The 125,504-nt window shown below is 32.6% G+C and overlaps 5 protein-coding genes across 6 annotated transcripts; 1 reads left to right on the top strand and 4 right to left on the bottom strand.

Annotated features, from left to right (window-relative positions):
- Window positions 1–18,640: 18,640 nt before the first annotated feature.
- On the bottom strand, window positions 18,641–25,931 carry LOC148601599 (uncharacterized). Its single transcript, XM_088555755.1, has 2 exons — window positions 25,358–25,931; window positions 18,641–19,608 (listed from the first exon to the last, which is right to left on the bottom strand). The coding sequence occupies exons 1-2, from the start codon at window positions 25,812–25,814 to the stop codon at window positions 19,163–19,165; spliced, it is 903 nt and encodes a 300-aa protein (XP_088411881.1). The 5' UTR covers window positions 25,815–25,931; the 3' UTR covers window positions 18,641–19,162.
- Window positions 25,932–32,347: 6,416 nt separating this feature from the next.
- Window positions 32,348–39,972, bottom strand: LOC148601598 (60S ribosome subunit biogenesis protein NIP7 homolog). Its single transcript, XM_088555952.1, has 5 exons — window positions 39,834–39,972; window positions 36,082–36,168; window positions 35,390–35,528; window positions 33,492–33,632; window positions 32,348–32,475 (listed from the first exon to the last, which is right to left on the bottom strand). Exons 1-5 carry the CDS (start codon window positions 39,887–39,889, stop codon window positions 32,356–32,358), a joined length of 543 nt encoding a protein of 180 aa, XP_088412078.1. The 5' UTR covers window positions 39,890–39,972; the 3' UTR covers window positions 32,348–32,355.
- Window positions 39,973–42,234: 2,262 nt separating this feature from the next.
- On the top strand, window positions 42,235–48,509 carry LOC148601597 (uncharacterized). 2 transcript variants are annotated; one of them, XM_088555854.1, is made up of 3 exons: window positions 42,235–42,283; window positions 45,745–45,852; window positions 47,495–48,509. In XM_088555854.1, the coding sequence occupies exons 2-3, from the start codon at window positions 45,765–45,767 to the stop codon at window positions 48,118–48,120; spliced, it is 714 nt and encodes a 237-aa protein (XP_088411980.1). In that variant the 5' UTR covers window positions 42,235–42,283; window positions 45,745–45,764; the 3' UTR covers window positions 48,121–48,509. The 2 variants fall into 2 exon arrangements, with proteins under 2 accessions (XP_088411980.1, XP_088411979.1); XM_088555853.1 differs by having other exon boundaries at window positions 42,249–42,305.
- A 2,917-nt stretch (window positions 48,510–51,426) lies between these two features.
- On the bottom strand, window positions 51,427–75,297 carry LOC148601596 (G protein-coupled receptor dmsr-1-like). The gene is made up of 2 exons (XM_088555204.1): window positions 75,085–75,297; window positions 51,427–52,950 (listed from the first exon to the last, which is right to left on the bottom strand). The coding sequence occupies exon 2, from the start codon at window positions 52,766–52,768 to the stop codon at window positions 51,518–51,520; it is 1,251 nt and encodes a 416-aa protein (XP_088411330.1). The 5' UTR covers window positions 52,769–52,950; window positions 75,085–75,297; the 3' UTR covers window positions 51,427–51,517.
- A 40,183-nt stretch (window positions 75,298–115,480) lies between these two features.
- Window positions 115,481–120,790, bottom strand: LOC148601595 (G protein-coupled receptor dmsr-1-like). Its single transcript, XM_088555604.1, has 2 exons — window positions 120,651–120,790; window positions 115,481–117,222 (listed from the first exon to the last, which is right to left on the bottom strand). Exon 2 carries the CDS (start codon window positions 117,055–117,057, stop codon window positions 115,813–115,815), a length of 1,245 nt encoding a protein of 414 aa, XP_088411730.1. The 5' UTR covers window positions 117,058–117,222; window positions 120,651–120,790; the 3' UTR covers window positions 115,481–115,812.
- Between the last annotated feature and the right edge of the window lie 4,714 nt (window positions 120,791–125,504).

Genomic DNA, 125,504 nt, shown 5'->3' with positions numbered 1-125,504 from the left:
ATTAACCTTTCAAGGTGCGCTGTTTTGGTACATTCAACTTCGAACACTGTCTATATAACTTTCCGAATATTTATTGGATTGGCAGCTTCTGAGAAGTACTCTGCGAGTTTTCCGCCATTACACTGAGTTTCTCCGCATTTACATATTCTGATATTTCCTGACAACCAATAGTAAACAAGAGTAGGATTAAAAAATTCCTGAAAGCCAATAAAAAATACAAAAATGACAGGAAAAATCCTTAAGTCTTAGGAATTCTGACAAAAATCCTGACTTCACTTATAATATAGTTAGAAACAATAAATTTGCCTTACAAGTAAATTTAGTTAAAATAATGGGTTATAAAAACTTACTATTACTTTAATTCTATGAAAAATAGCTTAATAAATTAATAGTTTGACTTTTCGCTAAGTTTGGACTAAAACGTCAAAATGCAGACGACGCGCGTACTAATTGCAAAAACATAGTTCCTTTAAGTTTGGTTATAGTTAACTTAAAATTATTTTAATATCAATTCAAAGCACCTTTTTTACTGTAAAAATGAAAACTTCAACATGTCTTATTATTTTCTTATCATATATTTGATCATATGACACGAACAGCATGGTTGTCTGCGAAATGAAAGTAGGAAAGTTGCAATCAAAAGGTACACATTTCGCAACAGTAAGAGTGTATGACACACAAAGTGCGTGATCTAGGTAAAATATCAAGTTATTGAAATGACATGATTTCCATTTTACGAACTATGAAATGTTATTTTAGTAAAAAAATGCCAAATATCGTACATCATCCCTAACAAATCAATAGATAATTTTGAACCTAATATTCAATTTCTTTTTCCACAGGCTTTTGTATAATATATGTTTATAAAATTAGTCGTCGTTGTTTCTTCTGTTCTCAGTTCACCGGTTTATTACAATATACTTCAATAACAAGCCTATACTCAACGCCCAGCGAACATACACTTGCATTAAAGACGACTTTCCCGAGCAGCAATCAGCCAGTGTACAAATCAAAAGAACTGCAGTGACTAGTGCATTCAATAGCTTAAAGATAAGAACTTTAGGAGTTAATCCAATAAGTTTAAAATATTTCTAAAAAAATACTAATAGTGAGGCACAAGATTGCCCATTCGTTTTTCAGTTACTGTAGAATAAATAAGTTTTGATTGGCTGATACATTGAATCTATCACTCAATGAACATAACTTTACCTGGGAACACATCTCTTTACGGGACTCAAACAATTTGAAACTTCAACGTCTAACCAGGGATATTAAGAGAGACCAAACAGAAGTTTCAAAAGAGTGCCAGATGAGGACCTTCAGCACTGAGAGATAGTCTTTAAAGTCAGGCAACCAAAACAAACAAACCAAAACAAAGATAACTCTGTATTACTTCTCATTATATCATAGTTAGATTCACAATATCTTTACAACAATAAAAAAATATATAAACTTTTTTTTAAATGGGAAATTCATAACCTGAATGAAAACATCCAGACCATAATTTGAACCCGAAACCTCATAAAAAAATTTATGAAACAAATTGAGAAAAGAAAATGTTCCAATATTTTCTGATGGCCTTTTGACATTAGATAAAACCTAAAACTACATATAGATGCATTTTTTATAAAGAATTGAGTTTTCGAAGTTTCCGAAACAGAATTTGACCTACAACACTTTTATTAAATCATTTAAATGAAATTCCAATTAGAATGTTTCCAGAGGCAGCTTCAAAAGTGACAGATAAAAGAGAGAAGGAGATATCTACTACACAAGACAAGGAATACCACAAGGACTCCTTTAAAAGTTTACGTAAACCGCTTCCTTAATTATTGAGGCACGGATATGACCGAGATTACAAAGTGGGTCAATTAACTAAAGGGGAAACTGAAATAAAAGACACAAATTTCTATATCAAGAACTACTCGACGTAAATGCATTATTTCACCACCAGATCTGAACAAAATTAGCATTAATCTGTATTTTGAAAATACTGTTCTTATTCGCTACAGATTATGGTACAGCCTAGCTCTTCACATTTCTGCAAGAAAATAAGAATTTCACCAGCAACTGAGAATGGTTAGACAAAGCGAAGAATTAACAAGGTGGGCTCAGCAATTCCGAAGCTTTGGTTGACAAAAAATGTATACGAAGCAAAATCAGCAAAATATCCGGTTCGAGACCATTAACTGCTCTAGAGAAATCAGACCCTGGTTCTGAATCACTTTTCAATTACTGTGACGAGAATGCTATGCAGTTTTCAGATAGCAATTCAGGGCGTGAGAGCGACGCCGGCTACGACCTGCGCAACATAATTTACATGAGTGGTCGTAAGAACGAAAATTCGGAGAGGGGCTACAATCGCACATACGAAGTATTTGTAAACTGTGAAAGGACAAAGCTGAATATATTGATAGATATTAAGTGCCATCCTGTGCAAGAACAAGGCAATGGGTTGCAAATCATAATTCTCAATTTTTTTTATCTCAAATATATTAAATACATGTGGAAAACAACTAAAACGCGTTTAAATATATCCTGATGTATCTGTGATGTAGATATTTTTTGACTGCTTAAACCTGTGAAAGGTCGAAGCTGATTGTATTAATAATTATTACGTGCCATTCTGTTTAAGAACCAGGCAAAGGGTGGGAAATCATAATTCTCAATTTGATATTTTTTGTCTCAAATGTATTAAATACATCTAAAAAAAAAACAAAAAAAAAAAACACGCATTTTAAATTTATTCCGATGAATCTGTGGTGCAGATATTTTTAACTGCTTTTTATAAGGAAACAGTGCAGTAAAATTTCCCGCCATTTTTTCCATATTGCATTCGAACTAGATTTGACCCATCAATATCTTATATAGGCAATTTTTTCAAAATGTTTTATCATGGTAATTTCTTGAGGTTAGCAGTTATAAATACTTGTCAATGCAATAAAATATATGTGTTTATGCATGTGCAATATCTTATACACATTCTGCCCGATTCTTAAAGGAAGATGTACCTTAAAAGACAGGAATCACTTTTACAGTTTTACATCAACCAGGTATCACCTTCTTTCAAGTTATACAAAAGTTCACGACAACATTTTGTTCTGTTAAAGATGTGAAACTAGTGAAGATTTCTACTCGGTAGTACAGGTTAACTTCATGCCAGATTCAAATCCAACTCTTATTGCTTCTTCTCCTGATGTGACATTTTATTAGCAACTCGGCGAGAGTGTTTCTGGACAAAGCGAAGGACGCTTAACCTACCGGTGGACCTTTTTCATGCTTCCAGTTTGTAGTTGAATTTGGATTGCTAATTCACTTTTGTGTCTTTGTACGTATCATTTTGTGTTCATGTTGTTTGACTATTTTCATTGTCTAGTCTTCATCCTTTGAATATGTTTTTTTTATTTCCATTACTATGATTACTCTTTATAAGGTCAATGTCTAGACGGGTATTGATAACGCTTAAAATTGTTTTGTTCCCAAAGAATAATTCCATGAATTGAAAATACTTTATATCATTTGGTCTTGTTATTTTTTTTCTTTAAAAGGCAACAACTGTAATAATGAATTATCTTACAACAGTTTGACTATAGGAAATATGTAGACTTATACATAAAGAGAGTTTTATCTGAATATTTTTTTCGTCACCTAAATAGTTTTCAAAATGCAAAAAAAATCTGCAAAAACGTACTACAAAGTCTTTTCAATTTCTAAATTAAGTACCATTCTTTGTAAGAATCAGGCAATTGGTGGCACATCATTTTCACCAATTTAGTCATTTTTGCCTAAAATATATTCATTAAATTTGGAAAACAACTGAAAAACTATTTAAATTTATCCCGAATCATCTGTGATATAGATATTTTTTTCAATGCTTATATAAGGAAGAAGTACGGAGAAATTTTTCCGCCATTTTTTCATAGTGCATTTTAACTAAATTTGACCTATTAATATCTAAAAAACGCCAAATTTACAAACACTTTGACAGCAATTTCTTGAGGTTATGAGGTATAAATACTTGGATAATTTAATAAAATATCTAAAATATATATTTTTTGGTGTTATATTTGGTGTTTCTTCGAGATTGATATTTGCGACCATTTCAAAATTAGACTTGACAGGCCGAAACTTATGCTAAAAAAACTTTTAATGTTTTACATTTAAAGAAAATATTCATAAGAATATAAAATTTTGTAATGTCAAGTAGCCAAGAGGTAAAGTTGGTAATATGTCCATCTTGTCTCTTACCTACAAACCCAATTAATAATTTAAAACTGTAATACATTTACGATTTTTGATTACCGCTATAACCTTCGTTCCCTTGATTACTCTATTACGAAATAAGTTACCAGCAACATTAAATTTCGGAGATATTTCTATACTTTGAAGATATAACCGAAAAGCAAACCCCCTAAATATTATCATTTTGCCTTCTCTCCGCAATACCTGCAGAAAATGTTTGTAATATATATATAAAGGTCTGAAAAATTCCCAACGATGTTAGAACTGTCAAATTTGCGATGCAAATTTTTGGTCGTTCCCTCCGCGGGACTCGAACTGCTGTGACATCTATGGCAACCCCGCCTGCACAATGTCCAGCGCTCTAGACCTCTCAACCAGCTAGGCTATATAAAAATATAGCTTTCGCTGACCGGGTTATTCCTCCTTGTAGGATTAATCTAGGGCTGTAACTTAGTACACGATGTAGTACGGGACAGTTCATTTAGATGTTATTATGTAGAATAGAGGATTAAATTAATGATGCATGTCACAACAATTCAATATTATACAACGTCTCAGAATGTGACGACTCTATTCGCTACACTGCTCTATCGGATCAAATTGATACAGGGAAGATATATAGCCTAGCAGTTCTAACATCGTTGGGAATTTTGCAGACCTTTCCTTTTACATATCTGCCCTGTATCAATTTGATCCGATGGAGCAGTGTAGCGAATAGGGTCGTCACATTCTGAGACGTTGTATATATATATTTCAGATTATTGACAATTAAAGTAATATTAATGACATATCTTTTATTTATACAGTGTTTGATTTTATCGGCAGTCATCGGATACCAACCACCAAGTTACGGTTCTTATGTATATCCAGGATATGCCTCAATAATCGGGTCTGTAATTGCTTCGATCCCATTGGTACCCATCGTCGTTTTTATGGTTATAGAAGTCTACAAATCACCTGGTAAAAATATCAAAGAGGTTAGAAAATTATAGGCTATAAAGATCATATATCGCTCATCAGAATTCAGAACGCCCATACCTAAGGAACAGACATAACAACTTTCACTGAATAATGTCAAGTAGTTTCCAATAAGGTTACATGGAGAATGAGTAATAGTATGCGTCAATTAGTATGTCTTACGTACTGCGTGGAAGCAACTGCAATAAACTTTGTCATGAAATAGCACAAATATATATTTAAAATGTGTTTGATAGTTCGAGGCCACTCATTGTACATACTTTATTTAATCGCATTTTTTCTTTCATTTAACACATGTACGGGAGTTTGCGACTTTTGTCTGTCTGTGTTTTCAATTTGTAAAGGAATATATTTCTACTCATTTTTTAATACTCGCTTGAAAATTGAAGCCGCGCTTGCCTCTTAAGTTTAGTTTGAAAGCTATTGTCTTTGTTGGATTTTTGAGTATTGAGAGTAGAAAAAAAACGCAAATCTATATACAATCCCACAAAAATTTGTAAGTGAAAGTTTTCCTGTATATTATGACGTCATTATAGAAAATAGTATTAAGAGATTATAACATATCATCTATTTTACTCAGTCGGTATTGATTTCGCTTCGACATTACCTGACACTCTTAATGTAACTATAGCAACGTAATTATTGGAGCTTACAACTTCGTATTACATTGGAACGGTAAATTTCAAGGTTCCATTGGAAGAATGTGGGTGCAGATTATTTTTTTATTATTATTTTCACCAAATAAAATCCAAATCGAATTTGGTATTTGACTATTGTCGTTGTAAATGGAGGAAATGCGTCGGCATATTTTCGTAAAGATAGTACTTGTTTTATTTTTTTAATTTTTAATTTTTGTTTGTTTTTGTTTTTGTTTTTTTTGGGGGGGATTTCTTGTTAAGAGATTGACCACAGACGCATGAGGCACTTCATTATTGATTATCGTTAATAATTACGTCTAACATCTTTTACAGAAAGTTATGCAATCTTTAAAGCCAAGTAAAAAGTGGACGCCAGTGCATAAAGATTATCAGAAAGATTATCACTTTGGATTCAAGGAATACACAATCATGCAAAAGATAAGAAGCTGTTTTATGAGTAGCAGCAAACTATGATATGCTAATAAGTTAAACGTTTTTGCATGCATCCAGTCAAAACTGCTTGACCGGACAGCGCTGTAATATAATTTGCGTATAATGGATTGTCTCGTCAATTGGTAGTTTTACACAATATCTTCATTATTCATGTACATTGTTGACTACGAAAATGATATTTCACGCTTTTGATATCTTACATGTATGCGATTTTATTACACAGTGATAATACACTTTTTTACATATACTTTGCAATGACTTTTAAAATGAAATTATTTAGCAGGAGTTAATATCGTCGGAAAAAACAAAATAAAACGAGAAGGAAAAACCTTATTGCCCATTGAGTTTTTGTTTCCAAAACGAGATGCTTCATACTTCGTAAATGACGATTCCGAAAAATCATCTTCCAACTATTTACCGAAGATGTTTTCAAATTGCTGAAATTTTTTATAGACAACATATTTGTCGAGTGTGGTGGACGCGTTATTCACCAAACGGTCAGCATTCCAAAGGGAACAAATTTGGCTCCTCTATTCGCTGACCAATTCGTTCACTCTTATAAGGCTGGCTTTACAGCTGATTTACTCCAAAGGAGGGAGCATCGTTTAGCAAGATCTTTTGATCTCAGCTTCGGCTATATTGATGACTTATTATCGTGAAAAATACTTATTTCGGGACTTGATACATCGCATCTATCCCAAAGAACTTGAGATAAATAGCACTACACATAATGTGAAGTCGGTCTCATATTTTGATCTACACTTACAGATAGATGTTAAAGGAAAACTACTTCCCAAACTATACGACAAACACGTTGACATTTCTTCCGTATTGTCAATTTTCCTTTCATCTGTGGCAACATCCTTTCTGCACCTGCATATTTTGCACCTGTTATTCCGTATCATAACGTAATGCCAGAGCTTGCTGTAACGTACCATTTTCACCGCACTAAACTTTTTACAATTAGGCTTCTGGAACAAAGTTATGTTGCTACAAGATTTGAGTCATCACTACAGACTTTTATGGTCGTCATCATGAACTAGTGGATGATTACGGTGTATCCATCTACAACACGAGAACCGATTTATTAAACGTGTCATAGTTTTTCTTTCCTCTTTCGTCTACCTCGGACCGAACTTTTTGTAAGCAGCTCGTCGGGTGTTTCGAAGAAGCAAAAAACGCTTATCCTACTGGTGCCTCTGGTCCATGCTCCCAGTTTTTGGCGGTCCGAGTTGCTCATTAACTTGTATTGCTTTGTACGTATTGTTTTTTGTTGCTTTTTGTTCTTGATTGTGTGTGTCTGTTTTCCATATGTGGTCTTATATGGGTAACATTCTTTTGAATTCCGGTAGAATCTTGGTTCCCTTGATTACTCAAGGGCCATTTAGCATCAATAGTTGACTTTCATTTCTAAAATCAAATGAAAAATAGCCAAAAAAAAAATCTGCTTCTTTTCAAGTAATAGAGATATAACAGTCATAGATATTTAAAGAGTAATCAGGGGGACCAAGATTATAGCGGTAATCAAAAGAATGTAATCCAGGGACAAAGACCAGACATGGAAGATAGACACACACAACAACGAACACAAAGTAACTAAAATCATACATACAAAGTAACAAAAGGAAACGAGCAATTCGGACTCCACTAAAACTGGGAGCATGGACCAGGTGCACCGGTAGGGTAAGAAATAAACGTTAGTTCAGTGTTTTTGTTTGTTTTTGTTTTTTGTTTTTTGTTTTTTTGTGTTTTTTTTTGTTTTGGTTTCATTTTTGTTGTCGTCAGGAGACAATTATGTAGACTTTTTGTTTAATTTGCTGTATGCCTACTCTTCCAATAAAAGAAAGATGTACTGATGTCTGTGGTATTACATTAATGTCTTTTTTTGTTTCGATTTTTCTTTGGTGTTCATATAAATTTGTGTACGAAATTTGTAAATTATGTTGAATTGAACATGGTTAAGTAGCTTTATTGTTTGTTTATATCCACATTTCAGAGGTTATTTTTACATCTCCCATTTGTTTATCTAGATCAAACTATGAATATCTTTCTCTCATACAGGACCATACCTTGATTGCACAATCATATATTAGAATGTTACATTGTTATTGGAAGTGCTCTGGCAGACAAAAATGAAATACACCACACTTTATTTCACACAAAATCGGAAGTCAAACTGTATGTGTATTTTGAGAATGATCCATACATGAACATCAAAAATAAGATTTTTTAATCTTATTCTATGTTTGTATTGTCTTGTGTATGATTTTCATCATCATATGATACTTTAATGCCTATGTTATATAGCCTATGCATCTTCTCAAAGTGGTCTTTTATGATCAATAATTAATGATTATTAAGGCACTAAATTTGACATGTTAGTTCATTGTTCAGTCACACCAGTTTAGGCTCTTCCTCAACATATTTTTGACCTTCCACGAGTTATCGTTTAGACATTTTACATATGAACTGAAGCAGAAACGTTGTGTTTTGTGTATTACTTTCGCTTGTTAAGTGTGTTGTCGTGTGAAAGTTATTTTCTATGGAATATAATCAAACAGTGCGCATGCACACAAAATTTCTATTTCAGTTCACCTATTAAATGTTCTTATGTTAACACTACGACCTAAAATGCATATCGATAATTATAAAACTTCATTTATCCCTTTTTATTATATCATTCCTTTAAAACACAACGTGCAGTTTCCCACTTTTTAATGTAAATTTGTTATATTATGGCTAATTATGGATATGAAAAAGGAATTCTCTTGGCTTCGCCACGATTAACCATAGTGCAACCTATGAATGCTTAATACCCCCATCACACTTGACCATGTTCGCATTACAACCATGTGAAAATTGATGATCGTAGTGCGATCGGGTACGTCGTAGTACTTGGGTGGTATTAAGATCGGCATGGTCGTAACTAAGCATCGTAATGGGATCGTGCAGAAGAAAACAACTGCACTGCGATTCCACTACGCTCTCTATACAACCATCCCGTTTTCACTACGTTTTCATTACGATCATCCCGTTACCGTTACGTCTTCTTCATGCTTCCGTTGTGTTCCATGAAGCTCTTTATTTACTGTATGTATTAATAGAAAATAAAATATTACATACTTGTACAAAATGTTTATCAGCTCTCAATGGATGGATTGATTGCAAATTTAATTTGCTGTATTTTAAAGATAGGTGATACATTTTTCATTGTGTGAAATGACAGACAAACCTGTTGTCACAAAATCTTGGCTCCGGATAGATGGATTTATTTCAAATTTTGTGTGTGGCTCTAAATGAAATGTAGAGTGTACAATAGCTTGTCACAAATGTTTTGTACAGGTGTTTGTGTGTAAGCTACACTTGTTAAGTATTTGCAGATGTGCATACAAGTAAACTGTATCTCTCTTATTGTATCTCTTAGGCAGCTGATGACAGGGCTTAAATTTATGACTGTTTGTGTGAGTCAAAAGATAAAGAGCAGATAAGTCATTTTTATGTTAAAAATTCTTAAATTGATGGTCAACTAAAGCCAAAAAAAAATCATTAGTTTTATATAAAGTTTACATATACATATACATTTACAAATGTACATTAGTTGTACGAGAATGGTGTAAGATGCATTTGATCTGTCTTTCTTCTTTTCATATAGGTTGTGACAATGTTTTCTTGAACTTGCTCAAGAAAAATGGCTATCCCACATATAAAATGACACTGTCTGTGGGATTATTTGAACATGTTTTTAACAATTTGGCTCCATCTGAATATTTACTTGATGATAGTTGTATGGTTTACACATGTATATGTGGCTGTAATGTAAATGTGATAGAAAAAATTGGCAATACAAGTATAAGTAAATAAAATTAGGTATATGAATTGTAGTGATCATGTTGTCTGTCTTTCTGTCCATTAGACCATCCACAACTTTTTTATTAGCCCTGCAAACTAAGTATAAGGAGGTATGTAGGATTAATCACCTTTGCCTGTCTGTCTGTCTACATTGTAAGTCAACTCCTCCTAAAGTGTTCAAGGGATTTTGATGAAACTTTATAGGATTATTGAGAAATAATGTAGATGTGCATGAAGGAATATAGTTACTTAGTCCCGCTACTGTGTAAGCTGTAGTAGAAAATTTGCATTAGCCACACTTTCATATATAAAAAAGGCATAGACAAATGATATGGCCAATTTCCAATGTATTTACTGTAAACTGGGAAATTTTCGTGCAGTCTTTTTTGTACGATTTATGCGATCAATCTACTTTCGCGCAGTATTAAATTCCTGATCCTTCCCAGAATCATAAATGAATGTTATTCTAAATAATATTCAGGACAGCTTTATTTTCCCATTACAGGCCTTACTGGGAAAATAGCAAAAATAAAACTGTCGCAGAAATTTCAAGGTTTAAAATTAATATACATGTATAGGCTATCCATAAAATTTATCAGCAACATCCAAGCTCTACTAGGATTTGGTCACATGGCTTTCTTCTACCACTAACACATCAGACGACCCCAATGATAGATAATTGAACTTAGGGGTAATATATTTAACTTCATTCTATGCAAGGAGTATTCTGTCTTTGTGAGGTTACTCACAGTATTTCCAGTTGTTACAGTTTTCTTTACAACTGTTTATTAAAGTCACTGATGTTTTGACAGAACGTACTACGCAGACTTTTTGTATCGCGCTAGAACTCTAACAAATAGGCTTTTGGAACAGGGTTATGTTGCTACAAGATTGAAGTCATCACTACAGAAGTTTTATGGTCGTCATCATGAAATCGTGGATCGTTATGGTGTATCCATCTTCACCATGAAAACTGATTTATTCAACGGGTCATAGTTTTCCTTTCCTCGTTTGCCTACCCCAAACTTGACTTTTATGACTCGGCGGATGCTCTAGAAAAACAGAGGACGCTTACCCACCCGGTGCACTTGGTCCATGCTTCCAGTTTGTAGTGGAATCCGAGTTGCTCATTTGCTTTTGTTACTTTGTATATATGATTTCATTAACTTTATGTTCTTTGTTGTGTATGTCTATTTTCCATGTCTGGTCTTTGTCCCTGGATTGCATTTCTTTTGATTACCGCTATAACCTTGGTTCCCTTGATTACTCTTTTACATCATGTACATGTTTATTCAATGTAGGTACATGTAACATATACACGCATTGTGGTATTTGTTATCAGACATAAGCAACAAAAACTTTCTGCTTGACAACTTATTTCATATATTTTCACCATATGGCAGGGTCAGAAACTCCCTCAAATTCTAGCCTGTCCCGAATACAATTTTTCAATATATTTGCTATATGGCTATATAGATTTTTGCTAAAATTAGCCAGCCCTGCCCAAAAATAGCCAGTCACGGACTGGCAGGCAGAATACTATTTCCAACTCTAGTTTTGCTCACAGTTTTGTAGGAAATATTTGCAGAAAGGAAAAATGCAGTTGTCCTGGTAAAGGACTGGATCCCCATGATTGGTCCAGAAAATTAACACAATGTTCAAATGTCATGTAAACTAGAATATAATTTTTGTCATTTAAATGTATATCTTTTGTATTAGTACATTTGTATATAGAAATTAAGGGCTCAGTAGCGGAAATAACAAAATGGGACAAATAAAAATCATAACTACAGTATATTAAGAGGTTGTCCATGTGAAAATCAGGCAGATCCTATGATAAAGGTGGCACAGGGTAAATTTTACCCCACTGAATTGTGTGTTCTGATGGAATGTGTATTTATCATATGTATGTCAAATAGTATACAATGTAAATGTTGGTTTAATTCAGCAATGGATGGCTCAGAAAATGATTTAAATGTTCTCTAACAAAGCAACCAAACTTTGATGAAATTAAAGAGTTATCTCTCTTTCGTCGATGAATTTCAGTTTTCTATGTAATTATTTCTGTTAAATCCTTGTTTTTAATCGAAATCCAGCTTTCAGCTTGGAGAAAAGGTGCATTTGTGATATCATGAATATGTAATTGGTAAACAATTTTTGAAGTGCAACCCACTGCCTGGTTTTTGGCATGAACTCCCCTAAATGCACACACACACACACACACACACACACACACACACACACACACACACACACACACACACACACACACACACACACACGTGTTTCCTTATCATTTTTTTTAGAATTCATTTCAGGCAATTCAAACACATGGCATGGATATATTGACATACTAGTTCCTGATGTGCCAGTTGCAGTAGAAACTAGAGATTCAATAAATCTAATCGATAGAACATCTACTGAAGTGGAAAGGACATAAAAATAGATTCTTTTAAAACGAAGCAGAAGATACTAGGTCAATCTATTGTGTTTCTTCTCATTTTTGCAGAAGATAGGACACTCAGAACTTGATAATTTCTTAATAACTTCAATTGGGATATCTATTCAAGATATTATGTTTGTAGTCTATGATTGTGTGAATGATGTTTAGTTACAGACACAACCATTTAACCTTACAATTTTTGATACATATCACACAGTGGTTATTGCTATATGGTCTGTTTTAAATTACAAATATTTGTGCTCAGATTTGCATGAAAATCTTGAATTAGCGCCAAAATTAAAGTTTTTTAAGATTGCAAAAGAAAAGTTTTTTGAAATTTCTTAGGTTTGGAGATGTTAGTAATGGATACGATCCAAGCACTCCAAATCCCTCATTAGTGGATTGAGCAAAATTTTCTCCCGTTGTTTTTGATGATTGGTGAAACAAGTGAGACACAAAACGATCTTACTTTTGTGAGATGTTAATGGTGGATATGATCCAAGCACTCAAAATCTTTTATATGTGGATGGAGAAAAATTTTCACCCCTCGTTTTTGATGATTGGTGAAACAAGTGTAACACAAATAAGTTCAGGCCAAACTGAAAAGTTGCTGTCATTTTACATACTCTAGCTACCTTAACCTCAAGATTTTTCTGACATAGTTTAGTTTCGCTTTTAACCCTTTGACCATAAAGATGCTCTTCCATGGAAATGCAAGTCACCTGATCCAAATCTGTTTCCCAATTGGCCAAATACTGAAAACTTAGCGGAATTTGAAAAAAAAACTGTATCAAAAATTGAAATTGTGTGCCATGTGTTATTTCCTAAATGAAATATAGAAAAGTATAAGTAAAAAGAAAAAAAAATAAAGGTAGTACTTGTTTCTATTTTTTGTTGTGTTGACATTTTAGGAAAATATTTTTGGTGACATACAAGGTGTTTTAAAGAGAAAGAGTTGGTTGCATATAAGTAATTGTGATGTCATGTATAGGTTTGTATATACAGTTGAAAATAAGAGTTTGCAAGGGGCTCACTCAGCTGTGCAAGTGAAATTTATGAACTATTGGTCAATATCAGAATTCACAGATTCAAATATTGTATGTAAAATCTGTTTCTGATGAGAATTTCATTCCATATAGCAGATTTGATTTAGAATTTTCTTTTGTTGTAACCATACACTTCTCAGGTAATTATGTATTCATTACTAAAGTAAAAAAAGATTGCTAAGTTGTCTCCCTTGTTATCATGTGTTTTTAAAAGACAAATCAGAACATTTTCATAGCCATTTGATACGGCAGCTGGAAAAGTTTTTAATTTGAAATGTTTTTGATTCAATGAAGTTGATTTTTCCAGTCTCATAAAAAATTTACACAAAACTAGAATAGTTACCTCCCTTTTGCTTTAATTTAGATGTGGATATATTTTTATAAGTTATACATGTATGTCTGTTACCAAATCTAAGCTTATATACTTACATAAAAAGTGAATAAATATTAACTTTAAAAACAATATCACCAATTATAATGACACTTCAGGAAAATGAAAACTTCCGATACAGAAAGTCTCTTTAATGTTTTTGAGTTATATATCTATAGGGGTAAGGTCTCATTATTTTTTTTGAAATTTGAATTTTTTTATTTTGGGGTAATAAAATTTATTCATTAGAAAGGGAGGTATTTTTACAATAACTCAAAATTTAAATTGTACCAATTAAGTGTCGGTCCCGGTAAGAATCTGGCAGTAGGTGAAACATGGTATGAAAAAAAAATCATTATGAAAGTGCAATTTGAATATTTGCACCATCAGAATCAAGGAAAACAGACAAGGTGTTCCATATCATGCTGGACCATTGAGTTAAGATTTCATTGAAAATGAACGTCTCAATGGCAGATACATCTGTCAAAATCCTCATTATTCTAAGATTTTATTGAAAATTTTCAGAGCAAATCCAATGATGCAGAGATCAAATATTAAAGGGCTTTTAAAATCGAGGAAGAATCCTTGAGTGATATTTTATTGTCAGATCGATGGGCTTTTACATGCATGTTTCTGATATTTTCCATTTTGCCTGATTCTTACAAACACTTACACTTGAAATAAAACTTTGGGGAAGTGTATTTGTCTTAAGTGAAAAGGTCCCTTAAATTTTTGTTTTGCCTGCGGCCTGAGTTTAAGATATTACTTTTCATGGTCCAAGTTAAGACTTCTGATTAAAACAGCTTGTGCTAAGTCAATCATTTTGTTAGCATCATTATAACACAATTTTTTATCCATTGTATGTTTGTGCCCCTGCAGTTAAGGTTTGTTGACTGCCAAATTCCATGTCAAGTTTTCTGATTAGGTCAGTTTAACATGATCCACTAATGCTAGGTCAATCAAATTTTGTATGCAGTTGCATTAGCACCACTCTACCACAATTCTGTATATGTTGGATGCATATACCCCTGTAATTATGGACTGTTTACTTCGGAATTCTACGTTACTGAATCATCACTTCGTCACTGGTCCATTTATACAAATAATAAACTATACATGAGGATTCTGTACACTTTGATGATGTCAAATAGTTGTATTGATATGATAAAATGTTCGTATTAATATATAAAATAAGTAACAATGTCATCAATCTTCAGAGTTTTAGGTTACAACGTTCTTGTGCGACAGGAGAGATATGCATGCATACGAAAGACCAGTAGTCACTAGTGCCATGACTTTTTTCACATCATACTCGGATCCATATTGACATTTCTTACTTCTAAGTGAGAAGTTAGAAATGTCAACTTTGAATTGAGGAATCTGAAAGAAGTCGTGGCACTACTGATCTTTCGTATACATGTATGTCTCGCCTGTCGCACAAGGACTTTGTTATTCTTAAAAAAATGTACTACTTTTAGGGATTTTGAATTATAATATAATTATGTAACATATAGTTAAATATGACTGATAAAAAAATCAAAATATTACATTATCCAAATGCCAATAGTTTGTCTTTAGACGAATCGTTCATTTTCGGGGCATCATCTGTGTCTCCCAAACACAAACATGTTTCTATGGTAGTTTTGGCTAAATAGTTATAAATTACGGATCGTTATAATAATGCTTTCATAGATAAATCTATGATTTCTATGAGTCCGTGAATACGTATAAATCAAGCATGTTGCATTGGACAGGGAAGATCTGTACATATGGCACAGAAAGAAAAGTTTTACCCTTTAGTTATTTATTCTGGATAGAAAGCAATACGTGTACGATTACAGTGTATGAACTTGACATGACATTGAATTCAAGTTAGTGTTTAGTCGGTGCATTGTTAATTAGGGTGCACTATATAATTGCATTTATGCGCACTGTTTCGCACAACTAATTTAGTAAAACTGAAATTAAAAGTTGAAATTTGGTGGAGATATAAATATCAGATGTTATATATATCTAACAGTAAACAGATGTAACCTCAAGGTATCCGGAACGTTTCAGTCCCCTGTCGTATTAGGTTTTCTCTTCAGCATCAGCTGGCTAATTTTCAAAATACCTTGTTTCTCAGGAACTTAGGAACTGCAAGTGCGAGAAAATAAATCGAAAAGGATCTTTTATTTTTACCAACTCCTCTATGCATGCTTTCATCTTGTGCTAGTTTCTAAGTGCCTGATGTTTTATGAAACATAGTATTTGGCTGTTAGTTTCGGAAAGGCACCCCTGATTGGTACTTAAACTCAGTAATATTTTGTTCAATATTTTACCATGGCTAATGGATTTTATGACAATAATCACCTGTTTAATCATGAAGTACTTCAAACTCCGCACACCAAGGTTAAGAACAATATGTACTTTCTATGAAAAAGATAAACACTTTAAATTTCTCTGTGGACTTCCTCAACACAGCCTTATTTCGAACAAAATGAGACCAAATTTTCAGACTTGACCTGACTATATTGTTATACCTAAACACATAAAGAACATACGTTTTAATGGTAAAAAAAAGTTTTTCACACGAATCAGACGACAGCTTAGCAATGTCAATAAGACGTCAAATCAGAAAGCTACATTCAGTCAGTTTCGTAAATCTCTTAAAATTATGGTCTATGCGTTCTGATCGGCCCATGAGTTGACCCATGAATCATTAACAATTCATTCGCTAAACATTTTATATATCTGATTTAACACACGTATTTTAAAAGCACTATTACTTCCAATATAATGTCACATTTTCAAGCCTTAAGGCAAACTATTTTTTATAAACTGTTTTATGGGATATTTTTTTTAAAACAATTGGTCGAGGGGAGCAAATAAAAATAAAATTCAAAGTCAAAATCTTGGCAAGTCGATGGAAAAAATAAAAATAAAATTAATTGTTTTTCGTTTTTATTTTTTTTGTTGTTGCTATATTCTATATTTGCGAAAAGTAAGAGCTTTTGATACCCAATTTTAATATATATTTCACTTCTTTAATTATTAAGACTGATTGATACTGTTTTCACAATGAAACAGAGAATACACACAAATTTTAACTTATGAAAAGAAGATGTATGAAATATTTTCGATGTGTAGATACATTTGTAGCCCTTTCCAAGTTTTTGGCTACATTACCGAAGCGTTTTGAATGTATATTTCAAGTCATTTGTGAACATTTCGACCCTTCTGACAATATATTTTTGCCTAGGTATATACATCAGAACCCATGCCACATTTGATCTTATTGTCACTGATCAGTTAGAGTTACTGGTTGGAGAATCACATTTGTATTCAATTGTGTCCTAGTTATGACTGGATGTCAGCATCTTATTGATGTAATGTGTTTTGATAATGGTTTTATTTGTAGGTGGACTGATCTTCTTAAAAAGCTGCAGCTGAGATGTGCAGCGTTGTCCATCAATCTTTGGCTTATGTAATTTGATAGTTAAATTTAAAAAGGTCTGTGTTGTTTACAATAATTACATGTACACTTATTAAAATGACCAGTAACCATCAACTGTCCAGCCAGATAAAATGGTAATTCATAGGCAAGATGTTTACCCAGTACAGTATATAAATGTGATTCCTTTAATTTATCCGTAGAGGATAATCGTATCTCTTGGTTGTTAGATAGGAGCATTTTCTAGATATGATGATTATTTGAATTTGCCATTGGTATTGAAATAGTTGGTTACGTCAGTATCAATTGCGGAGGTGTAATGTTGGACGACTCTTGCTTCGAAAAATGTAAACAATTTATGTGCAGAACGTTTTGTATGGTGTTACAAGATATATTGAGATTCAGATATAACTTTTAAGCTAATATTGCCCGCTGGTGTGTTGGGCAGTGTGCGAGAATGTTGTTTTGTTAATAAGCATTTAAAATTATCGTAGGCCGACCCTCGATTGCATTGCTGTTGTGGTCGGCCATTGACTTTCAGTGTTTTTCATTAACTAATGATAGATTTTGAGAGCTTTCAATTCCCGACTTGCGGACCAAAATTTTGTCAACATTTATCTCCCTTTGGACAGGTGTCTATTCGGAACACGTAAGGTTTTCAATCCATTATCGACAATACTTTAGAAAATCTCGAAAGTCAGAAGGGAATTTCTCGTTTTATTGACCCTGCCATAAATTTTCTTTACTTGTGATACAAATGAAAATCATCCTTATGTAACCTAACAACAAAATGAAATACCCTGTAAATTTTAGAAACACCGTTGTGTTTGTCTGCTGGGGATTCCATTTTCATTCGAGTTACCTATTTTTTCTGCACCCGAATCCGAACATCGATTAGAGAGACTTCGAAATTACACCTGCCTTACCGGAGGTAACTCTGCAAAAACAGGATAAAATATGGCTGCATCCCGAGCTCTGCAAGTAGGGAATAGCTTACTAAAATAAAACGATCGCTGATTGGTCACTTTTTTTAACTCGTCCAATGAAAACTTGCGATCTATTTTCTTTTATTTTTAGCATGGGATTTTCTCGCAAATATTCCAGCAGTCGGCGGAATTTACAAAAATAAAACGACATTCGCGCACTTTTATTTTTATTTTATATTTGGCTAAAATAGGGTAGGCGGTCCCGTAAAACAGATTATAAAAAATGTTGGCCTAACATGAAATTTAACATGATTGTGTCAGCTTTTTTAAAGGTTGTAATGTAATTCATTGAAATGTCAGATTTCTATTCATATCATACTTTAAAATAAAAAAAAAAAAAATACAGGAAAATTGAGATAACCACTAGTTTTGTTTTCAATCCATTTATATTTTATTCATGAGTTCTATGTATGTAAGGTGGCGATCATTTGAAATATCAGTCAAAACATACAACGCTATTTTCACGAAAAAAAAGATAAACGACGTATCATTTACTCAACTAGAATGTTTCAATTTCTATTCAAAGTTGGTTTCAATATTATATATTTTATTGTTTATCACTGAAATAATTACTTATCAATTAGTTGCATTATACCTCTATAAGTTGGACAGATCCACTCAAAAGATGTTTTTTTCTGGCAAAGTTATGCACACTTTTTTTCATTCTGTCATATTTGAATCAAATAGCCCTATTCCCATCGCGTTATCAGTCATATAATGGGAATTATAAACAGTATTTGAGTATGTCCGTTACGACAATAAAGCAAGGAACTATTGCTATTATACAGCCACCAATCCATCCTGCTACTTTCGCAGAAAATCTGTCATCCGATGCCGATGTCTTTGTTGTATTATAACGCGAAGTTCTTTTTGGATTTACTTCAATCTCCATCCTTATTTCATCGAGACGCTTTTCTAGAAGTGATTTGGTTTGGTCGATCGTTAAATTCATCTCACTCAAATGACTCCATGGATTCTGTGTTATAGAAGAGCACGCGCATGTGCAAGAGTCGATGTTGCTGTTTGATACATAATCTAATTCTTTAATGGTAATTACGTTAGGTAACGTAGTGTCTACTATGATGTCCTTGCTAAGAGCTGTAGATTGTATACCTATGATGTAAGTCTCGATGCATAGGTCGTCGTTCGTCATATCAAAGATAGTGGTATCTTTAAAACAAATAAAGCATTAAAGGGTGCCCACCCATGTAAAAGCCATGTAAGTGAGTGGCACATAACACATTTTATTTTCAAATCTGTTTCACTCATTTCATATCACAAGTGTATCCTTCTGCAAAGTTGAATCACTTCAATAATTATAAAGAAATTGATAAAATAGAAAGCAATGAAAAACATTGGAAAAGAAGATAAATTTCTTGCACAATAGACCCTTTTGTGGCAAGTTGGTGAGCATGCTCAATGTACACTTCCGCGAGGTAGAGCTTGGGTAAAACAACAGAATTTTCCTTGCGGAAGTGCATATTGAGCATGCTCTTCGCATGCTCATCGATTATCCAACAGTTAGCTCAAAAGGGTCCTTTTGGTTAAAAAAGTTTAATTCTCAAATGACATCCATATGACACACTCCTTGAAACGTTTAGATTTCCGCTCGCACCCTTAACGCTTCTGTCGCGCGTTTATACGAAGATTATGTTTAAAAGCACGATAAACGAACGCGTTTTAATATTCACCTTTCTCCAACATTTAATGTTTAGATTAAAACAACCTCAATAAAGGTTAGGGATTATGGGGTCCTCAAAAGGGTTTTAATGTATCTGTATTTTACCCTTTTTTAACTACCTTAATGTTTTTTTTCGATTTTTTGTTTGTTTGATCACAGTAATGTGGTTATTTTTTGTTATATTTCTGACTTTTATTTGTTTGTGTTGAAAGAACTCAAATATATATTATAATTATTTTATTATGAATATATCGCTGTTATTGCACACACATGTAAGATGATAACAAAAATGCAAAAAATAAAAAAAAACATGAAGCACTTTCAGACATACATCGTAAGCATAGCACAAAGTCTATTTCAAACAATTTATCACTGCCGAAGTTCCCTGTGTATACAAAAGAATGCCTGGTCTGCATTATCTTGAGCTGTCGTCTGTTGGTTGAGGAATATGTCTTTAAAGAATGCAAGTCTGTTGTCGATGTTTCGGTATTTCGTCTGCTAGATTGGCTCTGTCTTCTTCGTATATGGTTGGTATTGGTGCATCCTTAGTACATCTCTTTTTTATCGAATTGAGAACTGCCTTGGTCTTTACATTTGCTGTGCGCGGTGTATGTGAGTGTGGTTATGTTGTCCAAATAAGTATTTGCTGTCCCTGTACAAAATGGAAGAATACACTTCCAATATCTTCTGTCTCCTCTAGTTGTCTTAACAATGTATACTGATATCAATTAAACTCAAGTCTGACTCCGCCAAACTTATTTGGTACAAAGTTCAATGCAAGTATTGCATTTCCCATCGCTGTCACTTTTAATGAAGCTAAACTCGCAGACCTTGTTTCATATGGCAATAAGATCTGCTCAATCTTGCATGTGAGGTATGAACGATGCAAGCTGACTTTTCAGCTACAATTGACAACATTTCTTGAAAATTGTCCCAATTAGATAAATAATTTTTAGAAAATGAAAATGAAAATTGAAACGAGTGGATTAATATCAGGTACATGTACATATATTTGATGACTATTGTAAATAATTTTAATAAACTAAACTAATATTAAATTATTTTATTTTAAAGTTAAATTCAAATAATTACACTAAAAAGATTGAAATATATGTTGTAAAATAATTATTGCTTTTATATGGTACTTTTTTTTGCCAAAACAGAGAAAAAAATTAATGAAGAAATATTACATTATATTTATATTATTGTGTCTCTAGTCAATGAAATCATTTAAAAATATCATCTTTCATTTTCAATTCATAACATTTTTCATGGGAAAAGGTAAAATACAGGTAAATTTAAACTATCAAACCCTTTTGAGGATCCCATAATCCCTTTACTTAATTGATGTTGTTTTAATCTAATGATTAAATGTTGGAGAAACGTGAACACACCACGAACGCTTCCTCCGTGCGTTTAAATGCAAGATACACGAACGCTCTTAGCTTCCGTTTTAAACGCCCACGATATACAAACGGACGCTCATAGCGTGTGTTTAAACGCATGATAGACGAAGGATGAAAAATTTTTTAACAAATATAAATGAAGAAAAAAAATCGAAATTAGAATAATAGAAAATGCAAAAAAAAAAAAATAATTATAGCAAAAAAAAATAAATAGATAAATAAAAATAACATTTGAATAAATGAAAATAATGAATGTACAAAATATACGAACGTTTCTATTGTGCGTTTAAACGAACGCTCCTATCGTGCTTTTCTACGAAAGTTCCCAACGTGCGTTCATACGAACACTCCTATCGTGCGTTTAACTGAACGAACGCTGGTGTTTCTAGAAAAGCAGAGGACGCTTTTTTGCTAGATCCTTTAATCTCAGTTTCCGCTATATAGATGACGTACTATCTTTAAACAGTCCTGATTTCGGGGATTTGATACATCGCATCTACCCCACAAAACTTGGAATAAAGGATATTACAGACACTGTGAGGTCAGCTTCACATCTTGACCCACGCTTAGAAATCGATGGTAAATGAAACTATTGAACAAACTTTACGACAAACGTGATGACTTTTCATTCAGAATTGTCAACTTTCCTTTCATCTGTGGCAACATCCCTTCAGCACCTGCATATGGAGTATCCATATCACAACTCATAAGTTATGCCAGAGCTTACCGAAACTACGCAGACTTTTTGTATCGCGCTGAAATTCTAACAAATAGGCTTCTGGAAAAGGGTTATGTCGCTACAAGATTGAAGTCATCACTACAGAAGTTTATGGTCGTCATCATGAACTCATGGATCGCTACGGTGTATCCAAATGACAACTGATTTGTTCAACGTGTCATAGTTTTCCTTTCCTCTTTCGTCCACCATGGACTTGACTTTTTATGAGCAACTCAGCGGGTGTTTCTAGAAAAGCAGAGGACGCTTACCCTACCGGTGCACCTGGTCCATGCTCCCAGGTTTTAGTGGAGTCCGAATTGCTCATTTGCTTTTGTTACTTTGTGTGTATGATTATAGCTACTTTATGTTCTTTGTTGTGTATGTCTGTTTTCCATGTCTGGTCTTTGTCTCTGGATTACATTCTTTTGATTACCGCTGTATCCTTGGTTTCCTTGATTACTCTTTTACATGAACACTTCTATCGTGCGTTTATCGTGCATTTAAGGTAGTAGACTTGGTGTACCCCCACAATTTTCCCATTATTCAATTTTGTTTAAATTTGTACATGATATTACACTGATCTAACTGTGGCGCATCATTTGTCAATTTTTTTTTAGAAAGTTCACCGTGCAGATCTAAAACAATGATTAATAAAATATTGCTATTTTTAGAAATCTGATTCATAGGCCAAACTTAACCATATCTGGTATGTTCGGGTATTTTTTACAATATATTTGAATAAATAACTGAATATTAAGTCAAATTCACTTCAAAAGGATTTATATATCAGATTTAACATGAAATTGTATTCTATCCATTTTGTAGAAGAGATACTAGGCTTTTAATTTACCAAAATAATAAAAAGGGTAGTTGTTTTCAGCTATTTGCTAATATAAAATCCACTAAAAAAATAAATCCATTATTCAATTTTCGTACAAATCTGATAATATATGGTCTTTTTATATACAAATCAATGAACACATTTTCAGAAAAGTTCACCGTGTAGTTTTTGTTAATATTTTCATGATTGTAGGATAAGGCATTGAAATATTTTTTTTAAAGATTAATCATTATGGCTAAAATCATGTCAATATTCAATAAGGTAACCAAGTATCAAATTGTGATGACCTATATTGATGAAAGAGCATTACCGGGCACAGTTTGAGTCAACTACTGTGGCAAATTAATGTCACACAAGTATTTATACTTCGGCACAAAGGGGCAAATTTATATATGCTAAATGTAGTTCAACGGTGCATCATTTGCTGAACAAAGCAACAAAAAATGAAAACAGGAATCTTAAAGTCTTATAAGGAACTATAAAAAAAGTATATTTTTTTAACTCTAAAAAGTAAAGGAGTTATAAAACTGGCAAGGTTATTGGTTAGCCGTACTCTCTCATGACAGAGGTCAATTTGTATTTTAATTTTAATATTTTATCTATAGCAATCGTGGTTGCAGTAGAAGGTATCATTTCACACGTTTTCTATGGCAAGCCAAAGTGGACAAAAATGAGCATTTTCTAATATTAAAAAATGATTTTTTAATATTACAAATTCATTTTCTAATATTACAAATTAGATTTCTTTTTTCACAAAACACTTTTTTAATATTAAAAATTCAATTGAATTTCTAATATTTAAAAAAAATTATTTTTGAATATTAGAAATTGATTTTCTAATATTAGAAAATGGATTTGTTGTATTCAAGGACGATTTTTTAATATTAGAAAATCATTTTGTAATATTAAAAATGTGACTGATTTTCTAATATTACAAATTCATTTTCTAATATAACAAGATGTGTGACATTTTATAATATTACTAAATCAGGCATTTGTAATATTAGAAAATGAATTTGTAATATTAGAAATTGAATTTGTAATATCAGAAAATGAATTTGTGACATCCGTATCATAGGATTTGCCAGTTTTTGTTTTTTTTTTACATGAACAGCATATATCAGAGATGTTATGGTAAAGGTGTAATCAAGGGAACCAATTTTCAAGCGGAAATCTAACGAATGTAATACAGGACAAAGACCAGACGTGGAGAACAGACACGCGCAACAAAGAGCATAAAATAACCAAAATAATACGTACAAAGTAACAAAAGTAAATAAGTAAATCGTACTCCGCTAGAACTGGGAATATGGACCAGGTGCACCCGATATGATGAGCGTCATCTGCTTTTCTAGAAATGCCCACCGACTTGCTCATAAAAAGTAATTTTCGTCCTTTGTTGGTATTCTTTTATATAATATATTTAGATTAATATATGCCTCTTTATGTCGCCAATATTGCTAGCGACTTTTTGCACTCATAATTTCAGTACTTTATATTCGCATATGATTTGCATAATTATATATTAATACTTCACGTAATGCTGCAGATCTGTGCCGTGTTTACCGCCATAGCGTCATAGTTTTAGCTTTATTCGAGACAAAAAAAAATGTACCTCTTAAATATCATACACGTGTGTTTCTTGATTGTATGAGAACGGGAAGTTTACCTGAAATGATCGGTTAGCATTGAACATTACCCAGTTTCCGATTCAGGCACAAAATGTATTTTGTTATCATTCACTTTATCATTTCTTAAACAGGAATATAACAAGAATCAGTTCTTTCAAAAGTAAAAATCTTAAGTGTCAGTCTCTGTAAGAATCAGGCAGTTGGTAAAAACTGATCTGAAAAAAACACCTTTCGAAAGTAATTTAACTATTTGTACCATCAGAATCAAGGCAAAAATACAAGATGTATTTGGTAAACCGAGTTATAATTTCATTTTACATTTCTACGGCAGACAACTCTCTCAAAAACCTTATTTTTCTCACATAAGATTGAAAAATCTCCTAGAAAATCTAGTGATGCAGTAATAAAGTGGTTCAAATAGAGAAATCATACTTGAGTGAAATCATATTGTCAGATCGGTGGATTTTTGACATGCAAATTTCTGATTTTCCCCATTTTGCCTTATTCTTACAAAAACTTAAACTTGATTACATTTACCAATTCCGCAACCCTATGCAACAGTTATTGATCCTAAACTTTCTGTATCCCCTTTCCCCATTTGTATTTATTGAAAATTTTAAAAATTGAAGATGTATGAAATACCTTCATATACAATCCACTGGTCAGAGTTTCCGGAAATCGTTTGCAGTCCTAAATGGTTTATTTTATTACGCAAGTCTTTGGTCATAATAGTCTTTTCACCAACAACATGTCCTTGCCCAAAAGATAATTCTGATTTCCAGGAGATCCAGAACTGCTTAAAAGACGCACAATCTAGAACATCTGGTGTTTCTTCGTCGGACATTGTCTCATTGCCACAGGGAAATGAATTGCAGTACCGGATTCTCGAATATGTCATTTCTTTACCAATGATAATTTCACTCGATGGTCTGAGGGTATCGAATGATTCAGCTAGTATGACCCTTATCTCCTTACAAGATTTGACTTCAAAAAGGAAATGCGACGTCTGCTGTAATGGTTCCTTGTTTAGTTTGCAGTAATTCAGCCATATTGATGTATCACGATGACTTGGGTAAACGTTTGTCCGTACTGCAATCATCTTCGACCCTAAGCACCAAAATTGTCGACTTAATACCAATATTTAACTCTCAATTAAAATGTTATTTTATTCTTAGATAATTTACTTCAAACTCATCATGTGCATGTGGCATTTAAGTGAATGCCTTTTTAAAAATGACGCCTACATATTATTTCACATTTTTTGTAGCATTGAAAGAAGGGAGTTTTATAATTTTGGGGTCCCATCCCACTAATAACAAAACACCTACCTGATGTCAAAACCGAAAACAAGTAATTCATGATACAAATTTCTAATACATCCATGACAAAAATATTTCCAAATCTGTCAACTAGCTTTTACTCTGTCTAAATATCAAATACCAATTACATTAATGAGTCAGTTCAGAAGGTAAAAAAACATATTTTTTCCATTGTACAAATAACAAGATATTATATATATACTTAGCCTACATTCTAAACGATTGATATAAAGAATGTATCAATAAAAGACGAAATTTATACCTTGTAATACAATGATGACAGTTGACGATTAAAACTGATGACTAAAGCATTCCTCTAATGAATATTTTATCATTCCTCGAAACGTTACAATAGAGTATTAAAACAAAATTTCGTACAATTGAAATCGAAAGTCTAACGCTCCGGCAAATTTCAATATAGCCTTCATGTAAAAGTCAGACAGACATAGTTGTGGGTCTAGTGTAAAATACGATACAATATAATAATAACTGGCAATTAGAATGATGTTTACTATTAGAATTGTGAACTGCAATATAATCTGAAAATACGAATATATTCATTTGACAGAATCCGGTAATATTAGCAACCGCGAAAAATAATACTTTTACAGTATTCGATAAGAGGGACAAGTAGCCTTAAGTAAAAAAAAATACTTAAGAAAAAAGAATGTGTCAAATTATATTATAAAAGAAATTTTGTAGCATATGATTATCCTAAAACACAAAAGAAGAATGACTGTGTTTTCTTCCATAAATACAATCTTTTACAAATTACTTCAGCGGTGAATTAGAATTGGAACCACCATTTCTAGAATCGGTTGTAAAATGGCCTTAATGACGTTTCCTCTTTATCTGAAATCATTTTATAAATTTATGCTTTTTTCAACAAGTTCTTTTTTTTAACTTTGTACCGAGAATTGTTTTTACAATCATACTAATCCCGGTCATACAAAAATGACAAATCGCAATGTTTTAATTGAACGAATAATCGAGGGAACCAAGGTTAAAGCGGTAATCAAAAGAATGTAAGACCAGGCATGGAAAACAGACACAGAAAATGAAGTAACTAAAAACATATATACAAAGTAACAAAAGCAAATGAGCAACTCGGACTCCACTAAAAACTGGGAGCATGGACCAGGTGCACCGGTAGGGTAAGCGTCCTCTGCTTTTCTAGAAACACCCGCCGAGTTGCTCATAAAAGTCAAGTCCGGGGTTGACAAACGAGGAAATGAAAACTATGACCCGTTGAATAAATCAGTTTTCATGGCACAGATGGATACACCATAACGATTCACGAGTTCATAATGAGGACCATAAAACTTCTGTAGTGATGACTTCAATCGGTAAGAATTAATAACTAAACACTTGCAATTAAACGTTTCCGTACGTAGTATGCTACAAAAATTATCTGAGTCTTATAAGACTATAAAGGATGAAGGGTGCAGATACAAGGATGTTGACATACCAATGTATGCGTTAAACACTTTTTGTAACATGTTTCACATTGTTCAATATTAGGTGTACATTATATACTTTAACTTCATTTGCGAACAATACCCGCACATACCAATCAAATGGTTTTTTTTATATAAAATAATATCCTTAGAAGTTAGTCGAATCAAAGTGTAACTGTATGATTAAACAAATATCTAAAGTTAGGGAGGTACACCTAAGGTAAGGGACATAACTCATGAAGTAATTGATATGTTTGTAATCTCACTAATGTCTTTCAAGCTTTCATTTGAAACAGAACAAAATCAGTCCAAGTTACTTTGATGCTTTCATGAGATTGATGTATAATGGTAAATGGAAACGTTCCATTTATTTGTAAGAGTTATGTCCCTTTCCCTATGTCTACCTACTTAAGTCCTAACAGATAATGTAGACATGTTCATAAAACAACGACGTCTACAATTATCGATAGTTTTAGTTATGACATGACATAAATATTAACGAGATGTACATTATACAGCGTCACAAATTTAGATATTTCTTTTTTAATTTCGATACAATATTTAAATGAATGTTTCAGTGAATCTTACACGTTGTAAGATGCATTTTACAGCATGCAAAATGAATGCTTGAAAAGTGAAATTGTAATATATATATGATGAAATATGAATTTATGAAAAGTAAATCTTTAAAAGTTGCAAAAGATTTATTCACTTTATTCAACGGAAGTCATGCAGCCCCATCATTAAACACACGACGCTTAAAACGCTGGACGATTTTATTATTGAAGTCGACCAATCATGCTGGTACACAAGCAAATAAATCTCGCGTAAAATTCATGTTAATTGTGCTTCATATGAAATTTCACGAAAATTCGCATGAAATTAACATGATTTTCACGTGTAATTCACATAACACGAAATTCACATGAACAATTCACGTGAATGCTCAATTAACCCGAAATTTACGCTAACTTTGTCATAAAGTTAATTTGCTCAATTCAGGTGAAAATTATGTGTAATTTGGGTGAATATCATGTGGAATAACTTTGCCTGTGTAATTACTCTTAGCACATTTTAACAGTATAAACAGATTGAATTCTACCCGTTTACAATGTATTTATTTCTCCTTATCCGAATTTAGATTAAGTTTTATTTGAACTGCTACGAGTGTTTACTTTAAGTTCTCATCAACTAACTTCATATAGTTGTTTATCCTTGTATTATGACTTCTTAGTGTCGCCCGAAAAATGATCAAGGTGTGACTGGTTTTGCTATTCGTGGCTCTGAGTATTCGCTAAGTCAATATGCTGATAACTTCATTTTGATTTTGGATGATAGCCCCATATCATTGCAAAGAACATTAAGCATATTCGATTGCTTTTTTATTTGTGCTGGTCTTAGGAAAAATACTGAGGCAAAAAAGGTTTGACTCTAGAAAAGGGACTGTTCGAAATAACCTTCCAAGGAAACCTTTAGTTTGGAATATATCTGATAAATTAAAGATGCTTGGATTTTTTTTAATGACAAGACTTGTCACAATGTTAGGGACGAATTGAAAATAGTACGACCACTACCCCCCGTGCAGGTCCGGGTGTTAAAAGAATAGATCTGCAGCAGCGCTAAGCTTGTCCTAAAAGGCAACTAAATAGTGCTCAGAACCCTAGCCGGGGGCTAGGGTGCCTTGCCCACAGAGCAACTGGGATGTGTGCCCCAGGTGGGGGAATTGGGTACCCCTGGCGTGTTACATGCTTGGGTTGTCAGGCTATAATACGGAAAACCTGACCGCAAACCATAGTGGTGCACCGTGTTGGGAAAGATGCCATGTTCCTCGCACGTTAAAGAACCCTACTGTGGTATTCTCCCGGAGTAGGAACCATAGGGCTCCGCCACATGAGGCTAAATTGCCCGACCCTACCCATCTCTCCCTATTTCCAGTGGCAATCAAAATTTGTCGACCCCATTGTCCTTGTGTCCCATCCATTTTTCATTTCATCATCATTTCATGTTCATTTTATCATCAATTTCATGTTCATCGTCTGAATATAGCTGAAAAAATATACCCTTATAAACATCGAACACTACAATGATAAAATATGTTGTAAATATTCATCATAAAGATTAGTATATTTTATTTTACCAATATAGCCGGTTTAACATTGTCCAATCCTGGCCTTTAAAATCGTCTTCGTGGATTATTATACTTCTCCAATTATTTGTATTTCTAAAAACTTTCGGGTAGAAATTAAAGATTTCCAGTTACATGCTTCCATTTTTTAATGTTTCGACATGTTTTTGTCATTGTCGAAATTAGCTGTTTGTGTAATTCTAAATTGGACGTTAATCTGTACAATTTTCGTACCATGATAAGGAACCCTGCTAGTGACTTAATATATTACTAAGAGGAAACATCAATGTCTGATTCCGATTCAGACTAAAGACTTGGACTTTGAATTGACATAGTTGTGTGCAATATGACAGTGTAGAATTAATTATTAAAAGTTTAAGACTTGATTGAATATAGTCAATGACACTAGTATTTGTATACCTGTGCCAACAATCACCTTTTGTATTACAGTGCTTAAATCTGGGTTTGTATGGTTGGAGTCTGCGAAAGGGTGTTTGAGCATGTGCATTTTTCTTTTCAAACTGTGCATAATACAGTGCTAAAAAAAGAGCGAGAGCTGTTTGTTTATGTGTGTGTGTGTTTTTTTTTGTTTGTTGAAATTGTTTTATTCGGTCACTTTATGCTTTACCTAATGGTTTTGGAGGTAAATGCAAAAACACTTCTGTTCGACCCATATGCTCTATCTATTCAGTAACAGCGGCCATGTTTTTCAACGGATCAAAAATCTCCACATCAATTTTATGCAGAATATCCTAAGGAAATTCAAATTTGGTCCGAATTGGTGTAGTCTCAGAGGAGATGAGTTTTGAAAAATAGGAAACGGCGACGGACGCCAAGTGATGACAATAGCTCTCGTGGCCTTAGGACAGGTGAGGTTAAAAAAAAATCGATGTTGTACTTAAATCACCGGAAACAGATCAGTTACTGGACGCAAACGACAGGGTGATACCGTTGTACAACCGGAAATTGTTTTAAGGCATTATACATGTGCATATATCATATCACCATATTCAAATTCTAAAAAAAACTTTTATCAGATGACAAGTATTTAAGTCCGAATTTAGTGCTCTTGACAGGGGTTTGGTTCGCAGGTGAAGGCGTAATGGGCATACATTTGTACGACATGTATTAGAAGGGATAGACGGGTGTTGACAGGAGTTTGGTTCGCAGGTGAAGGCGTAATGGGCATACATTTGTACGACATGCATCAGAAGGGATACACGGATGTTGACATGGGTTTGGTTCGCAGGTGAAGGCGTCATGGGCATACATTTGTACATGTATCAGAAGGGATAGACGGATGAACACACAACAGTATACTAGATATAATACATCCATCAAATAGAATCATACAAATATTTTCTGGTAAAAATATCAACAATTTTTGACACATGAATGAGACAAACGCTTTTCATAGGATTGATTTTGCTTATCGTACATTTCATTTTCTATATGTTTCTTCATAATTTCATTTTATGTGATTGAAGTCTCATTTTCCATTAAGAAATCAACACAAGTCAAAGCATCTTCATTCATTTCATTAGTTCTTCTTTTGAATATTCCCCAAGGCCAATATTAAAATTCAAGTTTGTTTCCGTTTACCCTACCCACCCATAAAAATTTTGCCTTTTCAAATAATTTTATTGCCATTTTCTGACCAGATTTTTAAAAAAAATTTCAAAATAACATTTTTTACTTCTATGATCACGGTTTTTTACAGAACTTTGGGGAAAACAATATTTTCTATGCCTACATAATCGAGGTGCTAATATTGGTCATGGGGAAACAAACATTATTTTAAGTGTAGTCCAAACCTAAGGAGCTTTCATCGTATCATCACATAATAATAATGACAAACACAGGGGCAGATGCAGGATCGTTTCACTAGATATTGCATTCCGTATCATGCTAAGAATACTCCATCTTAACAATTTCTATCAAATTAAGTGGAAAGGTAAACTGGAAGTTGATAAGCAAGGAACCTGGAAAGGGTAGACACCATACAAGTCATCATGCAAAAGAAGTATTACAAATATTTAAAAATTCCCTCAAATTCATGCTTGGAAATCTGTTACAGAAAATTGTAGTGGATGGACAAGGTGATTGCAATATAAATAAAGGGGTATGAAAGGGGTATTATAGGTGTGTTCTAAGCCTGAAATTAAAAAAAAGAGGCTCCCAGGAGCCTGAATTGCACACTTGGTGAAAATTTTGTCTTTCAATGGCAATAAATTTAACAAGAAGTTGTCTTAACAATTCTGACTCAAGAAGACTTTAGTAGGACTTATCATAAGGACCATTACATGGCTTAACAGATTCAAATGAAAATTTGACCACAGATAGATCTCATCATGCTGAACACTATCATCCTAAGTCAGAATTTGGCTAAACCTAATGGTTTGTGAGATATATGTGAAAAACTACTGTCTGACTCCTGTCTTCTATTTTTAGTAACGGCAGCCATGTTTTATACGGATCAAAAATCTAAACATAACTTTTGTGCAAGATACCCTAAGGAACGTATGTGCAAAGTTTCATATAATTCTGCTCAGTAGTTTCAGAGAAGATTTTTGAAAAATTGTTAGCAGACGACAACCGACGACGGATGACGGCAACCAACGCAAAGTGATGGCAATACCTCACATGGCCTTCAAACCACAGCACCCTCTCCTGCCAATGAGACAGACAATTGTACACAGTGCAAACATAGCCCCATTAAAAACAACACAAATTTGAATGCTATAATAATTTTTCTTCTGATCTGATATACTCTCCAATATCAGCCTGATGAAAAGTCACTATTGACATTGGATCAGCCCTACGACACTCCTGCGTTGTTTTAGCTGCCACTCCAAAACCCTGAAAATAATCATAGAAAAACTTAATAAATACCAATGACTATAATTTTGACATTGTATGTATATCTTGGTAGTCATGAGTATATTTTCATTTTACGATGGGTGTGTAAACTACCAATTTACACTGCTGACTGAAATAATTACTGTAGTGACCATGCACAGTCAAAATGTAACTGATGAAAACAAATAATGGCTACTTAAACACTCACTTTGTTTTATTTAGTCACATTTTGACCACATCAAGACTTAAAATGTTCATTTGAAACACAATTTGTCTAACTCAACTCAAAAATAAGTTGTCTTAAAACATCAAAGTAAATTTAGTATTGAAAAGGACACAAAATGTCTAACACAACGTTCTTGTCCATTTAGATGGACACATTTTGTCTAGAACAAGGCAAAAAGTGTTGATGTAGACATTTTTTGTCTAAACCAACCCAAAAAAACGTTGACATCGACATTTTTTGACTAATTAAACCAAAGAAGTGTTGACATAGTCAATAATGTCTATATAAACATATAATTTGATTTAGATTGACAACAAATGACTGATGCCACATTTTTTACCGTTGTGGTAGACAAAATGTATTTCTTACATACAGATAATGCATTGATTGAGACATTTTGTGTTTATCAGTCAAAAAACGACTGTGGATGGTCATGTCAGTCATTATTTTGTCTAGTAGTGTTAAAAGATACAAAAATGTATTTACTTCGAGTCGAAAAAAAAATACATATATGCTAAAAATGCCAGTGGTGGTGTGTAATCCCTCTCTAAAATAATCAATTTTATTATGCAACCATTCCATGCACATTTTCAATGTTCTTAATCAGACAAATGTAAAAAAACTATTACTAAAGAAATATCAAGAGAAAATATTCGAAGTCACACAGATATATTAGGACTTCCTGATATAATACTGAAGAATATTTTCTAAGTATGCCTACCAAGGGGAGATCATTTATGTTATGAGCAATTTCTCCTTGATTTCAAGGGGTATTTATTAGTACACTTACCAAGGGGAGATCATTCATGTTATAAACAATGACTCCTTGATACTGAGGTGTATTTTCTGTTATTCTGCCAAGTCCAGCTTTAGTTATGTGGTTCCCATACACAAACTGTTGTTCAGCGTTTGGCTTCAACCAGACCTTGTACTAAAATAAAGAATATAAAGCAGTACAGCAAATGAGCAGTTTGGTCACTCTATAGTTGACATACTTCCAAACAGTTACGGTGGAGAAAGGCTCTCAGACCAACGTGGGGTCTGGAATTAGCCTACAGTATCAACAGAGCAGCTCAGTCACTAGTAAGACATACAGTGGATTCCGCTTAATTGCATAGCCTATTTGCCAGTAAAAATTATGCAAATAACCGGGCTATTCTTATAACCGAAATTACAATTTTACCGGAAGTGTGAGTTCAGGTAAGACGACGATACTGTGGATCAACCAGGGATATCACAGTTCAACATTTCTGATCTGGTATTTAATTGTTATAGACCTTCTCATTGTATTGTTCTTTTATCAATAAATAATAATATATATTGTGTTTGTCTTGTTTATTGACCTTCTTTATGATGTGTGTATTTATAAGAAAAACCACGTGTTTCTCATCTATAAATAGTCAAGTAATTTCCAGACCTTTCTATGAAAGAAAATCCCATATTTCATATTTCATATTTCAGCCTGGATTCAGTGTAATATTCATCAATGTTTGCAGTTTGTGGGCTTTTGAAATGGTCTGTGTGTTTTTATTCCTCTGTTCAATCACCATTGTACACTGATAGTTGTGTATTAAACGTGTCATTGACCTCGATATATTCCTATGAAGTGTGGATAGTATGGGGCATCTTAGGGTAGTTGAATTTCATTAGACATTGTACTGAATGAATGACTTTTAATTTTCGTATGATATTTATGCCTAGTAACCAAAGCTCACTCAAAACTGTTCAGCTCATTAAGAAAATTAAATTTACATTGATAATCATTTGTAGTTGGAAGAATTTAAATTGGGACAAAAAACACCCCAAGCCGAACCCCAAGCCGCATCTTAAGGTGATGTTTGGCATGTCGTCAGAAGTCATTGTTCACCTAGGTGCTTGTTTATTTAATGTAATTTGAAATCATTTATATTGTCTTTTATGTAAATTATGTTTTTAATCCATTATTAACACCTCCTAATCGATGATAATCTAGTTTTTACAACAATAAATATGATTGACATATTTATGACCCGAAGGCTTAAAACAGAATTAGGGAAAACCTGTCTTTACCTGGATGAGGCAAAATTCTCTATGCAATAAACCGAAATGCACCTCCAAGGCCTATGCAAATAAGCGATTTTTTCCCTAATAGAATAATAGGAAATGGTTTTGTGCAGGAGAAAATTATGCTAATAACCGAAATATGCAATAAAGCGATATGCCATTGAGTGGAGTCGACTGTACTCGGATTGAGATCTGTGTTCAGGTATAATGAACACTGGGCTTTGCTTAACTCCATATTCTAACTGATATACTACAAGAATCCCTGTAAGGAAGGGAGGGTCATTACTTATTCTTATACAACAATCATTGTAGCATGGAAATTCACAAAATAATTAAAAGTAGATCCCCAAATTGTTCCATTAAGTCACTGCATGTTAGATTTAACAACAGTCCATTCTACTTCCTGTTCTGATGACCTTTCTCATCGACCAATCAGATTTCAGCTTTGAAAGCATTAATCAAACGAAAACCCAAAGGATTCTACTAAGGTCATCTGAACGGAAAGTAGAACGGAGTGTTGTTAGATGACCACACAGACAACAGCAACATACTATCACAGGAACAGAAATGTTTTGCAGTATATAATATCTCATTTGAAATCAAAAGCTGTGATGTGAAGTTTAGATTTCTGTAAATAAAACTTACTTTAGCATATGGTGCTATAAAATCTAAAGCAGTGATGTGAAGTTTAAATTTCTGTGAGGCTGTAAATTTTCCAAAACATGTGCCAAGGCTGATTAGCTCCTTCCTTGCAACATTTCCTGCTAACTTCATCAAATCTTCTCTAAAATAAAAATAAATAATTTTGTTACACTAGCTTCCTACCTAAAAAAAAAAATTTGAACTGAAGACAGGGCCTCTTTTATTTACTGTCCTAATTATGTGATTTTCATATGTAATACCCCTACATTGTCTTAGGTGGTCAATGATACTCCCAGTTACACCCTAAGTCATCCAGTGAGGTCAATAAACCCCTTCCCTTGAAACTATGGTGTTTGGAAAAGTTGAAGAGTTTTCAGGGTTTGACACTAACTTCTCTCACTAGGTAACCCACAGAACTTTCTGAAAGATAATTTTGGTAGTCCTCAAAATTATTTTGCAGTCTTTTCTTAAACAATAACAAAATTTTTAGTATTAATTTGAGAGCCCAAAGGACTACTAATTAAAATTTCAAGATAGTTCTCTCTCAAATTAGGTAGGCACAGGACTACCGGACTACTATAAGTGTCGGTCCCTAGCTTTCAATAAACTACACATGGCATCAGTGACACTGACATGCAATGGCACTGAACTAATAGTGTTTTGGAATTATAGTGAAGTTATAAAGTTACATGTACCTGACATAGAATACTCTATCCTTATGTAATCTGAAGCAATATGTTCCATCTGGTCGGTCTATTAGTAACTTTATATTCTCTCCAATACTGTAAAACAAATAATATTACAATATTACAATATCATGTCATTCTTTAGTTACATATCGGTCAAATAATTTGCGCATTATATTGGTTTATCATACAGAAAGTTTGCTACATGTACTTAGTATAAGCTTTCCCCAACACTGAAGGCCATACAGGATCCTGTGTAATTCATACCATATAGCGGGTAATTTTCGCGGCTGGCAAATTTTGTCACATGCTTGATAAAGGGGGGTATTAATTTTCCGCAATCTTTAACTTTAATTTTCGCATGTTCATAATTAGTTGGAAATAAATTTTGTACCTCAATGTCTTCATTCCTTCACTTGATATGCATGTAACTTAGCTAGCAAAACGTGTTTATCAAAGTTTTTTATTGATGTAAAATATGTTAATGACCTGGAAGTTTTATAATTTTTTAATTCATTGTGGAATGGATATTATAGAATGTCCAGATTTTGCATGTATGCATTTTGTATTTGTACATTGTATTTGTTTTCTTCTTGATAAATTAGTCGTAAAATATTTATAAATTAATGAAGACATAATATTAAAACATGTTACATTTATTCATCACAACTACATTGTAGCACTAACACATTAAAATGCACAAATGAAATCTCCATTAGAAAGTTAACCCTCTATTCCGGCAGCACTAAATCCATTTCTGATGATGTTGGGCTTTGTGGATAAATAGTCACACAACTTGACAATCCATTTAGCTTCAAGGGGCTTCATGTTGGTGAGTGACAAATCCACTTTCACACTGCTAATGTTCTCCAAATCTTGACCAACTTTAGCCGTGACCTCATTTGCATACCATGTTTGGAATTCATTTTTAAGGAAGTCCTTAGTGCACTTGTTCACTGAAAGGTCCATAGGTTGCAACTTGTCTGTGCAATTCGGAGGTACTGTGGCATAGACCAAGTGGCTACTCTCAAGAGTTGACAAAAACTTTTCAGTGATTTGTCCTTGGAAACAGTCAAATACAACAAGCACTTTCTGGGCTAACAGTAAATCAAGGTTGTCTTTGACACTGTTTACATATGGACGGATAATGTTCTTTATGTACCGAATCAGTGTCCTCATTTGCCCAGTGATTTTCGGAATGGGTAATGTCATAGGATTCTGGGAACTTGTACTATGGGTGACAAAGGTCAGTTTTTCCACCATAGATCAGTTGTGGGGAATGAGAGTGTCCTGAAAGTGTTGCGGCAAATGTAGATGAAAAATCAAGTTCAATTAATTTTCAATTTGTGTCAATCAAAAACAATTCAAAATTTTCATATCGTTATCAGGTTAATTAAGGTTATAGATTAAATACCTGTGATCAAAATTTACTATTTGTCCTGCATGTCGGGAATCATCAAGGGGATTATAATTACGGTTCACTGAATTTACGACCTATTCATGTAAGGATCAGAGAATTTACTGACATTATGTTTCTTTTCTTTGTTTGTTTGAACAGCAATTACAGGTAGTGGAAAATGTGTCACAAACATGGTTATAATAATGTTATACAATGAACATTTCATTTGATATGAGATTTTTATAAATATCAAGTACCTGTAATTTGCCTTTTATCATCTATGCCTGTTATCTCAACTCTTTTCGGCCCCTCTACTTCCATAGTCCATTGGCTCACTGGAACATTTGTGAAGACCAGTCTGATCCCAATTGATCACCTATTCTGGAGGATTGTCTATGTTTTGGGAGATTCGGTCTATGGGAGATAACTGTGAAATATCAGGACTCAAATTTGGCGATCATTTTCACGATTCCCGAACCTTGCAAATATAGCGAAAATTAGAACATCACGAAAATTTCCCGCTATACGGTATGATCAATTCAAAATGTTCCTTTGAACAATCTTTTTTATTTTGAAGATGGATTTTTTTTTTTATCAGTAGTGGGTATTTAAAATATTCACATATATTTTATAAGATTTTTTAAATGTACATGTATACAACTTGTACAAAATGTACTTGTATTTGTGTGAAAATTGATTATGATTGTCATGTGTGTGTCACAGAGGAGGAAGTCATTAATTATGATAGTCAATACACCATACAAACAGAGCCTGATTTCCATCTGACAGGAAGTTACACAAATGTACATTACAGCCCAAAAGACGTCTTCAAGATTTCAAAATTTAGTGTAGCTGGAACAGTGGAAAAGTTCTGATTGAGAATACAGACCAAAATACAGATCGTACTTGTATGTTTATATAGTTATATGGTCCTTATTTGGAACTTTGTCTTCTAACAAGTTAAACCTGCCTCATACTGTATAATTCAATAGTATCCAGTAGAGTAAAATAATTTCTACTAGAAAATCCCAATATCTGCATAAAATTTGATACAATGATGTTCTACAGAATTCAATAGTTTCCAAGGAAGAGTCTTTCATGATTAGTATATGATAGTGCTATCTTTATGTAGGGGTTAGCAGAAGTGGTGAATCGATGGATTTCTACATCCAACTCAATTTAATAGCAATCATTTTTGGGGTTTCGCAATGGAGATATCCGTGAGTGGTGGTTAAAACAAAAAAATATTTCCAGAGCCAAATCCCAAAATGGATTAAGTTAAGTGGCTGTGAACATGCAATTAGCTGCAGAACCTTAGATCTTAAGGTCCTTTCTATTTTTTTCTTTTTTTGTGAACCATAGATGATCTGGGAAAATAAAGGACCTTAATGCTGACCATAATTTTACTTTAGCAACTATTTTTTTAACTGTATTGACCCAGGTGGCGAGTCACTAAAAAGTAGTTGAGTAAAGAGTAAAATTTATTGTAAACAGTGACTCCAGGGATGTTGTTAGAAGCTGACAGCCAGTGAAAAAAATCCCCTCCTACTTCAATTAAATTGCTGTTTACTTTAAAATCAAGCATGTATAATGAGAATAGGTATGGTGAATATTTCAAGGAGACAACAACTCCACCAGGATGAAAAAGGCAGCCCAAAACCACCAACTGGTTTTTAATGAACCGCAAGGAAACCCTCATTCAACAGGGCAGGCATGCCAGAAATTCCTGATTTGGGACAGGTGGAAAAGACTGTGCAGGGATAAAGTACTTGGGCACTGTCACTGTGATAAAAATTTTACACAATTAAACAGTCTACATATCCTGGAATTTTTTTGTGCTATCTTTATTCGAAGTGATTAAAAAGCCTTAAGCATCAAAACATGACAGACACAGACCTTGACAATTAAAAGCATCCACGAAGCATTGTAAATCTATTCTGGAACTGGGAAGTAGTCTTAATTTCCTTCCACTTTTGGAACAGAATGAGGAAATTCGAACTAGAACCTGGCAAGCATTAAATTAGGGAGAAAGCATCTCAAGCTTACTAGTACTGTGCATTTTTTGGCAATATCAAAGACACTTACAGTGCACATTGTGTCATTTTATGTGGATAGTTCACCTTTACTTTTAGCCCAAAAGTTTGGGCTACTGACTTATTGTCTGGGCTAATTAATTTCAAAGTATAGTAGCCTAGCTGGCTACTGGCCTCATAAAAATATTAACCCCAACTTAAAGAGTATGGTTCCAGCTGGCAGCTACCCATGCCATGTAAAAAAGGTCTTAATTTACAGAAGTCATAACATATATAAACAGACATCGATTGACAGAATTAAGGTAGTTGAAATGAAACAGCAAACTAACTATCTAGAAAGTTTCTCGAAGAAGGTCTTTACTTCATCGTCTGTTAGTGGACGCATATTTGGTGTTCTGAGCAGGGAATGTTCTGAGCTATGAAATGGTAAATAAACCCATGTGCTTCCTGTTTAAATAGGTAATGCTAATAACTGGATGTATTGACTTTCGTGTAAAACGGTTAGCTAATGTAACAAATGTTATAAAAAAAATATTGGAATAAATTCAAAATTTAAAAAAAAAGGTTGAGATGATAGACTGTTTGTCTGCAACATACTCTATATTTCAAGGATAGTCTGTGATTAGAAACATTTCCCGTTTTTCTTCCATTTAATTTCGAATATTAACATTAATTTTAGCAGCATCCTAATGTTCAAGTCTCACTAATAAGCGACAAGAGTAGTCAATGAACGTCCAAAAAGATGAGAGAAAGAAAATGGATGGATAGTGGATGAATGGATAAATAAATAAACAAATAGGCCACTTTACCGTGACAAAATATATCATAAAAATAAAAAATAAAACTGTAAGATGGGTAACATGCCTATAATACATATTATTTTATAGACAACTAAATATGAATGACTCGGTAAAGAATTTTCATATACATTCATTAGTCCTTTTTCATATTCCCGACTTTGACTTTCTTTTTCAAGATTGTACTTGTTTACTGTTACATTGGTGCAATGACAGACGGTGAGTAGACTTAAAATTCATATATTCAATTTTTTAGATCTGCGGTAAGTACTTGGATAATTTTAGATATATATATTTATAATTTATTTCAAACCATTCTGGTACTTACCGAAGTGTAAATGATAGTTTAATAATATGTTTCCAAGATGTAACTTTTTTTCATTTCCCCAATGAGACCGCCAACCAGGTTGTCGTGTGAAAGTGGGCAATGACCATTCCAAAAACTTGCTAAAATGGCTTGCATTTGGTAAATATGACAAAGGACTATTCAATGTATGACACTAATTATAATTATGTGATATGAGATCTAAACTACGATTGTTTTGAATGAATCAAAAGAGATTTATTCCAGATTTGTTAGATACTTTTGATTTGCAATTGGATAATTCTATATATTTAGGTGTCAACTTGTTATATAAGAAAGCTTTAAAGGCTCATTACTAGTCGAAACTCTGACCAACCCAATCCAAAAAACTAGAGACCTCGAATGTTGCTAATGGTGTAATAAAATGACTGTCATAAAACGATCAGCACAATCATAATAATATACCTGAAACCCTGAAATTAAAAGAAAAAAGTTCAGAAGCTTTAAGAATATAGATATAAGTTCAGAATCATTTGACAAAACTATCTGAAATACAACCGAGTATCCCTTATTGAAAACAAATATAGACTATGGAACCACAAGTAAACCAGGTCTATGAAAAATTTGAATCGAAAATCCGTCATTTTTGTTAATAATATCAGTAAAACTATATATGGTAAAACTGCATAAGATAAAAAAAAACAGCTTAATTTAACCTTAAAAAAATGCAAGGATTTTTATGGTAGACTGCTTTACAAAAAATCCTTGATTTTTGCTTTAGGTTACAGACCACCAATTCAACCAATGAGCATTTAGAACGTACGCAAAAATAATCCTACGCAGAAATTACCCCTGTTCCTCATAGTGCTGTGAAAAAAGCTCTCATCTCATTTAAAAAATTTAAACAGTTTCTGAAAGGAAAAACATTTCTGTACATTTTATAGGTGCATTTTGCTTCTTGTGATGTGAAGCCTAATCTCCATAATGATTTCTAAATATACCCCTATCTTGTGGAAACACTGGGATTTCCCATGCTATTTATAGACACTTCACTTCCGGTGACCAGTACTGCACTGCAAGTCTGCTAACCCCACATGCCATTCTGAGGATTGTGAGCTGACATATGTAGAATCATGCTGATATATAGTCCTCTGCAGGTTAAAGTTAAGGTAAAGTCCAGAGAAGCCATTGAATATTGTTAATTAGCATAGTAGAAGCCTATGGGAAGTGGAATTAGTGGTTTTTAGCCTTTAGTGCTTCTAGTTTGTATGCATGTGGTTCCCTAACTGCAGCGTTTATTTATGTCTTTTATATATGTCATGCATACTGAACATTGTTTCGTCAGTTCAAAACATCTCTGTTTGTTGTACTTGTCTTGCTGACTTTAAATAATGCTGTAATGCTGGTCCTTTTTTACAGTATGTCATCTGAAACAATCGGTGTTAATCTAGTCTTAGAAACAGATAGGATTGGACAAGGGAAACACTCGATACTCGATATACCCTGGTTATAAAAGCTCATGAGAACTTTTAGTAGACATCATTTATAGTTTTCTGACAACATTTGTTTAATGTATGAATAAGAAACATTAAGTTGTCGCGTTAGCCTTCTTGACGCTTCTTGTCATATCTTGTCGCTAATTAGTGCGAATCTTGAATTCCAAGATGTCTGCGCCTATGTAAGACATTCTCGCTTGAAAGGTCATAATTACTTTTCGATACTGTTACTTCGGATGCACATGGTCACTGTTTATTTTAAGCAGGGCCTAATCTACAGGAAGAAAGCATTAATTTCTCTTTGTTTTAGCTCACTTCTCCCTCCTGTACAGGGAGAAGTAGTAATTTTTCAAACAGAGTTTAGTAAAATTTATCATAGAATTAGATTGAACTCTGTTAAACAGAGAAGCTTGAAGTATAATACCAATCTACGTGTTGTGATTTATTGATGTATAAATGTTGTAAAAATCTCAAAACTTGGAGGCTCTGTTGTAGTTTTTTAAGTTTATCCCTCTAGTCTGAGTCGGTGATCTAGACAGGGAGTGTACATTAGAATAGAGGGAGAAGTCATTTGTAATAATCTATATAGAACACCGCATTTGCAGTTTGGCCGTATATTAGCCAATTTTCTCAATTTTTTTGTTGAAAGTAGCCAGGGTAACTTAGCTAAGGGTGTTGGTAAAAACACTGGATGGATTTTGATGAGTGGTGTCTCAAATATAAAAGATTGTAGAATAGCAACATATATATTTTTTTATTTATATAAAATAAGAGGAATATAAATATTTTCCAATTCAAAATTTAAAAGGTTCATAAAGTATGATTTGCTATTGAACATTTGTGAAAATTATTGCATTTATTTAAAAATGAAATTAAAATCAAATGAAAAAGAAAAATCTGCTGAATGGCAACAGCAATTTTTAATAAGTGTGCTTTGAATAACAACAAAATGATGACTAAATGAATGTGCATGTACTTCCATTGTATGTCGTGAGAAAGAATTATCAAAATTTTCATTTTCTTAAACTACATGAATAAGCCAGTAAGCTGTTGATCGTTGTGTCTTTCTGTTTGTTTAATCATATGAATTTACAAAATAGTACAAGATTGCGAAATCGTTAATTGCTGATTCCCAGTATGCTGAGTCCAATTGGCCAATACCCAGATTGCCGAGTCCAATTGGCCAATTCCCAGATTGAAGAGTCCAATTGGCCAATTCCCAGATTGCCGAATATTTCTGATTTCATAAGCAGTGTAGAATTTTCTTCTGCTTTCTGACAAAGGTTGGCTTTCACCTTAGCTGATATGGTACATGTTGTGTAGCTTCCTTGTCTGGTTCACAGTCATGGTCAGTGGTTTAGTATAAGTCCATCTGCATCTGTTGTATGGGCTCGTCCCGAACAGTACATTTCCAGTATTGCATACCAGCAGCATTTCTTTTATCTTTCGAATAATAGTAACCATTGTGTACTGGATTAACCTTCCTGCTTTTCTTCACTATAGATCATATTTGTTTTTGATCGTTCAGATTTTTTTTACTTGTATTTATCATCATTTTACCTCTTTGTCATAGTTAATAAATAGTGAATTAATTTATATTTGCTTAAATTAATCAATTAAATATCATTTAATCTTTTTTTTTGAAGCATATACTTGTACATGTACATGTATTGTTAGCATGCTTCTTGTTTAAAAAAATCTTCATTGATACAAAATTTCTCAATAGGTTTTAATCGCTGGTTGAGCAATTATTGAATCTTTTTACTATCGGTGAAGCCCAAGGTGAGATACCCTTGACTAACGCCATGAACGAATATGAAATGTATTGCCGACAGTCTGTTGTGGCATGTTGCCATTACAATTGAAAATATTTCTTAATCAGAAATATGTTTTTAGCAGCAAAAGTATTTATCATTTTATTTAATCACTTCATTATAAAAATAAAATGCAATAAAATGTATAAATTCTACATTGCGGGATTTATGTAATAGGTATTCAGGTATATCTTCCCTTTTTACAAAGTTGGGCAGGGACGAATATTTGTTTTATTATATTGGCCCCAGAATAGTAGTGTTTGCCTTTAGCCACTAGCCCGATGCCCAGGGCTAGTAAAATTTGATTTGGGCTAGTGAAATGATGTGTACTTTTCTTGCTTTGGGCTAGTTGAATCCTATACAGTCCTCCACTATGTTAGTTGTTGAGAATTTTGAAGGAATGGACTGGAATAGGGTAATACTAGTAGCTATTGTTTTAAATAAACGAAATCAAAAGGAGTTGGCAATTTGGGAATGGGTTTGGCACTTGGATTCGGTTTTGAGAACCAAAATAGGAAAACTCAGCAATTTGGGCATCAGTAGTTTGGACCCGGCAAACTGGGAGTCGGCAATTCAGGACTTGGCAATTTGGCAATACCAATTAAAAGATTAAAGAAGCTTCTTTAGAATGATAAAATTTTTATTACATAATAATGAGTTTGAAATACTTAATATATTGTAAGCAGTTAGAAGTTGAACAATGCCATTAATTTTCCTTGTGGGAGTTCCTGAATAATTCCCCCCCTTCCCAGTATGCATATGTCAAATGTAAATCATAAAGGCTTTAAGTTTAACCAGTATAAGGAGCAGGGAGGCTCAGTTATTTTTACACATTATACAGACTTAGTTAGGAGTGACCAGTCCCTGTAATTTGAAACCACTGCTCAAGATATTTTGTAAAGACTGAAAATTGTTTCGCAACCATCAAATCAAGATTGGGGATACATATAGCTGCCAACATGCAGCTCTTAGGATCGCTTTTTCTGTACAATGTTTGGTTGCAAAAAATGTACAATATATTGGTAGTTTTGAATCAAAATTTGGGATTCTTGACTGTATAAAAAAATTACAGCTGTACCTACATGTATATACATGTATGTATATTGTTCATGTACATGTATACTACCACCATCTTAAATTTTAACTTACATGTTTGCATATTTGCACAGACTTCCTCATGACCATTTATAGATTGACTCTAACATCACTCTGTGTCACAGGATAAGGATCAGGACTTTATTTTGATAGCAAAACATTTTATGACACCTTCCCCCATTGGACATTAATATATTTATTCAATTAATTTGGGTTGAACAGAAATTAGACTCCGGTCAGAGTTAAAATTTTTTTAAAATTTTTTAATTATGATTTGTTGGAGGAGTTCTTGTTGAGCCTACAATTATATGAATATGGAAACTTTATTTAGATTTGGTACAATTAATAATAGACAATATCAGCTCTGGTGAACTTTTAACAAAAAATGTATTATGTGCATGTACTGTCAGCTAATTATAATGTCATCACACATGCTCTGCTCTTTAAAAACTGAGTGTTTACTGTGACATATTATACAATGTATTTGTATCTTCACATAATGTGTTACAATAAACAATATATTTAGATTTATAGATAAGTGGAATGCCCAGCTACAGTTAATAATTACTTGATTTTTCAGACTTTATTGTTGAACAGTGTGTCTCCAGTTGTTTTCATGCTTACATTTACATTCAGCCTTTCCTATATGTGCTAGAATATGCACTTAGAGTTAATTTTGGTGAAGATAATTATCTTAAAGTAGTATTTCATGTAGTATCATAATTTCTTTCCAGGTTTTAGCCGTTGTTAAACAATGGCACTTCACAGAGTTTGTCATCCCTTAATGTTTAAGATATCTCAAAGTGTATCATGGCTACCTCGCAGGCTCATCAACTTATCTTGTAAGTAAATGTACATTTACATACTCTTTCAATATACATTTGTCATGTTTGTTGAATGGTCATTCTCCATGAGGGAACAGAAAATTAGTTTATTTCTCTTAGGTACATGTACCTACTGTTGTCTGGAAATACATGTAGATAGCATTGTGGGGTAATAAATTCAAGGTTCCCTGAATGAACAGTCAACAAATGTTTTATTTTACAGAACCATTATTTGTCTTCACAGTCCTTCTTTTTAAGAGTGTGTCACCTGACCATGATGGTTGACAGTTGTCTGATCTGATCATCTCATTGATGTTTTTCTATTGATGTAATCCTCCTTTAAATTTTTGTGAATTTTCAAATTATTGGACTGTGTTTAAACAAAAATATGATATTTTCCTTTTTTTTAACAAAAACTTACTCCCAACAATTTCTGTGAAACTTTGATGAATTGTTTATTTATATTCATGTTAGCTCCCTTGTTAGTTTTATAAATTTTCAATGTCATGTTCTTGTGTTATGGGATTTTATCATACACTTGAGGGATTTCCCATTTAAGAAAGGCAAAATAATTTTCATGCCATGTTTTTTTAAGTAGTTTCTGCTATAAATCTGCTGTCGCACAGTTTTAAAGACGCCATCATTCATCAAATTGTATTATACTGTTGAAGTTTTAGGTTAGGGATCTTGGCACAAAAATAAAACTGTCTTAAAATTTCATGGTTTACAGTAAGAGTACTATTTAATTTTCATTCTCTGCAAAGAAAAGCCTTGTCAATTTTGACTCAAAAACCGTAGACCTGTTGACCCAGTATTGACAATTATGGTCATGAGTATTAAGAGTCAATCATAGGTTAAAGGATCAACCATTTATATCAGCAGTGGGAGGTATACCAAATTTGAATTTGTACAGTGAAACCTGCTTTAAATGATCCCCTTTTGGACTTTAAATGTTTGGTTTTTCAAGGTTCAAAATACACTTATATTAAGAGACTAAAAATGACTGGTTTAGACAGGTTCCACTGTAGTTATTATTTTACTCTAGAGGCAAAGTTATTCATTGTAATGTTTACATCTTTTTGATTTGTTCAATATGTCATAGTTTTCCTTTCCTTTCATCTACCCTGGACCTGACTTTTTATGAGCAGGTGTTCCTAGAAAAACAGAGGACGCTAACCCACCCTGTGCACCTGCTCCATGCTCCCAGTTTTTAGAGGAGTCTGAGTTGCTCATTTACTTTTGTTACTTTGTACATATTATTTTGGTTATTTTATGTTTTTTAGTTGTGTTTGTCTGTTTTCCATGTCTAGTCTTTGTCTCTTTATTACATTTTCTTGATTTCTGCTAGAATCTCAGTTCCCTTGATTACTCGTTGAAGGAGATTGAACACTGGATATTTAGAATACTTTTATCCTTGTCACATGTGATATTAAATTAGGCAAACAATTTTTTATTTTTTATTTCAATATATTTTATAATATTGAGTTTATATCGCAGAAATATTCTAGTTTAAACAGTGGTCATTGAGATATAGCAAAAATCTTGAGTGAACACTATTTTTAGCTGAAAAAAATTAGGTGGGTAGGGTAATAGGAAACACACATATCTTTTTAATTTGACCGAAAGTGAATGTTGATATGTATTGTATATATTCCTGCAGGTACACCAAGATATACCACAAGCAACTCGCTTCCTCCAGTATCTAATGTTAAAATATATGACATTCAAAGAGAGACAACCAATAATTTGATCAACCAATTCCCTAGACTGTCTGTTGTCTCCCCTTATTTATTGAAGTCAGAAATGAAGTCCGAGTACCAGTGTCCTTCTAAGACAAAGCCACATATGGAAATCTTTGACATTGTGAATAGTACTGTTGATTTTTATGAGTGTCCAGATTCAGCTAAATTCGATGTGAATTTTATTTTACCCACAATGCAATTTTTCAATGATCTAGACATTGGAAGAGAATGCCCTGGAACTGATAAACCAGAAATGCTTGCTAAAAGAAGGAAAAGGTATGAAATGCGTATTTTAAGAATAAGAGCAAGGAAAATGAACAGACATAAACTTGAAAAATTCCGTAAGCGTATGAAGTATGTGTTTAGAAAATTTAAGTTGAGGAAAGTGAAAAGAAAGCAGGAGAAATTGAAAGCAGAGATTGAAGAAATGCATGCTGCTGTTCGTAGCTATGACCCATTGGCTGTCATTAAAGAGGAAATTGCCTTAGCAAGAAGAGGAGGATTTAGAATAGATTTGTATGGAACAAAAACAACAGACAAATAGATCTTAAAGTAATACTAAGGACTAAGACAATGCATGTTAAAACTTTTCGTCATTTTCTTGGAAGGGAGCTAAGTTCAGACATGACAATATCTTTATAGATTTATATAAAGACAAAACTGTTTGTTCCTTATTTCTGTCTTATCAGTTAATAGGAAGTATTCATTGCTGTTAAAACCTCCGTTTTATGCTGCGAATAATATTCTCTTTAATTTTCATTTCCAAACGGAAAAACCCAAGAAATTTTAAGCCATCAACATGGTTGACACTTGGAATGGTGGGTCACTTTTTATATGGCATAAAACAAATAAAATGTAAACAAAACATGCATCATATTAACTTGTTAGTTAACTTTGTTTTTATATCAATAGAATAACATTGCTTCCTGGCTATCTGAGTATTTTTCATTTTATACATAAGATTCAACACTTTGGTAAGTGTCAGTCTCTTTAAAAATCAGGCAACAGGTGAAACATGGTATGGAAAAACTCACCATTTTGAAAGTTTAATTTGATTATTTTCACCATCAGAAGGAAAAAGTCAAATTAAATTGTTAAATTGGGTTAAATATTCATTGAAATGCACTGAAAATGAACATTTCAAGGGCAGATAATTCTTGTCAAAAACCCCATTGTTTTAAAATTCTATTGGAAAATTTCTGAGCGAATCAAGTCATACATAGATAAAATAATGATCTTTTTAAATAGAGAATGCATCCTTGAGTGAAACTATTTTGTCAGATTGATGGGTTTTTGATATGCATGTTTCTAATTTTTTCCCATTCTGTCTGATTTCTACAAAAACTTACACATAAAAATCTATTTCGTAAGGAGACCTTTTCCATCCGCCTATGTTAAATATGAGCATAATACGTCTAGTGATATTTGGTAACAAATATCGAAGCATCAGAAACGGAGACTTTGAAATCCAAGTGCACAGCCAAATTGAAAGAGTAATGAAGGGAACCAATATTCTAGCTGAAATCAAAAGTATGTAATCCAGGGACTAAGACCAGACATGGAAAACAGACAAATATGACAAAGAACATAAAGGGACTAAAATGATACATACATAGTAACAAAAGTAAATGAGCAACTCAGACTCCACTAAAAACTGGGAGCATGGTCCAGCAGCACCGGTAGGGTAAGCATCCTCAGCATTTCTAGAAACACCTGTTGAGTTGCTCATAAAAGTCAGGTCCAGGGTAGACGAAAGAGGAAATGAAAACTATTGCACACTGAATAAATCAGTTTTCATGGTGCTGATGGATAAACTGTAACGATCAACGAATTCATGATGACGACCATTAAACTTCTGTAATGATGACTTCAATCTTGTAGCGAGATAACCCTGTTCCAAAAGCCGAATTGTAAGTAGTCTAGCGCGATACAAAAAGTCTGGGTAATTACGGCAAGCTCTGGCCAATTATACGAGTTGTGATATGAATTGCCACAGATGAAAGGAAAGTTGACAAATAAAACAGGAAACAGAAATGATATGTTTACACAATTACATGTACATATAAATTATACAAGCTGATAATAAGAAGACAGCCCCCCCCCAAAAAAAAAATAAATACAAAAAATACAAAAAAATAAAGCACATGCGATATGAACCAAATAAAAAAAAGAGAAAGATTGGCATTAGGTGCTTCAGAAGGGTAAACCAGTGCAACCTGAGTAAATTCCAGTTGTCATCAAGTTGGATGGGATTTCTATCAGTATGATGTGAAATCTAACTGAAGATATTTGTCTCACCTGTAAAATTGTCACTTCATATTGGTCAATACAAGTGTGGTGATGAACATAAAACTTCTTTGAGTTGATATCAAATTACACTTGTACATTCAAATGTATACAGAGATTATGCAGATAAGCCTTTACAAGTGTAATCAAAGTACTTATGTACTGAATTAATTTTTATAGATTGTTTGGATTTTTAGTCAATATTAAAGATAAGGTTAAAGGTGTTTATTGTCATCCTAAAACTGAAAATTTTGCACCTGGAAAGAGCAGATATGTTGGATACATCGATATCCAAAGCAATAGTGCCCAAAATGTCTTTTTAACTCTGTTTATATGGTAAAATTAGCATTTTGGTTCATGTTAATGTCTTTTTTTTTAAGGAAGGGATGGCAATTTTTTCACTAAAAGTATACATTACATTGACTGATTTGGAGGCTATGACGCAATGAAATTAATCTATTGTGTATTACAGCCATATTGTGATCGAAAAAAGACGAAAAATAAAGAAAAAATTAAACCATTTCCCCACAAAAGCCTTAAAATGGTTTTCCCTCTGCATATAATCTTTAAATTGTAATTTTTTTTTTGCATTTGACAGAAGTTTGTTTTTGAACCACACTTTCTTTTGGTTATTTTAAAGCATTTTTTTACTGATATAATTAGTTTTTCCATCACGTCTGCGTGAAAGATTTGAGAGAGAGACCCGAATCCCAGAAAAAGGTCTGGACGCTGCATACATCGACTGGCCCCCGATCACAATACATAAACAAATATAAAAAGTAAACGAATGTCGGCCGATATGAATGTGGAGCTTTTTTGCGAATCATACCGTACATGACATGGACGTATTGGTTAGTGAAGCATATGAAATTGAAATTTACCAAACCGTTGGGACATGTCCTGATGTTTTTAAATTCAATTATATTCTTGCTCATGTTTGTTGTTAATGTTCTCGCGTTTTTTTTTTGTTTATTCTTTGTTCTTACAAATAGGATGACAACAAAATTACCTAACACTAATCCGAATCATAATCAAGCCGATTCCAAAATAATTCTGGTAAACTAGATATTACACCACCGGAGAAGCTGGTATGGCAATGGCCCCTACTTAGTACAGGCACTTCTTACAGTTTATAGTGTTTGGAAATCTCGCTTTAGGGGTGGGACTAATTTTTTTTGCCACTTTATACGTTGAAATTGTTTATTCTGTAGGCATTGTGATACTAGGGTAATTCGGAGATACAGTTCTAATTTCATTGAGATGCGTATGAAAATTTCAAAGGCAGAAAACTGTAAATTTTTTAACATTCCAACGAAAATGATCTCAGCATATCCAGTCAAGCAGAGTTCAAATAGTGATCCTTCTGACAAAAAGAGGAGACTTTCTTGATTGAAAACACAATGCAGTTGCGTTTTTGACATGCGTGTTTCATATTATTCTAAATTTTGTCTGTTTCTTGCAAGACATGTACATAGTTTTTGTATTTGACAACATATATTTTTGGTTTTGTACCCTAGCTTCCGACTATCTTGAAAATTTACTTTAAACGTGTTTATACAGTGCGTTTATACTACAGTCAGGTTTATCTTTATTATTACAGGCAAATTTTATATTACGTCTTTAAGACCATAACAAAACACACATATATACTAGAATCATAAATGAGAGTCGCGAGTAGAGTGTTGGTCCTGCGCAGTAATGTACGTTTGAGTAGTCTTCCGGTGCACTTTGTTATTTTGAGTAAGATGTGACTTTCGGAAAAATATTCTAATAAATGTCTCTCGGAATTGTTTACTCATAGTGCAATACAGTACAAAGTTGATTCCGTTATTCAACAATGTCATTATATCAAGTAGGTCACCAAGTGGTACATACACACTGTGAAAAAAATGTTTAATGAGGCCGCTTAATACGTTTAAAATCCCTTGTGGCGTGTTTGTAATAATGAATAAGAAAACAACGGTCAGTAACATACGTGTTGTTCTATTACTTCTACTTGTTTTCTTTAATTTTTTAGAAGAACGACTGTCGTGACTGAGCAATGAACCCTCTCCTTCCGACACCGGAATCTTGTTAAATAGTCTTCTACGTCTTTTATCAGCATCTTTCATAGTCTTAAGTAGTAAAAGACTAAATATTGTTAAGAGGAAGCATGGCAACAGTTTGATAAATATAGCTTGAATCCAAAAGTTCATGTTTTTAACAACTTCCCAAAACGGCGTCGAGCTTTTAACGTTTATCCAATATATGCTGCCATTTAAATATTTCCCATTTGGTAATGTCTCATTGAATTGCGAATGGACAATTTTGTACGTCAGACAGTTCGGGAGACAAACCAAGAATACGGCCCCAACAACGATTCCACAAGCAGTTTTAGCACGTTCTATATTACACAAACGAACCCCCTGCCTTGGAAATCGTATGAAGACATACCGGAAAACAGCTAACGTCACGGTCAGCCATATAGAGACTGCATGTACTATCACACTCAGTATTGCGTAAGCCAGTTGGAACTGGGCGAGTTGATATGTGTCTCGAGATGGTGTTGCTTCAACCCCATTTATGATATACATTCCTAAAGCGAACGGAAAGTACAATGCCATAATCAATCCATCCGATATTGCCAATCCCGTTAGAATGACGTTCGTTGACGTCAACATGTTCTTTCTGGTTAAGACAACAATATTAAGAATATTCGCAATGACACCGAATACACAAATACAAGCAGCAAGGTAGCCATGTATTGGTTTGTAGTAAGCCTCAAATGCTTTAAGTTTTGGTATCTCGTCAACTGAGGCCACAGTATTTCCCATAGTTGTCTGTTCATCAAGAATAAATATGTTACTAGCATTGAAATGTTGAAGATCGCTTTCATTAATAAACTTTGTCAGCGAACTATGTAGCATAATGGATTATAGAATTAATAACACAAATGAACTTAAAAGACTGATACAATTTATCAAGCACTCAATCTTATTAGTTTGTTCAAAGATACCGTCTCTTAGATTAAAATTCGTCTTTATAAAATGACTCTGACAGATTGCAGCAATAAATCACAACGATAATATCCTTATCACCTCAGGGTAACCTGTAAATATAAAATGAAAATATTGATAAAGCTCTAAAAAATTGAACAATTAGAGAAAGATAGTGAAGTGATTTCTCTCGCAGAAATATGTTTTGCGCCTGTAACTATGCACTAAAACGATTGAAAATATGGTAGAGGAGAAAAGTACTCAATACTAGTAACACTTAAAACACATGTAGTTTTATTCGGATACGAAAAATTCAGTAGTTTTTATAGGACTTCATTGAGAATTTGCCTTGAAAATGTGTGGCGTAAAGCTGCATTATTGTAACTTGGATTTTGTTCAAGTTTTTACACTTTTGTAATATGCAGTGTAGGAATTTTTACACTTCTCGGGCGCTTGATGGCACTTCCGGTGTTTTGTGGGAGTTCATACTGTAGGTGCTTCAGTTTTTTTTTTATTCTTTTTTTTTTGTATTTTTTTTTGTATTTTTTTTTTTTCGTGGAAGATCAAATTTTAAGTGCTTATGTTTTTCGTGTGGTGTCTCGTTTTCCTTATCTCCATTTCAAAAGGTTATTATATTTTAATTTGCTTGCTACAATACTGAGTATGTAGATCGTCTATGTTTCCTGTTTTAAGTACCAGTCCATATAAAATTAAGACAGTGTCAATATCAAGTGATTCACGGCGAAGAAAAATCCACCGAACAAATAATGCTTTTTCAATCTACAGCTGCTATATTTTTACGTAACCGTTTGCAGATGTGTACTTTTGAGAAAACCATACATTTATCTCTCATCAAAGTCAACTAAATCAAATAGAATCCAAAACAATAACTCTTGCAAAGTGTCAAATTTTATGGTCGTCATCATGAACTCGTTGACCGTTATGGTGTATCAATCTGCGCCATGAAAACTGATTTTTTCAACGGGTCATAATTTTCCTTTCCTCGTTTGTCTACCCCGGACTCGGCTTTTTATTAGCAACTCGGCGGTTGTTTCTAGAAAAGCAGAGGACGCGTACCCTACCGGTGCACTTGGTCCATGTTCCAAGTTTTAGTGGAGCCCGAGTTGCTCATTTGCTTTTGTTACTTTGTATGTATGATTTTAGTTACTTTATATTCTTTGTTGTGTATGTCTGTTTTCCATGTCTAGTATTTCTGGTCTTTGTCACTGGATTACATTCTTTTGATTACCGCTATAACATTGGTTCCCTTGATTATTCTTTAAGTACAATCCATAAAATGTTTATCTAAAAAATGGTTATTTGATCAGCTTCTGTTTCTGAACAAGAAATAAAAGTGAGTTTAGTGGGTGGTTGATATGCACGAATCACCTCCTGTCTGGTTTTTATAAAGACTGCTACTTAAGGAGGTAGACCTAAGATAAGGGAAACAACCCTTACAAATCATTGGATCGTTTGTATTCGGCATTTTACATCAAAGTCACTTGGATTGATTTCATTCTGTTACAATGAAAGTCTTGATAGTCTATGGTGAAATAGAATATGATACAAACATATCACTGATTGCAAGAGTGTTATCACATACCCTAGGTCTACCTCCTTAAACATTTTAGCCAGGTAGTTGGACTTTGAAGTCTCTGAATGCAGTGTCTTTCTATTTTTGAAACTTCGGTATATTTTTGCAGACATTAATATACATCCAGCGATTGCAATGTAAACAAAATTTGAATAAATATATACATTATACATAAAGTTTTAAAAAATGGGATACTGATGTTGTATCTTTGTTCTAGACAACGAAGAAAACATCATCATTATTAAATATGTCCATTGAAAAATATTTTGTTTGTAATAAAAATAACCAACCGTGCTGTTTTTAATTCAATCGTTTTTTTCCTTGATAAACATAAATGATATCTAACAGGTAGCAGAATTAATGCATAGTATGTCCTTGCAATCTTTTTGATTTCCCAGTCTGTCATAATCTTTATTATTCACAAGTTTACACTGTAGTTCAGAGCAATCAGTTCAAGTTTTAAAGCTACCCAAATTTCCCAGTTGTGTCTGGAACCAAGCAAATAAAACAAAATCCTCTGCTTCAAATACTAATAAAATCCTTGAAAGTTCAAACAACTTCTTTGCGCAACAATAATCCTAATTTTTATATCTTGGCTTTTATCATCTTGCAGGGTACATATACTTCATTATATTTGGAAGAGTAATCAAGGGAACCAAGGTTATAGCGGTAATCAAAAGAATATAATCCAGGGACAAAGACCAGACATGGAAAACAGACATACACAACAAAGAACATAAAGTAACTAAATTCATACATACAAAGTAACAAAAGTAAATGAGCAACTCGGACTCCACTAAAAAGTGGGAGCATGGACCAGGTGCACCGGTAGGGTAAGCGTCCTCTGCTTTTCTAGAAACACCCGCCGAGTTGCTCATAAAAAGTCAAGTCCGGGGTAGACAAACGAGGGAAGGAAAACCATGACCCGTTGGAAGCATTCATATTAAATAATACGTATCGATACGATTTATGTAAGCTTCTTTAGAAATAGCAGTTAACTACTGTGCACGATTTGCTGCCTATCATAAAAGTCGTCAGGTCAAACATTTCTACGAACTTAAAACTTGTCTCTTTAATTCGGGTTCAGCCAACAACTTTCAGATGTAAAAAATATCCTTTCACTTCACAATACTTCATGTAATACTAACGGCACTGTTGGTGTCTTATTAAAAGCAGTTACCACTCACTCTTCCGAAACATAATAGTTTATCTTCCGAAGCTCCATAATGTATCCCCGTCTTAAAGCAGGAATAACTCGCTTTTCTGGAGCCCTACAGGGTATTTCCTTCTAGAACCAGGAACGACTCACTTCCTGAACCCCATAGCGCATCTCTATCTAGAAACAGGGACGAATCGCTCTACCGGAGCCCGACTTTCTCTCCCGGAGCCCCATAAAGCATCTCTATCTAGAAGCAGGGACGACTCATTCTTCCGAAGCCCCATAGTGCATCTCCATTTAGAAGCAGGGATTACCCAATCTACCGGAACCCCATCGTGCAACTCCATCTTAAAGTAGGAACGACTTACTCTCCCGGCTTTCAGGGCATTTCCATCTCGAAGCAGGGACTCGCTGTCCCTGAATCCAATAATGCATCTCTTTCAAGAAGCAGGTACGACTCTCTCTCCCGGAGCCCCATACTACATTTCCACCTAGAAGCAGGGAAGACTCACTCTCCCGAAGCCCAATGGTGCATCCCCATTTAGAAGTAGGGATGACTCGCTCCACCGGAGCCTCATACTGCAATTCCATCTAGAAGTGGGAACTCTCCCGCCCTTCAGATCATTTCCATCTCGAAGCAGGGACGACTTACTGTCCCTGAACCCCATGGAGCATTTCTATGGAGCCCTATAGGAGTCTACCAAGGAGCAGGGACAACTAACTCTCCCTAAGCCCCATAGTGTATCTCCATTTAGAAGCAGGAATGACTCACTCTATCGATTCCTTAGTTGAATTTTTATTTTTGAGAAGAAAAACAAATAATTACACGAATTCTAAAATTTTTATGTATTAGGTTTTAATTTTGGTCATTTTGAATATTTTTATGCTTATAGACTTTGAATTATTTAATTGATATTTTATGTTTATGAATAAGTATACGTTATTTTTATTTTATGCTCATTTCTAAGCTTTGAATTGTTGGTATTCTTATGTTGCATTGATTATATAATATAACATGCTTTGAGTAGTTTTTTCATTCCAAACCCAATCGCCTTAAAATATGTTACATTTTTTATGCTTGCATTTTGACGCTTCTGTAGAGACAGGCGATTGTCAGCGAAAAAAAAAACAAAACAAAACAAAACAAAACAAAAAAAAACCAAACAAACAAACGATAACGCAAGTAATCACTGTTATGTATCAGTGTTAATACGATATTAAAAGAGAATTGTCAAATTGGGAAACATGCGCAAATAACAATCCGTGACAATCTGAAACAACTTTACATTAACTTTATTCTCAGAATGGCCCTTGGATATTAAGAATCTAAACGAAACACCTAAACGAGTACACGATAGGGAAATCCCAGACACATTAGGGTAAGATTCAATCGTTCTCGAACGATAATCAGCGTTAAAAAACTTGTTTGCATAATAAGTAAACCCGGAAAAAAATATGTACGAGTTGTTACAACATTTCCGTGTTAAAATATCGACAAAACATACCGAAGCGTCAATAATGGGTCAATCCATATATAAGGCCAAACTTTAAGTACATGTCCTGAACGGGAAAATAGGAAAAATAAGCATTATAGAAAACTGAATTAAATAAATTAAAAAAAAATGAAATTAGGCAAAACAAAACGTAACACGGAAAAAAAATAATGCACTAGCAGTATGCACTCCCATAAAAATCGGGAGTGGTTTCAGGTGCTCCGGAAGGGTAAATATGTCCGCAGCAGTGGCACCCGTTATATTGGAAGTAAATATAATCCGGGAAAATAGTCTAGCACAAATGTGTAGCTCTCCGACACGAATCCCATGGGCAATATCATTCGATTAAACAAAGTTGCTTGATGTTGATAAAGTTAATAATAGGAAAATGAAGGACAATTTTTCCGAAATAGACAGGTAATCGAAATAAAATCATCAAAAACTACCATAAAACATGGGAGAATACCAACTATACATGTATAAAAACCAGAACAATTTATCTTGAACTTGATATAACATAGCAAAAATAGACCCCAGGTGAAGAATTAATTTGAAGATTCAGAAGGAAATGACAAGTATCTCTGATGACGTTACAAATTATCGTTTTTATACATTACATTTTTTAGAAATAATGCAGGTGGTTTATTGATTCAGACATATTGGCACATATTTCAACGAATGAAATATTCTGTCAAAAGTTTTTATTTAATTTGGTTTTATAATTGGTTTACATGTTATTCGTAAATGAAATGCATAAAAAGTTAAAAACTCGTTTCACTATAACGCAATATCCCGACTTAGTATTCAGACTGATTAGACTTAAGATTATCTAAAGCCGAATTTGATACACGCCGTACAAAATCATTTTTATGACCTTTATACAATATACACATGCTAATATTGAATTATAAATCTGATGGGTCAAACAGTGAAATCCCTTGGTTATAGTAGTGGATTTTCTGACCGTGTTTCATCCTACAACCTGATTCTAACATGTATAAGGACTGATACGGAAAAGAACATTCATTTACATTCGTTGAATTTTAAAAATACGAAACTGAATAAAAAATCGACTATTTATTAATGTAATTTTTTTTCGGAACAAAATTACATTTACGTAGATAAAAACTAAATAAGGTCCTACAACACAGAAAATATTCAGTATTATCCGTTAGATGTGTTTCTGTTTTTGAAGACAATCGTCACTAATCTAATAACAATTTGAACTTTGTCAGGCAATTCGGAAACAATTAAGCCTGAAATTACTATTAATATGTTGTTTAATTTGAAAATTAAATTTCCTTTTTACCCTTCTTTAAGAAATCATTACTTCAAGTTTTCACGATTTATTTCAGTAAGGTATACTTGCAGGTTAAATATCTTCATTTTACTTAATCATATTAAATTTCGTCGATTGAATTTCTTAATTTTACAAATGAAATTATAACTCATTTTACCGAATCAAGTTATAAGTATGAACAATATAGATATTTGAAGCACTTTTAGAATAATGGCGCTGCTTACAACATACATAATGCGTATGAATTGGTCTGGCTTTGAAATATTGACCTATTTTTTGCCAGAAGTCCACCAGCACCATGTGAACTGATGTATTCAACGGGTCATAGTTTTCCTTTCCTCGTTTGTCTACCCCGGACTTGACTTTTTATGAGCAATTCGGCGGGTGTTTCTAGAAAAGCAGAGGACGCTTACCCTACCGGTGCACCTGGTCCATGCTCCCACTTTTTAGGTGAGTCCGAGTTGCTCATTTACTTTTGTTACTCTGTATGTATGATTTTAGTTACTTTATATTCTTTGTTGTGTATGTCTGTTTTCCATGTCTGGTCTTTGTCCCTGGATTACATTCTTTTGATTACCGCTATAACCTTGGTTCCCTTGATTAATCTCTCATAGACCCGTGTTTATCGTTTCCACTTAATCTGTAAAATAAGTTTAAACACGTTCATTAAGTAATTTTCCTATTTTTACATCAAGTCAAAACAATCGAACAAAATGAACTGTAGCGAATTAAATACAGGATTCAAAAACAAGACTTAAAGACTTATATCCACCCGTCTCCTGGATCTGTAAGCTTGAAATAGGGACGTATCGTAAAGTAAGATCTACTAATCGTATCAGGTATCATGGTTACTGGCTGTAATTAAGTACTGTTTAGATTACATTTTTTATCATACGAGAATGCTCGAAATATTATCAAAACGAAGAATAGTGTAATATTCTATTTTCTATATTCAGTGACAAAATAAAAATAAGTCTGTTTTCTTTAATTCTGATTGTTCAGATAGTCAAATTACACTGAAAATGATGTTTTTTTTAATACCATGTTTCACCGACTGCCTGATTCATACAGGGACTAACAATTAAGTAGGTTTATATTATTTCACATAGAAATTATAAACTGTACGACCCTATGAAATGACATTTGATACAACAACTTGGTAAAACAAATAAAACTAGAATTTGATAACTTCGAGATAATAAACGAGGAGTGTCATTACATTCTAATCGCGAACCAGAGTACCTGTGTCTATTAATGCAAGTACATACACTAATTGAACTAGGTATTATACCGCAAAAATGCCTTTCAAATTTAATAAAATGATATGTTTTCCCAATTTGGGTGATCTAGAGTTGGCTCAGACTCAGAATAATGATATGTCCGACTGTTGTGATATGTATTCATGGGCGGTGGCATCTATGTGCTAGCACAATAAAAGCATTTGGTTCAAAGTGTCGGACTAGAACAATGCAGGGTCCGCTCAGTAGCAATCGTTCACGTCCATTGACGTTTCACTGAATCAATCGATCAGTCTACCTATAAAAGTTAGAAGTTCAAGAACAACGCTAAAGTATTAAGCCAGGAGAATAAGCAACAAAGGCCACCGACACTAAGGAAGAAACGGTCTGCGACATACTGTATGACGTTAATTAGAATCCGATTTAAGTTATAAACGTAGTAAAATGTAGTTGAATCTGGACTTATCATAAGACAGCATCCACTGATAATTGACATCAACATTATGGACAACATTTTTGATCCTAGGTGAGATATATCGCATTTTTAACCTTGTATGTACCATTTCTCAGTTAGGGTTGAACGTTTAACGTAATGTGTACGCGACGATACAAAACAGTTATATCTGTAAATCGAATGAGTGTCAATCCATCTGTTAAAGCTGCCAAGTTTTGTCGTATAATATATGTAATATGCGTTTACTATGAAAAGCATGACCATATCCATATATATGTTTTGACTGGATACAAATCACCTTGGAGAAGGCGGCAAAGGAAAATATTGCGTATGTCTGCATAAAACCGTCAATAATAAGATAATTCAGAAACATCAAAATTCGAGAAAAATGCTTAAACGAAAAAAAAAAAAAAACAAAAAAACATAGATATCCATTATCTACATACACAATATAGCGAACAGAATAAAATGCAATTGCATATAAAGAAAACAAGATAAGGAACATATAAAAGACATCACACCAAGAGATAAGGCAGTAGCAATTTCAACTTGCATTAACACTGGGAGTGGAAGAATAATCAAGGGAACCAAGGTTATAGCGATAATCAAAAGAATGCAATTCAGGGACAAAGACCAGACATGGAAAGCAGACATACACAACAAAGAACATAAAGTAACTACAATCACGCATACAAAGTAACAAAACAAATGAGCGACCCGGACTCACTAAAAAACTAGGAGCATGGACTAGGTGCACCAGTAGGGTAAGCGTCCTCTGCTTTTCTAGAAACATCCGCTGAGTTGCTCATAAATAGTCAAGTCCGGGGTAGACAAACGTGGAAAGGAAAACTATGACCCGTTGAATAAATCAGTTTTCATGGTGCAGATGGATACAGCATAACGATGCACGAGTTCATAATGACGACCATAAAACTTCTGTAGTGATGACTTCAATCTTGTAGCAACATAACCCTGTTCCAGAAGCCTATTTGTAAGAGTTCTGTGTAGTTTCGACAAGCTCTGGCATAACGTAAGAGTTGTGATATGAACACTCCACATGGAGGCATTCCACCATGGAAAAAAGCTAATACAGTTGAGAGTGAAGTGACAATTATAAGCGTCAACGGTAAGAAAATAATTGACTTTTTTATCAGAAATATTTGATATTGATTAAGTTAAATGATCATTGTTTACAGAAATCTTTTTTATCCGTTGAGTAGGTAAGTCTTATGGTTATGCGATTAATAGCGATTTTTGCATAAGCTTTCGAAAAAATTATTCTAAACAATAATTTACCAGCACATGCCGTTTCCTATCAATTGTAAGTTAATCATACATTGACTATGATATTTGTAATACACTCGAAAAAGTAACACATGTCAGCCATATTGAGTAGTTGTAGGACGAATTTGGTCAAAACCTTGCTTCAGCATTTACTTTAATTAGATATTTAATAGTTTAGTCTTCTTGACGAGTCACTTACATTGACTTTAAATTGATTCGTAAAAGCACAATTAAGAAATTTGCATTTCACCACTAAAACATCTATTAGACATTCAGAATTGATTGTATTGGTTTTGTATTTCATATACAGCAATATTCAAATAGCTTATAAAATCAGATATACCATACAGTGTTATTTAATACAGTGTAAAACATGTCGCCTTTTTGTCATTTGAAATTGTAAAGATACAATACTTTCCTTTACGTCCTTAAACACATGTACGGATTTCTTCCATACAACGGAACGTGTAAGGTTATAATATCATATTAACATGACACATGCAACTAAAAGTATAAAAGAAATTATCGCATGTAATAACCTCTTCTCCCAAGAGAAATTTACCTTGGGCATCTGACACAGAATAAAACAAAGAAAAAGAAAAACAAAATACAAACACAGAAACACAATTAATACCTTTTTTGGAGGATTTTAAACTTACTTACAATAAAATACTGAAAACGTTACGTTACTAAATTCAATTAAGAACATCGTATTTTTTAAGTATCAATTCAAGTAAGTTCATGTAATTCCGCCGTTTTCTAATTTGTTCCCTTTTTCCTCAGAAAAAAGTAAATCTATATAGTGTACACATGTACAGCATATTGAGATATACAATGTAAATTATTTGTATTTATTTTGTATTTAAATAGCACTCCAGCTAAGGATCATGCAAAATGTGATTCATGGGTAAAAAGCCTACATATTTTTATTTTTGATATTTTGTTTGAAATGTCATAGTAAACAGAAATTAACATGTGGTTTTTCATATAACCTGTGCTATAAGGGGATAAATTTGTATAGAGTGCACTGTAGATTTCAAAATTAAGGGAGATAACTCTGTAAATGACGCTCAAATACAATACAATCTACTGGATTTTCAATGTTGATTATCTCTTAAGAGCAGGCAGATTTGAATGAATAATTACACATTTCATAGTACAGACCCATAAAACAACTTAATTACAAGAATAAAAATATGTAGCCTTTTTTAGGGTGTATCACATTTTTCAGATTTTGCATGATTCTTACAAAGACACCCACTTAATTATAAATAACAATGAATACTGAACTGCGATTTAAGTCTCGTTTATATTCTTGATTTTGATATCAACGCATTTCATTTATTTCACTGATCTACCACACCTAATATTGTTTTTGTTTCATGTATCTTAAAACACCCTTCATTGCACATTTTTGACATGTCACCTATGAAATAAAAATCATCAGTTTGTTGAAGACTTAATGAAGGTATCACAATTATCATATCCTGCAAACAAAGCGAAACTGATTATAATCAACCTTCAAATCTTACGTTGTTCTATTCTGAAAAAAAAAATAATTAAAGAAATAAAACTCATAAAAGAAGAAAATAAATAAATAAATTGATTTAGGAAATTAATAAAAAAAAAGTACGCTTTTTTAATCTGCCCTCTTAAGATGATCTAAAACAAATGTGCCTTGGTTCTGATTTCATCACTGCAGTATCTGTATTGTCAGTCGTATGCTGTTTAAGGATGTAATTAAATAGAAGAAATAAATCTTGCCCGCTTCAAGGGTAATTTTTGGTATTGCAAGTTTTAAAGCTTTAATTTTAAAACAAAGAGTGGGCAATGTTGATCGTTTAAGTAGTATAATTGGTATGAGGCATTCTCCATTAATTTCAAAAGGTCTTAATTACCAAACAGATGAAACAGTAACTGCTAATGCCGTAATAGTTCTGAAAATACTATAGCAATTTGACACGTACCATCGAACATTCGCAAGAAACTGACTAAAATAATCTGGAAATATTGAAAGTAAAAAAAAGTTATTTCTGACACTGTTAATGGTAAGGGCATCACAGGAAAAGAAATAAAAAGTCAAATTTCAAATCTACTTTGACTCAAACATAGAAGATTCCCTTCACCTGATATGCATCGTTATTTTAATGAATTTTGGTGGTCTGGCCTTTCTTTATCATATTTAATCAAATACAATTTTTTGAAGATGGTACACTGTTCTTCTTTCAATAAAATATCCTAAATTTGCAAAATTTGATACGACAATTCATGACTGGTACGACAGAAGAGAGTAAAACAACAATACATTTACCAAAAAAAAAAAAAAAAAAAAAAAAAAAAGCGTATCATTAGTAAGAGCAATCAAGGAAACCAATATTTTAACGGAAATCAAAAGAATGTAATTTAGGGACAAAGACCAGACAAAGTACATAAAATAAACAAAATAATACATACAAAGTAACCAAAGTAAATGAGCATCTTGGACTCCACTAAAAGCTGAGAACATGGACCAGGTGCACCGATAGGGTAAGCGTCCCCTTCTTGTCTAGAAACACCCACCGAGTTGCTCATAAAAAGTCAAGTACAGGGTAGACGAAGGAGGAAAGGAAAACTATGACACATTAAACAAAATAAGATTTTATGGTGCAGATAAATATACCGTTACGATCCACGAATTCATGATGACGACCATAACAATTCTGGAGTGATGACTTCAATCTTGTAGCAACATAACCTGTTCCAGAAGCCTTATTGTAAAAAGTCTGGCACGATACAAAAAGTCTGCGTAGTTTTGGCAAGCTGTGACATAACGTATGCGTTGTGATATAAAATTCTATTCGCAAGTGCTGAAGACATGTTGCCAAACATGAAAGGAAAGTTGACAATGCAGAATAAAAAGTCATCGCGTTTGTCGTATAGTTTTGTCAATAGTTTTCCTTTTCCATTAATTTCTAAGTGTAGATCAAGATATGAGACCGAAATTCTTTCTTCCTGATCAGATCAGCTATAAAGTCAGCCTCATAAGAGTAAACGAATAGTGTAGGTCAAGACATGAGGCTGACCTTAGAGTGTTTGTAGTATTGTAGTATCCTTTATCTCAAGTTCGTTGAAGTAGATGCGATGTATCCAAACCCCGACACTAGGATTGTTTTACGATAATACGTCATTTATACAGCGGAAACTGAGATAAAAGGATCTAGCTAAAACGTGTTCCTTCTTTTGGATCAGATCTGCTATAAAGTCAGCCTCATAAGAGTGACGGAACAAGTCAGCAAGAAGAGGAGCACAGTTGTTCCCATTGGAATGCCGACCTGTTTTTGAAAACTCGTCCATCACATTGGACATATATGTTGACGATAAAAAAATTCCAGCATTTTGAAAACATCTTCCGTATATTTGGAAGATGATTTTGAATTTACAAAGTATGGGGAACCTCCACCAAGAACTACATATTTTAAAGTAGGTGTACCATCTTTTTTGGAGTAAAAACGATGAATTATGTTTTTGAGTCGAGATTTTAACTTAATACGGAGAGTAAAAATATAAAGATTTGAAAAATCATAATTTTAATGCTTTTGCATTCTGGTAATAATTTTGAATTGAGGGTTTCCAGATGATCATTCGAATGTTTCAACAAAGGTATAGATGCAATTAATTATGCTAACGTCCTCCATCACAAAAATGTTATCAACAAAATCCCCTCATATTTCAAAGACAAATCCATACCAATTACTTTATATTCCTATACTTTACCCATTGCATTCACAATTTTCAATTATAAAAGGCTATTGCAGAATCTCAAGAATGAGGACTTCAAGGCTAAACCACCTGACCGTTCTTGCAAAAACTCTCCATTCAAATATGGTCCTTCCGGTCACGTCGTTACGGGAGATTTATCCATCATCAAATACGAATCTCAGCGTAATATTCTTTCTAAAGGTCCAAGGTACCGTGCCAATGCTACATCAGTTTTCAAAGACCCTGATGTAGCACAGACATTGTCAACTACGCATGACAAATAATGTTGTCGTACCCAGCAAGCAAAGCCCAAAACAACATTGTTTTTGTAGGCCAAAATGTTTTACATCCAATGTTTATTAGCAGAGGAAGACGAAGAAAATAATAGCAGTGACAAGACGTATACTGCTACCACACTCTCCAAAGAGGAGATTGTGGAAAATCAAAAATTTGTGCTAACTTCTTTTGGTCTCTCTACCAAGGATGATCTACCGTCTATAGAAGACGTGTTATCTTTACAAAATCCGAATTTTGGGGAATTGATACATCGCATCTGCCCCAAAGAACTTGAGATAAACGACAATGTGAAATCAGCCTCATATCTTGACCTATACTTAGAAATCGGTGGTAAAGGAAAACTATTGATCAGACTTTACGATAAAAGTAATTACTTTTCATTCAGAATTGTCAACTTTTCTTTCATCTGTGGCAACATCCCTTCAGCACCTGCGTATGGAGTGGTCATATCACAAATCATACGTTATGCCAGAGCCTGCCGTAACTACGCAGACGTTTTGTATCGCGCTAGATTTCTGACAAATATGCTTCTGGAACAGGGTTATATTGCTACAAGATTGAAGTCATCACTACAGGAGTTTTATGGTCGTCATCATGAACTCGTGCATCGTGATGGTGTATCCACATGCGCCATGAAAACTGATTTGTTTAACGTGACTTAGTCTTCCTTTCCTCTACCGCCTTCCACTATGAGTGGGTGTTTCTAGAAAAGCAGAGGACGCCTTCATTACCGGTACACCAGGTCCGTGCACCCAGGTATTAGTGGAGTCCGAGTTGCTCATTTGCTTTTGTTGCTTTGTGTGTATAATTTTAGTTACTTTGTGTTCTATGTTGTGTATGTCTGTTTTCCATGTCTGGTCTTTGTCCTTGGATTGCATTCTTTTAATTACCGTTATAACTTTGGTTCCCTTGATTACTCCTTCAAGATCCATATTGAATTAATACCACTACGGGAGTAACAAGTGTTGTGGTAGGACCGCAGACCCTCTTTGACAGCTGTGAGCATATATAGAAGTTACAATTGAAAGGGGTTAAGTGGTACATTTTGTACATCCAGCTAAGTAGTGTTGTTTGTATGGATTCTTGTGAATTTTAGGAATCAAGTATATAGAAGGTAGATCACAATCATTGTCTTTGGTAGAGAGACCAAAGGAATATAGCACAGGTTTATAGTTTTCCACTATCTCTTCTTTGGAGAGTGTAGTGGTAGTATATGTCTTATTTTTCGCGTCTACCTCTGATTATAAACATTTGATTTAATACGTTTTCTAGACAAAAAACAATATTGTTTTAGGCTTTGTCTGCTGGTAAGACAACATATTTGTCATGTATAGTTGACAATGTTTTAGCAACATCGGGGTCTTTGAAAACCAATGCAGTATTGACAGTCATTAACCTACCTAAAACTTTTTTTACGTTTCAAATTAAAGGCCTCACAGCCTTTACCCACTTTGACAGAGAATCAGTCTTCAAACGTTTTATCCGTTTTCTTGTGAAGTGCCCCACGGTATCCATAAACACTTTTTGGTTATAATTCCAATTTATGGAGCGTGGTTCATGGTATTTTTTACCTTTAAAAAGGACATCATTGAGAGATTCGTTTTTTATAATCTTAAATCTTCCATAAAATATTAATTATTATTGGGGATATGTAGAAGTTTAATTGTTCGTTGCTTGGTATTTGGTGAATGACTATCTCAAAGGTAATCATACCACATCGCCTATCTTTATATTATTTTTGTGGTAATTTTTATTGATATCAGTTTTGTGTTTGTGTCTTATTGTTCATTTTGGACAGGACTATTCACCCACACATTTTTTGTGATTGATTTACACGTTGTGTCCTTCGTGTTGGTTGTCTGAATAAGGTAAATTTATTTGTTATTCTCTTTTTTTTTGTACTTTCTTTTTAACTTGCGCTGGCAATTTTATTATGGACTGAAAAGTATTTTCTTTCATTTAAATTACATTTAGACAAAATTAATCTTATTTATTCCTGTCTGTTACCATAGCATGGCAAACAAAATCAAGTAAATGTTTGTTTTTTTATACTATTTATGTAAATCAATACTAATAAAATATTATCCGAGGAAATGATATCGCCTTAGTCTGGAAAAGAGCATATATAAGAATCCGATTTCCCTACATATGAGATTAATGATACATTAGTTCCTAATCCACGTCCGTTACACATGTTATTACATCCTTGGAGAAAAAAAGAGTTGTTTAAAGGGAAAGGCCACCTTTGTATAAAATTCGGCTTATATGATAAATCATGCCCACGTAAACAAAAATAAATAACCTTTAATGTAAATTGCGCTTTTATAAAATGCTTAAGGCTATGCAAAGTTCGAAATCGTTGAAAAATATGTAAATAGCGACCTTGCAGAACTCTCCTATCTGACGGAAAATTATAAACATATTTTTTTGATTTTAAACAACAGCTTCCGAGGGACTCGTGACTTCAAAAAGTCTGTTTAGTACTGATACATATAATGCAAGAGTAATCAAGGGAACCAAGGTTATAGCGGTAATCAAAAGAATGTATTCCAGGGACAAAGACCAGACATGGAAAACAGACATACACAACAAAGAACATAAAGTAACTAAAATCATACATACAAAGTAACAAAAGCAAATGAGCAACTCAGACTCCATTAAAAACTAGGAGCATGGACCAGGTGCACCGGTAGGGTAAGCGTCCTCTACTTTTTCTAGAATGACCCGCCGAGTTGCTCATAAAAAGTCAAGTCCGGGGTAGATAAACGAGGAAAGGAAAACTATGACCCGTTAAATAAATCAGTTTTCATGGTGCTGATGGATACACCATAACGATCCACGAGTTCACGATGACGACAAAAAACTCTTGTAGTGATGACTTCAATCTTGTAGCAACATAACCCTGTTCCAGAAGCCTATTTGTTAGAGTTCTAGTGCGATACAAGAAGTCTGCGTAGTTTCGGCAAGCTCTGGCATAACGTATGAGTTGTGATATGAACACTCCATACGCAGGAGCCGAAGGGATGTTGCCACAGTTGAAAGGAAAGTTAACAGTTCTGAATGAAAAGTCATCACGTTTGTCGTAAAGTTTGGTCAATAGTTTTCCTTTACCATCGATTTCTAAGTGTAGGTCAAGATATGAGTCTTACTTCACAGTGTCTGTAGTATCCTTTATCTCAAGTTGTTTTGGGTAAATGCAATGTATCAAATCCCCGAAATTAGGACTGTTTAAAGATAATACGTCATCTATATAGCGGAAACTGAGATTAAAGGATTTAGCCAAACGATATTCTTTCTTTCTGATCAGATCAGATATAAAGTCAGCCTCATAAGAGTGAAGGAATAGGTCAGCAAGTAAAGGAGCACAATTTGTCCCCATTGGAATGCCGACCGTTTGTTGAAAAACACGTCCACCACACTGGACAAATATGTTATCGATTAAAAATTCCAGCATTTTGTAAACATCTTCGTCTGTATATTTGGCAGATGATTTGGAATTATTTCTTACAAAGTATGAGGAATCTCTACCAAGAACTGTATATTTGTATCTAGGTGTACCATCTTTTTTGGAAAAACAGCGATGTATAATGTTTTTAAGTCGGGATTTTAACTGAATATGGGGAATAGAAGTATACAGTGTTGAAAAATCATAGGTTTTAATGCTATTATATTCAGATAATAGTCTTGAACTGATTGTCTCCATAAGATCTTTCGAATTTTTCAGGATCCACATTGAATTATTACCACTACGGGAGTAATAAGAGTTGTGGTAGGACTGCAGACCCGCTATGACAGTTGTGAGTATAGAAGTTAAAAGTTTTGAAAGAGGTTTGGTGGTAAATTTTGCAGATCCAGCAATGAAACGTTGTTTATATGGATTCTTGTGAAGTTTAGGAATCCAGTACATAGACGGTAAATCACAATCATCGTCCTTGGTAGAGAGACCAAAAGAGGATAGCACAGATTTATGGTTTTCCACAATCTCTTCTTTGGAGAATTATGTAATATCTAAAATGAAGAATATTCCGTAAATATTTCTACGATCCTGTTTATCTAATCACCAAAACATGTTGCCTTGTCAAGCTTACGATTGCAGGAATGATAAAAGAGAATATTCTAAAAGTTTTTGATAGGCACCACGAACATACTTTGGACGTAGATTTTCCTATGACATATATACTAGTCTTCTAATAGAAAATCCCGTTGTTCGTCAATGTCTGACATTTGCTTAAATGTTGTGCCTCAATCTCTTCTTCTGTTTATTTGGGGTTGAAATTAAAGTGGTAAAGTCCAAATTTGAGATTTCTGCGGACATCGTAATCAATTACCTATTTACTTTCACTTTACAAATGCACTTCGTGACGTCACAACTTAACCGATCATGGTGTCCATAGACGCGGGCAATTCAAATTGCCTAATTTTAGATCGCGATTAATTAGTTAATAAAAGGAAATAATTTTGTTTCAATTTAATTTTCATGAACATTTAAAGGACTTGTTTCGATACTTGTTTCGATATTTATGACTTGTACCACAACATGGTCTTCTCCTTTAACGATGATATTAAAAAAGTTCATCGATTTTCAAATTTATGCATATATATATGCATTGGTTTACTACACCAAATTCATTTCGAAGCATAAACCAATTGCATTCATGAAACTAGCATTAAACAAGGTTCCATAGGACAAATCAGTTATTTCAATCTTGGATAAATATTGTATAACAATAATAGTGTAGACAAGCTTTAAAAAAGAAACAAAATACGAGCAAATCCTAATATTTTAAACCAAAATACAGATATAACTAAAGAAATAGATGCAAACAGCATTAGCTACTATCTAGACTTTGGTTTTCTGATCTCCAGGTTGGAGATTTTACATTCGTTCGTTATGATTAAGCTTGATTGGAACAACCTTTTTCAATAACTTCAATTTACATGACAAAACAAGCTATATTGCGCAGATACCACAGCACAAAAGATACGGTGGAAGACAAAGACCACAAGATCTGGCTACCCAGCCTAGCCAGATTACAGACGTTATAGTCCATGAAGGTCTTAATTTCTGGTTTAACGGCAGATGGGAAAGTAGAAGCCATCTAACTATATAGTAGAACTTGAAGTATATATAAGAAAGCGCGTTAATTGTGCTGTATACATATATGTTTTAAATGCGAGGTGTTTAATCAGTGGGAATGAATATTGCCAGTTACAGTTAAACCGATTTTGCTATTGTCTTTGTTTAAACCTATGTTTCATATGTGATCCCTCGCTAAGCTTGGATTAATAGTAATTACACCATATACCAAACCTCTGGTTTTATAATCACTCTTAGAACCTTTTAGTAGATAAGTAATGGATTTGGGCGTAGGACTGTTTAATCTGATAACTTTATCAGATATATGACATTTTATGGCAACTTTCCTATTAGATGCAATCCCTTTGTTGATATTAAAAAAAAAACACTTGTTGCTACAGAACAGTTTTTAAGCTTGGTACGCAAATTATATACATACTTCGATCACATCTACTTCTTGTGCGGCCAAAGTGTAACATTCTGTTGTTGGGTGAACGAATAATTCAAAACCACTTTCAACTAAACAAATACAGCAATTTTGGAATTTACTCAAAACCAATCCATTGAGATGACACAGGGAACATCACACAACTTCTACAACACTTGTACGTTCATACAGATATAACTAACCAAAATACGCCAACTTTAACTACAACACTTGTACGTTCATAGTTATATAACTAACCAAGATACGCCAACTTTAACTCAAACACAAAGTCCTTTATTAAAATGTTCCCACTACATTATTAGTCAGGATTAATAAGTTGAAAAAGCAACGTGTTTACGGGGTATCAAGTTATCTTTTATACAAAATACATAAGTAATAATTTTATATAATATTGTAAATTTCGATATGCTGCAAAAGTCTTTCAATGCGTAGCCTCTCCTGTGGAGAATCTGTTTAAAGTGAGATCGAGATCCACATATGAAAACTCAACAGGAAGTACTCATAACCAGGCAAATCAAAAATAGGTAGTCTTATTCAACACCAAGATGTTCTAGTATGTGCAAACAAATGAGCAAAGCTTTAGTTTCTATTTGGTGTGAATTTTGTAATCTATCTTTACTTTCAAACTACAATTGTCATCTTTTTTTTCACCTCAATAGCTTTCTACAAGTTAATTATTTAGTGAAATTAATTCTGAAAATTCTGATGTTTAGTTTTTTGCTTAAGTGACCAATAGATGACTAATTGCTTTATTGAGGTATATAAAAATTGCAATGGCACATCACGTGTCATAATTTAGATAACATGATTATTATTTCATGCAAAAAAAAAAAGACCAACGTCGACTAACAAAATGGTTTGGTTGATATCATCAAATTTACGAGAAATGCCAAAACAACAATTAAACTATCTTTTTTTATGATCTAGATTTAGTGGTGTTTGTTTATTTCCTACGAAATAAGTACAACCTCTAAGCATGTCACATAAGCAATATCAGTTCACTGATGTATCAAACGATAAAAAAAACATTTTGTTCCACGGCGTTTATCTAGATTTTAAAAGCCAACATTAATAATGTATTTATCGGTAAATGTTCAGATTATTTCGAGAAACCTACCGATCGTCACTAATCACGTTATAATTAGGTCATATATCTTACAAAATTAACTAATTACAATAGAACGCCGCAAGGCATTTGATATGCAAATTTTCCAAATACCATTTCCCGTGATTTGTTTCTATAAAGTTTACCCTGGAATGCTTTTTTTTTCTTAAAGTTGTACAATTTTACATATCAATAAACGATATGCATTTATTTTTTATGTCATATTTTAAATGTCTTTTTGACACTTTGTGTTATTCTATGAACAATCGATATCCTCCTCAAACTTTTAAATCGATGCATTTATCGGAATCATAGCATACGGATTCAAGGATTAAACATCTAATCGTATAAATGTCTTGGCTTGTATTGAATTTTACGTAATGTTCAAGTAATAACCAGGACATTTGTATGTTAAAGATATAATAATTGTGTGTATTTTCATAGGTATTGGCCCAGCATGGTAAAAGTCAACGTTAGCTTTGCCTTACTTATAAATACAATCATCAGATCTTATTTTTATGACCTGGATGTCTTGCAGAAACTGTCAACTAAATACAAAGACAAACGGAATGATTTTGATTTTCTTGTTGTAGATTATTCTTTCTTAATCGATAGCATCCAAGATGTTTTAATCTATAGGGCTTCTGTCTTACAATTAATAAACTTTTTTAGTAATAAATACTACCATTATAGGAATCATCTCAATAGGCCTCAGCAACTAGAACATGGATATGTTGTTAACTTACAAAGACCGTCGTTACAAAAGATGGAAATTCTTTAATTGTTTTTATATATTCAAAAATAGATAATAAACAAATAACAATAATAGAACGATTTGTTCGTTTGATAGATCCATTTGTCCATGTCAAAATAGTTCTCGATTAAATGGCAAATATCCCGGTAACCACGCAAGATGATTCATTAATTTCTGCATTAAGAGACTGAATAATTGACATTCGAAAAAGTAGTATTGGGTTTCTACGTTGAATCCACATCTATAAGTTGGATTACCTACGATATTTACTTTATGAAGGTCATAATTAAGAAATAATGCGCCACCCAGTGTTAGAACAATATCAAGTCGTCTAGTCCCAAAGCATAGTGTTAGCATAGCCATATAGTTGTCACTTTATTCTCCAGCAACATTAGAGTATTAAAATTGAAAAGCAACACGTAACAAGACATAAAAATATAATGACGGCCACAATGCCGTTATTAATCATATTGAGGGTCCGTGTCCGATGATTTCTGTCTATCATCTTCATTCCTCTTCGTCATCCTGACAAGACTTTACATAAACGGTCAATGTCTTAATGGAAGCGCGAACTTTTCATCCTTGTCGGTATTCTTTGCCGATTTTCTGAGTAAACAAGAGCGCTAGCTTTGAAGTGTGGTTTTTTATCTGTGTTTACAATTTTGTTCGGTTTGTTTTTAGTTCTAGAATGTGTAATTCTGTTGACAGTTTGGTGCTCACGTCGTCGTAATGAACAGGGACTCCCCCTTAACTAGTTTGTACCTTTGGTATTGCTTTTCTCCCCCTTTACATACACATCATAATAAAGCATTGTAATCATGTTTGGCCATAATTACAATGAAGTTATATTTATATGTAATTCATAAACAATGACAAAAAATTAACAAAGATAAGCTCCATATATCAGTATTTAGTGGGGTCCGGCTTGCTCATTTACTTTTGTAACTTTGTACGTACAATTGTGGTTATTTCGTGTTTTTTGTTGTGCGTGTGGGTGTGTCTTTTCTCTACGTCTGTGTCCTTTATAATATTTTGATTTCCGCTCGAACCTTAGTTCCCTTGATAACTATTGGACTTTTTTTATTCTAAATGTACTTTGAAAAATCATTGCCTTCATTAACAGGGACAACATGGACTGCTGATATTTCAGACGATCTCTAGTTTTTGGACTGACTCAGGCTAGTTTACTAGGATCATTTCTTTTAATGTTAAATTAGATCATTTAAAAATTAAATGAAGGCACTTTTGGTTTTAGCTTTAGCACAATATATTGCATGATATATTTTAAGAAACTGCCCACGAAGAAAACAAATGGATCATATGATATTGGCAGCACACATTTCATTATTTTTTGTTGTCCCAATATTATGTAAAATCATTATGATGTAATAAATACAGATTTTCTTCTTGTTTCAAAAGTAGATGACTCTAAAATATATACCCCTTTATTGAAAGTCTAGCTAATAACAAACTAACATTCATTTTTGAAGATAAGACGGGTTTGTTCTCTCTAATATGTACACAACTGAAAACCAACTTTGGCATGTGCGATTCATTTCCTATGTTTTCCAGTAATATCCTCTATTTCAATTCGATTTTTTTCTGGGCTTCCAACACTCCAATAAGCCTATTTAGGCCGTATATAGGAAATGTCAGGAAATACTAAAATTAAAGAACTGAAGAAAAAAATGAAATATTGGTCCACTATGGTCCTGACTTGGTACATGTATTTCTGATGGAAAAGATAGGATAAACTAGGATAAACCAGGTTTTATTGTGTGTTTAATTTCCAGCTTCTAATACAACTAATTATTTCCAGTATATTACGATACAAATGGGCAGCATATGTTATCGTGGATAACTAAATTTTAAATTTTGTATTGCAGTGATACTGAAAACACAAATGTTACATTTTACAAAGGTCAATTAAGTCATTAAAATCTCTTTACACCTGTTTTGAAGAAGTTATGTTGAAACTTACTTCAATGTTACGAAAAATTAGGATAACAAACACGGCTATGGTTTACACAATTAGGCAATATATGATTCTACACTCTTATGCAACAAATCCCATGTAGTCCGTATAAAAAGGTCGAAAACTTGCAACAGTTTGCTATTAAATTCACGTCAACAAATTTCGGAAATTAATCAATAACTTTCCCTCTATGACATTTGGAATACGACACTGCCAAAAAAAATGTTATAATATTCATATACAATACATATCAAAATTTTCAGAATCTACTGATAAATGTATGAACATTTAAATAATATTTCTAATTTCTAATTTCTAATTCTGTACTCACCGCTTTAAACTATTCCAAACAAGCAATATTAAAAAAAGCTTGATATGTATGGCAAAAAAAGTTTAAACGTTTAAGATGAGTCTCTTTCATGTTTAAAAAAATGTTTCTTCGACTGGGAGGCAAACATTCGTCCAAATACTAATCAGCACACAAATGATCAATGTGGAAGTAACATGTGTCGTGTAAATTCAGCTGAAAAAGATCGTATCAAATTACGACGATGGTTGACAAACCCCGCTCCAACCGATACTATCGAATTAAAGTACCTTCACATTGGTTGATCAACAGTCTTAAATAGATTCAAAGACGAGTGTCAATAAATGAGTGGGCGGTTTCCTTCTTTTAGAATCATGTGAAAATGTTAAACCTGATTACTTACATGTATAATATTACAAAACTGTGAAGTTGTTATAAGGTGTTTAAGTCAGGGATGTGGTGTAAATCAATCATATATCTTCGTTTGGTTCTTATTTGGAATCTGAATCTTTAGAAAAAAAAAATCATGTGAACCATAAACGACAAGGCAATTGATTTGTTTAATCAGTGTCCTGAAATCAAAAAGCATTAAATCTAAAATTACTGAAGATGGAATGCTTGAATGCTAAAACGTAATTCTTCCTGTTTTACTAGCAGTTGATGAAGCAATTATTTACATACCTTATCATGAAAGCTGGTTTTGTACTTGGACAGCGTTAGGATAATGAACGCATGGTACAGACGGATACAGCTTTAAGAAGGTCGATTTATCTGGTAACGAATCGGTTAAGTACTTGTTTTGTTCTGGCTAAATAATCATTTGAATCACACATTTTATATCAAAATTCCTACTTGACTCCTCATCAAAAGTTGAACATTTAGAAAATTCCGAAACCTTAAAACACAAAGGGTATTCATTGTATGGCAGATGATAGAAGTTTTTGATGTTATCGTTTGGCTATCTATTTCCATTTCTTTGGTTATGTTAATGTGTTTCAGAATATTTTGGAGTTTTTGTTTTGATTCACTCCTCAAAATACGTGACATCCACACGGATATTTGCAATATAAAAATTCAATTGGCATTTTTGTGTTACATTTTAAAACGACTACAAACGCCAATGCATATACAAATTATCGTAATATGAGACTATTCCAGAGGTGAATAAAAGATATAATGTTATATTATTCCTTATATGTGTCAACATGTTCAGATTATACCCTCTTAAATCTTATCTCCAAAATATTTTAACTACCGATGGCTGTGAAAACATTTGTTAATAATCAAGGGAATCAAGATTCTAGCGGAAATCAAAAGAATGTAATCCAGGAACAAAGACCAGACATGGAAAATAGACAAATACAACAAAGAACATAAAGTTATTAAAATAATAGATACAAAGTAACAAAAATAAATGAGCAACTCGAACTACACTAAAAACCCGAAGCATAAGTCCGGAGTAGACCAAAGAGGAAAAGAAAACTACGACCATGTTAAAATATCAAAATATCACAAAAAATGCACTATATAAAAGTTTAAAAAAACCGTAACCAATTGTTCAACATTTCATATTCTAAAGAATTGTATTATACCAGTTGTTTTGACAGTACATTATCAAATGAAAACTAGAATGTAAGATTTTTGTGTTATTTTTTCGAATATTTTCTTGCAAATGAAAAATAAAAAAGAACTTCAATTTTAAACTTTCACCTAAGTATGTAAGATATCCAACTCGATGTTTTCCTTATTTTGGAAGTGTTTCTGTCATTTTGTAATACATGCAGTTAAAGTAGATACATTTCAGGATATCGTGAACTCGTTGATCGTTACGGTGTATCCATCTGGGGCAGGAAAACTGATTTATTCAACGTGTCATGGTTTTCCTTTCCTCTTTTGTCTCAACCGGACTTGACTTTTTATGAGCAACTCGACGGGTGTTTTTAGAAAACCAGAGGACGCTTAACGTACCGGTGCATCTGGTCCATGCTCCCTGTTTTTAGTAGAGTCCGAGTTGCTCATTTGCTTTGGTTACTTTATATGTATGATTTTAGTTACTTTATGTTCTCTGTTGTGTATGTCTCTTTTCCATGTCTGGTCTTCGTTACTGGGTTACATTCTTTTGATTATCGCTATAACCTTGGTTCCCTTGATTACTCTTTCTAAGTTTTAAAAAAACTATATGAATTTGGTATTGTAAATTTTTAACTATCTAGGTATACGCGTAACTTCTAATACTAAAGTTAATACTAATTTAGTACTTCAGATATGTTTACCAATTTAGAATTACAATGTCTTCAATATGTAATCAAACTTATCGCCACTAATTCTCTGCAAGAAAGATTTTATTTGATCGAGACCGAGGTCGATAAACTATCTAGTGAAAAAAAACCCACTTATCATACCTCTATCAAAACAATCTAGATTCATTTAATCAAAACCCATTTATGTATGTCCTCTTTTTTTTAAATACTGACAGTTTATTCGATATATAGACATCTAATAAACACTTCAAATTGTACCATATGTTTTATAATGTCTATATAATCATTGGCTTTATTCAGGCATTTTCTAGACATTATAAGTATAACATTAAGAATCAACTAATGATCTTGAATAAAAACATAAAGTGCCAAATAAAAGAATCATAATGAAACATACGAGGGATAAATTTCTCCAATAAATATTTGTTTAATATCATATCATTGATGTATTTCATTAACCTGAAACGTTGTTTAAGTTATGTTAATTTGCGAGTTGCAAGTCATAATTTATACGATTTTATAGCGTAATGTATTTTTAAATAAATACAGCTTTTATTATAAAGAAAAACATGTTTGTCACTTTACGTCAATGAAAAAGCCCGAGGAATCGACCGTACAATGTAAATTTGCATTTGCGCTTTAGTAGGTAGACCTAGGGTAAGGGACACAACTCTTACAAATCATTGGAACGTTTGTATTCACCATTTGACAAAATCTCATGTAATCATCAAAGTAATATCATTCTGTTTCCAAGGAAAGCTTGAAAAGCTTTGGTGAAATTGAATATGATACAAACATATCGCTGATTTCAAGAGTTATATCCTTAACTCTAGGTTTACCTCCCTAAGTTATAAAATATTTTTTTTGGATAAATACCGAGTTCCGGAATGGACTTCAATATTATTGTTTTCTTGTCAAGTTATTAATCATATAGTGGAAAACGGACATTTCAAAATGCAAAAATGATTGTATCCCTACAAAAGGACATCTTAAATATCAATTACTGCATACTAAAACGATTTATTTCTCTTATATAGGTGAATGTAATCTATCGTAGAGTATATATTGCATAATTCAATATCTGACAGTTGCAAAAAAAGCAAATTTCAATACATGTTCCTTGATGAAAGATTGTTTTTTCAATGCTACAGGTAGAACAATTTTGAACGATTCTTAAAAAAATTATCTGACAGTACAGGACGTCAGATACGCTTGGGCTAAAACAACTGCTAAAAACATTACAATTATAGGATAGTACCAAAGCACGGATGAGGGTCAATAAGGCCTTCATTGGCCCTATAACGAATTAAACATAAACAGAGATAAGCCAAACCTGTGTCATTTATGTTGCTACAATCCAAAATTGCATCATTTGAGAATCATTTTGTAAAAAACTTTATTAAGATATGCATACAGTCACTGGCTTCACGCTGATTTTGAAAAAAAGTCATTACTTCGGAACATTCGGAAAATGATTAAATTTGCTCTATTTTTTGTTTTTGTTTTTTGTTTTCACTATTCCCGCATGACAACAACAAAAAGATCATTAAAACAGCAAAAGAGAGAAGTAAGATTATCCATTTTGCAAAATTTCTCCATGTTGTTACGATTAAGCCACGTTCATATTATACAAAAAACTACTCTAAATGAGTCCTTTTATTTCATTTTTAGCAATTTAGTTAAGTTACTCATTTCTAAGCAGAGACATACAAAACAAAACGAAAAATTTGTGTGCATAATATTAAAGTAAAACTTGAAAAATTGACACAAAATGGCAAACAATTCTACAAAGGTCAGCCCTATTCGATATGTAGGTAAAAATGTATATATTCGTAATATACAGTCCTTGAAATATCAATTTAAGATAAAGATTGAAATTTATATTCATTGCAACATTTGCCATAAATTCGTGGTAAACAACACCATTTTTTCCTATAGAACATATGACATAAACCATAACAAACATGATGAATCATGTTCCTTTTCATCTAATGGCAGATTTAAGTCTGGAATAAAGCAATTATCAGACTCATATTTCAAACATATATGTTTTATATGCTTTGTAAATCAAAATCCATGTTTACTGACAAAAGCTATAGTCATACATTTGCAAATGCTTCAACTGAAAAGCAAGAATGATGAAAGGTTTGTTTGTTACTTTTTCATTTTTGTTATATGATACTATCTTTATGAGACGTTTTAGAATTCAATGAAATCGTATCGAACGGATCTAATTAGCGAAGGAGGTCAAGGTATAATGCAGATAACAAAGAAAATTTTGGGGAAAAAAGAAGGGGGTTGGTAAAACCCGAGGTGTATATATGTTTATTGATGTAATTGCGAATATAATAACGTGACATTGTTTGACAATACCAATTGAACAAGATTGTAGATAAATACTGACGTCACATCTACAGGTTATTAGATGTGATCAGAAAATCTCATTTAGCAAAAATGTTTATAAGCTCAACACCTATTGACTAGTATGAAGAACAATAACATTATTTCCGATGAACACATCGATAGTTTTAAAATATTTTCAAGCCATCCAAAAGATTACATCTAAACTATTCCTGCACAAATGATAACAATATTATGACAATTTTCTATACTCAACCACCTTTTCTATGCTTAACTGTCAACGCCTAAAATTAAGTTTTAATTTTGTTCCGTTCTGTATATTATACAGTTTATGTCTGAGCTGTTCAATAACTTCATGACTCAAATATTTAACGTTGTCATGGCCTTTGGTCCTATGGTTAAGAATCTTATATGAATAGTTTATCTGAATAAACAAAAAATCCACTGTTGCACATTTTAAAAAGAAATGTAACTTGATCAGTTTTATATGTAAACATGGCCTACTTTAAATTGATGGTGCACATTATAATATGATATATTTTATCCGATTTTAAAGTATGTCAAGGAAATAAACCTTGAAACCAATCATTTTTTTCGTCTAGAAAAAATGCTCTCAAATGTAAACTTGCCATTAAACAAATAGTGAATTACAAGTTCTTTTACGAAAAGGTCATAGATATGATCGCCAAATAAAATGTCAGACCGACAATTCGATCTTGAAAAGCCATATTCAGGTAATAAAAATAAAGCAAATTTCATGGCTGTAATAATTAAGAACCTAATCATAATAACATTGCTGATTCGTTCTTCATTTGTTTTACCAGCAGCATTGGAACTAAGGGAGATCAAAAATATTACTGGAAACATTATACAGTTACCGAGTGACTTCTTTTAAAATGATAATTGTAATGTAAGGAATCACTGAACAATAAAAAAATATTTGTTTTGCTTAACGTTATGTTATGAAAGGATATGATCAACACCATACTAAATAATATTGGAAATCTATAACTTTATGTTTTTACAGCGTCATCTGTCGTTGTATTTATCGCGTAAGGTTTCAAGGATAAAGCTTGTTCATTTACTTCTTGTCTTTGCGTGCATTTAGTTGTACGTGGATATGGAATTTTTATCAGCAACTTCATCGTTCTTCTATTGTTCTTACAGACTGATATTTCCTAACTTAAGCTACTGCTGTGATATTGAAAATACTGGCAATTCTAAATGACTACGCTGCATCAAATCGACTCTGACACCAAATGAATATCAAACTATTTGCGATATTTCTTTTTCGACTTGTTGTTCTTTATTTATTGGTAGCAGACATGAACATTCTTTTTTCTAAATCAAGGCAACGTAAATTAAAGAAATTTAGAGTCTCCTAATAGAGATAGTAGTGCATTTGTACTATCAAAATAATGAAAGACAATAAACTGGTATAAAATTGAAATATTTCTCTTTTTCTCTCTTACACAATAGAAGGAATTCATTGATGAGCCAATGCCGGTAATATGACATTTCGCAAATGAAATTACTAATGAAATATCACAAAATACTGAAATTCTGGCAACCCATTGATGTTTATTCTTCATATGCTTTAATGTCACGACATATGGATAGAAGTCAGGGGTCTGTTGTTCAACTTGTCATGGAAATTATCATGTAATTAATTTTAATGATTCATTAACATTTAATTAGAGATTAGTAAATTAAATAATTAAATTTTGTTGTTCAACTTAATTCAAGCATTGCATTTGTTAATCATTGTATTAAATGTTAATTGCATGATTAAAATGCACTTTAAATATCAACTTCTGGTACTTCCTGTTACTATGATAAAACCAAATAATGATAATGTGGCATATCCTTGTGAAATATTACATTTTTATATGACAAAAAAGGCATAAAGTCAGAAATGTACCAAGACTCATTTATGAATGGTTTTGTAGAAACTTACACTTTTTCAAGACAATAGTATTTCATATTATGGTAGCTAAGTAAGTGCAATTGAGATTACATTCACTTTAACTTACTAAAGGTAAAACTTTGAACTTTTCAAACTTTGTTTACATTGTTTCAATGTAAATGGGAGATAACTCTTTATCCAGGTTCTACTAAAACATGATTTTGACCCTTATTCAATATCACAACCTGTGTAACTGGTGTGATTAAGTTTCAATTCAGGTCCAGTGGGTGAATTAAATTTAATGATACAATTAGCATTTTAATGATTAATCAAAATTAATGACAAGTTGATCAACAAGTTTATTACATAATTACTTTTAATCAATTGATTAAGGTATTTTAATTACTAATTAAGATTAATGACAAGATGAACAACAGACCCCAGTATTGTAGAAATGAACTATTTAATAAATATGGGAGAAAAACCTAAACATACACCCTATTGTCACTTTGATTGGTTTGTGAACATAGCGATTTTATAATCGGGCAACATCATTGTGTATGCAGTTAGAGACCGAAATCTTAATTACATAAATATAATAATTAGGTTGTCGATTTCTTTTCTCTAGATATTATTGTAGAGTTAGTTATTATGATAAGATGGTCCTGGGTCTCTGAACGGGAAAACTGAAAACTACCATTATGATTAGTAACTAGTGTTCTTGAAGAAACTATGACATTATACAAAATTTTAAAGTTCCCTTTTTTTGCTATTGTACGTCGTTAATTTTTCTCGTTCATTATTAATATCACAAACACTTCAAAAAATAACTTATCTCGATGTTCAAAAATAGGGCGTATATGCATGATATAAGATATTTTTTTTTCATTTAAAAAAATATCATTTACCGTAGGAAAATAATATGCGATATAATATATTCTAAACTGAAATCATGGGTATGTCTTTACCAAAACAAAATTGGTAGCAAATTTAGAAAACTTCAAATGCAAATTTGAGTTCGCATAACAAGTGATAAAAATGGAAATCAAGGATATGGACAAAACGGTTACACAATAATGACAGAAAAGTGAAATGGTTTAATGTGGGACGTATTTAATTTTGGCAAAACGAAATTCCATTTGATTATTTTGATTCGTCGATATTTGGTCCAGAAATTGTCTGAAACGTTATAAGTTGTTAGTATGTATCGTACAACGTTAAGAATAATTGTTAAAAGGGTTCTGGTAAATTACGATGCTTTTCTTCCTTGCATCTTTCCAAACTCTAAGCCAAGTGTAAGGTTATTCTGTTTTCTTCCACATTAGAATATTTTTTTTTTCTGCAATAGGTTCAAAGCAATCTCAATGAATATAATAACTAATTAATTGTACAAATGTCCTTCACATACAAAATAATTTGGCGGGGTTTTGTAGTAGAATACGGAATTTTTCACAATGATCAAATCACAAGAATCTCGTTACAAAAATATCACGAAGAAGCAGAACTTGGTAACTTGTCTCGAATAACCCTTCTCATTCGATGAAATGTTTGTTAAAAGCAGTTACACTGCTGTCCAAAATCAAAGGAATCTTTTTTCTCGACCTGTAAAAGTTCACGACTCTAGTACAATCATGTTAACCAAGCACTGTTTTATTAGGCATTCATGGTCTGGTATTAGTTTTATGAATAACGAACATAATGCATTTATTATTTAAGTGGCAGTTTCCGTAAGAATCAGGCAGTGAGTGAAACATGGTATGAAAAAAACCCACCATTTTGTAACTTCAATTTGACTATTTTCACCATCAGAATCAAGGAAAAAAAAGATTTTCCATATCACTTTGGTTATTGAGTTATTATGTCATTTAAATGTACTGAAACTATATTATTTCAAGGGCAGATAACTCAAACATTCTATTGAATATACTTTCTTTCAGCAAATTCAGTGATGCAGAGATTAAATGATGCTACTTGCTGGTAGAGAAAGCATCCTTTAGTGAAATTGTATAGTCAGATCGATGGGATTTTGACATGCGTGTTTCTGATTTTTTTCTCATTTTGCCTGATTCTTACAAAAATTAATACGTAATTATCAAAGATCTAGGTTTGAAGGCATTGTTCGGTTAGTTATCATCTATTAACACAATTCTTAAATGATGCATATCTAAAGAAATTTTACGTACATTGTTTTGGAAGTGTATATTGTATCCTTCAAATACTGCAATGAATCAAGAACTAAAAGCAATGAGCTTGTAAGAGAAATTAATTGAGATCAGTAAGTAAGAGAGATATTACTATGCATAACACGGCTAGATGTAAAACGAAGGACAGTATCTATATATATACAGTTTATTACGGGAATCAGCCTTGAAATGTCAAAGAAAGGTCTACATCTGTCAGGGACATTTACCGATGTTCCATATCACTTATGTCTCTGTCGTCCATCTAGAGTCAAACGCCGGTAGCGCAAACTCCAAAGGTGTTCGAGTTATCGGGAGTTTGAAAATTTGAAGTTCGTAAATATCCGGAATTTTTTCGTTGCCGGTCCGGGTTCTAGTCTATCGTTAGAAATTGCTAACTTCCTACGAAGTTTTGTTAGTTCTTGGTTATGTTTTATTCGCTTGGAAGTTTATGTTGATATTTTTGCTTTAAAAAAAAACTTTCAGAGTTTGAATTTCATGGTTAGTAATTAATGTTTTCACTCTATTTTCGCGGTGGACAGAAAAATGCAAAAAATTTTACCAGCAACAATATTGAATTTAATATAGTAAAGAACTTATTTGGAGAAACTGCGAATATGTTCACTTGACAGAATCCGCAACAAATAACAACCACAAAACCTAATACCTTAATATTTTGTATAAACTGGCTTGGAACTATGACGTCGTTTACGTTCAATGGTTCGCACTTTGCAATTCAAATAATCCAAAATAAAAAAAAAGTTTTGAAAGCGAGTAGATTATCAATATTTAGACTGTAATCCACCAGAAAATAAATCATAGGTGATGTTTCTAAGCGCTTTATAAAAAGTGTACATTATCCCAAACTAGGTTATTTGGTACATTCTTTAACAAGTAGAATTTTAGTTCAAATACATTTTAAATTAACTGTAAAAAGAGAGATACATAGTCGAAGAGAAAATTTATTCAAGCATTCCGTAATTGTTGTAGATCTTGGACTATGACAGTTTGAAAAAAAAAGTTTTAATGTGAATAATCTGTTGAATCTAAAAAAAAAACGGTATCGAAGTGACAATGAAAATATAGGATATCCAAGAGAGTAAATTCGTGGTCAACATTTTTGTGTATTAGACCTACAACACATTTGTGTTTACCATTTTTCCCCGCGGCATCCTATTTTAAACATCCCTTTAAAGATCATGTTTAGTATAAAGAGCCTTTTTCAGCTTGCGAAGTAACGATAATGAGGTAGTTAACATTACTTCACTTACCCGTACTAGATTAAAGTTGCTAAAGTTGTGATCCAAACAAAGACAGAAAGGCACTGAATAACTTTGTGATAACATGATTGTAACATCAATAAAGTAACAAATATCTGTAAATAATAACTTATTGTCTCAGTAGAAAAGTCACTGTTGTTCAAACGAAGACCTTGGCTACTCATTGATATTTCAGGACTCAATCAATGAGGCGAATTATATGAAGAATCCAATGAACGAAGTATTAGCCAAATAAGACACGCACTGTTTATAGTATTTTGTGTGAAAAAAAACGGAAGCTAACGTCTTGGCATAATCTTCATAAATAAAGTTATTGAGCTTCTCGATGCTTAATGAAATCAATTTTAACTAATACAAAAGATATTGCAAACTCCATCATATTTATTTTGTTTCGGAGAAATATATAGCGGGACTTAAAGTCTATTATCTTCTGATAGAATATTGAGAAAGACGGCAGATAATGTTACCAACGATGTTTGATATATCAATACTTTAGTAAGTTACTCACTAGGCAGTTTTTTTTTCTGTAATATCTTACACACCCCTTTTCTAATGACATATTTTGTTAATTTTACTGTGATTAATCCTGAAAACTATGATGTACAGAATTAGAAATAATCATAGATATGTGAAAAATAAAAATGTTTTATTCTACGCGTTGTAAGATATGCAAGGCTTTACTACAATACTAGTAAACTTACATGAATGCACGGCGTGACCTATTTTTGAGTGGAAGTCCTTTTCAGTCGATGCTTACTTTGCTTATTCTGTCTGGCACCTTCCTGTAAAGGCTTAAATATAACTAATAAAGCTATCCATATGCGTCTAATCTAACATTCAGCCAGGAAATGGTTGTCAAAACAAATCCCGTTGTGGGGGTTAATTACCGTTTGTATGAAAGAAAACCTGATATATATTCGTTCTTTGAACAAAGAAATATGATTTTCAAAATAAACTGATCTTAGTATGTATTTTAATCGAGTGAACACAGAATTATTGAAATTGAAAATTGAGATCTTAATATAAATATAGTACCATAATACTAGTAACCAAACGATTCGAAACATAAAGCAAAATCCAAGTTCTGCCATGCGCAATAAATGAATTGAGTAACTTTGTTTTTTTCGTATTTTGTTTTGTTTTGTTGTTTTGATTTTTGGTAAATAATTTATCATTAAATTCGATTGAGCCACAGTTGTGTCAAGATATAAGTAAAATTTAATCTAATATAAATATTGTCAATTTAGATAGCTGTAAGAGTTCGTTAAAAAAACGGATTGTAATGATGCAATGTTATATTTCGAATGTTATAAAGCAAAGATAGATAAGGGGGAAACACTTAAAACGACGGCAAACATCAGAGTAGACTACAATGACACAAGACACTAAACAAGTCTGCTATTGAGCTTGTTTCATTCTCCAGTTCAATCTATTCGAAATATTGTTTTACTTGAAAAGTTCAGGAATTGACATTACGTAATGATATTGTACTGAAAGTGTATCATAAAAAGCCCATGTGCATATCGGCCCTCGCAAATCACCAATAAATGTATGCATATGTATGATTTACTTTAGCATTATCCCAAAGCAATTATTCAATGACAATTAATAATTGGATATAATAAAACATTTGTCTATTGAAAAATAACATAAATTTTCCATGTGCATACTGTTTATTGCGCGAAGTGCCAATACTTATAAATCAATTCTAAAACATATTTTTATCTTTAAACAAAGGAAAAGTACCTCTAAATTTAACTGAATAGGGGCCTGTCAATATTTTGATATCCATTGAGATATAACAACATTATTTTAATCAATCAGATTTCAGTATTTATCTAAAATAAATTTATTTCTTTTTGTAAAAGCATTTGTGTTTTATTATACACATTTGGTTAGTTTAGCTACTTAATTCAGTCAATTAAGAAATGACATTGGACTTTATTTTCGATCAGTATAATTTTGTCACGTCAAAACTAATCAATTGACTATAATTGTGAATAATAATTGAAAATACTAAATTAACTTTTAATTCACCTCCTAAACAAGTATCAAAACCCCAAATAAAGCGTATGTCAACGCCGTTTCAAACTATTAAAACTGTAAATAATCATCAATTCATATCTTCATTAATATGTTGCAACAAAAAAAAAAAAAAACTACTGGAAAGCTAGTTAACATTTACTATTATATATCGCACCAGAATTAAAAAAGGTGACACGATTATTTTTGTATTGTTATTTCTACATTAAATGTTCAGTCCCACCTGGTGAATTGATCCACGGATCTAAGAAAATTCGGCAAATGATTTAAGAAGAATCTCTTCTGGCTGACTTCTTCTGGTATGTTTTGTGTAGCGAAATGTCCGAAATGTTCCGATGAGACATATACCTAAAATGACATGTTGGAAAACAGACCGGTCAATTTTTTTTACATTGATATTAACGATATAAATACTAATCATGTGGACTCAAATTCCATCGTTTGGTCGTCTCATTTACAATATTAATGCAAGAAAACACGTGAAATGAATATTTATTACTAGATTTATCTTAAATTGGTGATAAATAAGAGTTCTTATCCATATGACTTATGACTTTATTCCTCATAACCAAGATAAGTCATGATGATTCCCTCTAATGGTAACATTAAGTCTGGAATAAAGCCATGAACAAAATCAGGTTTCTGACAAATATGTTTAAAATGACAGAATACACTATGTACAAACGAGTTTTCATATTAAAAAATAGTTGTGTTTTTATTGATTCAAATTACTTCGTTAATCAAATTAAGATTAGAGCTGAGAACCGGTATTTATATTCATGTCTGACTTTTTAGTTTTAACTTAATTTAAGATTGATATGTTGATTGTTCTCGGCGGGTGTTTCTAGAAAAGCAGAGGACACTTACCCTACCGGTGCACCTGGTCCATGCTCAAACATGCCAAACAGAAAAAAAAATAAATACGAAAAGCAAGAATCCCACTCAAACTTGGGATGGATTGTTGCAATTGATGTCCTTCAATTATTGTTTATTATAATTCCATTTCTTACCCTACCGGTGCATCTGGTCCATGCTCCCAGTTTTTAGTGGAGTCATAGTTGCTTATTTACTTTTGTTACTTTGTATGTATGATTTTAGTTACTTTATGTTTTTTGTTGTGTGTGTCTCTTTTCCATGTCTGGTCTTTGTCTCTGGATTACATTCTTTGGATTACCGCTATAGCTTTGGTTCCCTTAATTACTCTTTCCCAATATACAGAAGATCTAAATAAGTACATATTAACATTCCTCTAACGAAATGTTGGCTATACATTTGTACTTTCGTTGCAATCTGATTTGGGTTATATAGTTGAAGGAAGAACGTCCTGCATATGCCATTTTATAAATTAAACAAAGTTATTTTGGCCAAACCGTTAGGCATATATCAATTGTCCATGTCTCAAATTTCTACAATCGTTTCCGACATGAATTCATATATTGGACCTGCCTCCTACTAAGTCGGTGCTATAACTCATTCGTGATAGATTGAAAAAATATATATATAGCAGTGTTCGCTCTATTCACTAAGAAAAATAATATCGACTAACCATCTATTAAACATAGCATCATGAACATGGCCAGATATATTAAAAGAAAGACACTGTGGGATAAAAAACAAGAAGCGCAGGCAGAATTACAGTAGGTCACGTGTCTTAAGAACGTGAATGAAATCTGTAGATTTAGAAAATGTAAAATTGCAGGAAAAACTCTCCCAGAACTTTTATCTCCGAATCCATTCTGTTTAAAATAAAGTCACGTGCATTCTAATTCATCTGCTTATACTGGAGTATAATACTTAATTTTTGACCATTTAATTATTAAAATTTTGAATATATACCAAAGTGTGAAAACACACACACACACACACACACACACACACACACACACACACACACACACACACACACACACACACACATATATATATACATGTGTATATATAAAGATATTTATTTACATATCATGTAACCTTCTCCGTCAGGTGGCTGTTGAAGATAGTGTAGTTAATTTTGATTTTTCTTAAAAAATGAAAACAAAATTCATATATAAAATATTCCGGTTAAAAATAAGCCAATCATTACAAACAACTTCCTTCCATAAATGTTTCATTTGAGCCCATCACATTTCCATTTTTGGGGGATGTTAATGTCATTTTGTCATATGCTGTTCAAAACTGCAACTTCGTCGAGACTTACCGCAGAAAAAGTGCCATCAAATTGCACCCAAAAAGTTACTGGCAGGTAGTTGTCTATGAAATAATACTATAAATCCATCTTGGCATATAACTAGCTAGTTGGTCAACATTTTAAGAAAAAGTAGCAATTCCGAAAGTTTGAACGAAAGGAAAATTCCGTGGATAAGACATCATTTCAGGGCAAAAGACAAAAAACAAAACAAAAAGAAAAACAAAAAACAAATCAAACAATATCTAAAAACAACAAACAGAAAAAATATAAATAAATAAATACGAAAAGCAAGAATCCCACTCAAACTTGGGATGGATTGTTGCAATTGATGTCCTTCAATTATTGTTTATTATAATTCCGTTTCACCTCATGTTACACATAACTTGTGTCTGAGTGAAATAAAGAATCTTGAATCTTGTTTCTTACCCTACCGGTGCATCTGGTCTGTGCTCCCAGTTTTAAGTGGAGTCCGATTTGCTCATTTGCTTTTGTTACTTTGTATGTATGATTTTAGTTACTTTATGTTCTTTGTTGTGTATGTCTGTTTTCCATGTCTGGTCTTTGTCCCTGGATTACATTCTTTTGATTACCGCTATAACCTTGGTTCCCTTGATTACTCTTAAGTAACACAACAATGTCATTCAATAATATGGGATCCTGAATAGCGATACAACGCAAAATATAAACAACGCGCTACGTACTGCAAAGTAACTACAAAAGTTTTTGCTAAAAATGTATGTTTTTTTAGGATTTAAATGACCTAAAAGAAGCAAGTGCAATCAGCAATAAGGTACCGTTAAATTCAAGTAGGAAAAATATAAACTAAACGAATGATATGTAGATACTACCCGTCTCATACCATTGTGTCACCATTTCTATATAGTAATACATTTTCAGCCAATTAGTATTTATTAGTTTTAATTTGAAAATGAATAAGTTGAAACTACGGATAAATGTTTTACCAGTGTCCCATCATGCTATAATGAAATGACCATATTCTAGAATAATGATAAAGTACCAATCCCTTTGGAATTGAGTATAAAATTAAATTCATATGACTAAGATTTCACTTTAGAGTTAATGGCTCAGATCGGTTTATTGAACAGATGTTATGATTAGGTATATGACAATTTCGGAAATGGACACTTCAAAGTCTGGTCAGTTCTTGATTAGTTTATTATTGTATAAAAATATTCGGTAATCACTTCACAAGTAGTTTCCACCGAGTTGGGATTTCCTTTTTGACACAATATCTAATCCCAAGATACAATGGATGACAATAAATGGGACATTAGCTCTTTAACAGAAGATTACAATAATATCACCACTGTATTGTCAAAATATAAAAATAAACTAGATATTCATATCTATTTTCAAACAAATATACAATATGCCGGTATTTTTTTAAATATAATCTGTATGTGTAAATCGCTTAGAGTCGGTGCAAAATACTTTAATAATGTTTTTATTCTGCAATGAAAAAGCCGTAAAATTATTTTCAGTAGAAGCGACATCTGTTAGATAATAATTTGTTACTTTTACACCACGCGCTGTTTCATCGGCTGGGTAGGGAACACCTGGGATAATGGTAATATATGAAAATCATTATCATTTGACCAAAATACTGACAAAAATGGAAATACACCTATGCAGAACAGCTGTATTCGCCATTTTGTATCTGTATTTAAAACGATGACGGTAGAATAAAGGTGGGTTTTTTCGCTTGCCTGTGGATTTATCCGATCATTTATTTGTATAACAATAATTCTGCAACAATTAAGCACGGAATGAGTTTATTATTTCATTGGACATAACGCTTTAAAAAACTTTATACGTCTAAATATTGGCGCCTTATTGAGTTTTTTTCACGAAAACCCCAATCATGTTCATGAATCAATATACTATCGAAGGAACGTTCACATACAAATGGGTATTGAGTTGTAGAAAAAAACTCATCGTAAATTACACATTTACAATGGATATCATAGTTTTTAAATTTTAATCGGGAGAAAGTGTTTTATAATATCAACCATCAGGAATTTAACGGTATATGAATATTGACATCCAAGAGTTAATCCATTAGGAAGGTGACATCTTGATCTTTTTTTATACATCAGTCTGTCGTGCTTATAAATTTTACACATAACGTTTTCTTACTGATCAACATTTATGATGCGATTAAAATACTTATTTTCAAACAAGGTTCAATTGTAATGAAAAAAGTACTTACCGGCATTTCTGTAAGACTCCAAATTCTTAGAAAACAAACAACGTAAAAGATGAATTAGTGATAAACCTTTTTAAGGAATTAGCTAGAATAAAACAAAGTTCGATGCTGATGCCTAATAACCACAGCACTAACAGGAAATAGCACAAAGCGTTAGATAATGAGTAAGTTAATTAGTAAACGGATCATCTGAATAATATTGCAAACAAAATACCAAGGAAATATGTTCCGTGACTTGCTACCATCTTAACAGCCAAGCCTCTACGAAATAATTGTTCATGTAGTTATTGAACAACATATTGTTTGATGATACCCATAACAGTCAATTTCTTTAAATAACATGCTTAATAGCATATTAAGTTCAAACAAACTTGTTTCGTGTATTTACTGTAGTGTATTAAAAAAAAAGTTTTTTTCTTCTTGTATTATGTTATTATTATTATTACTTTTTAAAATCCAATGAAAATGAGGATAACTGCTCACATTTCAATTATGGTTGATTGAGATTTTTTTATGTAATTACCTTCTATGATAACACGGAGTTTGCATCTCTTGTGATATCCTAAACTACTGGGGCAATTTTCCTAGAAAAGCACTTATTCTACCGGAGCACCTTGTTGATACTCCCATTGACAAGTGGTGTCGGGTTAGTCTTTATTCGTAAGTTCGTAAGCACATTAATGACATTACCAAATTGATTTATATTTGGCAATGATCAAAGGAAAGTTGAAAAAAAATAATAGCCATACCAGGATAAGAAGCAACCGAATTTCCTGGCGTTGTAATAGAATATCCGATGGAAGAATTCATTATTTGTTTGTGACTTTTTAAAATTATTTTTCTTTATTTTTTGTGTCCTATGCTTACTGTATGGTGTAGTCCTTCTCCGAGGATGTTGGATATCGTGCAACTAGTTATCTGCGTTGCATTTTTTTTACTTAATGCCTAACAATCACAGGAAAAGGGAACCTGTTGTCGAATAAGCAAAGTCTAGATGAAAAATATATATAAATGTATCATACCAATTTTTTTTTCATAGCATCTTTGCAACAGCTATCAGAATAAAAATAAACTACAAGCCAATTAATGTTTGCTTTAATCTACATGCGGTGACAGAATATTTGATCATTTTACCTGTAATTCTGCTAATAAAATACTTTTTTCTTTTCTTTCTGCTTTATTTATTTAACCATTCATCATTTAGGTTATCAATAATTACCTTCTAAACTTGTTTATTATGATATTGAGATGGTTGAAAGACATAAAGGTTTTCGATCGTGGAATGCACATTACATTTCGTATCAGTAGTTACTTTGAAAATTGTTATAAGTTAATTTTTGTATACTTGTTACAAAATTATTCTATAAACATTTTGTCGCATTGTTTAAAATAAGTTTCTGCAATTAAAATAACCATGCATAAATCATTAGTTTGATCTGACGGGAGGTCTTCTTAGAACATGAAATCTTGTGCGTGGCTTACGACTGATTACTTTTTTTTTATTCAACTTGTTTGGCAAACAATATAAATATCTAAAAGGTAATGACGTCTGGTACTCGTATCATCACATTAATAAAGTTCGTGGTTGAAACTAGAAGCAATATGTAAGACGCTATTGGACATATTATGGGTATGACCCGGTACGTATGAATAAACGATAGTTATTAATATGAACAATTAAAAACTGCTTGGAATGTATATCATGTTTTCATAATAGTATTTAAAATTTACACCTTTGATCTGTATTTGTTATGCAATTAACGCAGGTAAGAAAAATGGAGCATGTAGTTTGATTAGCAAACTCCAGATAAATGACATGTACAAATATCAAATGCCTATTCTATTTTTCATAGTAACTTTGCAACAGTTTTAAGATAAAAAAAAGAAACTGCAAGTCAATTAATGTTTGTATTTATCGTTAGAAATATTGATACCAAATCACTAGATATTACCAAACGTGGCACGATTGAACTATACATCATCATTATATTCTATGAATTTTATATGTTCTAATCAAATATTTCCCGTAGTTCTTTTCCGTCCATTATAGAATTCATAGGAGTTATAATTTACTATATTTCATAGGAACCGGAAGTTATTCAAAATCACCCCCATGGGGCATTTTATGTTGATGCACCAGGAAGCATGCTATGGTTAATGACAACATTTTTTTTATGACAAACCAAACTGGCGTCTGAATTTTTATTACATAAAACGATGAAAACAACTGCTCTGTAACCGAACGTATAACATTCGTACGACAAGTTGAAAGGTAATGTTTTGCTTTCAACAGTATAAAAATAATTATGATCGCTTTTACACTTTGAAATTCACTCTCTATTTATATGTAGGGACAATGTTGTGTATATGGAAAACAAATTTAGGCATAACATCCCGAATATGCAAAACGAAAGGAAATCTTGAAACACCACAATACACCAATAACATACGAAAATCAAATCTTACAACACAAACTAACCTACAAATACATGAAGAAATAACAACCATGATTTCAGGTGCCCTCAAAAAGTGATCAATTTTCCTCGAAACGTTATTCAATCGTTCTTTCAACGTGTGCATTGACATATAAAACATTATCCAACCATTCTGGTAAGTAATACCTTCATATGAAATCATTACTACCACAAATATCTCAGTGGTATGCTAAGTGCCATCACATGTGCACATATAATTGTATTTTATGTACATACATGTATGTGTTAAACAATCGTCGCCTTAAAATACATCTAGTTTCCCGATACCGACCACATGATACAAAAAGCCAAAACGTAAAGTTCTTAAAAGGCCTTGAGCAATTCATTTTCATGATAGAAATAAAATTACAAAGAATGAGGGCAATAAAAAACTGTTAATTTAGGAATTCAAGATATCATACACCAATACTTGAAAACGCAGAAAGTGTGTTGTTTTAAGTTTAAATTAAAAGAGCTAATAACAGAAGCAATCATCTGACATAACTAAAGCTCCTTGTTTTCTGCATCAATCACCTTGCAATTTAGCAGATTAGATTAAACTAATAATTCATGTTTCATTTAACAAAACACAGTAGTTTTCTAGATAGGTGATCTGTAATGAGCAGCTTAAAAATAATGATATCAAAACAAGGGATTTCCGATTGTAAAGGGAATATTTCTTCACGACAAATCCTTTTTTAGCAGAGCGGTAACAAGAAGAATATTTTGTAGGCAGTCCTTTAATTTTGTATCCTTTCCTATTCCAAAAAGATATATGGGGATGTAAAGTGTAAAATGTTGGGTTCGGATAATGTCGTGTTTTATTAGAATGATTAATGCTTAAAAAAATAAACATTAGCATCAGTCTTATATAGGTATTGTTGATTTCGGTATACTACATGCACAGGAGATTCAACAAGTGTCCTACAATCTGCTATAAACAGTAATAAGTTACAGCTACCATGTTATATCGAGGTATAAATATATACTCATTTTAAAGCAAACAAAATGGGAATAACGGTGTCTTTCAAAACAAGTTAAGTTATCAATGTGTTTTGTTTTGTGTGTACAATGTACGTTTATTATGTATAATAGATAAATACAGTACTGCTTCGTTACAAATTCGAGGATTGATTGGAAGGTCGTGGTTAAAGGCCCATTGTCAGAAATATTTAGTATTTTTGATCGTTTGAACAGCAAAAATATCACTGAAGCAACTGCACGACTGCACGCAGTAAGGCTTTATTCATTAATATCGGGCTCATGGGCTTAGTCGAAAAATAGTGGCAATACCAATAACAACTCACACGTTATGCCAGAGCTTGCCGAAACTACGCAGACTTTTTGTATCGCACAAGAACTCTAACAAATAGGCTTCTGGAACAGGATTATGTTCACTACAGAAGTGTTATGGTCGTCATCATGAACTCGTGGATCGTTATGGTGTATCCATCTGCACCATGAAAACTGATTCATTCAACTGGGCATAGTTTTCTACCCCAGACTGAACTTTTTATGAGCAGCTCGGCGTGGATAAGACATCATTTCAGGGCAAAAGAAAAAATCACCCAATATCTTAAAACAACAACAGAAAAAATAATAATAAATAAATACGAAAAGCAAGAATCCCACTCAAACTTGGGATGAATTGTTGCAATTGATGTCCTTCAATTATTGTATAATTCCGTTTCTTACCCTACCGGTGCATCTGGTCCATGCTCCCTGTTTTTAGTGGAGTCAGAGTTGCTCATTTGCTTTTGTTACTTTGTATGTATGATTTTAGTTACATTGTGTTCTTCGTTGTGTTCCCTTGATTATTCTGTTGTAATGATGTTCAAAGATAAAGCCCTAACTCTCCCCAAACATTATGTGACCACACAACCAAAAGACCACCAAATTGGTTCTCCTTATCATAAAGAGCGGCGTTACTGTACATTTTTCGTAATAATATTCAACGTTATGTGCTTAGAAATAATACAACCAAGACGCCTGTGCATTCATTGCGTTTCATCACTTGTTATTTTTTTCTATATAAAAAAAACAACAATTAAACTTAGTTTAAAAGATTTAATGTCAAACTGTAGACAATAAAATTGCCAACGGAAATCGCGCATGGAAAGAACGGAAGATCTGCTATTTCTGCGTACACGCAAAGATGTATTCAATGATTTTTTGTTGCATTATTTTAATTTTGAAACTTTCAGTCTAATAATATGAGCAGATTAACAGGTAAGAAGACAAGTTGGATTATATAAATATTTTTCAAAATCTTCTTATCGTTTTTTTTAACATTTTTTATGGTTCTTGACATGTTAGACACTTCTTGTTGGTATTTAGTGATACCGGTATTATTTATTGTTCGCATTTCTGTCTTTCTGGCTATTACACAGTATGGCATGTCGGCAACAAAAATAAAAGTATCTGAATTTAAATTGAGAACATATGATAAACGCATTTTAGTCAAAGCGATAAGAAACCATCGTCTATTGTCTTTCCAGAATTATTTTGTTGATAAATCATCCTTATAATGTCCAAGGAAAATTATATATAAACTTGACAATCGTATCTTGTTTTATTCATATATTCAAAAATTATCTTTTTTTAAATCATCATGTCCCTAATTCTACACATGTATGCAAATGCCATATTTCTATGCGTCGTCTAATTCTGCTCCAGTTAGATTGTTTTCGAATAGAAAGTCCAATAGATATCCAGATAGCACTTTCACGTCTTTCTGTTTAATTGTAGTTTTGTATTTATAGATCTGATATTGGAATTTTATTCGTAATGAACGTCGTTTCGTGGCTGTAGATAAGGCAAAATAGAAATTACAAAGGCACCTTAATTCAAAAAGGACTCGATCCATTAGAAGGCATTAAGTCTTATTAATGGAAATTGAATAAAACGAAGCCAATGAATAATAAACACCGTCGTTACAACAAAACAAAAATGTATAAGGCGGATATTAAGCATTTCTTTAAATTGTTATATATCACTCTGGCATTCTTATAGCAGAATTGCAAAGTTGAATATTATTAAATGTATTTATTGTATGTTAGTATCTTAAACTAGTTGTTTAAATCACATTGTCCCTTTATTACAAGTCTGTTTGATATAAATCTGATACCATTGATATTTGATGCTCTATTTACGAAAAACACGAATTTCAAAGGATTGTGAAATATTTTAAGTTCTTCAATGCTAGATCAGTATACCTAAAACAATGATGGGTATGTGTGCTCCTTTTTGAGATATAAGCATATTTGGGTAGGAAAAGGATTTCTCTTGATTTCTATAGTTTTTTTTCTTATAAGGTTTTATCTCCTAAAAAATCCGTAGCAATCACCCGAATTTCAAACGCTTGTAAGATAATATTCAAAGGTTTAAAGAAATTATGAAAAGAAAAGTAGGGTCACTGGGCAAAAACTATTAATGATATACCGGATAAAACCGGTGGAGTTCATTGCCACATACGTTTATACAAAAATAAAGGTTTTGAATTGCATGACGTTGACCGATCAAAGTAAAAGTTACATAAGTGAATAATTTAAAAATAATAAAAGAAGGATGTTCTGTATGCTATAAAACTAGATTAATCCACCATTCCCATTTGTAATACCTGTACCAAGTCGTAGCCCTTGCAATTGTTCTTAAATCTCCGATGTTGCCATGATATTGCCATTTTTTATATGGACAACCCTTCTTTAGTATGTTTCGTTTGAATATTGCCTAGAGTTTGCCTGTCATTATGGTAATTTTCTTATTACCCTTTATCTGCCTTTCGTGCACATGTAGCTAACTATAGGGTTTAGACCCTTTACTAATTGTTAGACATCAACCCACTAATATCCATTACATAACAATAATTGATCGGTAAATAGTGTGTCATAAATTTGGTTCGGAAACAATATTTCTAATTGCTTTGTATGCTATATATTGTTACCATTTGACTGCAGACAACAATGAACTCCATTTATGACATCAGTTCTCAGATTTGATCGACGAATGACATTTCATGAACACATTTTAGTACGAAACTACCCGGCCGTGTACAAATAAGTCAGGGATGAAATTTAAAAATGCCAACTACAGTAAACTCTATTTATTTATGACATTCATTCTCACATTTGAGGGACAAATGTTAAATCGTAGACAGTGTCTTTTGCTAGTACCAGGGTACGGTTTCATACAACATCCTTCAACTCAAATTTCGACCAATCAGATCACTTGAAATTGAATATTTGAGTAAAGACACAGGATTTAAGGATATTCTCAACTTTTAAAATAAAACCATGCTTAACCCTACAGGTGCACCTGGTCCATGCTCCCAGTTTTAAGTGGAGTCCGAGGTGCTTATTTACTTTTGTTACCTTGTATGTATGATTTTAGTTACTTTATGTTCTTTGTTGTGTATGTCTGTTTTCCATGTCTGGTCTTTGTCCCTGGATTACATTCTTTTGATTTCCGCTATAACCTTGGTTCCCTTGATTACTCTTTAACCCTGTACAAATAAGTCAGGAGAGAATACAAATATGTTACATTCCTGACAGTTTTAAAAAAATATCAGACACTCAAGGGTGATATTTTAATTTTTGTAACGGAACTCCTTCAATTCTGTGAGATATAAGATATAGGGTTCGTTCGAAAAAAAAAAAAACAAAAAAAGCAAAAGAAACAAAAACATAAACAAAAGAAAAACAAAACAAACAAACAAAAAACAAAAAACAAAAAAAAACAAAAAAATAACAAATAAAAAAATCAACAACAAGAAAACAAAAAAAAAATGCAAAATAAAACAAAGCAAACCAAAACAACCAAAACAAACCCAAAACAAACGCTTGTTTGTGTATTGGTTTTTCTACGCAAGATATGACTCCCAATATTTTACAGGGGGTGAAAATTAGACAAAGGTTGACGAATGAACAATATCACAGATGACCTATGCCTGATTTCAATCTACGTAAGACATGATTTGCTTGTTGTTCCATTTATTTTTGCATATAACATCTTACATATCTATATTCGATTTCCTCCGGATTTTACTTGTCATAGTTTTCCTTTCCTTGTTTGTCTACCCCGGACTTGACTTTTTATGAGCAACTCGGCGGGTGTTTCTAGAAAAGCAGAGGACGCTTACCCTACCGGTGCACCTGGTCCATGCTCCCAGGTTTTAGTGGAGTCCGAGTTGCTCATTTACTTTTGTTACTTTGTATGTATGATTTTAGTTATTTTATGTTCTTTGTTGTGTATGTCTGTTTTCCATGTCTGGTCTTTGTCCCTGGATTACATTCTTTTGATTTCCGCTATAACCTTGGTTCCCTTAATTACTCTTTCTATTAAAAATGATCCCATATTGCATTCCTTGTCTGTTTCAAACAGAATATAATAATGTTTGAAATATTGTGTCCAGCAAGCAATAAAAATAATGATTATAAAATAAATATGTATTGTACATAAAACCATAAAGCACGAAACAGAACAAATGTGAGACACACCGTTAAAAGAGAAAATTTAATGCAACTTTTGTTATTGTCATATTTCATTAACAGATCATCGTCTGGTCATTAAATAGTTTTAGTGAATCAGGGAGATATGGTATTCATACAATATTATGGGATATAAAAGGTTACATTAAATGTTTTTGTGTACAGATAATAAAATAAGTATGGTAGTATAAAAATGCCAAGGCCTAATGCTGAAGGACATAACTATACATTTTAAATATCCATATAATTTTATGTTTAATGAAATGTTTTCTTTTTTCTTTTTGCCTCAATCTTCCGTATCAACTCTTATATCACAAGTTAATAAATACCATAGTGAGTTCTTGAGGATTCTTCGGAACTCATCGAATACTACTTGTTATGGAAAATTTATGTTTATTTAAAATGTAGCATACGCTTGTTAAGATTCTTATTTCTACAGCTAATTTTAATAATCTGGTCAGAAATTTAAAATTGTGAAATATCTTTTATTTGAAGATATGAAGAACGTTCAAATCTCTAATGCCTAGGTTCAATTACATTTTCAATGCTTCGATCATTTCTATCTGCTATAGTGAGTACTTGAACCACATCTTTTTTATGTAAACAAGTACTGTAAAAAACAATTCTAAACGCGTTTACAGTATCGGAATCACAAACAGAAAAGAAGCGATGATGTAAGCTAACTGATGCAGAGTCAATAAGGAGTTATTATGAGTTATGAAAATAATAATTCTTATCTTTATGAAATAGATTAATTTGAATAAAACACTGCAGCAATGAGACTTGCCTACTTCAAAAAAAAAAAAAAAAAAAAAAAAAAAAAAAAACAATAAAGTATATAAAGAGTATCGGCATTTAAGTACATTTCAAGAAACAAGTATTTGTTTTTTTCTACATTCAGAACCTGAAAACCTGAAAATCATGCAAAAGTTTAATTAAGTGATCTATTGAATCAGCGTTGCATATTTCATTGATGAAAATGTTTCATTAACAGATGTGAAATGATGTATTATATGAATCCTTCTTTAAAAAAATATTTGAGATTGGATTGAAGCACTGGCAAAATACAACTTGTCATCACTATATCTTACTCAAGATACTTCTTCGAATTTCCCACTACTAGAAGGAAGAGCATGGTAGAATCTAACAAATGATAAGTACAAAATTACCTCACTGCAAATTACTATATATGAACTGTATAAGATAAATGGGGCGTTAAGGAAAATGGAGAATATAAACGTAAAAAATATAGGGATATCATCATGCTTAAGTAGGAACATATATCGGCATTATTACAATCCGACTGGCATGGACACACAACAGAAAAGCAAATAAATTAAAATAATCAGAAACGAGCTCTGCAAACTCCATCAAAGCTAAAAACGTGTAGGGTGACATTTTCGTTTTCTGACTCGTGTGTTTCGTATCCAGTTTAGATGCGACATATTGCAATTGTCATTTATTACAAGGACAAAAAGCATACCCAGAAAACCGATTTTTACAACCTACACAAGCAACATACAAATTAAAATACTAAGCACGACAATATCTTTATTTTTATTACTGGTGTTTATCAGCTATCATAATATATTTCTCAACTACTTTCTACTACTCAAAGATTCCCTTACACATACATAACTCATAAAGCTAATTATGACTCCGTTAATATCGAAAACAACGTACGTGACAATTTTTTTCGCAATAAATATGTAACTTATATTTGAAATAATCTATTGCAAGGATGCAATGATAGTTAGTTATAATTGTAAAATAACTTCTTATATTCTCATTACATACAATGGTAAAAGTTATGATAATCCAAGTAATTACTGGACAGTAATGCTTTAAAAAATTGTATCTTTCAAGAAGCACTTATTAAAAAATGGTAAGTAAGCTTAAAACAAAAAAAACCAAAAAACAAACAAACAAACAAACAAACCAAAACAAACAAAAAACAAACAAAAAACAAACAAACAAAACAAAAAACAAACAAAAAAAACCAAAGAACAAAAAAGATAACATGATAATTAAGCTTAATCAAGACAAGAAAAAACCGACAAACTAACAAACATATAAAAAAACAACAACAACAACAAAAATGAATAAAAAAACAAAACATTAACAAAACAAAACCAAATTGACAGAACTAACAAACAAACAATACAAAACAAAACAATACAAAACAAACCAAAACAAAAACAACAACAACAAAATAAATGAACAAAACAAGAGAAAATAAAACCAAAACAAAAAAAAATGAAGAAAAAATCCCCGGAAAATCAGATATCTTTATAAAATGTAATAATGCTATGTGAAAGGAGTAACGACAAAGTCGAAAAGTACTTATTAACAACATGATAAGTAAGCTTAACCACGACAAAGACAAACAAAACAAAAACAATAAAAAACAAACAAACAAAACAAAACAAAACCAAAACAAAACCAAAACAAAACAAAAAGAAAACAAAAAGAAAATATGAAAATTAAGCTTAACCACGACAAAAAAACCCAAAGAAAACAAACAAAAACAACAAACAAACTGACTGACAAAAAAAACCAACAATAACAAAAATTAACAAAACAAAATAAAACAAAACAAAGAAACAAAATAAAGAAATAATCCGATATAAAACCCGGAAAATCAGACTTCTAAAAAATTTTATAAAATGTAATAATGCCATGTTAAAGGAGTAACGACAAAAATATTGCAACAAGCAAGCCCCACGCAGCGCCAATTGTTTCAATCTTACTTACTGCTACAGACTGGCTTTTGACATTTTCGGATATTTATCGATATTAAGGATGTTTGAAAGTCAGATAACTTCGCGTAAAATCCCGGGTGCAACGTTCTTGCGGCGACCTGGGTTACTTTTGAACGTCAAACGCTGTATCAGAGCGGTACAAAAAAAAATATAATAACAAAAAAGAAAGAAAAACAACAACAAACAAACAAACAAACAAAAACATAAAACATTAAACACAACAAAAAACCCGGATGATTCAGAGAAAATGGAAAAAAGTACATATAAAACAGAGAAGACCAACATAATGTAGACATACGATTAGAAAACAAGTTCAAATGAGGAAATTGAATTAATGGGGGTACCTATTATCTTCTCCAAAAATATTTGGCTCGTTTAAATTTTCTGAAATTTTATTCAGTGTTTTAATTTGATAAAAGAAGTAAAATATACAAATTTTAAAAATATGAACCACATGTTTCATGGAAATAATTTCAATGAACATTCCGTATCTTCATCAAGAAAACTTTTGATCACTAAGATACTTTGAGTTTGATAACAGAATGCCAAAAAAGTAAACGTTTTGCTGATTTTACAAAGTTATTTCCCTTAGGTGTTGTGTTACCCTTAAGTTATATTTTGTCACCTTATCTGTGATGTTCCATATATTAAAGAAATGATTGAAGCAAATATTTACTTGAGAGAAATCAGAATGATTGTTCTGTAATCTAAACCATGTCAGTGCTATCTTGTAGGCGTTTTGCACCGAAGCGATGTATTGTAATGAAAGGTCGCTTTTAAACATTCTAAACAAACCATCCTTAATGGACAAATTTGTTTAATGCTTGACCGATTCCACAGTTTGTTCAAACCGTCATATTGCTTAGTTGTTAAATGAATCTATCTAGTCATTATTTGAATTCGAAACGACTCGTTTTGCCACCTACAATTTTTCTCCGTCACTATTAAGGCGCCAAATTAAAAGTAAGGAAAATGTTGATAAAACAACAAGATAGAAAATCTAAATGAAGAAGTCTTAAATAACAAATAGACGACTTTATTATGTTTTCAACATAATAATTTGGCACATGCTGTATATAGCTGATGTTACAGTCATTTTTAACACTAGGAAATGAGGGAAGTGCAAACATATTGAGAACATTGATAAAACGTAGATTTTAACAAGTAAAATAATATTTTAAAAGTTGCGGAAATAAAAATATGAAGGTGTGAACAATTTTGATTGCAAAATATGTAACTTTATATTTGTCGAAAAACGATTTGAAATGTTTTTTTTTTTTTTTGTTTTTTAATCTGATTAAGATAATTAACTGTAGTTCATGTTCTTGTTTGGTCCCTGAAATAGTTATTAAATGGGACGCCATTAGACTTAGATGAAACATTACATTGAATTTCAATAAACGTCAACAGCTGTTGTTAAAACTGAATCTGGAAGACATTAAATACATGATTTTTAACAACATCTAAGATCTAAGTCGATATAAATAGGCATGTCAAATGATATTTTGTGGATAAGTAGGTATTATGATTTTGCAAGATATTTTAAAGGTGATCAACATATTTCAACTTTTATTCTGTATAAGAAAAGGTAACCAAGGATACCAAAATTCGAGCGGAAAGTAAAATAATATATTCCAAGTATAAGGACAACAGACACACACAACAAAAAACATAGCTTTGTGCATGTTAGTAACCATTTTGTTATCTTAAGTAGCTGTCTTTGTAAGAATCTTGCAAAATCTGAAAAATGTGATATACCCCAAAAAAGGCTACATATTTTTATTTTTGTAATTAAGTTGTTTTATGTGTCTATATTGTGAAATGTGTAATTATTCATTCATATCTGCCTGCTCTTAGGAGATAATCAACATTGAAAACCCAATAGATTCTTTTATATTTGAGTGTCATTGACAGAGTTATCTCCCTAAATTTTGAAATCTACAATGCATTCTATCTAATTTTTACCGCCTTAGAACACGGGTTATATGAAAAACTGAATGTTAATTTCTGCATATTATGGAAATTCTAACAAAATATCAAAAAAAAAATATTTAGGTTTTTTACCCATGAATCACATTTTGCATGATTCTTAGCTAGAGTGCTACTTAACAAGAAACAAAACATGATAATCGGTAAAGTGACAGTAATTCTTGCAAAATGTATAAGCTTTGATAAAATAACCATATGATGGGGTAGCTAGGATATTGCACTTAAGAAAATGATAATTGATTATGTGACAATAAAAGACGTACAGTTATGATGATTATCTTTTTCAATTGTTTATGTCGAGATGAGTGTCAAGAAACTGGGCAGCCTCAAATGTGTCTGTTATGGGATGGTTTGACCATTTAGAATGATGAATCACTAAATTTTGAATTGGTCCTTCCAGGATAAATATTTAGAATATTACGACATGAATAACACAACAAATTGATTTACTTGTTGAGTCGTATTTTCCGATGGAAATTTTTGTATGTGTATTTTTTCTATTATATACATGTTCTGTGGTCATCCCTCGAATAAGTTATAGAGCTTTTCTCTTAGTATATTCATTTGACATATTGTTGAGATCTTTACCATAATCAGTTCTGATACTAACACCTTCCCTTTTGGATTTGGTTAATGGATTTGGTTAACTATGTGCTGAATATGGAAACCGTCAATTATTTGAAGTTGCACAATTTTGTATTATGCAATCATTTTATTAGCATTCATATAATCATGGTAATTTTCTTACTGTTTTAGTGAACACAAACCAATGCATTATTGAGGCTTATACTTCTTATAGGATAGACGTATGTCATTAAAGTATCTGAAAAGTTATCAAAACTCATATCATTTTATTTCAAGTTAATCTTAAATGCATTATTACTGGAGGAATTGTACCTGTATAGAATGAGTGACATATTGTTGATTTTTGTTTATTAAGGAACTGTCTTTGAGAAAACCATGTAAAAAATCATTTTTGTCCAAAAGTCATTTTTGCATTGACTGAAAATTTATGTTGGGGTTTGAGGGTAGTAAGTTAAGATTAAAAAATACTAATTATTCTTATCAAACATTGTTTTTGTTAGAATAACAGTCATATTTAAGTATTTATATATTTTTTGTCATTTTATGCCATTTGTCATTATAAAATTGTACTTTTTATTCATATTTTCATTGTTAAAAAACGAAAGTGTAAAAATTTTGAATACAAAGTAATGTTAAAAGGTGTAAGGACTACATGCCTTAAAGTTAAATAAAGCAAGTGTTTTAGTTTATAAATCAGAGAAACCCTGAATAGCATTAAACAACAAGTTGAAACACATTTCTTAATAAAAAAAAACAATATTTGGGACGAGATTAATGTGGTCCAATTTGGTCAACACTTCAGCATTTCTTGTTACACAAAAGAAAAACCTTAAAAAATTCAATAATTGAGTTCATATTTTGCGACATTCAACTTTTACTTATGACAAATCCTATCAATAAAGAATAATGAACATCCCCCCATCTGTATCTTTTAAACTTCAACAAGCAACAATAGGTGTCTTGCAAGAAGCAGAAATCGCTTACCCTTTCTGAGCTCTGGAGTCCTTAAACGATTTGACACTATACTCGAATTCACCCCAGCCTGTTGCAGTTTTTTTAGATTATTGTGTTTTAATCAAAAGTTCCTTTAAAAAAATTGCCATTTTATTCATGTCGAGAAACGAGAAATAATTCTATGATAATTGTAGTACAGAACGACATAAATAAAATGGCAAGTTTTTTAAAGGAATTTTTGAGTAATAAAAACATTAATCTAAAAAAACTGCAAACAGGCTGAAGTGAATTCGAGTATAAATTGATATCTTTTTTTAAAAATGTAATACGGTAGTTAAATACAACAAAATTGCACCAAAACGTGATTAGCCTCCAATACGGGATTTAGTCATCATATACTGGATTAAGTCGTCCAATACGACTTTTATTCGTCCAATACATTTGGCCTGGTTGAAATCAGCATTGGCCTTCGGAAATATGACATATCGGACTGGTTAATCAACAAGGGTACAATTGTGTAAGGAATTTCCGTATTGGCTTAGTTATTGGTCCGAGGCTAGCCATTTTCGACTGAGGCGTAGTAATATATATTATAGTATCGGCTCGTAAGTCGAGTCATCACAGTAGAGTGTGTGTGATATTCTGCTGTGGCCTTCATAACTGGCATCATCTTATTTATTGGCGACGTTACAGTCGATATAATGTAACTATGTTATTGGAGATTTTAATGGGAAAATCTAAGTACGCTACCAAAAGGAATGTAAAAATGCGTAACAAAATAAACACCTGTGTAATTGAATAAAATAATGTAATAAAACAGATTTAATATTATCCATGCTAAAGAATTGGTAAGAAATTTTAACAATTTTTTTTGTAATTCAGTTTTCTTATTTGATCATTTGTGGAACCCACTGTGGATATTAATAATATTTTATATCAAATAACGTTTTGAGTAATTTTGATCTTAGACTTTTGTAAATAGACGTACCACAGATGATGGGAAAGAAACTTTCCAAGGAAATTCAATTATTAAACAAAAAGCTACAAATGCACCCTGGGAACAACATCGGAAATCTGATGTAAGGTTAGACTATCGATGCCAAACTTTATTATTTGTGTATACATTAGATAAACGACATACATACCTTAGTCACGTATGCACTACTTTCATGCTCATGTTCCAAATGCATTCTGCTAGACAATCTTATTGTGTTAAAAGTTGAAATTGTAAATTGAATTTTGAATTGAATTTTGCTTATTTTAGTTAATTGCACTCATTTGTATGAGTTGTCATGTACATCTTTCTACGATTTTCCAATACAAAATAAGATGCCAGTGTTGATATCTCGGTATACAAATTAAAACAGATGTACTTATGTGCTATAAAGAATCCGTTCATTGTTTGTCGCTTTTATTATGTGTTTAGTTGTGTATTTGATATCACTTTAATCGTTATATCCGTTATTTTCGCAATAGTCTATTTTACCTACCCACGTCTTTCTTAATGTTAAATATGACGTTTTTTTTTTATTTCTAACCTCTGTGCGTAGTTCGTGGCTTATTTCGTCATTTATCTTTGATTTTCTGTGTTTATATTCACACTAAAATAGTTATTATATTCTGCTTCCCTTTTTAGCAAACTTGTTTTGATTCAACGAACCTTGTGAACTTAGTTTTTTCCTAAATTTTTCATTATAATGATAGCATTTGTGCAATCTGATTAAATATCATTCCAAACTTTTTGTAGGTTACAAGATAAGATGTAAGAATCAAATTTATTTCTATTAAGTTATGATATCAAAATAATAAACAACATTGTGACGTCATAACATACGCCATTTTCCCGTGAAATTGAACGCTGGTCTGTTTTACGATGTGATAACCGGAAGCCACTGCGTATACGTTAGGGCGGATCACATTTTTGGCCTAAAATACACTTCCTGTTATCTAACTGTTACATGAAAGTTGCAGTAGTTGCGCTGCTGTTATTTCGCCACTTTACTGTATTAGATTTTATAGTTATATGGTATGTCTAAAACCATTTTGTAAGTTTACTTTAATCGCAACATAATATTGAGATGATGCAATTTTGAATGCGTGGATTGAACAATTTAGAATAACTTGATGCCTTGGCAATGTAGGATATTGTATATTGTAAAGAGGACGATAACACATTTTATACTTGAAGGGTTACATTTGTCACGTATATGATTTTAAAGCCTTTTTATTTCTTTTAATTACGATATATGGCTGAACATGGTCGTAAAGCATTACTCATAACATGATATTTCAATTTCCTTTACAGCAAGCTAGCACCATAACCTTTCAAACAGCATATAAAATGTTTTCCGTCTAGCTGGTAAAAATGCAGTATTCACTACATGCACGCCATCCTGATTACAACATTGCTACTTTAAACTAATTTAAAACCGATATCAATTTACATCACAGTGCAGCAACATCCTTTCGGGGGTGAATAAACCAGATTTATTTATAAAGACAAAAAAGTTTCAAAGGTAAGAGACAAAGATGTTGACGGTACTGAAAAATCTGAATTCACTGAAAGTGATAATATATGCCCCGTAAAGTACTCGTTTTCCTCCAGAAACAGTCGGCGCGCTGGTCATATTAAGAAGGTAGACCTAGGGTAAGGGACATAACTCATGAAATCAGTGATATGTTTGTATCATATTCAATTTCACAAAAGTCACTCAAGCTTGCGTTTGAAGAAGAATAAAATTAATCAAAGTTAATTAGATGCTTATATAAGATTGATGTAAAATGCTGAATTCAAACGTTACAATGATTTTTAAGAGTTGTGTCCCTTAGCCTAGGTCTACCTCCTTAAGTCTAGCTAACCACATACATAGAAACAATATCATAATATCATAACAGTGTCTGAGTACCAGTCCATGTAGAATTCCAACACTGCCTATGGTGCAAGTGATTCTTGGTACAGAAAATCCCACCGTACGAACAATGTTTTTCGGTCTTCAGATGCTATAGGAAGGGAAAGAACTCGGTTCTACTGATGCAGATGGATACACAATAACAATTCACTAGTTAATGATGACCACAAAGCATTCGTAGTTATGACTTACGAAATTTCGTTATTTTATCCTATAGTAACATTATTCTGTTCCAGAAGCCAAATTGTAGGAGGTCTAACACGACATAAAATGAGACGTTCCCGTATTTTGGGCACCTCTGATAGTTATGGTATTAAAAGTCAATACCAAAGATTTAAATTTATAAACAAACAAACAAACAAAAAATGAACAGCATAGTTTTACATTGAACGTACAATAACGATAAGACTGAGTACCCCCAGGTGATTTTATATAAAACATAAGGATAAAAAGCGACTGAAAATGAATAAAGATAGTAATAAAGTTAAAATTTCCATTTTATATGAAAATTAGTGTCATTTTTGATCATGAAAAAAAAATAAGTCGTTATCACGAGTTACTCATGTCGTTTCAACAAGTCTTCCAGTCGTTCTCTCGAGTTCTGAAGACGTTCTCACGAGTTATGAAGTCGTTCCGAAGTCGTTCCGACGAGTTACTGAGTCGTTCACACGAGTTACTTTGTCATTCCCATGACTTGTGAAGTCCTTTGCATGTGTTACTAATGTCGTTACTTCGAGTTGTGAAGTAGTTCCCATAAGTTAATAAGACCATAAAAAGTAATAAAACGAGCAACTCAAACGCCACTAAAAACTTGGAGCATGGACCAGATGCACCGGTAGGGTAACCCTTCTATGCTTTTCTAGAAAACCGGCCAAGTTGCTTATAAAGGGGCAAGTCCGGGGTAGCCGAAAGAGGAAAGGAAAAATATGACACGTTGAACAAATCAGTTTTCATGGTGCAGATGGATACACCGTAACGATCCGTGTGTTTATGATGACATCTATAAAACTTCTGTAGTGATTACTTTAAACTTGTAGTAACATAATCCGGTTCCAGAAGCCTGATTGTTAGAAGAGTAGCACGATACTAAAGATTGTTTTCTAAAGAATGTGCTTAATATACTTTATTTCCATAAGAAAATACTTGGTGAGCAATACCAGTTTGAATTAAGAACCTGCATGAGCTAATATATACATTTTCATACCAAACTTTTGAAACTGTGAAAAACACTTAATTCAATATTTCAGAAGTTTGTGAAATCTGTACCCCTTAGCACGAGGGAGAGCACAATGCATTTGACCTACTTTTTCACTTGAGCAATATCTTTAGATGAGAAAGTTGAGGAAGAACTATTCGAGAACCTACTTGCATGTTTGTGACTAACTTTTATATAAATACATCATGATTTAGTACTTCCAGTATCATACCGCAATACGTATAAAAAGTAGGATCATATAATCGAAGTAAAATACTAATGCATTAAGGATAGTGAATCATCATCCAGGCACAAGTACAGTATCTGAACCTTCTTCTGCATGTTCATTTTATAATTAGAATGGTCGTGTAACCTTGTATATTATCTTGTATAAAGTAGTTCATTGTTTTATATTGCAATTGATTCTTATGTGCCACTGCGAGATGAATTGTGTAATTGTAGGTTGACCAAACTATACGACAACCGCGATGACATTTCATTCAGAATTACCAACTTTCCGTTCATCAGTGGCAACCTCCCTTCAGAATGGAGTTTTCATATCACAATTCAAACACTATGCAAGAGCTTCCTGTAACTACACAGAATTTTTGTATCGCGCCAACTCCGCGGGTATTTCTAGAAAAGCACAAAACACTAACCCTACCGGTGCACCTGGTCGTTAATCCAATTTCTAAATTGCTCAATACTTTTGTTACTTTGTATGTATTATTTTCGTAAATTCATGTTTGTGTATGTCTGTTTTCCATGTCTGGTCTTTGTCCCTTGATTACCTTCTTTGGTTTTCCTTGATTACTTTTACCCATGTTAGATTTTTCTATAGTTTCTAAACATTTCAAGCGATAGATGTATGGTAACAGGTTAGTAAATCAACACTTGTTATTTTTATTCATATGTAATATTTCTTTGATATGCTTATAAATGTTGATTTTTCCAATTGTTCTTATTTATCATTTCTGACACCACACTCCATATAGAGTAAGTCACAGAATTGTGACATTATGTTTTAACATCTTAATAATAGAACATTTTGAAAATTTCTATTAACAAGCATCTGCATGTTCATGAGTAATAAACGGAACCAAGATTCTTGCGAAAATCAAACGAATGTAATTCAGGCGGCATATCTTCATTGAAAGATGTGCATTTGAGTAAAACATGAGCTCAACAAGTGGAAATGGGATCTATGTCAAGAGAGGATATATCCAACACAAGAAATATATTTATTGGGCCTATTAATTTTTTTCTCAACATACAGAATTAAATAATAGTAATAATAAGAAAAACTAAGTATCAGTCTCATGACCTCTGTCCTAATAAACACTAAGTCAAAATATTGTACTTTATTTTACCATGAGGTCAATGGTCAAGTTCAAATTTCTCCCACTCAAGTATACGACGCTTCGCCTTGAGGTGATACATCTGTGCTAACATATCAAATATCAGATATCTAAGTACAAATACAAAAAATGCTATGGCCCATACAAAATGTTGTATGTTAATTGGCCAACATTGTGTCTGTTATTTGGCCTTGGGGTCGGAGATCAAGGTATAATGTCCAATAGACAAACAATTACACTTTGTTCTGGGGTGATATACTCACATACCAAACATCAGACATCTAGTTAAAATGACAAAGAAGTTATGGTTGAGGTAAAATTTTGTATGGTATTTGGCCAAATTTTCTATTGTATTTGACCTACATATTTTTATTTTTGATACGTTTCAGTGGAGGGGTCTTGCTTTACAACCATGCATTTATTTGGATAATAGCTTCTTTCTGGTTTTGGCAAAATCTGTCTGAACATAGACTATTTTAACATAATTCAAAATGTCTAAATTTACGAAATTTGGTTGCTATTGTTACCAGATTTAAAACCAATCAGATTGTTTTGTACTTTATTGCGAATTGTTTTACGTAAGATATGTTTCGTTAATATAATTATATAGTCTGACACATTTCCACCATTCAAATAGTGATACTTTTGTGATTTAAGGCCCGAAGTTGGTGGTTGCTCAGGATTGACCGTTGCTTTGGTAACAGTGAAGTACTTATCATTTTTTATTTATTTTTTATTGTCTTTCCATTATATCCTCAAGATTGAAAGTCAACTTGGTTCAAATATCTGACAACAATAAATCACCCACTGCATACCTCTTAGGTAGACTGCTATTTAAAAGTAACTTAATGTTTATGTATGTTGTATGGCAGATCAGGTAAATATGCATTACATGCATCAAAGTGACGAGCTATAGGAACAGTCAGATCGTGAGGGTTTTCCGAACTAATCTGGCTGTTTCGAAGAGAGTACGTATAAATATATTGATAGGTTTGGCAATGTCCATGTATTGTCTTTCTCCTGCAAGCACATTTTCTAAATGAAACATGTGGAATTAGTCAAAACATTTTTTTTTATTAGTAATCTTTTGAGCGGTGCAGTCGGCAAGGCACATTTAAATTAGATCGTTTCGGGTATTTTTCTTTGTTTTTGTTTGTTTTTGCTTGTGTTTTTTTCCCTTTTTGCAGTTTGTTTGTGTAGTTGCACAAGTAGGTTTTAAGCACTGAAATCTGTAGGAAACAGGCAAAATTGAAAATATTGAATCGTTTTCAAAAAATTAAAAGAGAAAAAAAAAATAGCCACAAATGTTTGAACAAAGTTAAAGGTTTATTGTTGGCTAATTGAAAGTTCGTCATTCGTCTAAAAAGTGTCAGAGGATGCAAAAAAATCTAGCTCAAAGTTATAATAGAATGATATGGGGAACATTGAGTTGTCTCCTGTGATGATAACATGTAATCATTTCTGCATTTCATATAGCATTCTAAATAAGATTTCATGGGCTTGTGTATCTCTGCCACTATGATTCCACAATTTTCTGATTCGTAGAAGTAAAAACACTTACTTGTTTGTAAATATTACAACATACAACGAGAATAGGTATAATGTATACGTAAAAGAGACAAGAACACCACTGGAATGAAAATGTCAGCCAAAGGCCAGACATTAGTCTTCAACGAACGATGAGGAAATCCTAATAGCAAACAACAGGCTGCAACTGGCCCCAAAACTTCATTTACACAGATACAATGAGAGATGTGGCCCTATCTACTCAAGTGAAATAAAACAAATAAAATAAAGTAAAAAACGAAACAGAGGCCAGAGATTTCTGATTTTGGGAGAGGCGCAAAAAAAGAAAAAAAAACTGCGGCAAGGTTAAAGTACTTTGGCGTGATCACAACCCCCTTTAAAATCTGGCAACTAAAGCAAAACATTGTACAATTCAACACACAAAAAGATATATTTAAAAAAGTCTGAGTCCCTTGTTTCAACGGAAATAAACAGAAACTGAACATACATTACACAAATGTACAAACTAAGGACCAATAACAGTTAACTGACATGCCAGTTCCAGACCAGTTTAAACCTACCAAAAGTTATGTCGCCGTCCTTTGTTAGTATGTTCCTTTGTTTCCTGCAAACAAATCGCAGATGCATTTAAACTTCAAGGAAAATCAAAGAAATGCCAAAATTGAATTAAGGAATGTCAAGGGACACAGCAACACAAAAACGAAATGAGGACAAAAGGAAACTAATAGGTAAATCGAATATAAAGAAATATAATTGAACACTAAAATGTCAAAGAAGATCAAGAATCAAGAATATCGTTGATAATAGTATCATGTCATTCTACAATACCAAATGCAACTATCATATGTACTTTTGAACCTTTCATTTCAGTACAATGATTGGCAAATTACTACACAAAAAACGGCCATGTGCATATGGATGAATAAAATGATTATGCATATAAAGAAAAGATTTTATTTCTTCTTAAGATAAAAAAAAATATGCAATTATACATTTATATACAAAAATACATACATGTAATCAAACGATATTTAATTTAGACAAATGTGTAACAAAATACGAGTTGATGGCTACAGTCCTTGAACCGATCCACGCAACGATTTGACGGATCGATGACCGATGACTGGTGACCGATCTGATCGCAGTTTTGTTATGCAGAATGACGTAAGATCAGTTTACATAAAAGAAATGTAATTTCAAAGTATAAATTGATGTTTAAATTTATTACATTATATAACTATGTGTACAATTGATAACGAAAACAACAAAAAGCGTAAAAAAACAATGACCGCTCTGTGGTCTCGTGATACTATCACCAGTTGAATGGATCGGTTTGACGGATCGATGACTGACCGGAAACTGATCGGTGATCGATGAACGATCGCAATTTTTGTTGCACGGATCGGTTCAGGTACTGTATTTGTATGTATAATTCCGTATGGCTAATATTCAGTTAAACGGTCCTTAATGTCATTTCTCCTTAAGAAGTAGCTCAAATTCTCATGGTGATAAAAAGCGAAATGATATCACAACCATGACCAGTAACTATGTAAATCAAATAGATAAAAATAGACGCAAAAGGTCCGTTATGTTGTGGTCTGTTTGAAAATTTCGATAAAACCAATCGCTTACATGATTTGTTAGACAAATACGAAGGTAATATGTTCTATATGTGTATATCCCTGTAAACATATACATCATCGTTTACTTGGATTGGTATATAACTTGTAAAAATTCTTTGTACCTGGAAAAAACAAAAATTTTGTTGTACATATAATACGGATAATAAAATTTAGTTTTTTTTTGGTATGTAAGATAGAAAAAAACATGCAGCACTCGTAATAAAATCTCGCTACTCGCTACTGCGGATATATTCATGTGTGCGCAGTTTTTTCCCATCTGTAGCTAAATCCCATCGGTAACATTTATATCTCAACTCATACGTTATGCAATAGCTTGGGGTAACTACGAAACTTTTTTTTATTGCGCTAGACTTCTTACAATTAGGTTTCTGGGCCTTGGTTAAGTTGCTGCAACATTGAAGTCATCACTTCAAAGTTTTAAGGTCGTCATCATGAACTCGAGGATCGTTACAGTATATCCATCTATATCATGAAAAGTGATTTGTTCAACAAGTCATAGTTTTTTTCCCCTTTCGTCTACCCCGAACTTGACTTTTTATGAGCAACTCGGCGGGTGTATCTAGAAAAGCAGAGGATGCTTTCTATACCGGTACACCTGGCACATGCATGTTTTTTACGGAGACCGAGTTTCCCGTTAACTTTTATTACTTTGTAGGTATTATTTTTGTTTCTTGTGTTCTTTGTTGTGTATGTTGTTTCGTGCATATCGGCGAGTGTGTCTAGAAAAGCACAGGACGCTTTCTATGCCGGTACACCTGGTACGTGCCCTCAGTTTTTCGCGGAGTCCGAGTTGCTCATTTACTTTTATTACCTTGTATGTATTATATTGGTTATTTCATGTTCTTTGTTGTGTATGTCGTAAAAATTCGGTTTCCACATTACCATTCCAAAAACAGAATACTCTATTCCCTTGAGAAAATCCACATTCCTGATAAAAAAATTCCCCATTTGCTGCAAAAAACCATTGTATTTTTCTTTTAAACAGTATTACATTACCAACTTTAATTTTATACTTTTTAAATCAAAATATAAAATTGCATAATTTCTATATGTATAAATCATTTTTAGCCGCTTTTATCAATCTCCATATTCAGAATTTCCATTTCATACTATGAGATTTTTATTCCCCATCCCCAACACCTTAAACCGTAATACTGGAAGTGTTCTCTATATACGTACTGTAGGTTTAGCTCAAATACTAAAAAGGCCATCTCATTTTATTTGACACACCCATTAAAGCTTTATATACGATATCACGCATACATACAATATTGATACTTTTCAAGTTATTTTAAACAATTTTGTCACCAATTCGTTCAAATTTGAAAAAAAAGATTGAATTACCTATATGATTTGCTTACCTTGTATATATTTATGGCTGTACTTGCACCAATCAATTTTTTTATAATAAACGATGCGCCATGTTACTATAATTCCGAGTCTCGTGTTATATGAGTATCTTGTGACGTCACATACGTCGTTGCAATCTTTCTAGTTCCGTTTTGATTGATATGGACTTTTTTGAGAAATACTTTTTTGAATGTTTCTCGAAATTGTTTGCTCATTGTGCAGTATAAAACAAAGTTAATACCATTATTTAACAATGTCATTATATCAAGAAGATCGCCAAGCGGTGAGTAAACATTATGAAAAAAAGGTTTTATAAGGCCACTAAGTACATTTAGGATCCCTTGTGGTGTGTTTGTTATTATAAATAGAACCACAACAGTCAGTAACATACGGGTTGTTCGATTACTTCTACTCGATTTTCGAGTTTTCTTCATATTACTACTCCCGCTACTTAATGTGGCACTCTCGCCATCTGACAATGGGATATTGTTTAACAGCCTATTTCGTCTTCTTTCAGCATCTTTCATTGTTTTAAGAAGAAGAAGGCTAAATATTGTCAGAAGAAAACACGGCAAGAGTTTGATAAAAATTGCCTGGATCCAGAAATTCATGTTTCTGAATACCTCCCAAAAAGGAGTTGAACTTTTTACATTTACCCAATATAAAGTTCCATTCACTAGTTTTCCGTCAGGTAACGTTTCATTTAGTTGGGAATGTACAATTTCGTAAGTTAGACAATTCGGCAGACAAATGAGTAAAACTGCACCAACCACTATTCCACATGCAGTTTTAGCGCGTTCTATATTACACAACCGAACACCTCGTCTTGGAAATCGTATGAAGACGTATCTAAACACAGCTAACGTCACGGTCAACCATATAGAAACTGCATGAACTATTACACTTAGAATAGCATATGCTAGTTGGAACTGTGCTAGTTGGTATGTGTCTCGAGATGGTGAAGCCTCAGGCCCGTTTATGATGTACAATCCTAAAGCAAACGGAAAGTACAAAGCCATTATAAGTCCATCAGAAATAGCCAAGCCAGTCAGAATAACATTTGTTGAGGTCGACATGTTTTTTCTTGTCAATACAACAATGTTAAGGATATTTGCAATGACACCAAAAATACAAACACACGCAGCAAGATATCCATGTATAGGTCTATAAAAGGCTTCAAACTGTTTGAGTTTTGGTATATCGTCGTCAAACGTAGTTACGTGGTTTCCCATAATTGTTCGTTCATCAAGTAAAAATGTATTGCTAGCATTGATATGTTGATAGCTTTCATTGATAGAATAACTGAGGGGGCTATATAACATTATGAATGAAAACAATTGATACTAGAAATGAGAGCAATAATTAATCAAGCTCTCAATGTCAACTTTTGGCTTTTTGGATATTGCATCTTATGATGCAATTCGTCTTTATTCCTCACAGCTGACAAATTTCACCTTGTCCTGTATTGTTTCCTTATCTCAGAAAATCTGCAAAACAAAACAAAAAAAATGCACGTAGATATAGAAAGATAAACAAAATATTTTGAAGGAGTTTGAAACTCTTAGGATGTTGTTTAAGTAGCACTCCAGATAAGGATCATGCAAAGCGTGATTCATGGGTAAAAAGCCTACATATTTTTATTTTGATATTTTGTTTGAAATGTCATAGTAACAAACATGTGGTTTTTTCATATAACCCCGTGCTCTTAGGAGATAAAGGTTATATAGAATGCACTGTAAATTTCAAAATTAAGGGAGATAACTCTGTAAATGGCGCTCAAATACAATAGAATCTACTGGATTTTCAATGTTGATGATTATCTTCTATTACCAGGCAGATTTGAATGAATAATTGTACATTTTATAGTATAGACCCATGAAACAACTTAATTACAAAAATGAAAATATGTAGCATTTTTAGGGTGTATCACATTTTTCAGATTTTGCATGATTCTTACCAAGACAGCTACTTAAAAACAATACAATTAGTCAAAGTTTAAGTCATTGATAGTAAAACATAGGCCAAATATACTAAAGGATCAAAACAGATATGAAGTACATAGCTAAAATGTAAAAAAAAACAGGGAACAGAGTTGATCTTGATGTACATCAACTAATTATCTTGCAGAATAAAATGCAAGTACAAATATAAACACTGAAAATAAGGAAATTATGCGGCACACACAAGCGAATACGCATTGCAAAAAAAATAAAATAAAATAAAACATAAATAAATAAATAAATAAATAAATAAATAAATAAATAAATAATAATATTAAAAATGATAATAATAAAAACATTTTTGATCATAACATTTACAGAGAACTGAAATGAGCCGAGATACTCATTATAAAACGATTCGAGTTGTAAAGCGATGTTAATGAAAGAAGAGAACGCAGACTATTCGTTGCGAGAACTTAGTTTGCACGGTTTTTCTTATTCCAGTAAAATATTTAATCACTTCCAAATTAGTAGTATCATACTGACATGGAAAATCACTACAAATAATACACAATATAGACAACTAACCACAATTTTTATCTCAAACCTGAAAATTAGTAGAGTACTGACGATATTATCACCCCCCACTACAAAAAATTATAATAATAATAATAATAATAATAATAATAATAATAATAATAATAATAATAAAAACAATAAGTTACATCAGGTTCGCCGGAAAATGTGTATCTTCCTCCGCACGCAGCACCCAAGACATTTTGAATGAATCTTCGGTATATACGGGCTATATTTAGAACACATCACTCCTAATTTCAAACTCAACTTGTCCATGGTTGGCACAGAGTAAATTATTTCCAACGATCGTTTTGTTCCACTGTAATTTTCTCTGTGTCGAAAGTGAATGACTTACAACATATGCTCTCCGTTTCTCGACGAATCATTCAATATAAACAGACCAGATATCCATTTCCCTTTATTTTAAAGTTGCTATTTCTTTCTAAGTTCTAAGTTTTTTTTATATTTACCATTCATATAAATTTACAAACTATCATTCATTTTTAAAAGGAAAAATCCCGAGTTTGTGGACCTCTAATGGATGAAATTACTTTTGCTTTGGAAATACAATTTGGTATGTGCCGCCAACTACTTACGTCTACATTAGGCGCCCCTTTAAATAATATGGAAATTGTTTATGCAACAAATGTGTTCACAGAATTTCAAAAAAAGAAGAAAAAAAAAACGAATGGTACGGAGAAAATATTGATAATAGAATAAACCAATAATTTCCATCTCGTCTGATTTATGGAGGAAATGAAATTTGATGACAAATTGAATTCCTATTATAGATGATTTGGAGGAATGGATAGAGGATTCCTTCATTCCATTGTCTTTGTAAACAAACCTTCCTATGTTATAACTTTATTTGTAAGGTTCATATAACTCTGTAAATGTAATTAATTGTCAAATAGTGTTTGTTTTGAATAAAACTATTCTCATCACAAACCTAGTCATTTATTATATTGTAATATGTTTATTTTAGATGAAGACATGAAGGCATATATTCTTAATATATAAGAATTGCGAACCTTTTAAAATATATTTACAGGTCATACTTAAAACAACAATCTACAATTTACATTTTATTCTTACTTAACACATCAAATACCTATACACTGAAAAAAAAATAATGTTTGAAAGTGTTTTTATCATTTCGGATTCTGTCAAGTCAATATATTCACGAGAACTTAATCTCGCGGTTTTGAAAAGAGGTACAATGTAGTAGTTTCAACAGTCAAAAATAAATTTTAAGGATATTTTTTTTCTCATTGATCTGTCCATCGCGGAAAAAGCAAAAAATTTTTCTGAAGTTTCCTCTCTCAAATCGTTTTGCCGGTATTATTCATTTCCGAGTTGGTGGTTAACATAAAAAAAAGCCTATAGTTACAGATATTTTTGAAATCCATCGCAAAAAGCCGAGGATATACATAAACATATGGACCAATAATCATTACTTATCCACAATATCGACAAACAAATATCGAAACGTCAGCGATGGGATGGTTCAAATACGTCTAAATCCTAAAAACATGACACGAAAACAATGTACAGACAAAATGTAGCGAACCAAATAAGGTTACATAAAAAAAAGTTAAAGGAAACAAGACGTCACAAGACAAACTAAAACACTTGGAATATTAAACTCCCATAAATGACCGGAAGTGACATCAGGTGATCCGGAAGTGTAAGTATGTCCTGCTCCGCTAGCTACACCCGTCTCCATAAATGTATAGATATAGAAGCATCGAAACAAATCGGGAGTTCAGGGACATCACAAAACAAGTCCACAACCCAAACGTGAAAACAGGAAACAGAGACAATCAATTAAATCTAGGAAGTCAAAAGAACGAAATGAACTTGCATATAAAAACTGAATGTGTATAAGCGAAAAAGGCAGCAGTCCTTTTCACAAAAAAAAAAAAAAATGTAAGTCTAAAATTGATTGTACATTATGACGACACAATATTATTTTGGGTTGTGACGTCATTACCAACGATCAACTTTACACTTACAACTTTTTGTGAAATCGACACCAGGACACCAAATAAAGAAATAAAGTGGAAATATTTGCGACAAAAATGGTATATTTACAAGCTCCAAAAAGAGTCTGACGTTCGACATTCACCAAGACGCTGCAGCCAGACCTTACAAAAACTGAAAGAAACTTGCAAGGTCGGAAAATGTAAAGGAATTCACTCGACGTTACCCGATTGTCAAATGACGTTTGATTTTAAAAATATCCAAGGATGTCGAACGACCTGTATGTAGTGTTAGTAAGAAAGGAAACAAACGACTTCCGGTGCGTGCAAAATCCGTAGTTTCCTTTTTTTTTTTTGTTATTAATTTTAAGACAAACATACATTATAGCTTATATAAAGATGACAATTGTAACTTACCACAAAGCGTATTGAATTATCTATTATAAATCCATATAACCTTGAAGATAAATGTTCGATATAATGCATTGTTAGTCGTTATATATTAGATATTCATCTTAAAACCAATGGCGCAGTTTCCAAAAAGTAGAAAGCTAAACCTTGGTCTAACCTTTGCACGTATGAATAATTATACATAATAATATCCCATTTTGTCAAACAACACTCCTACACACCATTTATTTTTAAAAGTTAATTCAGTTATGACACATAACAAAATCTTTGGACGACGTTATTATTTTCCTGTTCATATACGTAATTGTTGAAATATACATATTTCTTTATATATCATCAGCCACATTCGTAGATTAGAAACAAATGGAAGGAAGGGATTTGATTGGCAGTGGCACATAATATGTGAAAATAAAGGACGAAAGACCTTAATTAAACGGGAATTGACGGTTTGCTGATATTTGTCAATTCGTGAACGATCAATAATGGAATATTTTGCCAAACAAGTGCATATCAGAGCACGACAGTTGAGTATCTTGTCCTATTACCAAATGTAATTACAGCGGGTGAACTATTATTATTTTATTGGGTTGATTTGTCAATCATTCCATTAAAACATATGAGTATGAATTAGAACTATTATTTATCGAAAACAATAACCTCTTATTGGCAAAATAATGAATGTAATGTTGCCATGAAGCAACAAAAGAAAGCAACATGCTTTGATTTTGTTTTATTTAAGTACCAGTCCACTTTCAGACACTGCTCATGGTAGAGTGATTCATGGTGAAGAAAAACCCACCAAACAAACAATGTTTTAGTCTATATACAGGCTATACATAACAACAATCTTTTCCCCATTCAGATCTGTACTTTGTAGAAAATCATGCATTCATCCCCCACCAAATTCAACCAAATCAAGCCAAATCAAGACCAATAACTCTCGAAAAGTGGAAATTTCATGTACAATCTATATAACTTTTATCTCCAAAGCGCAACAACCAAATGATAAACTAAGACTGGTTTTGTGATCAGTAACTGTCTCAGAACAAGAAACAAAACTGAATTCGGTGAGTTTTTGACATGCATAAATCACATTCTGTCTGAATTTTATAAAGAATGCAACTTAAAGGGAAAGACCACCTTTGCTTTAAGTTAGGCTCTTATGATAAATCATACCCACGTAAACAAAAATAAATAAACTTTAATGCAAAATGCGCTTTTATAAAATGCTTAAGGCTATGCAAAGTTCGAAATCCGTGAAATATAAGTGGATAGCCATCTTGCAGAACTCTTCTGTCTGAAGGAAGATCATAGTCAGACGACTTTATTGATTTTTAACGATAGCTTCGGTTTGGTACTGATACAAGCACAGCAAATAATATGTAAGCAAAGAATATTCCGTATATATTTCTACGATCCTGTTTATTTAATCACTAAAAACATGATGACTTGTCAAGCTTACGATTGCATGAATGATAAAAGAGAAATGTTCTCAAAGTTTTTCTCGCTTTTCACCAACAACACGAACATTCTTCGGAAGCCATGGTAGTAGCCATAAGATTTGCTTTACAAATACCAGCCATCTGGCTGCAAATCCCGTTGTTTGTCAGTGATGTCTGACATTTGCTTACATGTTGTGCCTCAATACCTTCTTCTATTTATTTTTGAATTTATAGGGGGAAAGTCCCAAATTTGAGATTTCTTCGGACATCATAATCAATTACCTATTTACTTTCCCTTTACAAACCGACTTCGTGACGTCACAGTTCAACCGATCATGGTGACGCCCATAAATTTCCTAATAATAATTAATTAAGAAACGGAAATTATTTTGTTTCAATTTAATTTTCATGAATATTTAACAGACTAGTTTCGACATTTATGACATGCGCAATAAATGGTCTTGTCCGTTAACATTTAATGAACACGTTTTTTTTAAATAAAACAGAAGACTCCCTTTTCGCTCCTGGTCGTAACAACATTAATGTTGCTTTTCTGTGTTATTACTTTTTTTTCATCCACATTGATGTAAAGCTTTTATACTGTTTATTAATCTTATTGAACATGTTCATGTTTGTTAAAATTTGGGAAACAAGAAACATTCACGGGAATCTAAAACGCGGTCCAAATAAATGGTAAATCACGCCAGCAACTCAACGTTGAATAATAGTGGGGTTAAATCAGAAGCTGTGTTTAGACCAAAGACTCTCCAAAGACAACATGCTACAACCAAAATAAGGCGAAATAATAGAGAATGAAACTAAAGAAAAAAAATGCGTAATTCCACTAAAATCTTCAAGACCAGGTGCATACCTTTTTTCCACAAAAAACATATCCGGTTTAAATCTTTGAGAAATTCAATCTAAGTATTGTATTTTTTGTTTTTTACATATTGTTTTGTCGTTAAATATTTTATAAAGAATATCGGTAAATTCTGAAAGTAATTATTCTTTTTTTTCAAATTCACATGAGTTTATCTTGGTATACAGGCTTAAAAGCATATTTCCCTCCTATCGTATTGATAATACTGTAAATAATAGGACCACTTGTTACACAAAGTGCGTCCAGTGCATTGAGTCACCACAGATCTGTCAGGATTGTAACCGTACATAACATTCCCCATTTTCATTGTTCGATGCTCTACGCAACAAATATGTAACCCTTTTCAAATAATCTAAGCTTTATATTTTTTTTCTGTGAAAGACAAATGTCAGACTTTAAACTTATAACTCTCTTTCTCTTCTCAAGAATGAAAGTATTTCTACTATTTTTCATTCAAATTGAGAAATATAAATAAAAGAGGAAGACAGTTGAAGACCGGTCGAAGTGCATCCATTAATTGGTATGTAACTGCCAGCACTAATGTTATGTGACAGCCTGATCTCATTTTATTTTTAACTAGACTTTGGCAATATGATTAGCATCAGCGAAAAAGAATTCATTTGAGACATACATGGGTCAGTAATTTTTATGATATTGAAGAGATAAGCTTGATTTTACTGTGATTTTCTTCAAGTATACTTATCCTCCTACTCTCGAAAATGGATAATGCTTCTGTATGCTGACATATGATTTCAGTTTATATTGCAGTAATTCATCATGACTTAAAGACCATATCAGTTCACACATTTCATCTGCGATCGAGCGTTTGAAGTCACTTATATATAATTAAGCATTATACAAATACATCTCTATATGTCTAATTGGAATATAGTTGCCATAAATATATACAATGCGTTGAACAAATACAAAATTGACTGCTGTATTGACCAAACTATTGACCAAACTTTACGACAAACGTGATAACTTTTCATTCAGAATTGTCAAATTCCCTTTCATCTGTGGCAACATCCCTTCAGCACCTGCGTATCTGCGTATGGAGTGTTCATATCACAACTCATACGTTATGACAGAGCTTGTCGAAAGTATGCTGACCTTTTGCATCGCACTAGAACTCTAACAAGTAGGCTTCTGGAACAGGGTTATGTTGCTACAAGATTGAAAGCATCACTACAGAACTTTTATGGCCGTCATTATGAATTCGTGGACCGTTATGGTGTATCCATCTGCACTATGAAAACTGATTTATTCAACGGTTCATAGTTTTCATTTCCTCGTTTGTCTACCTCGAACTTGACTTTCTATGAACAACTCGGTGGGTGTTTCTAGAAAAAACAGAGGACGCTTACCCTACCGTGGCACCTGGTCCATTCTCCTAGTTTTTAGTGGAGTCCGAGTTGCTCATTTACTTTTGTTACTTTGCATGTATGATTTTAGTTACTTTATGTTCTTTGTTGTATATGTCTGTTTTCCATGTCTGGTCTTTGTCCCTGGATTACAATCTTTTGATTACAGCTATAAGCTTGGTTCCCTTGATTACCCCTGCTACGATATTGTCTTTTATTAGAAGAGAAAGGACCTTCACCAAGCAATAATCTCATGTCTGGGCAATTAACTTTAAATGATAAAATAATTGTCACCGATTAACCGTGATTATTGTTACTGTAATTCCCAAGTTGTCTAGGCGATTTGCGCATTTCATGGAAGTTCACATAAATAAAACACAGTATAAATATATAAATTGTAAATGGGTAGGAATATCTATTCTATTTTATGGTTTATGATCAAAAAGTACCATTAAATTCTATCTCGAATTTGTATTTTGAATTTGTAAATTTTGTAAATATTTAACAACTACTGCTTCATATTTAGACTGATTTACTGATTGTGGTTTGACGTACCATGACAGATAATTTCTAAATGATTAAATAATCAAACATCTATTCGTTTGTACTAGTCAGAAGAAGCAGAAGCCCACAGGAAGATATATACCATTTAGACACCTTAAAATAACTCCGAGTCAACCAGTCGTCGCTCTGCATCATAATCGTCTCGCCCTTGGCGTAGAATCAGGTACTACCAATTTAAAGTCATTGACATGAACCGACAAACCAGTGATCGAACACAAGCTATCATGCCCTGGCAACAAGCACACTACCATGACACCACCGAGCAAGACAGTTTTTTTCTAGAACTGTTACGGAACAGCGTAAACTCTTTGTTGTTTACCCGATGAAAGAATTGTGTTCACTTTTTATCTTCTAAATACTGTAAACCAATAAATTTTCGTGCGGTCTTTTTTGCGGTTTCTGCTTTATATGTGCTTTTGTGAAGTTTTAAATTCGCTACGGTTCAACACATTGTACTGTAATGTCCTTCGAAGAAAACAATCGTGACAGTTTAATTTTTGCGTAAAATTCACCGTTTACAGTACTTTTATTGTCGATAAAAAGGCTTATCAATGATTGGAACGGAACATTCCATATTAACAAGTGATAAACATTGCCGTTGAAGATACAT

Source organism: Perna viridis, chromosome 12 (genome assembly GCF_037379345.1).
Source record: "Perna viridis isolate PV_CMFRI_1.1 ecotype Kerala chromosome 12, ASM3737934v1, whole genome shotgun sequence".
Lineage (NCBI taxonomy): Eukaryota > Metazoa > Mollusca > Bivalvia > Mytilida > Mytilidae > Perna > Perna viridis.
This window is presented reverse-complemented; position numbering and strand designations above follow the sequence as displayed.

What these genes read in the sequence shown, in the direction of transcription:
- LOC148601596 (XM_088555204.1), bottom strand. Translation starts at nt 52,768, where the DNA reads ATGCTACATAGTTCGCTGACAAAGTTTATTAATGAAAGCGATCTTCAA.
- LOC148601595 (XM_088555604.1), bottom strand. Translation starts at nt 117,057, where the DNA reads ATGTTATATAGCCCCCTCAGTTATTCTATCAATGAAAGCTATCAACAT.
- LOC148601597 (XM_088555854.1), top strand. Translation starts at nt 45,765, where the DNA reads ATGGCACTTCACAGAGTTTGTCATCCCTTAATGTTTAAGATATCTCAA. An exon ending in CAGGCTCATCAACTTATCTT is followed by an intron (nt 45,853 to 47,494) that starts GTAAGTAAATGT and finishes ATATTCCTGCAG; the next exon opens with GTACACCAAGATATACCACA.
- LOC148601598 (XM_088555952.1), bottom strand. Translation starts at nt 39,889, where the DNA reads ATGCGTCCACTAACAGACGATGAAGTAAAGACCTTCTTCGAGAAACTT. An exon ending in TTCGAGAAACTTTCTAGATA is followed by an intron (nt 36,169 to 39,833) that starts GTTAGTTTGCTG and finishes TTTGTTTTACAG; the next exon opens with TATTGGAGAGAATATAAAGT. An exon ending in GATAGAGTATTCTATGTCAG is followed by an intron (nt 35,529 to 36,081) that starts GTACATGTAACT and finishes TTTTTATTTTAG; the next exon opens with AGAAGATTTGATGAAGTTAG.
- LOC148601599 (XM_088555755.1), bottom strand. Translation starts at nt 25,814, where the DNA reads ATGATTGCAGTACGGACAAACGTTTACCCAAGTCATCGTGATACATCA. An exon ending in CCAGTGGATTGTATATGAAG is followed by an intron (nt 19,609 to 25,357) that starts GTATTTCATACA and finishes TTTGTTTTAAAG; the next exon opens with ATACCACTATCTTTGATATG.